A 144,179-nucleotide genomic window follows, 5' to 3' on the forward strand; every position below is an offset into this window, starting at 1 on the left:
GCATGATCTGATCCTGGCTCCTCTGGACGCCCAACACCAATTGAACCTTATTGGTGATGGACTCCCAGAGGGCCTTCTTAACAGTCGCATCTGTTGACCTCTTCTGGTTCCCAAACAGCTGCGGATAAAACATCTGGACGGCGTGGACCAGTGCAGCGCTCTCCTGCTTGTCAAACCTGGGAGGTGTCATGCCTGCCGAGTTGCGTATATAATATATATATATATAAAGAGTACACCAGCAGGCATTAGAGAACTGACAAAGATGGCAACGTGTAATGGACTTTTATATGGTGAAGTAAACATGAGATGCACCATGGGACATGTTATCTGTACATCTGATTGGATAAAAGTTTTAAATATTGTTATCATGTCTGTGAGACCATCCTGACTCAAGTTGCGTTTGTGTGATGAACTCTGATTGGCCGTTCCTTAATGTTTCATATCTTAGTAACCTCCATACACATACCTCCTGGTGGTGCTGTTACTACATTTTTCATGTAGACTTATTTGTAACTCATGGGCCTGTCATGCGGATATGTGTGACGCAGATTTAATATACGTGATCCGTTAAATATTAATGTTTAAATTCTCGTTAACATCTAATACTGTCACATTATTAAATGTTGTAGACATTTCTCGGTTTAATATCGGTCTGTTTCTTTAATACAAATACGTTGGATTAATACACATTGTATGTATTTATTGTTCATAAAATCAATTTCGTGACTTATTGTGAAGTATTGACATTGCTCTATTAAATGTATTTATAATGCACATTGATTGTGTGCTATTGCGTGACATTAGACTAGAATGTTTAAAGATGCAAATCTCGTGTTGCAAGATACGTTTCCCACGCAACATTTCAGAATGTGCAATTTCTGGTTCTAATGTCCGTAACTTAGATAATCTGTTTATAAATGTTAAACTACAGGTTTGTTTGTTATTAGTAAATAAACCTCGAGCTTGTATTTGTCTGAACTGCTCATATATGTTATTGTGCAATGGTGTCTTTATTTTTAAAGAGACATTACAACAAAACAATTGTATCAAATGATCTGTAGAGATCAAAAATGTTTTGACTTTAAAATGTAACTCAATTTATCTTTGTATTTAGATATCCTCAACAGAAGAAATTTCAATGCACATGGTTGAGCCAATCACATAAGGCATCTCTGTGCATCCACCAATCTTCATCTACTGATCCTATCTCGATATGCTTTTCAAGCAAAGTATGTCAAGATAATGAGATAAGAGAAGTAAAAGACACTCTTTAAATCTCTTAAAGGGACACTGTACACAAAATGTTTCTTTGGTGATTCAGATTGAGCATTACATTTCAATCAACTTTCTAATTTACTCCTATTATACATTTTTAATCATTCTCTTGGTATCTTTATTTGAAATGCAAGAATGTAATTTTAGATGGCGGCCCATTTTTGGTGACCAACCTGGGTTGTCCTTGCTGATTGTTGGATAAATTAATCCAACAATAAAAAAGTGCTGTCCAGAGTACTGAAAGAAAAACAATTAGATGCCTTCTTTTTCAAATAATGATAGCAAGAGAACGAAGAAAAATTGATAATAGGAGTCAATTATAAAGTTGCTTAAAATTGCATGCTCTTTCTGAATTATAATAGAAAATATTTACGATCAGTCTCCCTTTAAGGATATTTTGATTTCATGTCCCTTTAAGGAGACATTTCCCAATAATGCTTGAAAGATCATAAACCTATGCACCTTCCTTTCTCAAATTTAGTATAACATGTGACTAAAGCATATTTAGATTTTCTTTTGGATTGTTTTCCCCACTGTGAATGAAATAGACATTAAAGGGACATTAAGCTATATGTTCTTTACGTATTTCAATGGCTAATAGAATATAAAATTAAGTTCATATTTAGTTTTATTCTCTCATTAGCTTTTAAATAGATATATTCTTGGATTAAAAACATAGCTACATAGGCTATTTTGATGCTGATTGTTGTTTGCACATAGATGCCTTATGTCATTGTCTAAAACATGTGCATTGATATATATTTTTCAAAGTATATTTAAAGACTGAATGTAATTAAATAATACATTCAAAATATTTAAATAATGTATTTGTATTGTTTAAAATTCAATACACAATATATTTTTGGAATGTCCCTTTAAGGACCAAACCATTAGGAATATGGTGATTTAACATTGTAGAAATAAACTAAAGGGGAATGAAAATACATATAGATATGTGATATGTAACCAAGAGCTAAGATAAATGATTATGTGAAATTATATCACTAAATAGATATAGTTAAATGACCCTTCAAATGACTCCACTAGAACAGAAAATCAATCAATATGGCATCCAATAACTAGCTTGTGCGAAATATGAAGTTAAATGACTTACCATTTTCATGATTTATAAAGCTAGATTTATGTAAATAATGTTTTTGTATACCTAAGGAAGATACAAGATCTTATAAACCTATTTAAAATTCAAACACACTGTCACTTTAATGTAAGTGAACCACTTTCCCTTCTTAAAAGTGAAAATAACAAAGTTGTTATGTCGAATTCTGACTACATATCCGAAAATATGTTTAAATTGTAACATCTATAAATTACACAATAAAGGCATCGATGGATTTCAATCCAAAATTAATGTATAAAAGCTACTTGACTTTAACATTCTCTGAATAAGTGGATTTTCAATAATTCAATACATGATGCCTAATTTGATATTATGCATGTGCTTGTCAAATAGACAACTACCAGTCATGGGAGTCAACACATTTTTTAATTGACAGATTATATGGATATTTATTATAATCTGTTAAAAAGATGGTCTTTTATAAAAATAATAAAAGGTTTATTATTCAAATTTTTTTTTTAGTTTTTTTTTTTTTTAAAATCAATCAATAGAACAAGTGTAATTCATCACAGATGAAAATCTGAAAAAAAAATGGAAAAAAAAATACATTAGTTATTTAATACACACATGTCGTAAAATATTCATTAAATAATATTTTAAAATCATCTTGTGTCTATGCTCTAACTTTTTAAGAAATTTTAAACATATATTTTGGAATATTAAAAAAAAATAAAAAAAAATTCTATACCTATCCATCAGTTAAAATACCATTATATTGTGTAATCAATATTACATTTAAATAACAGCATTTCCAATTATACCAAATAATGCATATAACATTTAAAATATTAAAAATACATATATGTATGCTGAACATAAATGTAATATTTCATGTCCATTCAAATCCCTCTATATCAACTATAATATGTAGTCCTTTGTCTGATTGTTCATAATTGGATTCTTCTGTATCACAAAGTAGGGGTAATGTATGTAAGCTACAAATATTCTAATATAGGACATGTATCTTTTAAAAATATTTTACATTCTCCTTCCTGTGATTCTTAACTAGCATGCATTGGGCAAACCAACCTGGATTATGCATGGTCTTTGAAAGTCAATTCTCTAGAAAACAGTTTATCTTCAATAGGTGTCTTATTCATCATTTCCAAAATAGAGGACTGTGAAATACCATCTAAAAATAAAAAAATAATCTAAGTGTCTCCAATAGGATGCCTCCACAGCCTTAATCCATCAAATAGTTGGAACGTGTCTTTGTATGGTTTTCAAGGTCAGCACATTTGAAAGACAATGCCAGACATGATCCCATTGGTATTCTTCACTTTCAATCTTGGATTCTTCACTTTCAGTCTGGGAATTCTTTACTTTCAGTCTTCGAATTCTTCACTTTCAGTCTTTAGATGAAGTCATCTCCCTAATGGCAGAAAAAGTGTTATTAAAAATATTATTACAAGTGTGTGAATCAGTTCTGTACCCCTCTCCCACCCCCCATTTCTGAATCAATTTCTGTCACTAGCTTACTAAGCGTGTGTAGCATCTTGTGTTATGTTCTATCAATCAAGTGTGAAGATGAGTCATATTGAGCAGAACGAACCTCTGTGTGACTTTGAATCTAACTTTGAACCATAGTCATGCTAGAGGATAGTCATGCTATAGGATCCCTTTCTGAGTATTTAAATTTTAAGTAATGTGTAAACTAAATACTAGTTTTGTAAAATGTATGCCATATGATGTATTTTTGTGTACAATTCCTGCCAGCCACAGTCCATACATTTATACTTACCAGCTGATGTTGTCTTTAAAAACCAGGTGGCAAAGACTCGCTACAGGACCCAATGACCAGAGCATCACCTATATTAATAAATGAAAAAAATTGTTATCATTTGATGAACAATCCTAACATGTTTGCACAATTCTCTACTTGTCATTTCCCTAGAGTTCACATCTATTGACAATACTCCAATCTAACTTCTATTATTTACCGTCTGAAGTGGCGGTTGATGATGTCTGCTCTGACATTGAGCCCCTCGTCCCGAAATGGCCCCTCTAGAATAGGATCGTCCTCCTCATCTCTGAGGAGGTTTCGGGGCGCCTGGACGGCCTGCAGCATCCCAGCCCGCTGTGCAATATTATGCAGGACGCTACAGGCTACAACGATCTTAGCCACCTTCTGAGGGCTGTACTGGAGGGCTCCTCCCGACCTGTCAAGGCACCGGAATCTCATTTTGAGGAGCCCAAACATTCTCTCGACCACAGCCCTGGTTCTCTTGTGCGCCCTATTGTAGTGCTCCTGAGCCTCATCAGTAGGGTTACGTAACGGCGTAATGAGCCAAGGCCGGCTCATGTAACCAGAATCACCTATAAATTATGAACACAATTAAAATTTAATCCACAAAAATTTAAGTATATTAAACAAATATTTTTGTGTACACGATAATCCAATAACACATGTTTAAATAAATAAAAAAAAATCTAGTTCAATCTTATTCTCTATCTGAGCATTTCAGCTAAGACATGCTACATATGCGTATTTCGCATAAACCAGACCTTTGCTAAAATACAACCTAAATGGTTAAATTGCATTTTCAAGCAGCCCATTTAAGCTAAAACATGCTACATATCTGCTTTGAGCTAAAACTAGACATTTGCGGAAAGAGACAATGACATGGTTAAATTGCATTTGCTATCTGAGCATTTCAGCTAAGACATGCTACATATGCGTATTTCGCATAAACCAGACCTTTTGCTAAAATACAAACTAAATGGTTAAATTGCATTTTCAAGCTGCCCATTTAAGCTAAAACATGCTACATATCTGCTTGGAGCTAAAACTAGACATTTGCGGAAAGAGACAATGACATGGTTAAATTGCATTTGCTATCTGAGCATTTCAGCTAAGATATGCTACATATGCGTATTTCACATAAACCAGACCTTTGCTAAAATTTAAAAAAAATGGTTAAATTGCATTTTCAATCTGCCCATTTAAGGTAAGACATGCTACATATCTGCTTGTAGCTAAAACTAGACATTTGAGAAAATAGACAATGACATGGTTAAATTGCATTCTCTATCTAAGCATTTAAGGTAAGACATGCTACATATCTGTTTTGCACTAAAACTAGACATTTGCGGAAAGAGACAATGACATGGTTAAATTGCATCCTATAGCTGCACATTACACTAACAGTTTAAGAGTACAGTGGCAATTGTCTAACTAATTAACCATGTTGTGCACAAATACTCACCAACGAGATACCCAGGGGGCATTTGTCTTTCCTCAAACTGCTGCCACACGGAGGACAGAGAGAGGATGCGGGCATCATGACAAGCCCCCCAAAATTCACACACTTGCATAATCCTCATACGTGCATCACAAACATACTGCACGTTGAGGCTATGAAAATGTTTGCGATTTCTGAAGGGCAAGTCATCAGCTGGAGCACGCAGCGCAATGTGGGTACAATCAATCGCTCCCAAGACATTGGGCAATTAAGCAATAGCAAAGAATTCCCGCTTCAGGCGCCTCTAATCACCATCATTCTGTGGGAATCCTATGTATTGCTTACTGACACGTACCATGGCGTCCAGAAAGTTATCAAACACCCCAGAGAATGTACCTTGAGACAGGCCATGCATGTACATCTCTCCTGCTTGAAAACTCCCGGAGGCCAGAACGTATATACAACTTAGCATCTTAGTGATGCCGGGGACAGCAGTCCTTATTCTTATACATGGCTCCAGATGAGGTCTAAGAACATCGTAAAGGCCAATGAGCTGTTCGCGATTGAGCCTATACTTGTCATAAACCTCAAAGTCGCTCATGTTTTCCAAGGTGGGTCTTACCCTGTATACACGAGGACCTCGAACCAGACGAGCCCTTTGTCTCACTCGGAGCCGCCGAGGCTGCCTGAGTCTATCAACCGCTACTTGGCCAACAGCAGCACCAGCAGCGTCTACCAGATCATCGTCATCCATATTTGCCAAGCTTAGCAGCACAAAGCCAAACAGCAGAGCAAACACAGCGCAAGGAGTAACAAGGTATGCAAAAACACAGAAGCGATTTGATACAATGTCGATCACCATGGACGCTTTGGCCATGTTGTTTGGGGGATTTATAGTGCAATTAGTCCAATGGTAGTGAGTTTGTAATGATTGCTAATTGTATTCACTTGTTTGTATGTGAGCGGCGCGAATGCTTTCAAAGTGGGCGGTTGTTGTTTTCCCCCAATGAATCTCAATGTGAAATTGTAAAATATCACACATACAGTGCATGTTTGTAATGTTTGATCATATGCGTAATAAATATTTATTAAATGCGATCTTATAGTAAAAAGCACACGTCCACGCTAACGTGAATGAAAGTGCATAGTTGTGTATAATGTGCATAGAATGTGATCGATCAATGTTGCTGCAATATTGTTTGTAAACGATAAAGTAACAGCTGCCATCTGTAGTATTGTATATATAAGTGATTAGCGAGATGTCAATATTGTACGCGTCCCTTTAAAATCGCAATAATACTGAAGATCTTCCTGCTGCCATCTGTAGTATTGTATATATAAGTGATTGGCGAGATGTCAATATTGTACGCGTCCCTTTAAAATCGCACTAATAATTCTGAACTTCCGGCTGCCATCGGTAGTATTGTATATATAAGTGATTTGCGAGATGTAAATATCATATGCGTCCCTTTAAAATCGCACTAATACTGAAGAACTTCCGGCTGTCATCTGTAGTATTGTATATATAAGTGATTTGCGAGATGTAAATATTGTATGCGTACCATTAAAATCGGCATAATAATTCAGAACTTCCGGCTGTCATCTGTAGTATTGTATATATAAGTGATTGGCGAGATGTAAATATTGTATGCGTCCCATTAAAATCGCACTAATACTGAAGAACTTCCGTCTGTCATCTGTAGTATTGTATATATAAGTGATTTGCGAGCTGACAATATTTATGACGCGTCCCTTTAAAATCACCATAATAATGATGTTCCAAACTGTTGTTTACGTATATGTTGTATTGTAGTATTGGGTGCTAAAGTTCTGAAAGGGTACAGTACAGTCGTAAAGCTGTAATGTGTATGGTTGAATCTTCTAATAACGTCATCATATTATTAACCTGCCTGTGTAGTTATGAAATCCTCATTGTGTTGTTGTATTTGACTACATTGTTATTGTGTGCTGAATAAAATATAAATGTGTGCTTTGTGGTTGCGTGATACGTGTTATGTACATATACGTATATATTGTGATTGTGTCCCACATATGCTGACTTCTATATAGCGGTCTCGCATTGTTGTTCTTTCCCATGAAGTGACAGCTGTAATCTGTTGTAATGATGTTCTTATTGTACGTAATTCCTAATGGTTTATTGTGATCGAATCATGATGTTAAAAGTACATTAAAATCCCTATTTTCTGTTTCGTGATTCATAGAGAGAATGTAATGTGTTTTCCCCCCATCATTTGAATGCACATGTATGAGTGAATGATAAAAGTAATGTATGTGCATCCATGACTGATCATGTGTTAAGCCTATGTAGATATGCTGTTGCTGCAAGCATATGAGTTGAATAAATGAAATGCAATAATAAAGGTAAACGAGAGGTGTTTCCCATTGTCTACTGTTTGTGAATCCTGAAATGTTTCAATTATTTTTGTGTCCGTTTAAATGTGATGTAATTGTTGAAAATGTTTGTTACTAGTGATGGTGATTTGTAGTTGATGTAATGTAAAAGTATGAAACAATTTAATGTTGTTGTGAATTTCCCATAAGTAAACTTATAGGGAAATAGCCATTTCTTGATCTATTTGTCATAGCTGGGTCTAACGCAGAAAAGCATGAGTTATTTTCCGAATTCTAGCGCTGGTATTTAGAGTTTTTTTGTCTACGCTTTTTGCGTGCATTAGGGAAATCTGTCTGTCGCGTGCACGAGCACGTCTTCCCCATAGAAGTCAATGGAGGCTCAAGATGTGTGTGTAAATAATATCCAAGACTGGTTTTGAGCGTAAAGTGAGTGACGTCATGGTCTTGTGTGAAAAAGTAGCTAAATCGTGTTTATTTATTAATAAAAAAAATCTTTGTGTATGTAATGTGGTGTATATTGTTTGTATGCATCGATGAGTGTATGTTTGTGATAATATCATTAGTTAGATGTAGCTATATGAGTGTCTTTTCCCGTCTGTCAATGTAAGTCAATGGCAAAATGGATTTGTGTTGTTTTTTTTTCTAACACCCGAGATCTCGCAACTTTGATCTTTTCTATTTTGATGAAAAAATATTCAATATGAAAAATAAATATAGTGTAGTGTTTGTATGAGTGTAAGTGTACTTTGTGTAATATTTGTTTTGTGATTCGTGGATGTTTATTTTGTCGGTAGATGTTAACTCCTGGGTCTGAGCTGTCGGTAGAGATTTGTGCGTTCAGAGATTTTTGAGTGTCGGCAGTGGCGGCTGGTGACTTTTGAAGATGGGGGAGCACTAGCCCCGCCCCTCATATGGCTCCGCCCATTTTAATGTGGGTGTGTACATATACATAGGTACACTCTGCCAGTTACCTTAAAGGGACATTAAACCCAAAAGTTTTCTTTCATAATTCAGACAGAGAATACAATTTTAAACAACATTCCAATTTACTTCTATTATCTAATTTGCTTCATTCTTTAGATATATCTTTTGTCAAAGAAATAGCAATGCACATGGGCGAGCCAATCACAGGAGGCATCTATGTGCAGCCACCAATCAGAAGCTACTGAGCCTATCTAGATATGCTTTTCAGGAAAGAATATCAAGAGAATGAAGCAAATTAGATAATAGAAGTAAATTAGAAAGTTGTTTAAAATGGTATGCTCTATCTGAATCATGAAAGTTTATTTTTGAATAAACTATCCCTTTAAGGAGGACTAACACAGTTGCTAATCAATACCTATAATAGTAAACTTATGTTAAAGGGGCATTCTAATGCAAAAATAAACTAAGTGTTTTAGAGCATGTTATTTTCCCATTAGTATTAGTGTTTAAACCCCTTAAGTAAGTTAAACACATAGATGCACTTAATTCTTGAGCAGGACACAGCTGGTGAGCTAGTTAAAAGCATATGCACATACCCAATCAGCAGTCATCTCCTTCTCAGTAGTTATGTGTTTACCCCTTTTACCAGGATTAAAGAGATATTATTCAGAAAGAGCATACAATTTTATTAGACTTTTGAATTTATTTCTATTATTAAATTAACTTAATTCTCTTGATATCCTTTATTGAAAATCATAATCTCACAAAAAAACATGTTTTCTAAAACCTTCTAAAAATCCATCCAGGAAACACATTTCAATATAGGTATTCTTGTATTCTTTATATTTTAACAGAATGTTTTTATGTGTATTGTTGACATAGCAGTAAGGAGAAAGAATAAAAAGGGAAAATAAGACTACCCTATGACTCCTTAGCACACAGGTACCAAACGTGTATATGATTTATTAATCCCATGGTTAGTATAGTAAATAGATACTGTAGTATTATTATTAGTTATTTGTAGAGTGCTAACAGATGCACAATCATAGCATTTTCATGACTAAATGTGAAAAAAATGCTACATTTTTGTTGTTAGGGCTTAACAAAACTCATATCCAGTTTATCCTTAAAAAGAATATATCTCCTAAAGGTACTCATTTTAGGGAAAATAACATTCCACAAACAGCTTTTTATCACGGAGAATGCCCAGTAATTGGCTTCAATGATCAGTGCTCTTTAGTTATATTTTGGAGCACACTTGTTTCTCAGCTCATTTTAGGTAGAATAAAAATGAACTATGCCCTTCAATCATACATGGTAAAATATCCCTAAGAAAAAATGGGGGTAACTGATGCATCCTAATAAAACCCGTGACTACCACAGCACTCAAACCTGCAACATGTCAATGTCATTGGTCCTAAACTGTACCACACATCCTATTTAGGCAAATAAATATTAGAAGTAATATTCCACAAAAGGTCTTAATACATTTAAAGACCTGCCGCCGCACTGTCCCTGGTAGCTAGTCTTAGCAGTCACCAAACTCACCACTCCGATGACAGTAGGTGTCGGCGTCGCAGTAGCATGTGGCCCTGGTTGGGCTCAACATGTGTTTTTGTTTCTACCCGGGCAGCACCTCGGATGACCCAATCTCCATACAAGGATTGACCCACTGGAACCTGGGAGGAGCGTCTCAAGCGTCATCACGTGACTGTTAGTGATGACGCTCAGACTCGGCTCTTCTCCTGTGTCACTGGCTGCTGCCTGGGCTCGCTCTTAACACCTCCCACCCCTCGCACAGGCTGAAGTGTGCGATCAGCCGTCTATGGGGATGAGGAGGCTGGGAGCTGCGCAGCAGCCAAATTTAGCATGCGCACAGACACAGTGCCATAGATTCTCTATCGCACGTGCGCTTAGGCCCTAGGGACCAACTATTAGATAGTACTACAGTGGCTGTGACACTGTGTGTGTATGTTCAAACAGTACAGGGGCCAGGCAGGGCATAAATAATAAAAATTGTATTAAAAAAACATTGAAACAAATTTAATTTTTTATTCTGGGGGTAAAAAAAAATATAATTTTTTTCAATAGGGGGCTATTGAAAAATTATATATTTTTTTCTGGGTTTTTTTTTCTTTCTTCTGGGCTGCGGGGGGCACGTGCGAGTGTGCTCCAATGGAGTAGCCTCCACTGAGTGTCGGTAAGTGAACTCTAAATACCAGCGGGCGGTAAAAACCAGCGTTAGAAGCCCTATACGCTGGTTTTGACGGCTAAAGCAAAACTCTAAATCTAGGCGTCATAATTTAAAAACCTTTTATTTTAGTACTGGCAGACTTTCTGCCAGTACTTAAGATGGCAGGGACAATTGTGGGGTGGGGGAGGGAAGGGAGCTGTTTGGGAGGGATCAGGGGGTCTGATGTGTCAGGTGGGAGGCTGATCTCTACACTAAAGCTAAAATTAACCCTGCAAGCTCCCTACAAACTACCTAATTAACCCCTTCACTGCTAGCCATAATACACGTGTGATGCGCAGCAGCATTTAGCGGCCTTCTAATTACCAGAAAGCAACGCCAAAGTCATATATGTCTGCTATTTCTGAACAAAGGGGATCCCAGAGAAGCATTTACAACCATTTGTGCCATAATTGCACAAGCTGTTTGTAAATAATTTCAGTGAGAAACCTAAAATTGCGAAAAAATGTAAGTTTTTTTTAAATTTGATTGCATTTGGCGATGAAATGGTGGCATGAAATATACCAAAATGGGCCTAGATCAATACTTTGGGTTGTCTACTACACTACACTTAAGCTAAAATTAACCCTACAAGCTCCCTACATGCTCCCTAATTAACCCCTTCACTGCTGGGCATAAAACACGTGTGGTGTGCAGTGGCATTTAGCAGCCTTCTAATTACCAAAAGGCAACGCCAAAGCCATATAAGTCTGCTATTTCTGAACAAAGGGGATCCCAGAGAAGCATTTACAACCATTTATGCCATAATTGCATAAGTTGTTTGTAAATAATTTCTGTGAGAAACCTAAAGTTTGTGAAAAAGTGAAAACATTTTTTTATTTAATCTCATTTGGCGGTGAAATGGTGGCATGAAATATACCAAAATGGGCCTAGATCAATACTTTGGGTTGTCTTCTAAAAAAAAATATATACATGTCAAGGGATATTCAGGTATTCCTGACAGATATCAGGGTTCCAATGTAACTAGCGCTCATTTTGAAAAAAAGTGGTTTTGAAATAGCAAAGTGCTTCTTGTATTTATTTCGCTATAACTTGCAAAAAAGCAAAGAACATGTAAACATTGGGTATTTCTAAACTCAGGACAAAATTTAGAAACTATTTAGCATGGTTGTTTTTTGGTGGTTGTAGATGTGTAACAGATTTTGGGGGTCAAAGTTAGAAAAAGTGTGTTTTTATCCATTTTTTCCTCATATTTTATAATATTTTTTATAGTAAATTATAAGATATGATGAAAATAATGGTATCTTTAGAAAGTCTATTTAGTGGCGAGAAAAACGGTATATATTATGTGTGGGTACAGTAAATGAGTAAGAGGAAAATTACAGCTAAACACAAACACTGCAGAAATGTAAAAATAGCCCTGGTCCTTAAAGGGACACTGAACCCAATTGTTTTCTTTTCTAATTCAGAAAGAGCATGCAATTTTAAGCAACTTTCTAATTTACTCCTATTATCAATTTTTCTTCGTTCTCTTGCTATCATTATTTTAAAAAGAAGGCATCTAAGCTTTTTTTTGGTTTCAGTACTCTGGACAGCACTTTTTTTATTGGTGGATGAATTTATCCACCAATCAGCAAGGACAACCCAGGTTGTTCACCAAAAATGGTCCGGAATCTAAACTTACATTCTTGCATTTCAAATAAAGATACCAAGAGAATGAAGAAAATTTGATAATAGGAGTAAATTAGAAAGTTGCTTAAAATTTCATGCTCAATCTGAATCACAAAAGAAAAATTTTGGGTACAGTGTCCCTTTAAGGGAAAGAAATAGAAAAATGGCTTTGGTCCTTAAGGGGTTAATGTTTCTGCTGTAATTATCAACTAAAATGTATAATCTTCATTTTACCCTCCTAATAATAAAATTAACGTGTGCAATAGGGGCCAAAATATCAGGGTATAAAAGTTCTGTCATTTCCATAGTTTCCCCCCACAGGAGCCTATTGTTTCCCTACTTATACATGTTGACAACACTGATGGTAAATACATATACATGGCAGTAATAAGTATTTGTTAACAATGAATCTGTATCTATTCGATAAAAGATTTGCTCCTATACAGCAAACAATTGTGGGTCGCCAAGACCATGCCGATGACAGAATCGTTATCACCTCCCCATTATGTTGTCCCCCTAACCGCTGCCCGGGGATAAATGCTGTTGCAATTGCTGTATATATCTACAGCAAAATATTATAAGAGAATACATCAGCCCATCCATGGCATGCCCATGTCTATGTCTACAGCAAACCAATATGAGCAAATTTAGGTTACAGCCCCTAGGATGATGAAGCGGGTTGAACTCTATGGAATATATATATATATATATAATCAGGACAAGTAGCACGGTCACATTTCCCTCAAAGCCACGCGCTGACAGATTGCTGACAGAATTCTGAAACGACCATGTAACGATAACACTATCACTCACATGTCTCAGTGTGCTGTGCCATCTTGCCCTAGCTTTCAGTATTTCACAAACTATTTCCGGGTCATATTCCTCAGGCGTCAGGTTGATGGGGAACGAGTCGTTACCATAGTAACATTGCAGACCCATATACAAAATATATATATGTTAGGGGCATCACGGTCACTATATTGCCGACCTACTGGTTGGCAGCCTGTTTGCTATATTTTTCCTCCTCTACCTACCCGGTTTGTAACCCCGGGCTAAGCGCTCCTCTGGCCAGCTTATTTTTTGCTAAGTCTGTGCTCGAGTCACTGATGCCAGGGGAGTGCTTGGCCCGGGGCATTTGAGGTGAGTTCTGGAGTTCTGAGACACGAGACACAGAGCCTCAGACCGGGAATGTACAAGTGAAACCGGGGCGGGTGGCAACCCTACCAGTACCTTATATATATCTATCTCACACACAGCCTCTCCCCAGTACCTTATATACAGATATATAATATTATAGAGAGGTTCCCTCTGTCTAACACACACAGCCCCTCCCCAGTACCTTATATACAGATATATAATACTATAAAGAGGGTCCCTCTGTCTCACACACACACAGCCCCTCCCCAGTACCTTATATACAGATATATAATATTATAGAGAGGTTCTCTGTATCACACACACAGCCCCTTCCCAGTACTTTATATACAGATATATAATATTATAGAGAGGTTCCCTCTGTCTCACACACACAGCCCCTCCCCAGTACCTTATATACAGGTATATAATATTATAGAGAGGTTCTCTGTCTCACACACACACACCATATTCCCCAGTAAATTATACACAGATATATAATATTATAGAGAGGTTCCTTCTTTCTCACACACACAGCCCCTCCCCAGTACCTTATATACAGATATATAATATTATAGAGAGGTTCCCTCTGTCTCACACACACAGCCCCCCCCCCCAGTATCTTATATACAGATATATAATGTTATAAAGAGGCCCCCTCTGTCTCACACACACAGTCCCTCCCCAGTACCTTATATACAGGTATATAATATTATAGAGGTTCCCTGTCTCACACACAGCCCCTCCCCAGTACCTTATATACAGATATATAATATTATAGAGAGATTCCCTCTGTCTCACACACCGAGCCCCTCCCCAGTACCTTATATATACAGATATATAATATTATATAGAAATTCCCTCTGTCTCACACACAGAGCCCCTCCCCTGTACCTTATATACAGATAGATAATATTATAGAGAGGTTCCCTCTGTCTCACACACACAGCCCCTCCCCAGTACCTTATATACAGATATATAATATTATAGAGGTTCCCTCTGTCTCACATACACAGCCCCTCCCAAGTACCTTATATACAGATATATAATATTATAGAGAGGTTCCCTCTTTCTCACACACACAGCCCCTCCCCAGTACCTTATATACAGATATATAATATTATAGAGAGGTTCCCTCTGTCTCACACACACAGCCCCTCCCCAGTACCTTATATACAGATATATAATATTATATAGAGGTTCCCTCTGTCTCTCACACACACAGCCCCTCCCCAGTACTTTATATATAGATATATAATATTATAGAGGTTCCCTCTGTCTCACACACACACACAGCCCCTCCCCAGTACCTTATATACAGATATATAATATTATAGAGAGGTTCTCTGTATCACACACACAGCCCCTTCCCAGTACTTTATATACAGATATATAATATTATAGAGAGGTTCCCTCTGTCTCACACACACAGCCCCTCCCGAGTACCTTATATACAGATATATAATATTATAGAGAGGTTCTCTGTCTCACACACACACACCATATTCCCCAGTAAATTATACACAGATATATATTATAGAGAGGTTCCTTCTTTCTCACACACACAGCCCCTCCCCAGTACTTTATATACAGATATATAATATTATAGAGAGGTTCCCTCTGTCTCACACACACAGCCCCCCCCCAGTATCTTATATACAGATATATGATGTTATAAAGAGGCCCCCTCTGTCTCACACACACAGTCCCTCCCCATTACCTTATATACAGATATATAATATTATAGAGGTTCCCTGTCTCACACACAGCCCCTCCCCAGTACCTTATATACAGATATATAATATTATAGAGAGATTCCCTCTGTCTCACACACAGAGCCCCTCCCCAGTACCTTATGCTTACCAGAAGTCCCACTTTTACTGGGATTGTCCCGGTTTGGAGGCGCTGTCCCAGTGTCCCACCCAGTTGTTCATTCTGTCCCAGTAGGGTTGCCACCTCCAGGTTTCAAATCATGTGTCCGGGTTTCAGACCACCTGAAACCCAGACACATTATTCAAAATGACTGGACTGTGGCTCTCCAGCATAGCTGGATGCTGGTACTTTGTTACATACAGCCCTGCTTAGCTTAACGTTTGTGTCCTTCAAAGTTTACATTTAGCAATACCGGCTGAGTGAGCAGCATAGGTTTTTTTATTTTGTAGTACTACTTGGTTTATTTTTCTAAGTATTTAACAACCCCCCCCCCCCGACCCCTGGTGACATTGCCGGTAATACACCTTTAGGGGAATCATATGGGTATGACTAGGAAGTACAGACAAGCAGGATCTTGCTTTACTTCATGCAAGATAGCATTTTGGCTATAATCTTTCTGCATTATGGTATAGAGTAGCCTCTTAAACAGCTTTAGCAGGTACGTGTTTCTTTTTTACTTTCATTCAATGTTGTATTTATGCCTTATCAGTATTTGGCTCTGTTCCTTAATTAGACACATAAAACACATATTACACTGCAGATATTAAATTGTAAAATTGATAATTATGCTTGATGTTTGGCATTATTTAGCATCTGAGATTTAGATTAATGATTTATTTGCCATGACAACATAATGGTGCCTTTTTCACTAGGGGGTGGTGTTATGGTCTATTTAAACTGTGTGATTCACTTGTTTGACTGAGGAAGGGTAGAGTATCCACAAAACACTACACACATAAAAGCTACTACTTTAAAAGGACCGGTAATTGCCACGCCCCCTTGACCACACCCCCACTGGCACCGCACCAAGTGGTCCCAGTTTCATCCCTAAAAATTATGGTAAGCCTACTTATATACAGATATATAATATTATATAGAAATTCCCTCTGTCTCACACACAGAGCCCCTCCCCTGTACCTTATATACAGATAGATAATATTATAGAGAGGTTCCCTCTGTCTCACACACACAGCCCCTCCCCAGTACCTTATATACAGATATATAATATTATAGAGGTTCCCTCTGTCTCACATACACAGCCCCTCCCCAGTACCTTATATACAGATATATAATATTATAGAGAGGTTCCCTCTTTCTCACACACACAGCCCCTCCCCAGTACCTTATATACAGATATATAATATTATAGAGAGGTTCCCTCTGTCTCACACACACAGCCCCTCTCCAGTACCTTATATACAGATATATAATATTATATAGAGGTTCCCTCTGTCTCTCACACACACAGCCCCTCCCCAGTACTTTATATACAGATATATAATATTATAGATGTTCCCTCTGTCTCACACACACACAGCCCCTCCCCAGTACCTTATATACAGATATATAATATTATAGAGAGGTTCCCTCTGTCTCACACACACAGCCCCTCCCCAGTACCTTATATACAGATATATAATATTATAGAGAGGTTCCCTCAGTAATACATACTGCATATTCTAAAGTACACACACAACCTCTGTACAGTACAGTATATAGAGATATATAACACAATACAAAGTTGTCTCTGCTAATATGAGGGTTGAGATAGTTCCTATCCAGCTAATAGACCTGTGATGTAGAGCGGTCACATGACTGAAGAGAACAAATAGGATAGAAGGAAACACCTGGGCATGAGACTATATTGTAGCGCTAAACGCATTTGACCCTTGTGGTCATGTGACAAGTGACATCAGAGGTCTTCTTGCAGAAGTGGAACTAGCTTTTACCGTTCACATCAAAATGGTGAGTTAACAAATTTTGCTGTAAACATTGTTCTCTTCATATTGTCACTGATCTGTCTGTAATAGCTTATGTCTGTGTATAGTGTTATTTATCTGTATATAATGTGCTGGTGCTCTGTATAGTGTTATATATCTGTGTATAATGTTATATATCTGTGTATAATGTTATATATCTGTGTATAATGTGCTGTGTATAGTGTTATATATCTGTGTATAATGTGCTGGTGCTGTGTATAGTGTTATATATCTGTGTATAATGTACTGGTGCTCTGTATAGTGTTATATATCTGTGTATAATGTACTGGTGCTCTGTATAGTGTTATATATCTGTGTATAATGTGCTGTGTATAGTGTTATATATATCTGTGTATAATGTTATATATCTGTGTATAATGCACTGGTGCTGTGTATAGTGTTATATATCTGTGTATAATGTGCTGGTGTTGTGTATAGTGTTATATATGTGTATAGTGTATTGGTGCTGCACATAGTGTTATATATCTGTGTATAATGTGCTGTGTATAGTGTTATATATCTGTGTATAATGTGCTGGTGCTGTGTATAGTGTTATATCTGTGTATAATGTTATATATCTGTGTATAATGTGCTGGTGTTGTGTATAGTGTTATATATCTGTGTATAGTGTATTGGTGCTGTGTATAGTGTTATATATATGTGTATAATGTGCTGGTGCTATGTATAGTGTTATATATCTGTGTATAATGTGCTGATGCTCTGTATAGTGTTATTTATCTGTATATAATGTGCTGGTGCTGTGTATAGTGTTATATATCTGTGTATAATGTGCTGATGCTGTGTATAGTGTTACATATCTGTGTATAACGTGATGGTGCTGTGTATAGTGTTATATGTCTGTGTATAATGTGCTGGTGCTGTGTATAGTGTTATATATCTGTGTATAATGTGCTGTATATAGTGTTATATATCTGTATATAATGTGCTGTGTATAGTGTTATATATCTGTATATAATGTGCTGTGTATAGTGTTATATATCTGTATATAATGTGCTGGTGCTGTGTATAGTGTTATATATCTGTGTATACTGTACTGGTGCTCTGTATAGTGTTATATATCTGTGTATAATGTACTGGTGCTGTCTATAGTGTTATATATCTGTGTATAATGTGCTGTGTATAGTGTTATATATATCTGTGTATAATGTGCTGTGTATAGTGTTATATATCTGTGTATAATGTTATATATCTGTATATAATGTGCTGGTGTTGTGTATAGTGTTATATATCTGTGCATAGTGTTATATATCTGTGTATAATGTTATATATCTGTGTATAATGTGCTGGTGCTGTGTATAGTGTTATATATCTGTGTATAATGTTATATATCTGTGTATAATGTGCTGGTGTTGTGTATAGTGTTATATATCTGTGTATAGTGTATTGGTGCTGTGTATAGTGTTATATATCTGTGTATAATGTGCTGGTGCTCTGTATAGTGTTATTTATCTGTATATAATGTGCTGGTGCTCTGTATAGTGTTATATATCTGTGTATAACGTGCTGGTGCTGTGTATAGTGTTATATTTCTGTGTATTATGTGCTGGTGCTGTGTATAGTGTTATATATCTGTGTATAATGTGCTGGTGTTGTGTATAGTGTTATATATCTGTGTATAATGTGCTGTGTATAGTGTTATATATCTGTATATAATGTGCTGGTGCTCTGTATAGTGTTATTTATCTGTATATAATGTGCTGGTGCTGTGTATAGTGTTATATATCTGTGTATAATGTGCTGATGCTGTGTATAGTGTTATATATCTGTGTATAACGTGCTGGTGCTGTGTATAGTGTTATATATCTGTGTATAATGTGCTGGTGCTGTGTATAGTGTTATATATCTGTATAATGTGCTGTGTATAGTGTTATATATCTGTGTATAACGTGCTGGTGTTGTGTTATATCTGTGTATAGTGTATTGGTGCTGTGTATAGTGTTATATATCTGTGTATACTGTGCTGGTGCTCTGTATAGTGTTATATATCTGTGTATAATTTGCTGGTGCTGTGTATAGTGTTATATATCTGTGTATACTGTGCTGGTGCTGTGCATAGTGTTATATATCTGTGTATAATGTCCTGTGTATAGTGTTATATATCTGTGTATAATGTGCTGGTGCTGTGTATAGTGTTATATATCTGTGTATAATGTGCTGGTGTTGTGTATAGTGTTATATATCTGTGTATAGTGTTATATATCTGTGTATAGTGTATTGGTGCTGTGTATAGTGTTATATATCTGTGTGTAATGTGCTGGTGCTCTGTATAGTGTTATATATCTGTGTATAATTTGCTGGTGCTGTGTATAGTGTTATATAGCTGTGTATAATGTGCTGTGTATAGTATTATATATCTGTGTATAATGTGCTGGTGCTGTGTATAGTGTTATAGATCTGCGTATAATGTGCTGGTGCTCTGTATAATGTTATAGATCTGTATATAATGTGCTGGTGCTATGTATAATGTTATATATCTGTGTATAATGTGCTGGGGCTCTGTATAGTGTTATATATCTGTATATAATGTGCTGGTTCTGTGTATAGTGTTATATATCTGTGTATAATGTTATATATCTGTGTATAATGTGCTGGTGCTGTGTATAGTGTTATATATCTGTGTATAATGTACTGTTGCTGTGTATAGTGTTATATATCTGTGTATAATGTGCTGTATATAGTGTTATATATCTGTATATAATGTGATGTGTATAGTGTTATATATCTGTATATAATGTGCTGGTGCTGTGTATAGTGTTATATATCTGTGTATAATGTACTGGTGCTGTGTATAGTGTTATATATCTGTGTATAATGTACTGGTGCTGTATATAGTGTTATATACCTGTGTATAATGTGCTGTGTATAGTGTTATATATATCTGTGTATAATGTTATATATCTGTGTATAATGTACTGGTGCTGTGTATAGTGTTATATATCTGTGTATAATGTTATATATCTGTATATAATGTGTTGTGTATAGTGTTATATCTGTGTATAGTGTATTGGTGCTGTGCATAGTGTTATATATCTGTGTATAATGTGCTGTGTATAGTGTTATATATCTGTGTATAATGTTATATCTGTGTATAATGTGCTGGTGTTGTGTATAGTGTTATATATCTGTGTATAGTGTATTGGTGCTGTGTATAGTGTTATATATCTGTGTATAGTATTATATATCTCTGTATAATGTTATAGTTCTGTGTATAATGTGCTGGTGCTGTGTATAATGTTATATATCTGTGTATAATGTGCTGGGGCTGTGTTTAGTATTATATCTTTGTATAATGTGCTGGTGCTCTGTATAGTGTTATATATCTGTGTATAATGTGCTTGTGCTCTATATAGTGTTATATATCTGTGTATAATGTGCTGGTGCTGTGTATAGTGTTACATATCTGTGTATAATTGTCAGTATATTTATAAGAATCTTAGCAGTACTCTCCAAATTATATGTGAGTATATGGCAGGATTATAACTTAATATATTTAACAATCTTTCTTTAAACTAAACCCACAATCAAATATACATTTACTAAGACAATAAAATTAATATAAATTCCTGAATTCTTTATTATTAGTTAATATCTATAAACACATTTGAAATATATTTATGGGAGCCAGAATATGAATCAATATTATACGCGTTTAAAAACGATTAAAATATGCTATGCAGAGTTCATACACGTTTACCTTATTCACAATAGCCTTTCATACAGAGTTGCATTTAAAATATCACAATGAGACTTAAGATAGCAGCTACTAACATTCAACAATACAATTAACAGTGCTAAGTTAAACAATAGTACAATATACACTTCTATTAAAACATCAGAAATTGTATATATTATTTGTGCCAATAGCCAAACTCTGAATTATAACTCTATATTTGCACAAATAAAACAATTTAGCATTAAGGATATATGTTTTAACAATACATAGACTATGAATATGAGCTAAAATACAAACTGCTTTTTAAAGTGTTATATATCTGTGTATAATGTGCTGTGTATAGTGTATATATATATATATATATATATATATCTGTGTATAATGTTATATATCTGTGTATAATGTGCTGGTGTTGTGTATAGTGTTATATATCTGTGTATAGTGTACTGGTGCTGTGGATAGTGTTATATATCTGCAGTGTGTATAGTGTACTGGTGCTGTGGATAGTGTTATATATCTGTGTATAATGTGCTGGTGCTGTGTATAGTGTTATATATCTGTGTATAATGTGCTGGTGCTGTGTATAGTGTTATATATCTGTGTATAATGTATTGGGGATATGGTGTGTGTCAGAGGGAACTACTACATAATATTATATATCTGTGAATAATGTACTGGGGATATGGTGTGTGTCAGAGGGAACTACTACATAATATTATATATCTGTGTATAATGTACTGGGGATATGGTGTGTGTCAGAGGGAACTACTACATAATATTATATATCTGTGAATAATGTACTGGGGATATGGTGTGTGTCAGAGGGAACTACTACATAATATTATATATCTGTGTATAATGTACTGGGGATATGGTGTGTGTCAGAGGGAACTACTACATAATATTATATATCTGTGTATAATGTACTGGGGATATGGTGTGTGTCAGAGGGAACTACTACATAATATTATATATCTGTGAATAATGTACTGGGGATATGGTGTGTGTCAGAGGGAACTACTACATAATATTATATATCTGTGTATAATGTACTGGGGATATGGTGTGTGTCAGAGGGAACTACTACATAATATTATATATCTGTGTATAATGTACTGGGGATATGGTGTGTGTGTGTCACAGAGGGAACTACCGTACTACATAATATTATATATCTGTGTATAATGTACTGGGGATATGGTGTGTGTCAGAGGGAACTACTACATAATATTATATATCTGTGTATAATGTACTGGGGATATGGTGTGTGTCACAGAGGGAACTACTGCATAATATTATATATCTGTGTATAATGTACTGGGGATATGGTGTGTGTGTGTCACAGAGGGAACTACTACATAATATTATATATCTTTGTATAATGTACTGGGGATATGGTGTGTGTGTGTGTGTCAGAGGGAACTACTACATAATATTATATATCTGTGTATAATGTACTGGGGATATGGTGTGTGTTAGAGGGAACTACTATATAATATTATATATCTGTGTATAATGTACTAGGGATATGGTGTGCGTCACAGAGGGAACTACTACATAATATTATATATCTGTGTATAATGTACTGGGGATATGGTGTGTGTGTGTGTGTGTGTGTCAGAGGGAACTACTACATAATATTATATATATATATATGTGTGTATAATGTACTGGGGATATGGTGTGTGTCACAGAGGGAACTACTACATAATATATATCTGTGTATAATGTGCTGTGTATAGTGTTTATATATATATATATATATATATATCTGTGTATAATGTTATATATCTGTGTATAATGTGCTGGTGTTGTGTATAGTGTTATATATCTGTGTATAGTGTACTGGTGCTGTGGATAGTGTTATATATCTGCAGTGTGTATAGTGTACTGGTGCTGTGGATAGTGTTATATATCTGTGTATAATGTGCTGGTGCTGTGTATAGTGTTATATATCTGTGTATAATGTGCTGGTGCTGTGTATAGTGTTATATATCTGTGTATAATGTATTGGGGATATGGTGTGTGTCAGAGGGAACTACTACATAATATTATATATCTGTGAATAATGTACTGGGGATATGGTGTGTGTCAGAGGGAACTACTACATAATATTATATATCTGTGTATAATGTACTGGGGATATGGTGTGTGTCAGAGGGAACTACTACATAATATTATATATCTGTGAATAATGTACTGGGGATATGGTGTGTGTCAGAGGGAACTACTACATAATATTATATATCTGTGTATAATGTACTGGGGATATGGTGTGTGTCAGAGGGAACTACTACATAATATTATATATCTGTGTATAATGTACTGGGGATATGGTGTGTGTCAGAGGGAACTACTACATAATATTATATATCTGTGAATAATGTACTGGGGATATGGTGTGTGTCAGAGGGAACTACTACATAATATTATATATCTGTGTATAATGTACTGGGGATATGGTGTGTGTCAGAGGGAACTACTACATAATATTATATATCTGTGTATAATGTACTGGGGATATGGTGTGTGTGTCACAGAGGGAACTACCGTACTACATAATATTATATATCTGTGTATAATGTACTGGGGATATGGTGTGTGTCAGAGGGAACTACTACATAATATTATATATCTGTGTATAATGTACTGGGGATATGGTGTGTGTCACATAGGGAACTACTGCATAATATTATATATCTGTGTATAATGTACTGGGGATATGGTGTGTGTGTGTCACAGAGGGAACTACTACATAATATTATATATCTTTGTATAATGTACTGGGGATATGGTGTGTGTGTGTGTCAGAGGGAACTACTACATAATATTATATATCTGTGTATAATGTACTGGGGATATGGTGTGTGTTAGAGGGAACTACTATATAATATTATATATCTGTGTATAATGTACTAGGGATATGGTGTGCGTCACAGAGGGAACTACTACATAATATTATATATCTGTGTATAATGTACTGGGGATATGGTGTGTGTGTGTGTGTGTGTCAGAGGGAACTACTACATAATATTATATATATATATATGTGTGTATAATGTACTGGGGATATGGTGTGTGTCACAGAGGGAACTACTACATAATATATATCTGTGTATAATGTACTGGGGATATGGTGTGTGTCAGAGGGAACTACTACATATAGTGGGGCAAAAAAGTATTTAGTCAGCCACCAATTGTGCAAGTTCTCCCACTTAAGAAGATGAGAGAGGCCTGTAATTTTCATCATAGGTATACCTTAACTATGAGAGTCAAAATGTGGAAACAAATCCAGACAATCACATTGTCTGATTTGGAAAGAATTTATTTGCAAATTATAGTGGAAAATAAGTATTTGGTCAATATCAAAAGTTCATCTCAATACTTTGTTATATATCCTTTGTTGGCAATGACAGAGGTCAAACGTTTTCTGTAAGTCTTCACAAGGTTTTCACACACTGTTGCTGGTATGTTGGCCCATTCCTGCATTCAGATCTCCTCTAGAGCAGTGATGTTTTGGGGCTGTCGCTGGGCAACACGGACTTTCAACTCCCTCCAAAGGTTTTCTATGGGGTTGAGATCTGGAGACTGGCTAGGCCACTCCAGGACCTTGAAATGCTTCTTATGAAGCCACTCCTTCGTTGCCGGGTGGTGTGTTTGGGATCATTGTCATGCTGAAAGACCCAGCCACGTTTCATCTTCAATGCCCTTGCTGATGGAAGGAGGTTTGCACTCAAAATCTCACGATACATGGCCCCATTCATACTTTCATGTACACGGATCAGTTGTCCTGTTCCCTTTGCAGAGAAACAGCCCCAAAGCATGATGTTGCCACCCCCATGCTTCACAGTTGGTATGGTGTTCTTTGGTTGCAACTCAGCATTCTCTCTCCTCCAAACACGACGAGTTGTGTTTCTACCAAACAGTTCTACTTTGGTTTCATATGACCATATGACATTCTCCCAATCCGCTTCTGGATCATCAAAATGCTCTCTAGCATACTTCAGATGGGCCCGGACATGTACTGGCTTAAGCAGGGGGACACGTCTGGCACTGCAGGATCTGAGTCCCTGGCAGCGTAGTGTGTTACTGATGGTAGCCTTTGTTACGTTGGTCCCAGCTCTCTGCAAATCATTCACTAGGTCCCCTTGTGTGGTTCTGGGATGTTTGCTCACCGTTCTTGTGATCATTTTGACCCCACGGGGTGAGATCTTGCGTGGAGCCCCAGATCGAGGGAGATTATCAGTGGTCTTGTATGTCTTCCATTTTCAAATTATTGCTCCCACAGTTGATTTCTTCACACCAAGCTGCTTGCCTATTGCAGATTCAGTCTTCCCAGCCTGGTGCAGGTCTACAAAATAATTATTATAACTTTCTATAAATTTGGGATAATGTTATTAATGTCTATACATATAAAAAGTAACATTAAATAAATATCATTCTATTTACTTTTTCAGGTAAATAGACTCCTTAATAATCAAATGAGAGCATCTTCTGGGGAATATAAACAGGGGGTATACTGTACGCCAGATAATAGAATAATGGAAAATAAGGAAGGAGGATATTTAGTATCCTGAGAAATCTTCCTGACACTACCCTCATGATAGTTCACCCTGGGAGAAATTCATGTCACCTGTTATGTTACGTGACAATTGATACATTTAGTAGATAACTGTTAAAGTAAATGGATCAAATGAGGACAAGTATCTATGCCCTTGTTCTCTTAGAAACAAAGAGGGAGATTCTAAACTACACATAGGACCACCCTTATATTAAAATTCTTTTAAAAACTGTCTACAAAATATGTATCTGATGGGTTGCCCCCTATTGTCCTATTTTCAATATTAGTGGCACGTTTTAAGTTATAAAAATACTTGAATCTACGATATCTTAGTAGTAGGATAATATAGTGCCACCAAATTGTAGAGATAAAACAATTTCAGGACGTGATATTCTTAAAGGATTATTGCTCTTTATCAGTTTCATTAACTGTAATATATCAAATGACTCGATAGATATACCTATATGTGAATTGACAGCAGTATGATAGTATTTGAGTGAATATAGGGTAAATGTAATGTAACTTGTGCTTGTGCCGGTTATACTTTAAATTCAAGTTTTATGCCATTGTATTTATGTCACACTGCTGTGCTTTTCAATCCGAATAGTACGGTCTATATACTGAGTTAGCAAACGTTTTTTATGTTTTTTGTCCTGGACTATGGCTCCAATGCGAACCAGTATCTTTGCAATTAAATGTCCACTAAGGCAACGGGTCCCCACATTACCGTATGTGCCTAGTGTTATGATTATTAGCCGTCTGATAACTGATATTGGAAGAGTAAATCTATCAGTCTCTGGGTGAGTTAGAGTATGAGAATCGATTGAACAAACATCTAACGTTCACACATTCACTCTGATTTTAAGATACATTTTCTAATTAACCATCCATTCTACAATTCACACCGCTGCATAAGTTAAAAAGGAGATGAAATCTCCGGATGCCCTGACATGTTTCGCCTTACGGCTTTGTCAAAGGTGGGGCGCCCGCCATTCCATTGGCCTTTTATTGGCTGAATTGTAAGAGGGCACGTCTCTTTCGACTCAAATAATTGGTCCCTCTGTTCTCATATTCTATTGGCTAAGGAGGAGGTGTGTGACTTCATCATCTCATATTGTGCCAGCATATAGAACTGATTGCGGAAAGAGGTAGGCACCAATCTGTAATAAACATCTAGGGGTGGATAAAATTGTATAATTGGGTATGGAACAAAAATAGATAACACAGGTGCAAAGTCGGAACATCATGATCAGATAATAAACGGATTGTTATTAATCATCTACGTGGATACAAGAGGGAAAAATAAAATTGTCATAAATGTAACACTGGACCGTATTCCTATATGAACTTGTTACATTACTCTATATTTAAACCATGAATAAAAAGTATAGTGGCGTTTGATGTCTCTCACACTGTATAAGGGTGAAAAACTGTGAAGAAAACTCACTTGAAAAGTGCATCAAAAAGTGCATTGTGATTGGAAAAACATAACAATGAGTTTATCATTACTCATCTGGTGACAGAATGTATCATATTTCAATAATTGAAAAATCAAAGGGACATCCTTCCCTGGTTCATCACTTACTCAGAAATGGGGGAAAAAGAACGGGGGGTCCCATGTGTATGTTAGTTATCAACCTGATTGAATTATGGACCAGGAGAGAGTGCAGTGAATTGAAATAAAATAAGTGATCTGTGTATGCCGTTTGTAGATCCCATGCAAGTGTGCCCATCTTGTGGGATAAGTGGCGAATGGTGTGCTCTAAAAATGAAAAGTGACTTGTGCTATTCGTGTGAGGTGTATAAAAATAAGATTATTCCCTCTGCAAGGGGCACACTAACTAACCAATATATTGTATCTGGACGATACATAAACCTTTAGGCAGATTTGATAGTAGTATACTTGCAGTACATCACCCCTAAATTTAAATAATGCAATAATCCAGTCAAAAACACAAGATGAAATGACACCTGGTAATAAACGGCTTATTCCCAGACCTGAGGCTAGTAAATGATGGTACTCCGTTGTGAATCAAATAATACTCAATAATAATACTATATTGGACTGTTAGAGAATTCTACCAGCACCGGGGTTACTGACAACCCAGTCACATACCAGGCTGTAAATACTCCTCTCTGTAGATACTTAAATGCAAAGATACCGGTTCACATTGGAACCCTGGTCCAGGATAAACATATAAAAAAAAAAACTTTTGCGAACTCAGTACATAGATCCTATCACCCGGACCTAAAGTACAGTAGTGTAATAAGAATATAGTGGTATACAATTTGAATTTAAAATATAATTTACACTAAGCACAAGTTTCACTGCATTTACCCTATATTCTTTCAAATACTCTCAAACTACTGCCAATTTACATAGGTCTTGCTATCGAGCTATTCGATATCTATAACAGTTCACTAAATTGAGTATCCGGTCCAGGGTTGTATTGTTTAAGCAATTGATATATCCTCAGATATAAGATTATTCCCTCTGTAAGGGGCACACTAACTAACCAATATATTGTATTTGAATTATTCTTTCATCGCTAGGCAGATGTGACAGCAGTACACTTATAGTACGTCACTATTTAACTGTAATAAGGCAATAATTCAGCCAAAATAATAGATACAATTATACCTAGTAATGTGTCGCTTGTTATCTGTCCAGAGGCTAACTAATGATGGTACTCCATTGTGAAACCAACAAGATTTAAGAGTAGCACCGCATTGGATAGTTAGAGAATTCTACCAGCTCTGGGGTTACCTTGAACCTAGTTACATACCAGTGGGTTTTTCTGGCACTGTTTTCTTTGAGGGAGTCAAGTACGAATGGAACACTTTGGTATCTCACTAATAAAATTTACCTAATATTACATATAGAGGTGACCATACCAATCCATGTGAATATTAGTCAATATATGACTTCAGTTATTATAATTGGTTAACTTGTACTTAATCTCCACTCAGTAATTTTCGAATCCCCCTGTGTATACACTCTGGATTGTACAAAAATAAATATAAAAAAAAATTCTATTCCTGAGGCAATTTTAGCCACAGGCCCACATTCATTCACTCTCACACCGACTGTGGTTTTTAATTGTGTTCACCCTAGTTTTAACAAAACCATTAAATGATAAGTTTTAAATCCCCCATTTCTCAGGGCCTCTTTTCCCATGGTATTAGTAGTGGCCTTATCACTTTGTTATATAATGTACTGGGGATATGGTGTGTGTGTCAGAGGGAACTACTACATAATATTATATATCTGTGTATAATGTACTGGGGATACGGTGTGTGTGTGTCAGAGGGAACTACTACATAATATTATATATCTGTCTATAATGTACTGGGGATATGGTGTGTGTGTGTCACAGAGGGAACTACTACATAATATTATATATCTGTGTATAATGTACTGGGGATATGGTGTGTGTGTCAGAGGGAACTACTACATAATATTATATATCTGTGTATAATGTACTGGGGATATGGTGTGTGTGTCACATAGGGAACTGCTACATAATATTATATATCTGTCTATAATGTACTGGGGATATGGTGTGTGTGTGTCACAGAGGGAACTACTACATAATATTATATATCTGTGTATAATGTACTGGGGATATGGTGTGTGTGTCAGAGGGAACTACTACATAATATTATATATCTGTGTATAATGTATTGGGGATATGGTGTGTGTGTGTGTGTGTGTGTGTGTGTCAGAGGGAACTACTACATAATATTATATATCTGTGTATAATGTATTGGGGATATGGTGTGTGTGTGTGTCAGAGGGAACTACTACATAATATTATATATCTGTGTATAATGTACTGGGGATATGGTGTGTGTCACGGAGGGAACTACTACATAATATTATATATCTGTATAATGTACTCGGGATATAGTGTGTGTGTGTGTGTCACAGATCGAACTACTACATAATATTATATATCTGTGTATAATGTACTGGGGATATGGTGTGTGTGTGTCAGAGGGAACTACTACATAATATTATATGTCTGTGTATAATGTACTGGGGATATGGTGTGTGTGTCACAGAGGGAACTACTACATAATATTATATGTCTGTGTATAATGTACTGAGGATATGGTGTGTGTGTCAGAGGGAACTACTACATAATATTATATATCTGTGTATAATGTACTGGGGATATGGTGTGTGTCACAGAGGGAACTACTACATAATATTATATATCTGTGTATAATGTACTGGGGATATGGGGTGTGTGTCAGAGGGAACTACTACATAATATTATATATCTGTGTATAATGTACTGGGGATATGGTGTGTGTGTGTCAGAGGGAACTACTACATAATATTATATATCTGTGTATAATGTACTGGGGATATGGTGTGTGTGTCACAGAGGGAACTACTACATAATATTATATATCTGTGTATAATGTACTGGGGATATGGTAAGTGTGTGTCAGAGGGAACTACTACATAATATTATATACCTGTGTATAATGTACTGGGGATATGGTGTGTGTGTGTCACAGAGGGAACTACTACATACTATTATATATCTGTGTATAATGTACTGGGGATATGGTGTGTGTCACAGAGGGAACTACTACATAATATTATATATCTGTGTATAATGTACTGGGGATATGCTGTGTGTGTCACAGAGGGAAGTACTACATAATATTATATATCTGTGTATAATGTACTGGGGATATGGTAAGTGTGTGTCAGAGGGAACTACTACATAATATTATATATCTGTGTATAATGTACTGGGGATATGCTGTGTGTGTCACAGAGGGAACTACTACATAATATTATATCTGTGTATAATGTACTGGGGATATGGTGTGTGTCAGAGGGAGCTACTACATATTATATATCTGTGTATAATGTACTGGGGAAATGGTGTGTGTGTGTGTGTGTGTGTGTCAGAGGGAACTACTACATAATATTATATATCTGTATAATGTACTGGGGATATGGTGTGTGTGTGTCACAGAGGGAAGTACTACATAATATTATATATCTGTGTATAATGTATTGGGGATATGGCGTGTGTGTCACAGAGGGAACTACTACATAATATTATATATCTGTGTATAATATACTGGGGATATGGTGTGTGTCACAGAGGGAACTACTACATAATATTATATATCTGTGTATAATGTACTGGGGATATGGTGTGTGTGTCACAGAGGGAGCTACTACATAATATTCTATATCTGTGTATAATGTACTAGGGATATGGTGTGTGTGTGTGTCAGAGGGAACTACTACATAATATTATATATCTGTGTATAATGTACTGGGGATATGGTGTGTGTGTCAGAGGGAACTACTACATAATATTATATATCTGTGTATAATGTACTGGGGATATGGTGTGTGTGTCAGAGGGAACTACTACATAATATTATATATCTGTGTATAATGTACTGGGGATATGGTGTGTGTGTGTGTGTGTGTCACAGAGGGAACTACTGCATAATATTAGATCTCTGTATAATTTACTGGTGATATAAATATTTATCTCTAATACCATTTTATTAAGGGGTTTACACCCGTCTACCTCACCCATTTTATTACTGGGATGCGACCTTGGTGGAGAAGGGATCACTACATTTAAAGGTTTATTAGCCCCAATAAAAGTTGCATTCAGATGTCCTTGTGGGTAATTTCAAACTAAATACTAAACTAAACTTTAAATATAAAAATAATTGTATTTTAGTAAAACAATGAGGAACTACTCATTTGTGCTCAGTTCATCTCCAGGAACATAAAACTAACTGGGATAAACAATAAAAATATAAATAAAATCACAGTGTTAAGATGCCATCAAGAAAATTAGTTTTATTGTCCGTTTACATTTATAGTATCTATGAATGATGGGACAATATTTGTACTTCCTGAAGTTTTACTGTATTGTTAAAGGGACAGTCAACTTGAATATTTGTATTCTTTAAAAAGATAGATAATCCCTCTATTACCCATTACCCAGTTTTGCATAAACAACACTGTTATATTAATATACTTTTTACCTCTGAGATGACCTGTTTATAAGCCTCTGCAGACAGCCTCCTTATCTCTGCTATTTACAAACTAGCATTTTAGCCAATTAGCGCTGGTTCATGCACAATTCCAAGAGAGTGAGCACAATGTTATCTATATGGCACACATGAACTAGCACTAGCTGGCTGTGAAATGCTAATAAAATGCACTGAGATAAGAGGGGGCCTGCAGGGGCTTAGAAACAGGCTTTAGCGGTTATAAAGTATATTAATATAACCATGTTGGTTGTGCAAAGCTGGGGAATGGGTAGTAAAGGTGTTAACTACTGGGGTTTTTTTTTTATAAAAAATAAATCCAGTTAACTGTCCCTTTTAAGTCTTTAAAATTACAATTAGTAAAACATTTTTTTTTTTTTTTTTTATCATTGGCATCAAAAGGAAATCACTACACTTGGAAGAGGGAAATAGTCCTAAATATCTAAACAAATATGTAGTAATTGGCCAGTGAGGTAGCTCAGTTGGTAAAATGCCCTGACTACAAAAGCCTGTTCAACGATCCAAAGGTCATAGGTTCTTATCCCGGCAGGGCCGACTCAGCCCTTCATCGTTCCGAGGTCATAGGTTCTAATCCCAGCAGGGCCGACTCAACCCTTCATCCTTCCGAGGTCATAGGTTCTAATCCCGGCAGGGCCGACTCAGCCCTTTATCGTTCCGAAGTCATAGGTTCTAATCCCGGCAGGGCCGACTCAGCCCTTCATCGTTCCAAAGTCATAGGTTCTAATCCTGGCAGGGCCGACTCAGCCCATCATTGTTCCGAGGTCATAGGTTCTAATCCCGGCAGGGCTGACTCAGCCCTTCATCGTTCCGAGGTCATAGGTTCTAATCCCGGCAGGGCCGGCTCAGCCCTTCATCCTTCCGAAGTCATAGGTTATAATCCCAGCAGGGCCAACTCAGCCCTTCATCCTTCTGAGGTCGATAAAATGAGTACCATTAAATTGGGTAATAATAACAACTATTACTATTCAGCTGCCGATTTGGTTAATTCCGAGGACAAGCGCTGAAAAAGTGTTTTGAGTCCCACTGGGAGAAAGGCGCTATATAAATATTAGTTATTATTATTATTATTATTATTATTATAACTTTTTATTATTATAACTGAAATTAGTCTGACATAGACACAGATCTGTACATTAATATGTTATATTTACACTCTCTCTTCTCTAGTTATAGGTCAGTGTTACTCTAAGTGACAAGGTGAGTACTTTACTCAGTGTCATTAAGGACCAGAACCAGTTCATGGAGTATTGGGGCTGATTCACGTGTAACTAACAAGAAGACGACTGAGAAGAACCAAACCTTAAACATCTACATGGTGACTGGGGAGGTGAGGACGATTAGTCATATTGTCATTTATCTGCTGCTGTGTGAGATGTCTGATGCTGAGCAGCCTTTATACAACACACACAGCATAACTCCAGGGGGGGGGCACACTGACCATATGGTCTTTTCATGGTCACTGGCAGAGCTCTGGGCTTGTTCATGGTTTTTATACAACACACACACAGCACAACCCCGGGGGGGGAGTGAGCACTCTGACCATATGGTCTGTTCATGGTCACTGGCTGAGCTCTGGGTTTGTTCATGGTCTTTATATAACACACACAAAGCACAACCCCAGGGGGAGTGAGCACACTTACCATATGGTCTGTTCATGGTCACTGGCCGAGCTCTGGGCTTGTTCATGGTCTTTATACAACACACAGAGCACAACCCCAGGGGGAGTGAGCACACTGACTATATTGTTTGTTCATGGTCTTTATACAACACACACAAAGCACAACCCCAGGGGGGAGTGAGCACACTTACCATATTGTCTGTTCAGGGTCACTGGCCGAGCTCTGGGCTTCTTCATGGACTGTATACAACACACACACAGTACAACCCCAGGGGGAGTGAGCATACTGACTATATGGTTTGTTTATGGTCACTGGCCGAGCTCTGGGCTTGTTCATGGTCTTTATACAACACACACAGCACAAACCCAGGGGGAGTGAGCACACTGACTATATGGTTTGTTCATGGTCTTTATACAACACACACAAAGCACAACCCCAGGGGGAGTGAGCACACTTACCATATGGTCTGTTCAGGGTCACTGGCCGAGCTCTGGGCTTCTTCATGGACTGTATACAACACACACACAGTACAACCCCAGGGGGAGTGAGCATACTGACTATATGGTTTGTTTATGGTGATTGGCTGAGTTTTGGGTTTGTTCATGGTCTTTATACAACACACACAGCACAACCCCAGGGGGAGTGAGCACGCTGACTATATGGTTTGTTCATGGTCATTGACACAGTTTGCTCTGTGTGGTTTATACTTTAGAAGTTAAACCCCTTTTTTTTTTTTTTTTAAAGGAACAAATGGAGTTTGATGAAGTTGCAGTTTATTTCACAGAGAAGGAGTGGGGCTTTTTAACTGAAGAACAAAAAGAGCTTTATAAGGATGTGATGATGGAGAATTACCAGACCCTCAGGTCTCTAGGTAATAATTTATATAACTCTACAGGGAATGGGACAAAGACGCATATAAGTGACACCTAATCTAGTGTTAAACACATATAAATGACACCTAATCTAGTGTTAAACACATATAAGTAACACATAATCTAGTGTTAAACACATATAAGTGACACATAATATAGTTTTAAACACATATAAATGACACCTAATCTTGTGTTAAACATATTTTTTTTTTTAAACATATTTTTTCCTTTATTGAGGGATTCAAAATCATATACAGCTTCAGCATTAAGCATTCCAAAGACAATGCAAATAACAGTATTGCATGGGTCATCACTTTAACAATCTTGCTTCTCAAAAACATATTAAACCTGACAACAATATATATAACATCACCTTGGAATCTCAAACAGAGTCTGCTCCTCTATTTTCTCTCATTATTAGAATTCCATACATACATAAAAGAAAAAAGAAAGCAAAAAAAAGAAAAGAAAAAAAAACAAAAAAAAAAAAAGAAAAAAAAAAAAAAGGAGGGCCTTTCCTAACTCTCTTCCCTCCACCCGGGGCCCCCACCCCTACGCCTCATAGAAACCATTGTCTCCAAAGGTCAGGGTAACTCTCTGATAGAATTAATTGTAGAAAAGCCGGTGAGTTACGAAAGAATTTTAATATCTGTAACTGGACCTCGCTAGGTCTGCTCAGAATTACCTTATCCCATTTAGCAAAGTATTTTCTTAATTTATTTTCCTCAAATATTAGCGGATCATATAGTTCTAGTAACATTTGATAATGAACATTGTTAATAACTGAAGCTATACTAGGAGCATTTTTCTCCTTCCATGCTTTGAGTATCATCTGTCTGACTAGGAGAATTAGAGTATTTATCAGAGGCTTATTATATGTTTTATTCGAGACCAAGAAAAAGATTGACAGGGGCTTCAATACCATTCTATCTGGCAGAAATCTGTTCAACCAATATTCCACTTGTTTCCAAAGTTTGATCATTTTTGGGCAGGAATAGAATAGATGGAAAATGTCTGCCGACGGAAAATTGCATCTATAACAAGACATATCCCCCTTCCATTTAGCCATCTTACTAGGCGTTAAATAGGCCCTATTAAGAAGTTTGCAATGAGATTCTCTAATTGCCATACTGCTTGAAAATTTCCTTGCCCTGTCAAAACTCTCCTGGAAATAACCCCTGTCCAATTCAGGAAAGTCAAATTTCCAGATGGAAAAAAGGTTATCCACCTTCCTCTCTGCCTCCTTCAATAACAGCAATCTATAAATATATGATATAGAATGGTTTCCCTGTGAAAATCTGTTAATAACAGGATCTAATGGACCCAGGGTCCAGGGATCCTCGACCATAGATTTCTTACTGTAATAGAAATGTCTTAATTGTAAATAAGCAAAGAAGGATCTTTTATCCAACTGAAATTCTCTGGTTAGTAATTCAAATGTTTTTATATGATTTGTAACTGGATCCACTACCTGATTCATAAACCTCAACTCATTGGCAGCCCATTTCCTAAAGGCTGAGGATTCGCAACCACCCTTGAAATCAGGATTACCCCTGATCGGTAAATAGCGAGAAAGTGTGTTTTCTACTTTTAATAATTTGCAAATTTTATGCCACGCTAGAACAACGTTATAGAATGTATGTTTTAATGAGAGATCCCGAACCTTTGCTGGGTGGGCAGTATGTAACAATGCCTTAAGGGCATATGGCGCTATGATACCCCCTTCCACATCAGAGCAAGCAATAAAATTTGCTCCTGTGAGCCAGTCCAGAGCAATTCGGGCAAGGCATGCCAGATTGTAATTTGCTAAATTTGGCAGAGCTAATCCGCCCCAATCTTTGGGATGCATTAACCTCGATAGTGAGATACGGGGTTTCTTTGGGGCCCAGAGAAAGGTAGAACAAGCCGAATTAAACTTTTTAATATCAGCCCTATTCAGAAATGAAGGAATATTCTGAATAAAAAATAGTAATTTTGGAAGCGTTCGCATTTTGATCAATGCTATTTTTGCAGAAAGTGACAGGGGTAGTTTGCTCCATTTCTGGAATTCGGCTAGACAACTTCTCCAAATAGGAGCGAAATTCATATGGTACCATTGCTCTGGGTTTCCTGAAAGATTTATTCCCAGATATTTAATAGATTTATCAGTTAATTTGAAGGGGTTTTGTATATGACTGTTTCTATTCTTTATAATCCAGAGAATCTCAGACTTGGAAAGATTTATTCTGTACCCGGCGAATTTACTGAATTCTGATAGAATATTAATTAAGATTGGGATATTTTTAGCAGAGTTTCTTATATAGAAGAGGATATCATCTGCGTAAAGTGAGAGGGTAACTTTATGCTGTTTTATTCTTATACCTTCCAAAATCTCTCGGCTCTTCACCGCCAAAGGTTCGATGGCAATATCAAATAATAATGGGGAAAGAGGGCACCCCTGTCTTGTTCCCTTATGCAGTATAATTGGGTCTGATAACATATTATTAATATTAAGGAAAGAGATTGGGTTCTGGTAAAGAAGTGAAATATATTCATAGAAGTGACCTGAAAAACCAAAATTGTTTAGAGCTGTTAACAAATGATCCCATAGGACAGAGTCAAAGGCTTTTTCTGCATCCACCGTTAACAACGCAAAATCTTGCTTCAGCCCTGACCCCGTCCTATGGGTTGCTAAAATATATTCGATTATAGTCATAGCCCTTCTTATGTTTTTCTGTGCTGACCTACCGGGAATGAATCCGGTTTGATCCGGATGAATAACTTCTCCTATAACCTTTTTGAGACGATTAGCTAGTATATTTGCTAATAGCTTGTAGTCGCTATTAAGAAGCGAGATTGGTCTATATGAGTCCATTAAATTAGGATCTTTTTCCTTCTTTAATATAAGGGTAATATTTGAGGCGGTGAAGAACCGAGAGGGTCTAGAATGCAGCAGAAAATATTTATTAAACAGATCTGTGAGAGTCAGAACAATCTCCTCCGATAATATTTTATAAAATTCAATCGGTAATTGGTCGGGCCCAGGTGCTTTCCCCAAAACTGCCTCTTTAATTGCAGTAAGTGTTTCCTCTGTGGTAATCTCTTTATTCAAGATATTTAAATGATCTGAGGTGATTTTTGGTAATTTAATGCTTTCCCAAAAAGACTTTTTCGCCTCTTGGTCAACTTCTGCAGGGGAGTATATTTTCTGATAGAATAATTGAAATTGCTCAACGATCTCCTTCGGAGTATTATACTTTTTACCCTCTGATATGATTGTTCCTATGTAATTGTTTTTCCTCTTACTTTTGGAAATATTTGAGAGCATTTTAGCCATCTTCGGGGAGAAAGTACCAAATGTGGCTTTGTTTTTCATATCTTCCTGTATCTGATTTTTGGATAGAAAAGTCTCTCTCTCACTCTTAGCCCTTTGATAATATTCCCAATTGTCCTTATTAGGATTATCAGTGTATTTAATAAATTTATTTCTAAGATGATTGTTCAGTTGACTTTCTCTCGCTCTAATCTTCCTTTTCCTTTTAACCATATATGCCTTAATTTCCCCCCTTAGACAGGCCTTTGCGGCCTCCCAAAATATTTCTGTTCTAGGAATGTATTCCTTGTTCTGATGTGCATAATCCTTCCATTTCTGAGTCAGCCAATTTCTGAAGGGAATATTAGAATATAAGAAGCTAGGAAAGAAAAATTTGGCCCCGAGACCGGCTCCCCTGTTCCTCAACTGGATAGACAGCGATATAATAGCATGGTCAGATAGAATTATGTTCCTAATATCTGTTTTTATCTCTAGTTGCAGTAATCTTTCAGATACCAGAAACATGTCTATTCTTGAGAAGGTACGATGTACTTTCGATTCACATGTAAATAATTTCTCGTCCGGGTGTTGGATTCTCCAAATATCCTTTAATTTAAGGCCTTTTGAAAAGGAGGTCAATATTTTGGCCTCTTTTCTTGATCTATGGGAGCCCCCAGTTCCCAGCTGAGGGACAAAAACACTATTAAAATCGCCCCCTATAATCAATTGAGAATCTATGGAATTAACTAATTTTGCGTATAATCCATCCCAGAAATGTGGCTGACATTCATTCGGAGCGTAGAGATTACACAGCGTATACTGACACTCGTTAATCTCTACTTTCAGAATAAGATATCTTCCCTCCACATCTTTCTCTTGCGAGATTAACTTAAAATCAAGGTTTTTATTGAAAATGCATGCAACTCCTCTCTTTTTTCTAACTGCTGACGTCGCAACCACCTCCCCAATCCAACTGATTTTTAACTTTTCTGCCTCCTGCAGGCTCAGATGAGTTTCCTGCAGGAAGACAATATCTGGTTTATAACTTTTTAAATGATGTATGATCTTTTTCCTCTTAGCAGGGGAGGAGAACCCACCCACATTCCAGGATAATAAACTAATTGCTTTTTTCATCTATAAAAATTTATCACTTAAATCTCTTAATGGGTGCAACATCTTAACCAGGACATAGCAATAGCCCCAGGAGGAGGAGAGAGCAACCATAGCAAAAGAAGAGGAAAGAGAGAAAAGAGAAAAAAGAAAAAAAAAAGAAAAAAGAAAACACGAACACATCAACACCCTAACAGGTCGGTACAATAAAGTCACATAAAATAAATTACACCCAGTAGCTGGCAGACTTGTATATATATGCCTATACATTATTCAACTGTGTTTTTATTATTCTCCAAGAATTGTCTGACCTCCTCTACTGAATTCAGAAAAATCACCTTGTCCTCTGAAAAGATTTTAATTTTAGCAGGGTAGATCATGGTCGCCTGGTGACCTGCATTTATTAACTTTGAACACCATGGGGCCATGTTTCTCCTCCTATTGGCTGTTTCAGCAGAGAAATCCGAGAATAATAAAATACGTTCTTTATTTATCTCTATGATGGCTTTCTTTCTATAATATGCTAAGATTCTCTGCTTGTCCTGAAAATTCAATAATTTTACCAGAACTGGTCTTTTAGCTTTCATGGGATTCTCTTTGTTTTTATATGTACCCAGTCTGTGGACCCTTTCCACCATAATCTCTGTACTGGAGGGGGGCATATCGAGCAACTCTGGTAACGTGCTCTGTACAAATTTCATAAGATCTAGAAACTCAGGGCTCTCAGGGAGACCTACAATCTTTAAATTGTTCCTCCGTGACCTGTCTTCTAAGTCCTCTAAACGAGATTGCATAGTGTCTATACTTTTGGCTTGAGAATTTAATCGGGATTGTTGTACCTGTTGCAAATCGTCTAGATCAGAGATCCTATTTTCAATCTCTGCAAGTCTGCTAGATACTAGTTTAAGCTCATTTGTTAAGGTAATTAGTTCTACTTTAACTCCTTCAAACTGCGGCATAAATAAGTCTGAAATTTGTTTGACTAAGTTATTAGTGTCAATTAGGGTGTTACCGCCAGGTGAAAAGTCGGTTGCGACAGTCTCTATGCTGCCAATACTTGACCTGGGCTTTCTATCCTTACTTTTAGGTGGCATTGTACCAGAGTCGCTCCTGCTGATCCCTAAAAATGTATCCATAAAAAATGAAGTGACAAAAAAAAAATCAGAAGTGAGTTATACGACCAAATAGTAGTGTAGGGTGAGTAATGATTTGTGCTGAAAAAAAAAAAGAGAAAAAACAGTGTTAGGCTGCCAAGTAAGGCAGGGGAGATAGGAGGGGAAAATGAAAAGAGAAGAAAAAAAATTGTGTGTGATCTAAATGGACTGTGCACTTGGTGAGTGTTAAAGAGAAAAAAAAAAGGAGATAGGTGCCAAAAAGGCAAGAAAGATATGAAGTTAGTGCCTATATATGTGAAGAAAAAAGAAAAAAAAAGACTAGAAATATAATTCAAGGTAACTAAAAGGGATCAATGTTTACTGCTGTCACTCTAAATCAAATAAGTTTGGCAGACTTTAGCCTAGTATTCGCTGTGTCAGAATGGTCACCAACTATATATCTAACTAATGCAAAAGACAGCTGGATAATCAATTTCCACAGTGATATTAGACATTTTTGACCATCTATTACTGGAAAAAAACAACAAACTGAAACCAGCTGAAAAAAAAAGTGCCCCTCATACAGAAAAAAAGGGTTAGTTAGATTATCCTATCCAGCAGTTTAGACCTGGGATCTTTATATACACCAGATAGACTTATCTATGTTATTGCTTTAAATAGAAAAATATATATGCTCCTATTACTAAGGAAAAGTTGAAACAGGCAGTTTTTCCACATATAGTATAAATGAAATTAAGTTTGTTCTATAGCACAACCCATCTGGATCAAATATTATACAGACAGATCATAACATAGCACAACATATTGCTATATATAAATCTGATAACTTGCTAGTGTGGGGAATCGTATCATAGCGAGAGATTCTACACAAACACTATATAGCTCTAGCCGCTGCTGAGATTTCAATACTTTTAGGAGTCATTGCCTAAACATAGATAGTAACTTAATCTGTATTTGATTTCTAAGTATACAACTGCCTTACATTAGCCTTCACAAAACATTAGTCACACATAATGTCAGCAGCAGAGATATGAAATCAGACATTTAAGCTGTAAAGGAGAAGGGGAACCAGGGCTCATATAACCGTTAAACACACGACCCAGCAGATGTAAATTGCAGCTAAAGTCCTGCAGGTATCCCCTGCTCCCGGCAGAAGAAAAATTCCCTTTAATACTTTTAGCTAAGTCCTGAGCCGGCAACTTATGATATCTCCAGAGTATTTAACAGATAGATATGAGACTTGAAAAAAGGAGTCCACGGTCCTACCAGACAGGGGAGCACATCACAGTTCCCTTACTTTCGATTTGCAAAGGTAACAGTTCACAACAGGAGACCCCCCTGTCCTGCCAGACAGGAGCTGACAGCACAGTTTCCTTAATTTCAAATTGTAAAGATAAAAGTTCCACTGTATAGATGCGTAATAGGTTAATGTGAGAAAGTTGAGGAATGTTATCACCCACTAATATAAGTGGGGACCATCTCTCTTGACTCCTTCTTTCCCTTGGAGACAGCTTCCTTCACAGCTTTCTAATAGCTAATTCCTCGAGTATCATCACACGTCCCCCTGGGACTCAGGCAGTAGGTTAACCTTGATCTTGTCCCCCCTCCTATCCCATGACAGGCCGACACATAAGTAACAAAGAGAGGATATAAAAGTATACTTAACAGCCTTGTTCCTGGGGTTCTGGGAGGGGGACCGATGTCCTTTTCAAAACATGGAACTCAGCGTTAGGAGATGTCCTCACTGCAGCATTGCCAACACAGCGCTCCTATCCTGGGACTCGAGTCTGTTGTAGACAGGGTCAGCTGCCTCGCCTTCCTCCAGTCACCGGGGTTCTGGGAGCACTGCCGCAGTAGATACGATTGTTTCTGTGCCGGTTGCACCGACCGTGACTCTAGCCACTGAGTCTTGATGGCTGGCGGACTTCCTTATCCTGAGCTTGCACCTCAGAAGGGAAAAAGCACCCCTCCGAGCCGAACAGGCTCCCTGGCCAGGGTAAGTAATGCCTCAACGGCCTGGGATAAGCTGGCGGTGGCCTGAGTGTAGCTGGTTCACAGAGCGCGCCAAACACAGACGCCTCGTCAAGCCCCTCCTGCTAACGGAAGTCCCACCGGATAAAAAGTTCCTCGTGTTAAACATATATTAGTGACACATAATCTAGCATTAAACACATATAAGTGACACCTAATCTAGTGTTAAACTCATATAAGTGACACATAATCTAGTGTTAAACACATATAAGTGACACATGATCTTGTGTTAAACACATATACGTGACACATGATCTTGTGTTATACACATATAAGTGACACATAATCTAGTGTTAAACACATATAAATTACACATAATCTAGTGTTAAACAGCTATAAAATATGTGTTATTATTACAGACATTTGTTACATAATACCTTCCCTTGTACTGCTCCTGCCCTGTGTACCTTACCTTGCACTGCTCCCTGCCCTGTGTACCTTCCCTTGCACTGCTCCCTGCTCTGTGCACCTTCCCTTGTACTGCTCCCTGCCCTGTGTACCTTCCCTTGTACTGCTCCTGCCCTGTGTACCTTCCCTTGTACTGCTCCCTGCCCTGTGTACCTTCCCTTGTACTGCTCCTGCCCTGTGTACCTTCCTTTGTACTGCTCCTGCCCTTTGCACCTTCCCTTGTTCTGCTCCTGCCTCGTGTACCTTCCCTTGTTCTGCTCCTGCCTTGTGTACCTTCCCTTGTACTGCTCCTGTCCTGTGTACCTTCCCTTGTACTGCTCCTACCCTGTGTACCTTCCCTTGTACTGCTCCTGCCCTGTGTACCTTCCCTTGTACTGCTCCTGCCCTTTGCACCTTCCCTTGTACTGCTCCTGCCCCATGTACCTTCCCTTGTACTGCTCCTGCCTTGTGTACCTTCCCTTGTACTGCTCCTGCCCTGTGTACCTTCCCTTGTACTGCTCCTGCCTTGTGTACCTTCCCTTGTACTGCTCCTGCCCTGTGTACCTTCCCTTGTACTGCTCCTGCCCTGTGTACCTTCCCTTGTACTGCTCCTGCCTTGTGTACCTTGCCTTGTACTGCTCCTGCCCTGTGTACTTTCCCTTGTACTGCTCCTGCCTTGTGTACCTTCCCTTGTACTGCTCCTGCCCTGTGTACCTTACCTTGTACTGGATATGTAATTTATGTCCCTACAGGATATGTCCCTGAGAGACTGTTACTTGTTACACAGATTGTGATTTATGTCCCTACAGGATTTGTTCCTAAGAAACCTTTACTTGTTACACAGATTGAGCACAGAGAGGCGCCATACGTGAGCAGTTTGCCTATTACTAGAGGTGAGTATAGTAATTCTTCTTGTTTAGTAATTTGATCTGCTGTGAACCATTGAGGTTGTCTCACCCTAATAGCACTCACTCAAGAACTGTCCCCTTTAAAAGGACATGAACCCAAAATGTTTATTTCATGATTTAGTTTTGTAACTTTCTTCTATCATCAGTCTTGGTATCTTTTGTTGAAAAGCAGGGACGCAAGCTCTTGAGCGTGCTCGAGTCTGGAGCACAAAGTATTCTCTAATAAAAATACAGAGGATAAATGGATAACATTTAAAACTTTGTTAAATAAATATACATATCAACAAATACCATATGGTTATAAAAATAAAAAATCCAAGCCAATGTGGCTGAATATAAATGTGTTAAGAGAAATTAGGAAAAAACGTAGGGCATTTAAATTATTCAAAGAAAATAGTACAGACTGAAAATTCCATATTTATAAGGAATGTAACAAAGCATGCAAAAAAGCAATCAAATTAGCCAAAATTGAAAATGAAAAATTAATCGCAAAGGATTCTAAGTCTAACCCTAAAAGGTTCTTTAAGTACATAAATAGCAAAAAAAATCTAAGAAGGACAATATAGGTACATTAAAATGCGTGGAGGGTAGCATGATTAACAGTGACAGGGAGAAGGCTGAGGTACTAAACCAGTTTTTTTCTACAGTATACACAAGAGAGGAACCATTGGATGATACTTTGGAACAAAATAGAACATGCCAGCCCATACCATTAATTGGGTTATGTATAGAGGATATCAGGAACAAATTGGATAATATTAAGGTAAATAAAACTCCAGGCCCAGATGGAATACACCCAAGGGTGTTAAGGGAATTTAGCACTGTTATAGACAAACCTCTACTCTTAATTTTTCAAGACTCATTATCCTCAGGCATGGAGCCCCAGGATTGGCATAAAGCTGATGAAGTGCCACTCTTCAAAAAAGGAAGTAGGGATGATCCAGGAAGCTATAGACCAGTTAGTCTGACATCAATAGTGGGGAAGATATTTGAAGGGATTATATGGGATTATATTAATGAGCATATTCGTATAAACAAGATTATGAGTTCTAATCAGCATGGTTTTATGAGAAATAGATCATGTCAAACTAATCTAATTAGATTATATGAGGAAGTAAGTAAAAATATAGATAAAGGGGAATCAGTTGATGTGATATACTTAGATTTTGCAAAGGCGTTTGATACAGTGCCACATGAGAGATTAATGCAGAAAATTAAGGGACTGGGAATAGCTGAAAATATAAGTTTATGGATAAATAACTGGATAAAAGATAGGGAACAACGAGTAGTAGTAAATGGATCATACTCAGATTGGACAAAGGTAATCAGTGGAGTACCCCAGGGATCAGTGCTGGGCCCTATTCTTTTTAATATTTTTATAAATGACTTGGAGCTAGGATTAAATAGCGACATCTCTTTTTTTTGCAGATGATACTAAGTTAAGTAAGGTCATTAGGTCAGCGCAGGATGAACTTTCGTTACAAAGGGACCTGCAAAAATTAGAAGTATGGGCAGGTAAATGGAAAATGAGATCTAATACGGGAAAATGTAAGGTTCTACATTTTGGAAGTAAAAATAAGCAGGCAACGTATTATTTAAATGGGACTTAGCCAAACACAGGAGGAAAGGGATTTGGTCGTAGTAATACATAACAAGCTAAAGATGGGTGCACAATGCAGGGCAGCAGCTTCAAAGGCTAATAAGATACTAGCATGTATTAAAAGAGGCATTGATTCAAGGGAGGAAAGCATAATGCTGTCACTATATAAAGCCCTGGTAAGACCTCACCTTGAGTATGGAGTGCTGTTCTGGGGACCAATCGCAAAAGAAAATATTGCAGAACTAGAAAAAGTTCAGAGAAGGGCCACAAAGCTAATAAGGGGATTGGAGAATTTAACCTATGACGATAGGCTAGCCAAACTGGGTCTGTTTTCTTTAGAAAAAAGGCGCTTAAGAGGTGCCATGATTACTTTTTTTTTTTTTTAAACTTTTATTTATTCATTCATTCAAAGGTCATACAACAATTCTTCACATTGTGAGTACATAAGTAAACTATACAGATCATTTACCTAGTCATTTTATGTGACCGTCTTAAATGCAAGAGATATAATAAACTGAAAAAGTAAGAGAGATTTACATCAACATCAGGTTACTAATTGTTAATAAGTTTTGCCTCTGCATGACCCTTGTTTTTCCTTTTTACCATCCTCCGTCTACTCTCCCTCCTACTACCCCTCTACCTGAATCTACTCACTCTACCTACCCCGGGGTGTCACTGTTTTATACCTTAAACTATCTAAGTCCCATTCCTCGGACGCCCAGTATAGCTCTCAAAGTTCAATTGCCACTCCCCTCGCAACTGTGCCTCCAGTAAATAGTTTGTTTTGCGAATTGGATAGAGAAGTTGTATTTGCTGTGTCTGATCTAAAGTATGTATGTAGATCTCCCATTTGGCCATGAATCTTTTTGTGCGTCCTTGGCTATCTCCCACTGTGTCTGCCTGTTCATAGAGTAATTGCTGGTGAATCTCTCTTTTTAGCTGCTTTAGTGTTGGGGCTTTCTGAGCTAATCAATTCTTAAGGATGACTTTCCTTGCCTGCAAGATTACATTATGCACGAAGATTGTGTTCGTCTTATTTGTGTTTTGACAGTCTAAGAAGACAAGTGTCTGTAAAGTGAATTTCTCTATTGGGATTCCCATGGATCTCAGCCAAAAGTGGGTCATACCCCAAAACCTAGCCAGTCTGGGGCAGTTCCAGATCATGTGAAGTAGGTCTGCGTTTTGTTGTGTACATCGTGGGCAATACCCCGTGGCTTCAGCATCCCAGACTTTATATAGCCTAGGAGTAATGTATGCCATCTCAATAAGCCTAGTGTGGGATTCCCTAAGGTCCATGGACAGTGTTGCGCATCGCACCCTATGGATGCTTAGTGTAACCTGTTGTGTAGTGATATCCTTATTGAGCACCTTTGACCACCTCTCACTGATATGTTTCCCAGTGTTCTCATTAATCGGTTTTAGTAGGGCTCTATATACTGGGGTAATTGAGTGGTTCCCTTGGGAGAATAAATTGATGAGCTGATAAACAATATTATCATTTCTCCAACATAGGTGTGTCCGGTCCACGGCGTCATCCTTACTTGTGGGATATTCTCTTCCCCAACAGGAAATGGCAAAGAGCCCAGCAAAGCTGGTCACATGATCCCTCCTAGGCTCCGCCTACCCCAGTCATTCTCTTTGCCGTTGTACAGGCAACATCTCCACGGAGATGGCTTAGAGTTTTTTAGTGTTTAACTGTAGTTTTTATTATTCAATCAAGAGTTTGTTATTTTGAAATAGTGCTGGTATGTACTATTTACTCAGAAACAGAAAAGAGATGAAGATTTCTGTTTGTATGAGGAAAATGATTTTAGCAACCGTCACTAAAATCCATGGCTGTTCCACACAGGACTGTTGAGAGCAATTAACTTCAGTTGGGGGAACAGTGAGCAGTCTCTTGCTGCTTGAGGTATGACACATTCTAACAAGACGATGTAATGCTGGAAGCTGTCATTTTCCCTATGGGATCCGGTAAGCCATGTTTATTACGATCATAAATAAGGGCTTCACAAGGGCTTATTAAGACTGTAGACTTTTTCTGGGCTAAATCGATTCATTATTAACACATATTTAGCCTTGAGGAATCATTTTATCTGGGTATTTTGATATAATAATATCGGCAGGCACTGTTTTAGACACCTTATTCTTTAGGGGCTTTCCCAAAGCATAGGCAGAGCCTCATTTTCGCGCCGGTGTTGCGCACTTGTTTTTGAGAGGCATGGCATGCAGTCGCATGTGAGAGGAGCTCTGATACTTAGAAAAGACTTTCTGAAGGCGTCATTTGGTATCGTATTCCCCTTTGGGCTTGGTTGGGTCTCAGCAAAGCAGATACCAGGGACTGTAAAGGGGTTAAAGTTCAAAACGGCTCCGGTTCCGTTATTTTAAGGGTTAAAGCTTCCAAATTTGGTGTGCAATACTTTTAAGGCTTTAAGACACTGTGGTGAAAATTTGGTGAATTTTGAACAATTCCTTCATGTTTTTTCGCAATTGCAGTAATAAAGTGTGTTCAGTTTAAAATTTAAAGTGACAGTAACGGTTTTATTTTAAAACGTTTTTTGTACTTTGTTATCAAGTTTATGCCTGTTTAACATGTCTGAACTACCAGATAGACTGTGTTCTGAATGTGGGGAAGCCAGAATTCCTATTCATTTAAATAAATGTGATTTATGTGACAATGACAATGATGCCCAAGATGATTCCTCAAGTGAGGGGAGTAAGCATGGTACTGCATCATTCCCTCCTTCGTCTACACGAGTCTTGCCCACTCAGGAGGCCCCTAGTACATCTAGCGCGCCAATACTCCTTACTATGCAACAATTAACGGCTGTAATGGATAATTCTGTCAAAAACATTTTAGCCAAAATGAACACTTATCAGCGTAAGCGCGACTGCTCTGTTTTAGATACTGAAGAGCATGACGACGCTGATATTAATGTTTCTGAAGGGCCCCTAACCCAGTCTGATGGGGCCAGGGAGGTTTTGTCTGAGGGAGAAATTACTGATTCAGGGAACATTTCTCAACAAGCTGAACCTGATGTGATTACATTTAAATTTAAGTTGGAACATCTCCGCATTCTGCTTAAGGAGGTATTATCCACTCTGGATGATTGTGACAAGTTGGTCATCCCAGAGAAACTATGTAAAATGGACAAGTTCCTAGAGGTGCCGGGGCTCCCAGAAGCTTTTCCTATACCCAAGCGGGTGGCGGACATTGTTAATAAAGAATGGGAAAGGCCCGGTATTCCTTTCGTCCCTCCCCCCATATTTAAAAAATTGTTTCCTATGGTCGACCCCAGAAAGGACTTATGGCAGACAGTCCCCAAGGTCGAGGGAGCGGTTTCCACTTTAAACAAACGCACCACTATACCCATAGAGGATAGTTGTGCTTTCAAAGATCCTATGGATAAAAAATTAGAAGGTTTGCTTAAAAAGATGTTTGTTCAGCAGGGTTACCTTCTACAACCAATTTCATGCATTGTCCCTGTCGCTACAGCCGCATGTTTCTGGTTCGATGAGCTGATAAAGGCGGTCGATAGTGATTCTCCTCCTTATGAGGAGATTATGGACAGATTCAATGCTCTCAAGGCTTGGCCTCAGCTAGCGAGGGCCAAGTTCATACGGTTTCAATCAGACAACATGACAACTGTTGCGTACATCAACCATCAGGGGGGAACAAGGAGTTCCCTAGCGATGGAAGAAGTGACCAAAATTATTCTATGGGCGGAGTCTCACTCCTGCCACCTGTCTGCTATCCACATCCCAGGAGTGGAAAATTGGGAAGCGGATTTTCTGAGTCGTCAGACATTGCATCCGGGGGAGTGGGAACTCCATCCGGAAATCTTTGCCCAAGTCACTCAGCTGTGGGGCATTCCAGACATGGATCTGATGGCCTCTCGTCAGAACTTCAAAGTTCCTTGCTACGGGTCCAGATCCAGGGATCCCAAGGCGGCTCTAGTGGATGCACTAGTAGCACCTTGGACCTTCAAACTAGCTTATGTGTTCCCGCCGTTTCCTCTCATCCCCAGGCTGGTAGCCAGGATCAATCAGGAGAGGGCGTCGGTGATCTTGATAGCTCCTGCGTGGCCACGCAGGACTTGGTATGCAGATCTGGTGAATATGTCATCGGCTCCACCTTGGAAGCTACCTTTGAGACGAGACCTTCTTGTTCAGGGTCCGTTCGAACATCCGAATCTGGTTTCACTCCAGCTGACTGCTTGGAGATTGAACGCTTGATCTTATCGAAGCGAGGGTTCTCAGATTCTGTTATCGATACTCTTGTTCAGGCCAGAAAGCCTGTAACTAGAAAGATTTACCACAAAATTTGGAAAAAATATATCTGTTGGTGTGAATCTAAAGGATTCCCTTGGGACAAGGTTAAGATTCCTAAGATTCTATCCTTCCTTCAAGAAGGATTGGAAAAAGGATTATCTGCAAGTTCCCTGAAGGGACAGATTTCTGCCTTGTCTGTGTTACTTCACAAAAAGCTGGCAGCTGTGCCAGATGTTCAAGCCTTTGTTCAGGCTCTGGTTAGAATTAAGCCTGTTTACAAACCTTTGACTCCTCCTTGGAGTCTCAATTTAGTTCTTTCAGTTCTTCAGGGGGTTCCGTTTGAACCCTTACATTCCGTTGATATTAAGTTATTATCTTGGAAAGTTTTGTTTTTAGTTGCAATTTCTTCTGCTAGAAGAGTTTCAGAATTATCTGCTCTGCAGTGTTCTCCTCCTTATCTGGTGTTCCATGCAGATAAGGTGGTTTTACGTACTAAACCTGGTTTTCTTCCAAAAGTTGTTTCTAACAAAAACATTAACCAGGAGATTATCGTACCTTCTCTGTGTCCGAAACCAGTTTCAAAGAAGGAACGTTTGTTGCACAATTTGGATGTTGTTCGCGCTCTAAAATTCTATTTAGATGCTACAAAGGATTTTAGACAAACATCTTCCTTGTTTGTTGTTTATTCCGGTAAAAGGAGAGGTCAAAAAGCAACTTCTACCTCTCTCTCTTTTTGGATTAAAAGCATCATCAGATTGGCTTACGAGACTGCCGGACGGCAGCCTCCCGAAAGAATCACAGCTCACTCCACTAGGGCTGTGGCTTCCACATGGGCCTTCAAGAACGAGGCTTCTGTTGATCAGATATGTAGGGCAGCGACTTGGTCTTCACTGCACACTTTTACCAAATTTTACAAGTTTGATACTTTTGCTTCTTCTGAGGCTATTTTTGGGAGAAAGGTTTTGCAAGCCGTGGTGCCTTCCATTTAGGTGACCTGATTTGCTCCCTCCCTTCATCCGTGTCCTAAAGCTTTGGTATTGGTTCCCACAAGTAAGGATGACGCCGTGGACCGGACACACCTATGTTGGAGAAAACAGAATTTATGTTTACCTGATAAATTACTTTCTCCAACGGTGTGTCCGGTCCACGGCCCGCCCTGGTTTTTTTAATCAGGTCTGATAATTTATTTTCTTTAACTACAGTCACCACGGTACCATATGGTTTCTCCTATGCAAATATTCCTCCTTAACGTCGGTCGAATGACTGGGGTAGGCGGAGCCTAGGAGGGATCATGTGACCAGCTTTGCTGGGCTCTTTGCCATTTCCTGTTGGGGAAGAGAATATCCCACAAGTAAGGATGACGCCGTGGACCGGACACACCGTTGGAGAAAGTAATTTATCAGGTAAACATAAATTCTGTTTTTGCGGGATAGGTCCCAAGCCTAGCAAAGCTGCTATGTAGTGTTTGACTTGTAGAAACGCAAAGTGGTGCGATCTCGGCAATGTATATGACTCTTGTAGGGATGCAAATGTGCGTACCGTCTTCCTATCTCCCTCTAACATTTTAAAAACTGTGTCTAGACCTCGGGTTCCCCAGTCCTTAAATGTTTTTGTTGTCAGACCTGGAATTAAGTTGGGGTTACCCTGTAGTGGAATATACCCAGTTACCTCATAGTTGAACTGCAGTCTTTTACACACCTTCCTCCACGCTTTAAGTGGGTGTTGTATTAGAGCGTGTTGTGATATGTGTTTGTCTAGTTTTGCAAGTTGTAAGTGCGGCTGAGCAGCTAGGGACCATGGATATACCAGTTGTCGCTCCAAGTCTGGGACAGTAAAGTGGTCCCCCCCCGTTAGCCAGTCAATGATGTATTTAGTTTGAGTAGCCCAGTTATATAACTCCAAGTCCGGCAGAGCCAGTACTCCAAAGTCTAAGGTACTGCGCATTTGGTCCGATCTAATTCTGTGCTTTTTATTGGCCCATACAAATGATAGGAACAAGGAGTTCCAGAATTTCATATCCTCTTTGTGAATGAGCAATGGAAGCATCTGCATCTTATACAGGAGTTTGGGGAAGAGAATCATTTTGATGAGCCCTATTCTGCCCGATAGGGAGAGAGGTAGCCCAGTCCAATGTTTCACCAAGTCTGTCGCCTCCCTCTTTAAAGGCGTATAATTAGAATTGTACCAATCTAGAGGGTTCAGTGATAGCTCAACCCCCAGGTATTTAAAGGTTTTCCCCGCCTGCTTAAAGTTGTATGGGAGATCTGGCTCCTCAGGGGCACCCGTTAGCCACACTATCTCCGTTTTGTCGGTATTCATTTTAAATCCCGATATTTGACTGAAGTTTGTTATGATCTCCATTAGTTTGGGGATATTTAGGCTGGGGTATTTCACATACAGGATCATATCGTCCGCAAATAGCGAGACGTGTAGAGTTGCGGATCCGATCTTAAGTCCCTCAGTTTGTAACCTAATTTTTTCCGCCAGAGGCTCCAATGCTAGGTCGAAGAGCAGAGGCGACAGAGGACACCCCTGTCTCGTGCCTCTCTCTAGAGAGAATGGCAGCGATTGGGTCCCATTAATCAGCGCTGCTGCCTGTGGGTTAGAGTATAGAGTTTGTATGCCCTTAACGAATGAGCCTTCAATCCCAAATTGTGATAGGGTGTAGAATAGATGTTCCCACAGGACCCTATCGAAGGCCTTTTCTGCGTCCACTAATAACACACATGCCTCTTCTGATCTTTCTACCCGTTTTTGCGGCTTGTTATTCCAATAATATGCAAGGAGGAGCTGGAACTTTCTAATATTTTTCACAGCCGATCTCCCCTTGATAAATCCTGTCTGATCATCCTTGACAAGTTCTGGCATGATAAATGCTAATCTATAAGCCAGGATTTTAGTTAGAATTTTGTAATCCGAATTCATAAGCGAAATCGGTCTGTACGAGGCCGGATTAGTTGGATCTCTATCGGGTTTGAGTATTAAGCTAATATTAGCCTCAGTGAAGTGGCTGGATTCCAACCCCTTCCCATCTAAGACACCATTAAAGAGGTCAGACAGTACTCCTGCTACCTCCTGTCGCAGCAATATATAGAACTCCCCAGGAAGCCCGTCAGGGCCCGGGGGTTTTTTCGGACGGGAGTTTCCCTATGACTTTCTCGACATCTTCAGCTGAGATTGGCGCATTCAGTGCCCGCCTCTGGCTCTCCGTTATTTGTGGTAGTGTGATTGTGTCCCAGAATGAGTCTCTATGTGCAGAATCTACTTTCTGGGTCTTGTATAAAGCAGAGTAGTATCTTGTAAAGGCTTGCTGTATGCCCTGTGTGTCAGATAGGATCTCGTCTCGCTCCCTGATAGCCGCTATGTGTGTGGGTCGTCTAGAGAGTTTTGTCAATCTTGCAAGTAGCCTACCTGTCCTATTTCCATGTCTATAAAATCTAGCATGTGCCCTTGCAATCTCTGGTAGCTGCTTGCAGCAGGAATGTGTCTCTTAATGATTTAATTTCTTTATATTTGAGTCTGTTGGCCTCTGTGGGGTTGCGTAAATATCGATTCCTTGCATTAAGCAACTGTTTCAAAAGAAAGTTTTTTCTGCTTTTTGGTGGCTATTACGTAAGAGGTCACTACTCCTCTAAGGACTGCCTTGCCTGCTTCCCAAAATAAGGGTGTGTTCTTCCTATGCTCGCTGTTTAACTGATCATACACCAGCCACTCGCCTACTAGATGGTTTTTAAGGTTAGCGTCATGTACTAAGTATCTAGGGAATGTCCACCCCTCTCTACCCGCCCTCGCCGGACCCAATTGGAGCTGGAGTGTAACCGGTGCATGATCTGAAATAGTCGGGTTGTCTATGTCAGTTTCTGAAATTCTTGCGTTTAAAATGGGCGATGTTAAAAAGAAATCTATGCGCGAGAGGGTGTCCTTTGTGGGTGTGGCGTAGGTGTAGCTTTCTCTTGTTAAGTGTGTTCAGTCCACGGGTCATCCATTACTTATGGGATATATTCTCCTTCCCAACAGGAAGTTGCAAGAGGATCACCCAAGCAGAGCTGCTATATAGCTCCTCCCCTCACATGTAATATCCAGTCATTCTCTTGCAAGTCTCAACAAAGAAGGAGGTCGCGAGAGGAGATAGGAGTTTTTTACCTAATTATTCTTCAATCAAAAGTTTGTTATTTTAAAATAGCACCGGAGTGTGCTGTTTTTTTCTCTCAGGCAGTATTTAGAAGAAGAATCTGCCTGCGTTTTCTATGATCTTAGCAGACGTAACTAAGATCCACTGGCTGTTCTCGCACATTCTGAGGAGTGGGGTAACTTCAGAAAAGGGAATAGCATGCGGGGTTCCCCGCAAATGAGGTATGTGCAGTAATATTTTCTAGGAATGGAATTGACTAAGAAAACACTGCTGTTACCCATATGATGTAAGTACAGCCTTTAATGCAGTAGTAGCGACTGGTATCAGGCTGATAAATGTATGCGCAGTTGAGTTATTTTCTAGGGACTAGAATTTGACTGAGACAATACTGTTAATACTGTAATAAATGTATGAGCCTGGACTTCCGGTGGGCGGGCGCCGAGAGCAGATGCAGGGCACAGAGCTCCGGCAGTAACGACTGAGGAATCTACCTTGTTCATCTGTCTTTTGCCCAGAAAACCCTAGATATCCTTGGCAGGGGGGAGAGGAGACTGCCCGGAGACAATTCAGACAGGAATCTAACACCCGATTCCCCCACCGCAAAAGTAAACGGAAAGGAAGAGAAGAGAGCGGTCGCGGAGGTGACCGCGGAAGACACAAAGATAAACCAACTCTGGCCTGGAGTGCGAGGGGAAAATCCGACCCTGAGAATAGTCACAGCAAAAGTAGACATAGCGGTACCGGAGACTCCGACCAGAGGGTGAGTTTTACAGAGAGCGGGAAACCGCCATTTTAAAAACATTGAGGGGAGGAAGGGAAAGCCGCGCAGCACCCACCCCAGGCACAACCTGACTAGAGTGAAAGCAGCTATATACGGATCCCCCAATAAAATGCTAATCTTGCACACGGGGGGGAGACAGAAAAAGAATACCGCCATGTAAGCTGCCACCCGAACCCAAGCTGATCCCGGATAAGGGAGACTGATCCTAAAATATAGCTTCACATTACGGAGTTAAGGCAGGGAAAGAAGGGGGGGGGGGGAAAACAAAAAAGCTATTCGCTACCTCCCAGCATAGTATCCGTCTGCAAAATCATAGCCAGAAAGGGGAATAAGTCATAGCCAGTGCTGGAGCCAAAAGTTACACAAATATAAGGAACATTAGGTTTGCAGGTTACCTCTACAGCGCCTCCCCCTTATAGAGCAGTGCTGAGTGACTGGGAAAACAGTGAAGAAGTGGGATACTAGCAAGTTGCAACTCCCCAGACACAATTGCAAAGGAGTTACCGGTACCCTTGGACTGATCACTGAGTGACTCACCTCTGGCTGACAAGATTAACCTCCCCCGCTACAGCCATATTGTTCACATTAATTGTGGTACCCTCTGGTAACATGCAGGGCTAAGCTGATGTGAGTTCATACCCCCTCACTCACCCACCGCGCAGAAAAGACTTTCAGACTCTCTGATGGACCTGATCATTTCTACCCTTACAGTGTATTCCTACAGTTCAGTGGATTAGACCTTTTCACCTGTAATAGAAATACCACATCTTTATTCTTAGCTGGAATTAACAGCTACAAGACCCGCTCACCTGTATGCAAAAGTACTACGACTCTTTCACTAAAACAACTGTCACAATGACGAACAGACTTAAAAATGCTGACAAGAGAAAGAATCAAGTAGAAATACAACAGGTGGCAGTGCCAGCTGACGACATGCTCCCTAACAACACTATAGACACTCACCCAATAGTCTCCCAGATCTCAGCCCTGTTTTTGCCAAAAATTGATCAGCTCCAGTAACTTCTTACAGCAGAAGTTAAATCTTTCAATGGTAGACTGACACAGGTGGAGCAGAAGGTTGCAGACAGCGAACTCCGCCACAGAGAGACTGAATCTAATGTTCAAACGCTACAACAACAAAATTAGAGATTATGGGCTAAGATCGATGATCTGGAGAACAGATCGCGAAGAAACAACCTGCGAATAGTGGGGGTTCCAGAGTCGATCTTGCCCACGCAACTGATGGAGTTCGCAGAAAATATCCTACCAAAGTTATTAAAAATCTCACAAGATTGTCTACCCTGTACGGCAGAAAGGGCGCACAGAGTGGGAGACCCAAGAAAGCAGGGAGGAAACAACCAACAACCACGCCAAGTTATGGTGAAATACCTTAGCTTCCAGGACAAAGTCACCATCCTGCAAGCCTACAGGAAGATTTCCCCATTGGAATACGAAGGGAAGAGAATTTATTTGTTTCAGGACTACTCTGCTACAGTAGCAGCTCGAAGGAGAGAATTCTCACAATATTGCAAACAACTAATCGACCAGGGCAGATCAGCGGTTTTACTGTTTCCAGCACGCCTGAGACTCCAGACAGCAAGAGGCCCCCTGTTCTTTGACTCACCAGACCAACTGAACCTTCATCTACAGACGGAGAGAGAACGTCAAAGAGCTGAGCAGGGCAGAGACACTGATCCACCAACTTGAAACTCATTGTAGGTCCACAGAATTCATTACCAAAGACAGACTATAAACTCAGTCACGCAGACTGGTATCCTTGAAATGTGAGGGGGGGGGGGGGGGACTCTTCTATAGAAGTGCTGTTTTTGTTCTTTAACTGTTGGGGATTGTGGGGGGAGGAGGAAATACTGTTTGCAAAAAGCATTATTGTTTGTCATTTCATTGGTTAACACTGTTTGTCTCTCTTTTGAAGTGTAAACGTCAAACCAGCCAGATCCGTGTAACCTCGGGGCGTCACTCCGGGGGAAAGGGGTCATAGAAACCCTGCCATATACTGAGTGTAAGTAACTACTAGATAGCTGGGGAGACCCTAAACTACACTCTAAGAGCAAAGCGAGACACACCATACATTGGTATTCAGAAACACCTCAGACTGACACCTGTCCCAGTATAAGATGAAATTAGTCACATGGAACGTGGGAGGGATCACATCCCCAATGAAGAGGAAAACGATTCTTAGGCAGTTAAACATTAAGAGGGCTGACATAGCGATATTAGAAGAAACACACCTCTCACAAACAGAACACCAGAAGCTTAAGCAGAGTTGGGTGGGGGAGGTTTTATACACACCGTATGAGACAAGGAGGGCGAGAGGTGTTGCTATTTTATTTCGAAAAGGCTTAGACTACACTATCTCACACGCGATAGCTGACAGAGAGGGTAGGTACCTAATTATTAAACTGGAAGTGGACAAACTACACTTGGTGATATGTGGAATATACGGTCCCCATACCGAAAAGAAACACTTCTTGACCCAAATACAGACCCAACTTATTCAATTCTCAGACCTTCCCATCATTGCAGGAGGGGACTTTAACATAGCACCACACACCCCAGCAGACAGATTCCGAAATCCACACCTTCCTCCACATTCAGCTCAATCCTGGCCTAGTTCCAAAAGGGAAACCCTCATCCTCAAAAACTTTAGGAACACTCTGTCACTCTCTGATATCTGGAGGAACCGTAATCCAGAGTCAAGGGACTATACTTGCCTACACCCATCTAAAACCACGCTATCCCGTATAGACTACTTCTTGGTAACAGACTCCTTCTGCCCCCGGATTACAGATGCACGAATTGACCCAATTACAATCTCAGACCATGCACCAGTCTCAATCACTATAAACACCACTACATCACAGAGACAGGCTCGCAGATGGAGGTTCCCCGTCCACTTATACCACGATCTGAACTTTCATAAACATTTAATTGGGGAGTGGCTGGGATATAAAGATTTGAACATCCAACATCTTAGAGACATCTCCCTATTTTGGGAATCAGCGAAAGCAGTGCTAAGAGGGGTGGTCACAGCATATGCAGCCAAAGTAACCAAAACCCGTAAGTTGAGGGGCGACCTACTCCTCCGTCAATTGCTGAACGCCAGAAACCAATACTTACGAAACCCCACTGACTTGAATAGAACGAAATATAGAGACACAAAATGCCTCAGGGACACGTATCTCACTCAATCCTCTATTACTGCTCACAACAGACTACAGGCCAAATATTACCGTTTTGGCAATCGTACCGGAAAACTTCTAGCAAGGCTCACTAAACTTGAGAGGAAATCCAGCACCATAACAGCCGTAAGACAGGGTGACAAAATTCTCACACAAGAAACAGACATACACAAAGCATTTATAGACTACTACTCAGACCTCTATAGCTCACAAGAGATCGACTCAGACAAAAAAGACCTTTTCTGGAAAGACTTACATTTGCCACAACTAGATGCAGAACAAACACAAAAGCTTAACGCCCCAATCCACCCATTGGAGGTTGGTAAAGCGATTGATACACTCCCACTTGAGAAGACCCCGGGACCAGATGGGCTACCCGGGGAATTCTACAAGATGCTTAAGGTAGACACCATAGATACACTAGCGTCCTTATTTAATGCAATACTGGGTGGGGAGGCCAAGTTGTCCAATCGCTTCACAGAGGCGAATGTAACGGTGATTCCCAAGCCAGACAGAGACCCACTGTTGACGTCCTCGTATAGACCAATCTCCCTACTAAACGTGGACTACAAGTTGTTCACCAAAATACTGGCCAATAGACTGGCGGGGGTGCTTCCTTCCCTAATACACAAAGATCAAACTGGTTTTGTACAGGGTAGATCCGCAGTTAGAAACATGAGACAGCTCCAATTAGTACTTATTTCTGGGGGAGGAAGGGTAAAGACCAACCTAGGAGGGGTGAGGACGCATGCTTGATCCTAGTAGATGCTGAAAAAGCATTCGATAAGATGCTCTGGGACCACCTTTTTACGGCCCTGGAGAAATATGGAGTGCAGGGACCCTTCTTGAGAGCCATTAAAACCATTTACAGCGCACCTCAAGCGGCGATCTTGATAAATGGAACGCCATCCAAACCATTCCCTCTTAAGAGAGGCACGAGACAGGGGTGCCCCCTCTCCCCACTCCTTTTTGACCTCGCATTGGAGCCCCTAGCGATAAAAATTAGAACTGATACATTAGTACTTAAAGTAGGTGACGAAACCATCCATTTGTCCCTTTTTGCTGACGACATGGTGCTGTATATGCGTGACCCTAGAGCTAACATTCCCACCGTTATGACGATTATTACCGGATTCAGTGACATATCGGGATACTGGATAAATAAAGACAAATCCGAACTGCTATGGCTATATGACACACAACCTTCCATTCCCCTTAGAGACAACTTCAAAATCATTCACAACACTTTTAAATATTTGGGGATTAATCTAGCACTGAACCCCGCCAAATGGTATGACGCAAACTTTAAACCACTGTTGAAGGAGCTTAAACAGCTCCTAGTGAACTGGCGAGGCCTACCGCTTTCACTGTCTGGAAGAGTGGGGCTAATTAAAATGATATTATTCCCCAAGCTCTTATACACCCTACAGATGTTGCCTGAACTACTACACAAACAAGATCTCAAATCACTAAACAAGGAAATCCTTCATTTCCTGTGGCAGGGAAAGAAACACAGAATGAACCACAGCAAACTAACATGTCAACCTATGGTGGGAGGATTTGGACTCCCAAACATTGAACATTATAACTGGGCAGCCCTGGCCAAGTATGTAATGGATTGGTTGGTGGACAAAAACCACTTCACCAATAGCCCACTTGAATCTGAACTTACCAAACCATGGTCCCTGAAGATGCTACCACACATGACACACGCACAGGTAGAACCCACCATCAGGGAGATACCCCCCCTCTATCACCCCATAAGGGCCTGGTGGAAGATTTGCAGGACGCTTAATGTCTCACATAAACACACAATCTACCTACCCCTCAAAGGTAACCCTAACTTTCCTGCGGGGATTACTACGAAGCTCTTTCAACAGTGGGAGGGGTGGGGGATTTCCACAGTCAAACAAATCTTGATGGAGGATGGGAAGACAATCAGATCTTTCGGAGACCTGCAACATGACTTTAACATCCCAAATACACACCACTTTGCCTACCTCCAGGTGAGACACTATGTGCAAGACATATTGAGAACAGGAGCCTTACCTGACAGTAATTGCGACATTTATAAACTTTTGACCTTGACAAGAGGAGAGATGACGTCCATCTCACACACTTACAACACCCTTCAATCTCAGCCCAACAATACTCTTAGATCACATATTCAGAATGTCTGGAACACACTGACGGAACAAAACTCCATTGACCAAGAGATAGAGCAAAGCTTTGAGAAAGTGAGAAAAGCCACCTTGTCGAATGACATACGAGAATCCCATACAAAGTTGATCAATAACGTATACATTACACCTAGGATGTTTCACAGATGGGTACAGACCTCGTCAGGTCTGTGCCCAAAATGTGCACACAACGACCCCAATATCCTACATATGATCCTGATGTGCCCAAGGCTCACTAAGTTTTGGGGAATGACACAGAGGTGGTTGGAGGGTTGTACTGGGGAAAAACTCAGATTCACGACGGAAATGATATTCTTCCTACACTCACAGCCCATAATTAAAATCACGTGGAATTCATCCATAATGTCATACTACACGCTAGGAAACTCATTCTTGGGCAGTGGATGCTCCCTACACCACCTAGACTAACACAGCTCAAAGGAGCTTTGCGGCAACAGATGACAAGAGAACAATTGGACACTCAAGGGGACATTACACGAAGGACAAGAAAATTTATGACCAAGTGGGAGCCCTTCATTAAAACGCTAGACCTCACACACCAAAAGCAAATCCTATACCCACTTAAAGACTCTGACTTTATCCTCAATGCGCAGCTACGGGGTGACTGGAACATATTCACCTAGACACCAATAGAATAGGAAATTGGGAAATATACAGGGAACATAAATCCTGGAGTGACGCCCCAGGGGAATGAGAACGGACGGATTTTGTAGAAAAAGAGACAGAGTTGGGAAAGTTAGAAGGGGAAAGTTCTTCAATAGACTCTGGGCTGATGCTCCTCTCCTCCAGATGAAACCTTTAGGAGGACATTTAAAGAGACTTTGTTATTCCATGCAGCTGGAAAAGAGGAGATGTTATCAATCAATGGGAGAGAGCACATAGTCCACTAGACTTCCTATAATGATGAGGGAGCCTAACCCTTCGAGTTAGTAAAAGAGTTCAGGGAGAAGAGTAAGAGGAGGGGAGGAGAGAATAAGATTTAAGGAAACGGAAAAATAAGTGTGGTTGCAGATCTAATATGCATTTCTTTCTTTTCATCTTACATATGGTTGACTTGTCATTGTTTTCTTTTATCTGTTCATGAATACCACACGAAAAAATAAAATATTTAGAATATAAAAAAAAAATGAAAAAAAAAATGTATGAGCCTTAACTGCAGTAGAAGCGACTGGTAGCAGGCTCAGTGATAACTTTGCATAACACTGGAAAGTTGTTTTTAAAACGTTTACTGGCTTTATTACTGGTTATTCGTTTTTGTGAGGTACTTTGGTGATAAATCTTTTTGGGCATGATTTTTTTCCATATGGCTAACGTATATTTCTGCATAGAAACCGTTGTAACAGGTCTCCCACTGTTGTAATATGTATGGGAGGGGCCTTTTTTAGCGCCTTGTTGCGCAGTAAAAATTCTAGCACAGTCTTCCTGCTTCTTCCTCCTTGATCCAGGACGTCTCCAGAGAGCTCAGGGGTCTTCAAAATTCATTTTTGAGGGAGGTAATCAGTCACAGCAGACCTGTGACAGTGTGTTTGACTGTGATAAAAGCGTTAAATCTTAAATTGATTATCCGTTTTTTAGGTATTGAGGGGTTAATCATCCGTTTGCTAGTGGGTGCAATCCTCTGCTAAATTCATACATTTACTGTTATAATTGTTGGCTATAACTGAATTAGTTCATTGTTATTTCAACTGTGACAGTTTTTTGTGTTTTTAAAAGCGCTGCAGCGTTTTTTCTATTGCTTGTAAATTTATTGAAAGATTTTTTCCAAGCTTGCTAGCCTTCATTGCTAGTCTGTTTAAACATGTCTGATACAGATGAATCTGCTTGTTCATTATGTTTAAAAGCCAATGTGGAGCCCAATCGAAATATGTGTACCAATTGTATTGATGTTACTTTAAATAAAAGTCAGTCTTTACTGGTAAAGAAATTATCACCAGACAACGAGGGGGAAGTTATGCCGCCTAACTCTCCTCACGTGTCAGTACCTTCGCCTCCCGCTCAGGAGGTGCGTGAGATTGTGGCGCCAAGTACATCAAGGCCCTTACAAATCACTTTGCATGATATGGCTAATGTTATGAAAGAAGTATTATCTAATTTGCCTGAGTTAAGAGGCCAGCGCGATAGCTCTGGGTTAAGGACAGAGCGCGCCGATGACACGAGAGCCATGTCCGATACTGCGTCACAATTTGCAGAACATGAGGACGGAGAGCTTCATTCTGTGGGTGACGGATCTGATCCGGGGAGACCGGATTCAGAAATTTCAAATTTTAAATTTAAGCTTGAGAACCTCCGTGTATTGCTAGGGGAGGTGTTAGCGGCTCTGAATGATTGCGACACGGTTGCAATCCCAGAGAAATTATGTAGGCTGGATAAATACTATGCGGTACCGGTGTGTACTGACGTTTTTCCTATACCTAAAAGGCTTACAGAGATTATTAGCAAGGAGTGGGATAGACCCGGTGTGCCCTTTTCCCCTCCTCCGATATTTAGAAAAATGTTCCCAATAGACGCCACCACACGAGACTTATGGCAGACGGTCCCTAGGGTGGAGGGAGCAGTTTCTACTTCAGCCAAGCGTACCACTATCCCGGTGGAGGATAGTTGTGCTTTCTCAGATCCAATGGATAAAAAATTAGAAGGTTACCTTAAGAAAATGTTTGTTCAACAAGGTTTTATATTACAGCCCCTTGCATGCATTGCGCCCGTCACTGCTGCAGCGGCATTCTGGTTTGAGTCCCTGGAAGAGGCTATTCGCACAGCACCATTGGATGAGATTATGAACAAGCTTAAAGCCCTTAAGCTAGCTAATGCATTTGTTTCGGATGCCGTTGTGCATTTAACCAAACTCACAGCTAAGAACTCCGGATTCGCCATCCAGGCGCGCAGAGCGCTATGGCTTAAATCCTGGTCAGCAGATGTAACTTCTAAATCTAAATTGCTTAATATTCCTTTCAAAGGGCAAACCTTAGTCGGGCCCGGTTTGAAAGAAATTATTGCTGACATTACTGGTGGTAAGGGTCACACCCTTCCTCAGGACAGGGCCAAATCAAAGGCCAAACAGTCTAATTTTCGTGCCTTTCGTAATTTCAAGGCAGGAGCAGCATCAACTTCCTCCGCTCCAAAACAGGAAGGGACTGCTACTCGTTACAGACAGGGTTGGAAAGGCAACCAGTCCTGGAACAAGGGCAAGCAGGCCAGAAAACCTACTTCTGCCCCTAAGACAGCATGAAGAAAGGGCCCCCTATCCGGAAACGGATCTAGTGGGGGCAGACTTTCTCTCTTCGCCCAGGCCTGGGCAAGAGATGTCCAGGATCCCTGGGCATTGGAGATAATATCTCAGGGATATCTTCTGGACTTCAAAACTTCTCCTCCACAAGGGAGATTTCATCTGTCAAGGTTATCAACAAATCTAATAAAGAAACAGGCATTTCTACGATGTGTACAAGACCTCTTAGTAATGGGAGTGATCCAGCCGGTTCCGCGGACGGAACAAGGGCAGGGTTTTTACTCAAATCTGTTTGTGGTTCCCAAAAAAGAGGGAACCTTCAGGCCAATCTTGGACCTGAAGATCTTAAACAAATTCCTAAGGGTTCCATCGTTCAAGATGGAAACTATTCGAACAATCCTACCCATGATCCAAGAGGGTCAATATATGACCACAGTGGACTTAAAGGATGCCTACCTTCACATACCGATTCACAAAGATCATTATCGGTACCTAAGGTTTGCCTTTCTAGACAGGCATTACCAGTTTGTAGCTCTTCCCTTCGGGTTGGCTACGGCCCCGAGAATTTTTACAAAGGTTCTGGGCTCGTTTCTGGCGGTACTAAGACCGCGAGGCATAGCGGTGGCTCCGTACCTAGACGACATTCTGATACAAGCGTCAAGTTTTCAAAATGCAAAGTCTCATACAGAGATAGTTCTAGCATTTCTGAGGTCGCATGGGTGGAAAGTGAACATGGAAAAGAGTTCTCTGTTACCACTCACAAGGGTTCCCTTTCTAGGGACTCTTATAGATTCTGTAGAGATGAAGATTTACCTGACGGAGTCCAGGTTATCAAAAATCCTAAATGCTTGCCGTGTCCTTCATTCCATTCCAAGCCCATCAGTAGCTCAGTGCATGGAAGTAATCGGCTTAATGGTCGCGGCAATGGACATAGTGCCATTTGCGCGCCTGCATCTCAGACCGCTACAACTATGCATGCTAAGTCAGTGGAATGGGGATTACTCAGATCTGTCCCCTTTACTAAATCTGAACCAGGAGGCCAGAGATTCTCTTCTCTAGTGGTTGTCGCGGGTTCATCTGTCCAAAGGAATGACTTTTCGCAGACCAGATTGGACGATTGTAACAACAGATGCCAGCCTACTAGGCTGGGGTGCAGTCTGGAACTCCCTGAAGGCTCAGGGATCGTGGACTCAGGAGGAGAAACTCCTCCCAATAAATATTCTGGAGTTAAGAGCAATATTCAATGCTCTTCTAGCTTGGCCTCAGTTAGCAGCACTGAGGTTCATCAGATTTCAGTCGGACAACATCACGACTGTGGCTTATATCAACCATCAAGGGGGAACCAGGAGCTCCCTAGCGATGTTAGAAGTCTCAAAGATAATTCGCTGGGCAGAGTCTCACTCTTGCCACCTGTCAGCGATCCACATCCCAGGCGTAGAGAACTGGGAGGCGGATTTTCTAAGTCGTCAGACTTTTCATCCGGGGGAGTGGGAACTCCATCCGGAGGTGTTTGCTCAACTGATCCATCGTTGGGGCAAACCAGAACTGGATCTCATGGCGTCTCGCCAGAACGCCAAGCTTCCTTGTTACGGATCCAGGTCCAGGGACCCGGGAGCGGTGCTGGTAGATGCACTAGCAGCCCCTTGGGTTTTCAACATGGCTTATGTGTTTCCACCATTTCCGTTGCTACCTCGACTGATTGCCAGGATCAAACAGGAGAGAGCATCGGGGATTCTGATAGTGCCTGCGTGGCCACGCAGGACCTGGTATGCAGACCTAGTGGACATGTCGTCCTGTCCACCATGGTCTCTGCCTCTGAGGCAGGACCTTGTAATTCAGGGTCCTTTCAACCATCCAAGCCTAATTTCTCTGAGGCTGACTGCATGGAGATTGAACGCTTGATTCTATCAAAGCGTGGTTTTTCGGAGTCGGTAATTGATACATTAATACAGGCTCGGAAACCTGTTACCAGAAAAATTTACCATAAGATATGGTGTAAATATTTATATTGGTGTGAATCCAAGAGTTACTCATGGAGTAAGGTTAGGATTCCTAGGATATTGGCTTTTCTACAAGAAGGTTTAGAAAAGGGTTTATCCGCTAGTTCGTTAAAGGGACAGATTTCTGCTCTGTCTATTCTTTTACACAAACATCTGGCAGAGAATCCAGACGTCCAGGCTTTTTGTCAGGCTTTGGCTAGGATTAAGCCTGTGTTTAAGACTGTTGCTCCTCCGTGGAGCTTAAACTTGGTTCTTAAAGTTCTTCAGGGTGTTCCGTTTGAACCCCTTCATTCCATTGATATTAAGCTTTTATCTTGGAAAGTTCTGTTTTTGATGGCTATTTCCTCGGCTCGAAGAGTCTCTGAGTTATCTGCCTTACATTGCAATTCTCCTTATCTGATTTTTCATTCAGACAAGGTAGTTCTGCGTACTAAACCTGGGTTTTTACCTAAGGTTGTTTCTAACAGGAATATCAATCAAGAGATTGTTGTTCCATCATTATGTCCTAATCCTTCCTCAAAGAAGGAACGTCTTTTGCATAATCTGGACGTAGTCCGTGCCCTGAAGTTCTACTTACAGGCAACTAAAGTATTTCTGCAAACTTCTTCTCTGTTTGTCGTTTATTCTGGTCAGAGGAGAGGTCAAAAGGCTTCGGCCACCTCTCTCTCTCTTTTTGGCTTCGTAGCATAATACGTTTAGCCTATGAGACTGCTGGACAGCAGCCTCCTGAAAGAATTACAGCTCATTCCACTAGAGCTGTGGCTTCCACCTGGGCCTTTAAAAATGAGGCCTCTGTTGAACAGATTTGCAAGGCTGCAACTTGGTCTTCACTTCATACCTTTTCAAAATTTTACAAATTTGACACTTTTGCTTCTTCGGAGGCTGTTTTTGGGAGAAAGGTTCTACAGGCAGTGGTTCCTTCTGTTTAATGTTCCTGCCTTGTCCCTCCCATCATCCGTGTACTTTAGCTTTGGTATTGGTATCCCATAAGTAATGGATGACCCGTGGACTGAACACACTTAACAAGAGAAAACATAATTTATGCTTACCTGATAAATTTATTTCTCTTGTAGTGTGTTCAGTCCACGGCCCGCCCTGTCCTTTTTTTGAGGCAGTTCTAAATTTTAATTAAAACTCCAGTCACCACTGCACCCTATAGTTTTTCCTTTCTCGTCTTGTTTCGGTTTAATGACTGGATATGACATGTGAGGGGAGGAGCTATATAGCAGCTCTGCTTGGGTGATCCTCTTGCAACTTCCTGTTGGGAAGGAGAATATATCCCATAAGTAATGGATGACCCGTGGACTGAACACACTACAAGAGAAATAAATTTATCAGGTAAGCATAAATTATGTTTTTTACCTCTGGGTTCCTTTCTCTCCATATGTCAGTGATCTGAAGTGCTCTCTTAAACCTATTCAGAATTAGTGTGTCTCGTTTAGTATTATATTGTCTACTAGGTCCTGTCTCAGGAAGACATGGGTTCCTAAATCTGTCTGCAGGAGTCTGAGGTGTTATATTGTAATCTCCCCCTAAGATTATCGGGGCGTCAGCCATTTTCAGAATGTGTACCCTCACTGTACTCCAAAATTCCTTCTTGCGAGTATGGGGGCCATAGACTCCTCCCAAAATCAAGGGGAAACTGTCCAAGTGGAATTTAAGAAGGACAAAGCATCCCAAGGGGTCCAATATTGTTTGGGTGATCTCATATGTAAGGTTCTTCCTAAATAAAAAGGCAACCCCTCTAGCTCTGCTACTCTCATAGGGCGTGTATATAACCTCCCCCACCCATTGTTGTTTGAGTTTTTCATGCTCGCTAGGCTTCAAATGGGTTTCTTCTAGTATGGCAATGTCAGCTTTCTTTGTTTTGAGGTATTTTAAAATGGCTTTCCTCTTGATAGGGGACGTGACCCCCCCTACATTCCAAGACACTATACGGATTCCCATAGTTGTCTGGAAGCTGCTATGATAGAGATAGCAAATGTGGTATGCAATGTGTAACTAGAAAAAAAACTACTCACAGTTTGACACCCCAGGTTATACTCTAATGGTTCCTTACTATCTGGTATTTCTCCTCCAATTCCTCAGCAGACAGAATGGCAGTAGTATGCTGCCCCTCAGGTAAAGGGTAGGCCGGCTGCATCAAATCTATCAACCATCAAAGAGAGATCAGAGTTGTCAAAGTACCGTAAATGCAACAGTGAAAACAGCTGAATAGAGCCAGAGGGAAATTAAAAAAAAAAGGTTAGAGCAGTACAGTTATACTTCAGGTAGAGGTCACGATTTGGAAAAAACACTATAAATACAACAGGTATAACAATATAACAGAATAGACAACTGGGTAGTTAACCCCCCCCCCAAACTTCAAAAAGGATATGCAACCAATGCCATGGTCAGCACAGTCGCTCTGCTAGCGAACATTAAAGTCTTCAGTCCTTGAGACTATTGTCCCCATTATAGGAGACCCTCCAGGGTGCTAAAGCAGGATCAACGGAGACATTGGAAAGAGAAAAAGTCAGTCCTCCTCTTCCTCAACCCCCTCCTCCTCCATCTGATTCTTTTCGGCAGGGATGAGCGATCTCATGTAAATCTTTAGCTGGCTAGTGTCCTCAAAGAATTTTGGTCCCTGCGCTGTTTGTACCTTAAGTCTAGCCGGGTACAGCAGGGCAAAGGACTCTCCCTTGTTCGACAGTTCTTTACAGTAGGGTGAGAACTCCCTTCTCTTTTTTGCTACCTCTGCCGAGTAGTCCTGGAACAAATGTAGCTTGTGGCCCTCATAGGTTATTTCGGGAGTTTGCCTGTAGGCTTTAAGGATGAGAGTCTTATCTTTGAAATTTAGCTACTTAATCATAACTTGTCTAGAGAAGGCCTTTTGATTTTCCCTTTGTTGAAGCACTCCAATTCTGTGTGCCCTTTCAGCCACACACGGAATATTTGCACGAGTCAAACCCAACAACCCTGGGAGGACCTGTTCAGCAAAGTCCATAAGAGCAGCGCCAGGAACAGACTCAGGGAGGCCCACCAGACGAATATTATTTCGCCTGGACCTATTTTCAAGATCATCCAGTTTTTCACGTAGAGCTCTATTTTGTTGTTGTAGTTGGATGACATTTAGTGACACCTCTCTCCGTTGACCATCTGTGTCTGCCACCTTTTTGTTCAACTGTAGTTAATCTTGAGGAAAAGATCTTTAGATCTGTGGATAGGGTATCCAGCCCCGTTTGTAATTGCTCTATTTTTGGGAGAAAGAGGGCCGAGAGCTGAGATACTATAGGATGCGTGTCCTGTTGCGGTGGATCCACCGCCTCAGAAGATGTAGCTGGCGGGGAATGGACTTCTACTTGGCTCTTGAGCCTCCTGTCATGTTGGCGCTGTTTGCTGGCCATCTTACCAGTTTTTTTACTATACGGTGTATAATACTTTTGCATACAGAATTGAAAACGACTCCACACCTATAGGAGAAGGAAAACAAGCTGCAAGCCCAGGGTCAGTAGTATGGGTGTCACGTGTCTGTTTCCAGGGGGCCACAATAGGTTTAAAACGGGTATCAAACTGTTCAGAGGAAAGGGCAAAGCGCACAGGGGCACTCTCCACTTTATAACATGTGTACAGTTTCTATCATGTCTCCAGACCTGGATAAGCGATAACCTTCAGTGGGCTGAATTGAACATGTTTGGGGGGAGGGGGAGCAATGGGGGCCCAAAGTGTTCTACTCCATATTTATATGTATAGTCTCTATAGGGAGAAACAAGAAGAGGGAGGGAGAGCCAGTACCGTGTGAAAGGAGCACTAGCAGTTTTCTGGGCCTCAGCTCCTGCTGATCAAGCGTGCTGTGCAAGGCTATTTAACTCCCTTCAATGGTGCTTAATTTCGTCCACTATGATCAATGAGCTGGTTGCATATGTTGTGGGTCTTTATTATAGCTCAAAGTGGATGCGACAGGTTATAGTGGAGGTAGTCACTGGGTGCTTTGATTAATAGTCAAAGTATATCAGGTGTGCACGTGTATTATCAAAGTTCTTAAGACCTAGCTAGGTACAGGGCCTGGAGCACCCTCTTCCTGGTCCCCACGTGGTCAGTAATCTAGTACCTCTAGCCTTTCAGTCTTATGTGGAACGGCTCCAACCCCTCTCTCCCCACCAGTATTTGATATGCGCCAAATCCCTGCCTTAAGAGTATCTGATCGGCTGTTCTGTGCCACCAGCAGTGCTGATTCGGTAGGATCGGGAGGTAGCGACTCTCACCGCTTCTTCCTCTGCGGGGATCCAAGTCCCTTGCCGACAGCTGCAGTTATCCGTCGGTCGGTAGTTTAGTAAGACTCCCAGCGGGGGAGCAGATCACTCGCTCTCCTTGCAGTATAGGTCCGGGCAGTGGTATTAGTGATATCCTGCCAAGGAATGCTGCTTTTTTGGGCTGTTCACCGGTCAGAAACACTACTTTGGGAGATCAAACTTGCGGAGCTCTCCCAAGTTGCTGCCGCCCGTTATGCCCGCCCACCGGAAGTCTCGCCATGATTACTTTATATAAATATATTCAAGGTCCATATACAGAGATGGCAGAAGCTCTGTTTATTCCAAGAAAGTTTGTGACCAGAGGTCACATTTTAAGGTTGGAGGAAAGGAGATTTAATTTCCTACAACGGAAACATTTTTTCACTGTAAGAGCAATAATATTGTGGAACTCATTACCAAAGGAGGTAGTGAATGCCAATATCCTAGATACATTTAAAAATGATTTGGATACATTTCTGTCTATAAACAAAATTCATGGATATGATTGCTAGTATTAAATGGGTCACCTTTTAGTGGGATTATTTAAGCTTAACTGGAGCTTTTTGTATATATTTTAGATTTGTATAGGTTGAACTCGATAGACTTCGGTCTTTTTTCAACCTCATCTACTATGTTACTATGTATGTAACTATGTTATATGGCAGGTGTTTTGCAAGAATGATATCCATGCACTAGAGGGCAGCACTATTTCCTGCCGTGAAGTGCTGTGGACACCTACCTAGATATCTCTTCAACAAAGAATACCCTGTTAATGAAGCAAATAGGAAAATATAATAGAAGTAAATTGGAAACTTTTAAAATGGTATCTTCTGTGTAAATTTTAAAAGAATATTTTGAGTTTCATATCACTTTAAACCATATGAACGTAGTTACTTCATCACAGTGTACTTTGCCTGTTGACATAGTACCTTCATCCAACCTTCTGCATCATGCTGCGGCCCCCGGCTGCTGGCTTAGACAGATGAGACTGCAGCCAGAGGCAGAAGGCATCTGCCTTCACATAGTAAGGTAGCACTGATCCTGCTCCCTTTACCATATAAAGCCATATCGCCAATTTAGACAGTAACACAGAAAGTGTCACTGTCTGTATCTGCTGCAGTGATGCCGTGGGTGGTGTCGGATTGAGGTGGTTGGGTGGGTGGGAGGTGGGCGGGCACCCCATCGCCGGGGCAGGAGGGTGAGGGTTCGCTACCCTATGGAAAATATTTTACTGAGAGGGAGGGATGGATCCACTACACTGTGGAAAAGAGATCATGAGAGGGGGGCTCAACAATATGATCGATTGGAGTGGGGAGGTGGGGATGGATCATGAGAGATGAGAGGGGCCTCTACAATATGATTGCTTGGAGCAGGGATTTGGAGATGGTGAAGAAATATCCCTACACTACAGAAAACATATATTTTTTTTTTTTTTTTTTTTTTTTTTAAGTTTTTATTCAGTTTTAGAAGTATAAGTAACAATTGGGGACAAGCAGGTCCAATTAAAGTTATTGTCAAGACATTGATAAGTCAGAGAACCCTTCCTTAGTGAGGGAAGGGTGCTTTAAACCACCTCCCCCAAGGTCAAACCAAGAAATAAAAGCTCTGACAGACATAGGGGCAAAGGACATCAGATCGACACATATTTTTCTGATCCAAATAAGTCAATATAGATCCAACCATTGGGGAATTCACGTTCCTAAAACACAAAAGGGGAAGAATGGGTAGGATAGGGGAACTTGTGGTGAAAATAATTCACCTAACTTGAACCCTGGTGTGGGCTCTAAATGTGGGTGGGGGGGGGACTAGGGCATATGTATAAAGTTTAGTCCTCAAAAACCCCTAGCACAAGGTATATGGTAGATAAATAGGGGTCCTGAGAACAAAAGCTATTGTACTTCAGGAGGGGATTGTGTACAAGAGGTACATAGTATAATAGACTCTCATTAAACTATTAATATAAACTGAAGCAGCAATGCATATCAACATGAGGAAGGTCACAAGATAATCTTAAAACTGTACTTAGCCTACACCATACCTAGAATCAACAGTACCCAACATATACTGAAACTCGCACACACAGTACCTAGTAAGCTTTGCTCCCGGCACCCAAAGTGCCTAGCACATCCAGTACCAAGGGCAAATAACACCAACAAATAGTACCAAGGACAAATAGTACAAAAATCTGTACCTGGCACCAACAGTACCTGGCACCAACAGTACCTGGCACCAACAGTACGTGGCACCAACAGTACCTGGCACCAACAGAACCTGGCACCAACAGTACCTGGCACAAGCAGTACCCGGCACAATCAGTACCCAGCACAATCAGTACCCAGCACAATCAGTACCCAGCACAATCAGTACCCAACACAATCAGCGCCTAGCACAAACAGCGCCTAGCACAAACAGCACCCAGCACACGCAGTACCCAGCACACGCAGCACCCAGCATACGCAGCACCCAGCACACGCAGCACCCAACACACGCTGTACCCAGCACACGCAGTACCTAGCATAGACAGTACCTAGCACAGACAGTACCTAGCACAGACAGTACCTAGCACAGACAGTACCTAGCACAGACAGTACCTAGCACAGACAGTACCTAGCACAGACAGTACCTAGCACAGACAGTACCTAGCACAGACAGTACCTAGCACAGACAGTACCTAGCACAGACAGTACCTAGCACAGACAGTACCTAGCACAGACAGTACCTAGCACAGACAGTAGCTAGCACAAACAGTAGCTAGCACAAACAGTAGCTAGCACAATCGGTACCTAGCACACGCAGTACCCAGCACAAACAGTACCCAGCACACGCAGCACCTAGCACACGCAGCACCTAGCACACGCAATACCTAGCACACGCAGCACCTAGCACACGCAGCACCTAGCACACGCAGTCCCTAGCACTCGCAGTACCCAGTACACCCGGTATCTAACACACACAGAACCAAAAACAAACAGTACCCAGCTCAAACAGTACCTGGTACAATCTGTCCCCATCGCAAGAAGTACACAACACAATCCCTAACAAACACAGGTAGTGTCTAACACAGTAAGCACCTAGCACAAGCAGCATCCAGTACAAGCAGTGCCTAGCGCACACTGAACCTAGGATAAACAGTTCCTGGCACCAAAATCATGTAAATTTAAAGTCACGTCAGAGCCACACCATGAGAAAACAAACAAGTAGTGTAGAGAACTGACATTAACCAGCTATATGCTAAAGAACTCTTATAGTATTACGTATATATTTATTTAACCCTATAAGGCGCTTTAAACCTAAGGTACTGAGTTGATGTATCGATAGCCTTATCTGCTTCGCTGTCCCTGCACAGTTCTCCAGGGGCCACCCACCAACCCCTGAGGACTGTTAACATGTAGAAGTAATGGGCCTATGTATAACCTTAGATTAATTAGCAAATAAAGCATTAAGGCAGCATGGTTCAAGTGATATAATAAATGACAGCCTTGGCACTTTTGCTTTATATCTTAAAGTGCAAACTGCATTAATTCTTTTGGATGTAAAGTGAGAGCATAAATAAATAAAAATGGTTAAATTGGGCGTAGTGCACTATAGGGTGTATAGTTAATTTAATGAGTTATAGCTGGCAAATTGAAATATATAGACCACAACTATTCTAGGGGAATAAACAATGAATATCTCTAATCTGGGTTTAAAAAGGGTATGGAAAGGACATATATTTGTATAATGGGTAGAGCATATAGGGAGGAAAATCTGATTCCTACCTCTTTGTAGTCACTGTGACGTAAGAAACAAGGATTAGTATGCAATGTCATATGATAATATATACTCTACCTACATCATAAACTACAGGTTGACTTAGGTACACTTTATAAATGAGAGGGCTTTACTTTTTTGGACCTTCTGAATCCCAAACACATTGTAAGCCTGAGCGTCACTTGAGGATAAAATACCCACGTGTACATTACACATCATATGGGTAGACTATAATACAGTAATACATGTTTATAATATAGGATCAGTCATATGAGTAGCTAACATGGGCATCTAAGTTTGAAGTCAGAGCCAGCCAGAATAATAACTGACCCCAGGTTCCCAGAGATACAGCCAAAACATACTTAAATTGTTAGTGAAATATCAGACCCAAAAAGAGAGTAAACCACCAAACTTTCAACCCATCTACCCAAGGTATTGATCATTATACTGATGTGGAAAACAAAGGGTTATCGGTGAAGTGTATACATAACCAACTCAAATAACCCAGCTCCAGGAAATTGCCATGGGCAGCCTAGGTATATGACAAAACATATAGCATGGAAAAATCAGTGTTAAAGCACAGAAGGGAGCACTATATAGATCTGAAAACTAAGGCCTAGATTTGGAGTTCGGCGGTAAAAGGGCTGTTAACGCTCCGCGGGCTTTTTTCTGGCCGCACCATAAATTTAACTCTGGTATCGAGAGTTCAAACAAATGCTGCGTTAGGCTCCAAAAAAGGAGCGTAGAGCATTTGTACCGCAAATGCAACTCTCGATACCAGAGTTGCTTACGGACGCGGCCATCCTCAAAAACGTGCTCGTGCACGATTCCCCCATAGAAAACAATGGGACTGTTTGAGCTGAAAAAAAACCTAACACCTGCAAAAAAGCAGCGTTCAGCTCCTAACGCAGCCCCATTGTTTCCTATGGGGAAACACTTCCTACGTCTGCACCTAACACTCTAACATGTACCCCGAGTCTAAACACCCCTAACCTTACACTTATTAACCCCTAATCTGCCGCCCCCGCTATCGCTGACCCCTGCATTTTTTTTTTAAACCCTAATCTGCCGCTCCGTAAACCGCCGCAACCTACGTTATCCCTATGTACCCCTAATCTGCTGCCCCTAACACCGCCGACCCCTATATTATATTTATTAACCCCTAATCTGCCCCCCACGTCGTCGCCGACACCTGCCTACACTTATTAACCCCTAATCCGCCTCACTAACCCTATCATAAATAGTATTAACCCCTAATCTGCCCTCCCTAACATCGCTGACACCTAACTTCAATTATTAACCCCTAATCTGACGACCGGAGCTCACCGCTATTCTAATAAATGTATTAACCCCTAAAGCTAAGTCTAACCCTAACACTAACACCCCCCTAACGTAAATATAATTTACATCTAACGAAATAAATTAACTCTTATTAAATAAATTATTCCTATTTAAAGCTAAATACTTACCTGTAAAATAAATCCTAATATAGCTACAATATAAATTATAATTATATTATAACTATTTTAGGATTAATATTTATTTTACAGGCAACTTTGTAATTATTTTAACCAGGTACAATAGCTATTAAATAGTTAAGAACTATTTAATTGTTACCTAGTTAAAATAATAACAAAATTTACCTGTAAAATAAATCCTAACCTAAGATATAATTAAACCTAACACTACCCTATCAATAAATTAATTAAATAAACTACCTACAATTAACCTAACACTACACTATCAATAAATTAATTAAACACAATTCCTAGAATTAAATACAATTAAATAAACTAGCTAAAGTACAAAAAATAAAAAAGAACTAAGTTACAAAAAATAAAAAAATATTTACAAACATAAGAAAAATATTACAACAATTTTAAACTAATTACACCTACTCTAAGCCCCCTAATAAAATAACAAAGCCCCCCAAAATAAAAAATTCCCTACCCTATGCTAAATTAAAAAAGTTACAAGCTCTTTTACCTTACCAGCCCTGAACAGGGCCCTTTGCGGGGCATGCCCCAAGAATTTCAGCTCTTTTGCCTGTAAAAGAATAAATACAATACCCCCCCCCCCCAACATTACAACCCACCACCCACATACCCCTAATCTAACCCAAACCCCCCTTAAATAAACCTAACACTAAGCCCCTGAAGATCTTCCTACCTTGTCTTCACCATCCAGGTTCACCGATCCGTCCTGAAGAGCTCCTCCGATGTCCTGATCCAAGCCCAAGCGGGGGGCTGAAGAGGTCCATGATCCGGTCAAAGTCTTCATCCAAGCGGGGCAGAAGAGGATCTTCCATCCGATTGAAGTCATCATCCAGGCGGCATCTTCTATGGTCTTCCATCCGGAGCGAAGCGGCAGGATCCTGAAGACCTCCAGCGCGGAACATCCATCCGGACCGACGACTGAACGACGAATGACTGTTCCTTTAAGGGACGTCATCCAAGATGGCGTCCCTCGAATTCCGATTGGCTGATAGGATTCTATCAGCCAATCGGAATTAAGGTAGGAATTTTCTGATTGGCTGATGGAATCAGCCAATCAGAATCTAGTTCAATCCGATTGGCTGATCCAATCAGCCAATCAGATTGAGCTCGCATTCTATTGGCTGATCGGAACAGCCAATAGAATGCGAGCTCAATCTGATTGGCTGATTGGATCAGCCAATCGGATTGAACTAGATTCTGATTGGCTGATTCCATCAGCCAATCAGAAAATTCCTACCTTAATTCCGATTGGCTGATAGAATCCTATCAGCCAATCGGAATTCGAGGGACGCCATCTTGGATGACGTCCCTTAAAGGAACAGTCATTCGTCGTTCAGTCGTCGGTCCGGATGGATGTTCCGCGCTGGAGGTCTTCAGGATCCTGCCGCTTCGCTCCGGATGGAAGACCATAGAAGATGCCGCCTGGATGATGACTTCAATCGGATGGAAGATCCTCTTCTGCCCCGCTTGGATGAAGACTTTGACCGGATCATGGACCTCTTCAGCCCCCCGCTTGGGCTTGGATCAGGACATCGGAGGAGCTCTTCAGGACGGATCGGTGAACCTGGATGGTGAAGACAAGGTAGGAAGATCTTCAGGGGCTTAGTGTTAGGTTTATTTAAGGGGGGTTTGGGTTAGATTAGGGGTATGTGGGTGGTGGGTTGTAATGTTGGGGGGGGGTATTGTATTTATTCTTTTACAGGCAAAAGAGCTGAAATTCTTGGGGCATGCCCCGCAAAGGGCCCTGTTCAGGGCTGGTAAGGTAAAAGAGCTTGTAACTTTTTTAATTTAGCATAGGGTAGGGAATTTTTTATTTTGGGGGGCTTTGTTATTTTATTAGGGGGCTTAGAGTAGGTGTAATTAGTTTAAAATTGTTGTAATATTTTTCTTATGTTTGTAAATATTTTTTTATTTTTTGTAACTTAGTTCTTTTTTATTTTTTGTACTTTAGCTAGTTTATTTAATTGTATTTATTTGTAGGAATTGTGTTTAATTAATTTATTGATAGTGTAGTGTTAGGTTAATTGTAGGTAATTGTAGGTAGTTTATTTAATTAATTTATTGATAGGGTAGTGTTAGGTTTAATTATATCTTAGGTTAGGATTTATTTTACAGGTAAATTTTGTTATTATTTTAACTAGGTAACAATTAAATAGTTCTTAACTATTTAATAGCTATTGTACCTGGTTAAAATAATTACAAAGTTGCCTGTAAAATAAATATTAATCCTAAAATAGTTATAATATAATTATAATTTATATTGTAGCTATATTAGGATTTATTTTACAGGTAAGTATTTAGCTTTAAATAGGAATAATTTATTTAATAAGAGTTAATTTATTTCGTTAGATGTAAATTATATTTAAGTTAGGGGGGTGTTAGTGTTAGGGTTAGACTTAGCTTTAGGGGTTAATACATTTATTAGAATAGCGGTGAGCTCCGCTCGGCAGATTAGGGGTTAATAATTGAAGGTAGGTGTCGGCGATGTTAGGGAGGGCAGATTAGGGGTTAATACTATTTATGATAGGGTTAGTGAGGCGGGTTAGGGGTTAATAACTTTATTATAGTAGCGCTCAGGTCCGCTCGGCAGATTAGGGGTTAATAAGTGTAGGCAGGTGTCGGCGACGTTGAGGGGGGCAGATTAGGGGTTAATAAATATAATATAGGGGTCGGCGGTGTTAGGGGTAGCAGATTAGGGGTACATAAGGATAACGTAGGTGGCGGCGCTTTGCGGTCGGAAGATTAGGGGTTAATTATTTTAAGTAGCTGGCGGCGACGTTGTGGGGGGCAGATTAGGGGTTAATAAATGTAATACAGGGGTCGGCGGGGTTAGGGGCAGCAGATTAGGGGTACATAAGTATAACGTAGGTGGCGGTCGGCAGATTAGGGGTTAAAAATTTTAATCGAGTGGCGGCGATGTGGGGGGAGCTTGGTTTAGGGGTACATAGGTAGTTTATGGGTGTTAGTGTACTTTAGGGTACAGTAGTTAAGAGCTTTATGAACCGGCGTTAGCCAGAAAGCTCTTAACTCCTGCTATTTTCAGGCGGCTGGAGTTTTGTCGTTAGAGCTCTAACGCTCACTTCAGAAACGACTCTAAATACCGGCGTTAGAAAGATCCCATTGAAAAGATAGGATACGCAAATGGCGTAGGGGGATCTGCGGTATGGAAAAGTCGCGGCTGAAAAGTGAGCGTTAGACCCTTTAATCACTGACTCCAAATACCAGCGGGCGGCCAAAACCAGCGTTAGGAGCCTCTAACGCTGGTTTTCACGGCTACCGCCGAACTCCAAATCTAGGCCTTAGTTTGCAGCTGTAAGCGTCACCATAGCTCAAGATGTAGAGATGCAGAATGAGCAAGTGGTAAGGGATAGCAAGTGAAGTGATAGCAAGTGAAGTTATCACATTTATTAGATTTAGTTCCACCCTTTGGAGACCCTGATCAAGTGCATGCTTCACTTTCTCTTTCCAAGTTACTGGCGCGGCCATCTTAGCAGTGTTATCCACGTTGTCTAATGTCCTCCAAAAGATAGCAGTAACGTAGGGAATTGAATGAAAGATCACCATGATGGATGTGTGTGGTAGCAATTTATATAACTTAGGAAGTTAATGTCCGTGTTCCAAGTGCTGGCAATCTATGGGTATCATTTCTTTTTTCCAATCATTTCTGAAGAGCCCAGGTCAGGTTGCCATCAGTATATCAGCTCCTATAAGATGTAAAGTATTTGCAAAGTTAGTCTACCCCAAAATACATAGATTACACCATATCTATGTTAAATAGATAAGCAAGTTGCTATATTTAACCAGGTTTTTGTAGATTATTAGCTGGAGCTCAGATCCTGGACGTCTGCTCTCTTTGCAGGCTAGCTCCGCCCCCCTGAAAACATTTTTTTTAATTAATAAATATAAATTTATTTTTAAAATGTATATGGAGAAGATTATTAAGAAGTGGGAAGGGTTAGAAATCTGTTTGAGAGGGATCAGAGAGGTGGGAGGGTAAAGGGGATCGTACACTGCAAAAATCATAAATCAAATTATTTTAAAAAACCCAAAAAAACTAAGACTTTATACTGGCAGACTGTCGGCCAATACCAAAGATGGTGGTGAGAAGTGTGCTCAGTATGGGTTCATGCCTTGGTGGAAAGACCACAACTCTCATTATTTCTGTAGGTCTTGGTAGCCTTGATTGCAGATACATGGCTATCTAATAAAGCTAGTATGAATTCATCTGAAAAATCCATATTTGCACATCCTAATGGCTGCTGAATGGCTGTTTTCTCATATAACTGCTCACTTTACCAAGGATTTTTACAATAATTCTAGTTATATTTATTGCAGAGCTCATAACGAATCCAAGTATTCCTTTATCTCAATAATATTCTTCTTCTTTCTTCTTCCAAGTATGTTGCTTTCAATTTCATTTGTCATGTCTTTTGTGCACAGACACAGATATTCACCTTTAACTGATCTGCCTTCCAGTCAATCTTTGATCTTGTTCACTACTACTACTTTTATCTATAGAAACTACTTTATATATTTAAATACAATAAATAATTTTATCTACTATCACCTATATGTTCTGTAACACTGTGCAACAAGCATACCAGAAATGAGAGGCAATTCTTAATGGAAATGATTTATATAATTATTATTATTTTATGTCCTGATTCTGTAAAATGTGATGCTTACCTGATAAATTAGTCTATTTCCTGGCAGGGAAAGTCCATAAATTCATTAATTACTGTTGGGAATTCAATAAATGGCCACCAGGAGGAGGAAAAGGCACCCCAACCAAGGCTTATAAATATCCCTTCCACTTCCCCTACTCCCCCAGTCATTCAGCCGAGGAAATAATGAAAAGCAGGAGAAACACCAGGGGTTTAGAGGTGCTAGAAAATAAGAAAAAATAAACACCTTAAAACTAATAGGGCATGTTGTGGACTCTCCCTGCCAGGAAAGAAAATAATTTATCAAGTAAGCATACATTTTGTTTTCTTTCCAATGGCAGGGAGAGTCCACAAATTCACTCATTACTGTTGGGAATCCAGTACCCAAGCTAGAGAGTACACAGAATAAGCAGGGAGCAAATATAAGGCTGGCAGACCCATCTGAAGGCACCACTGCTTGAAGCACTTGTTTCCCAGATGAAGCCTCAGCTTATTATTATATTCCTCCAATTGAAATAAGGCTTACCAGTGTTGTCTACGCGTTTCAGCCTTCTCTGGGCCTTTATCAAGACTGGTGTATGTTGCTTACTGATGGCCTTATATAGGGGATGTATAATTACAACCGGAAGTGCTTTGATTTAGCCACTTCCGGTTTGAAGATTTTTGTGTTAATCAAAAATAATAAAGCTGAGTCAGATAGGTTATTTCTTGTCATAATTAGTACATCAAGAGTTGTTGTATTGTATTACTAGTATTTGGAGGGTCTTTGTTTATAATTTATCATGTGTTTGTAAATACGCCGTGTTTGTTTGTGACGTCACTTCCGGTTTGGCCACTTCCGGTTTGACGATTTTTGTGTTTATCAAAAATAATAAAGCTGAGTCAGATAGGTTATTTCTTGTCATAATTAGTACATCAAAAGTTGCTGTATTGTATTACTAGTATTTGGAGGGTCTTTGTTTATAATTTATCATGTGTTTGTAAATACGCCGTGTTTGTTTGTGACGTCACTTCCGGTTTAGCCATATCCGGTTTGACGATTTTTGTTGGTCACAAATAGTTAATAACTAAGTCTACTAGCCTTTTTGTTATCACAGTTAATGAATGGAATGATGCTTTGGTTGAATTTCTAATGTTTGGGAGATCTATGTTTATAGTCTATCGTTTGTTTATAGATCCTCCTTATTGTCTGTGACGTCACTTCCTGTTGTCAATATAAATCTGTTTGTTATTAAAGGTGTGACATAGGTTAATTCTAGTATACATGATTGGTGTTTCTTTCGAACAGTTTATGCGCTAAATTTGTCCCTAGGGAGTTAGTGATGAGCCCTTCATGATCAGTGTATTTTATAACTTAGAGTTATATTATGATCTGAGGACTATTGTATAGATGGTTTGAGTAATATCTCCATAAAAGGTTGGAGCAGAAGGATAAAGAGTTATACACCAAATAGTGCAGATCTTAGAATAGTTTCATTCCTATATATTATGTGTAATCCCTCATATGGTTAAATGTTATTTTATTCAATTTGCATTATTCACTCTTGTGAATGACTATTAACCCTACGATGAAAAAAATAAAATAAAATAAAATAAAAATAAAAGATAATAATGAAAATATATACATATGAACTAGATTTTTAATTGTATGCTTATAGTATGTTTTGAATATATTTGGAATATAGTGTTCTCAGTATGATTAAGATTAGCCAATTTCTTATGCAGAACATAGAAAGGGCAGAAATCTGATCCTAGATAGAGCTGGCAGTAAAGCCTTTCTCCAGACCACCGTGGAGAGGCAAAATAATTCAAGCAACTCTCCCCTTGAGCCAAGGAAAACCTTGTACTTAACACATACACATAGCAAAGTAGGTATGCCACACCTGTGGAAAATACGCAGGGTAACCGGCTGTAATGTCCCTTTAAGTAATGTCCCTTTTAAGTAATGTTCCTTTTAGTAAACTCCACCTATTTACCCTTTATAGCCTCATTTCCTTTTTGGTTCTTGGCTTGATTATTTTGTTTAAGCAGAGTATCTGAATTGTACCCTGCCTAGTGTCTCATATTCAAGTCAAATTTAACTCTCTAACAACTTGTACTTTTGTATTGGAGTTATTGGAACTCTTTTGCTGAATTTACTAGTATTCACCTGAGCTCAACTTATTTTCTTATTTTTTTCACCTTTGATTGACTGCATCCTGATAATTAGCTGTGCTGCTCCTGTGTCTCTCTGCTGCAGTCACTGCTCCATGCTGCTGTAATCATTGCAGCCTCAGTTACCTGGATTGCCGGGTCTACTTGCAGCACGTATCACTACGCCTGCTTTCTTCCATTACCAGTCACTACATGCTGTGTAAAACTATCACAGCTCATCTGAAGTTTGCTTACCTTCTGCCAGAACCTACCTGCTCTACTTACCGGAGTCTAGCTACATCATCTCAGGGGAAGCAAGTATTCATCATCCAAATACCACCGGATAAGCAAGTATACTAACTGTGCTAATTACTTGTATATAGACTTGCCTTTAACAGCTGCAACTTACTAATCCATGCTTGCTTGTTACTTATTTTGGATCACTGCTCTCATTGGAATTGCAACCTTTAGTGTTCCTCATTTACTAAGTTCTTATTTTGTTTGCTAATATATATATATATATATACAGATTATATATATATATATATATATATATATATATATATATATATATATATATATATATACAGGTAGCCCTCAGTTTACGCCGGGGTTAGGTTCCAGAAGGAATGGTTGTAAATCGAAACCGTTGTAAATTGAAACCCAGTTTATAATGTAAGTCAATGGGAAGTGAGGGAGTTAGGTTCCAGGCCCCTCTCAAAATTGTCATAAGTAACACCTAATACATTATTTTTAAAGCTTTGAAATGAAGACTTTAAATGCTAAGCAGCATTATAAACCTAATAAAAGAATCACACAACACAGAATATATAATTAAACTAAGTTAAATGAACAAAAACATGTGCTAAACAGCATTATAAACCTAATAAAATAATCACACAACACAGACTTCACTTGCATTTTTCTGCAAACAGTTCTTTCTATGCATTCCAATCTGAACTGATTTATAGACAGGAATATCTTGTTCCGTTAAAATCTGCTCGATAGCTCAGGTCTGGTTAAACTGATTAATTTCAGCTTGCTTGGCTGCAACACAAGCGGACAGCTCCACCTACTGGCTATTTTAATCAATGCACTGCTTCTCAATGCTTTTCAATAGTAGTCACATGACTAGAAAAAAGGTTGTTATTCTGAAACGGTGCAAATTGAACCGTTGTAAACCGAGGGCCACCTGTATATATAATCTTTACCTGGGTTATTTCCATTGCACTAAATTGCTGTATTTCTTATTACCAAGTGTTAAGTCTCATATCATTTGGTGTTTGAATGCTACAGCTACACAACAAACTATTTATAAAATAGACCTATGTTAAACATTACAGTCATTACACCGGCTTACTAGCCTGAATCAGGGTATCATTGACCCTCTCAGAACCTCTTTTGGACAGTGCTAAGCGTTCAATCCCCACGCAGTCACCCTCAGAGAATCTAGTTGGAAAGGAACGGACCTAGAAGTAGAAGGTCCACTCGGAGAAGCAACCTCCACAGAGGGGAGGATGACATCTTCTTCTTAAAAAATAGTCCCACTGCTTTCTGAACCCAGGACCTTCTACGTGTGAAGCAGACGTGATAACCACTACACTATGCGAGAGTATGAGCAGCAATCTCCACAGAGCTGCTAACATATCCCCCAACACTGCCTGAGGATCTCTTGATCTCAACCCGTATCTGGGCAGTTTAGAGACGAGATGTCATGAGGTCTATCTCCAGAACCTCTCTACCAGAGAGTTAGGTTGAAGAACACCTCAGGGAGAAGAGACCACTCCCCAGGATGGAAGGTCTGACTGCTCAGAAAATCCATCTCCCATAGTCCATCTCCAGCTGAGAAGGGCTGAAAGGGGACAATCGAGACTCCGCCCCTACCGCAGGAAGCGAGAGACACCTCTCTCAATGCCAGGGAACTCCCTGCCCCCCCTAAGAATGAAATAAGCCACAGATGTTAAGTTGACTTATTGAGAACTGAGAAACTGGACAGAACGAAGAGAGGCCACGCCCTCAAGCAATTGAAGATGGCTTTCAAATCCAGACAGTTGATGGGAAGAAAAAACTCAACGAGCAACCAGGTTCCCTGCCCCTTCAAAGGACTCCAAACTATACCCCAGCCCCGAGAGGCTGGCATCCGTAGACATTTCTTTCCAGAGAAAGCATGCACGCAGACCTCCATCACCATTATAAATTGAGCGGTCGAGTTTCCCTCCTAGTTTAGAGGCAAATAATTGACTTGGGGAGTAGGGGAAGTGGAAGGGCTATATATAAGCTTTGGCTGTGGTGTCTTTGCCTCCTCCTGGTGGCCAGGTGTTGAATTCCCAACACTAATTAATGAATTTGTGGTCTCTCCCTGCCATTGGAAAGAAAATACAACAGCATTAATTTCTATTTCAGTAAGTGACAATATGGGATGCTAAGGAGTGCTTAAAAATAGTCCCTAATGTCCAGTAAAACAACTGATAAGCCTTAGCGTGGTAGCTGGTGAAAGGTTCCCACTCCCCTTGTAATTCAGTTCCGGTCAAATATTCTCACAATAAGATAATTATGTCAATAATAAAAAACATTAATTCCATTTTGTTTCTTTTCAACAGGTGGATTCACAAACTGTAATAATCCTAGTCATGATCGGAGTGCTGATGCTTCTTTCAATCTTTTTCAAAATCAAAGAAGCCACACGGGAAACGTATGTTCTGAATGTGGAAAATGTTTTACCTGGAAGTCTTTTCTTATTAAGCACCAGAAAACTCATACAGGAGAGAGAGAATTTTCATGTTCTGAATGTGGCAAATGTTTCACTCAGAAATCATCTCTAATGGATCATATGAAGGTTCATACAGGAGAGAAAGCATTTTCATGTTCTGAATGTGGGAAGTGTTTTACCTGGAGATCAGCTCTTCATAAACATCTGAAAACTCATACGGGAGAGAAATCATTTTCATGTTCTGAATGTGGGATATGTTTTACCTGGAAAGCATATCTTATTAACCACCAGAAAATTCACACAGGAGAGAAACCATTTTCATGTTCTGAATGTGGGAAATGTTTTATTCGAAAGTCACATCTTATTACTCATCTGACTATTCATACAAGAGAGAAAGCATTTTCATGTCCAGAATGTGGAAAATATTTTACTCAGAAATCATCTCTTATTAGGCATCAGACAGTTCATAAAGGGGAGAAAGGATTTCCATGTATTGAATGTGGAAAGTATTTTACTCAGAAATCATCTCTTAATAGGCATCAGAAAATTCATAAAGGAGAGAAAAAATTTTCCTGTTCTAAATGTGGGAAATGTTTTACTCAGAAAGGATATCTTCTTACTCATCAGAAAATTCATTTTAAAGGAAATTAGAGCTTAATCACTTACATGCAGAGGTGTGACGACTACATGTCGTCTTCTGTAGAGCTCACTTTTGGATTTGCACCTCAAGTGGTTATGAAGTGGCTCAGTGTGTTTTCATTTGAATACCCAAAGGCCATTGATGATATGTTGATAACCCCTTCTTTGAAATTTAGGTACTGTTGAGGGCATTATAGTCAGTTGATCACTGAAGTGACAGTGTTTCTCTAGCTGGAATTAAAATGTACCAGGTGTACAAGGTGAGCCACTAGATTAGCATCAAATGTGCAAGAGGCACCCAGAAGACCTTGTCTGGATTATGATGGACCCTGGATGTATAGAATGCACTGTACTGAAGTATGCTTTTGATTTTCAATAGCTAATTTCTATAGAACAACAATGGTTTTTTTGTTTTCTTAATTTCTGCTTATTTTGGGGAGGTTACCTAATACAATTATAGATCTACAAATGGTTTGACTACACAGCTGACAAACAAAAGCCACGCACTGTAACCAGTTTGTTAAAATTATAATAAAAATATGAATGTGGCACTTTTGTTGTAGTTTTTCTTTAATCTATAAATATATATATATTTCCTAAGATATGGAGAGTCCACAACGTCATTCAATTACTAGTGGGAATATCACTCCTGGCCAGCAGGAGGAGGCAAAGAGCAGCAAAGCTGTTAAGTATAACTCCCCTACCCACAATCCCCAGTCATTCTCTTTGCCTCTGTCAATGGAGGAGGTGAAGTTTTGGTGTCTGAAGAAATTAATTACTTTTTTGGGTACTTTTCCCTGCAAGCAAGGATTTGGGTTTAGCCGAGTCCACGTCAATCTCTTCAGTAGAGTAGTGGTGGCTTTTAAGCAGTTAGGAAGTTGTGAGGTTGTCCTTACTTTGTTTTCCTAACATATGCCTAGCCTTGTTATAGAAAACCAGAGTTGGCTACTTTGTTCTTTCTTTTTTTCTACAGGTCTCTGTAAGGAATATGTGTCCTTTCACGCCTTGTGAGCTGGTGTCCTGCCTGACAGTTGTATTGCAGGTAAGTGCTTTTGTCTTCTAGGTATTAGAGACTTGCACTTCAAGAAAATTTTGCTGCAATTTCTTTTTGAGACATTTTATATCCTTTAGTTAGGATTTTTTTTTGTCAGGGTGCAGGCAATGATGACTTGGAGACTGAAGGGTTATTAAGAGCTTTCAGGATGTATGCTTAGCCTTAATTTTTATTTCTCTTATATATGGGGCTTGTTTGTGCACAACAAGTGCACAACAAGTATAAAGCTTGCAGTCGCATGCAGGTCATGGCTTTTAATTCACTTTAGTATGTGTAGACAGTGAATATGCCGTTCAGATCTTTTTCTCTCAAGATGTGGGCGTGTTTTTGTACAGATCGTTCTATTTTAAACATGTTGCCGGTCTTTTTGTAGAAGCGTGCACTTTTTATTCAGCTGCATTCTTGTTGTTTGGGCCGGATGGAATAGTTTTTTCTTGGGGAAATTTGTATATGCTATATAGATATGGATCAAGAATCCCCTGTTTGTGATAAATGCCTGTTATGCCTTGAGGCACAACTTGCTTTGCCTATGCAATTCTGTGCTGTTTGCTTGGATAAAGCTTTGCAAAATAAAAATAAATTGTTGCCCTCTGAGCCCAATGAAGTCTCTCAGGTTAATGCTGTTCAAGCAATGTCACAGCTTTCTCCCCAAACGTCCCAAGCCTCAATGATATCACATGCAGTGCCCTGCAGTTCCTCTCAATCACCTGGAGGGGTTTATTTGCCTGCAGATTTTGCTGCACAGATATCTCTACGGTATCTGCAGCATTATCTGCTTTTCCTGTATTGGGAAAACGCAAGAGGAAAACTAAACACTTATCAGATAGTAAGGTGTCATAAGTCTGATGGGGAGGATACCTCGGTAGCTTCTGAGGGTGAAATCTCAGATTCAGACAGTGTAACTCCTTTGCCTGATACTGAAGAAGTAAACTTCAGATTTAATCTTGAACACCTTTGTGTACTGTTGAAGGAGGTATTGGCTACTTTGGACGACTCCGATTCATCTGTCATTGTCAACCCTAAGAAATCTAGTAAACTTAATAAATATGATGTTCCTTCTTCTGTGGAAGTTTTTCCTGTTCCAGACCGTGTGACAGAGATTATTTCACAGGAATGGGAGAAGCCAGGGATTCCTTTTTTCCCGTCTTTACCTGTTGCTTACTCCATTAAGGATTCATGGTGCACGGTGCCTAAAGTAGAAGGGGCTATTTCTACTCTGGCTAAGAGAACTACAATCCCTATAGAGGGTAGCTTTTCCTTTAAGGATCCCATGGACAAGACGCTGGAGGCTTATTTGAAGAAGATGTATGTTTATCAGGGCCTTCAATGGCAACCTAAAGTTTGTATTGCCACAGTAGCGAGTGCAGCATCTTATTGGTGTGATGCCTTGCCTGAGTCTATTGTAGAAGAGACTCCATTGGAGGAGATCCAAGATAGGATTAAGGCTCTCAAGTTAGACAATTCCTATATTTCTGATGCTAACATGCAAGTTATTAGATTGTGAGCCAAGATGTCTGGCTTCACTATCCTAGCCCGCAGGGCTTTGTGGCTTAATTCTTGGTTAGCTTATGTTATCTCCAAGTCCAAGCTTCTGGCACTTCCTTACAAGGGTAAAACCTTGTTTGGCAGAAATTATTTCTGAGATTACGGGTGGGAAAGGATCTTTTCTACCTCAAGACAAGAAGCATAGACCTAAAGGACGTCAAAGTAATTTTTGTTCCTTTCGTAACTTCAGAGGTCAAAAGTCTTCTTCTGGCTCTTACAAGCAGGAACAGTCCAAGTCATCTTGGAAACCCAATCAGTCTTGTAACAATGGGAAGCAGTTTAAAAAGTCAGCTTTTGAGTCTTAGTCAGCATGAAGGCTCTGCCCCCGGTCAAGGATCGGCTCAAGTGGGGGGCAGAGTTTCCCTGTTTGCTTAAACATGGATACGACATGTCCCAGATACTTGGGCTGTGGACATAGTATCTCAGGGTTACAAAATAGAATTCAAATCTTGCCCTCCCATGGGCAGATTTCACCTCTCAAGATTATCAGCAGAACAGGTAAAAAGACAGGCATTCTTGAACTGCGTTCAGGACCTTTTCACCCTGGGAGTGATTGTTCCAGTTCCAGTAAGGGAACAGGGTCTGGGATTTTATTCAAATCTGCTCGATTCCATTTGAGAGCTCTGCAGTTATGCATGCTCAGACAATGGAATGGAGACCATTCGGATCTGTCTCGGAGGATAGATCTAGATCAGTCTGCAAGAGACTCTCTCCTGTTGTGGTTTTCTCAGGAGCATCTGTCTCAGGGCACATGCTTCCGGAGTAATCGTCACCATGGATGCCAGCCTGTTAGGCTGGGGAGCAGTCTGGTACTTGTTAAAAGCGCAGGATCTATGGACTCGGGAGGAGTCTGCTCTTCCCATAAACATCTTGGAGTTGAGAGCGATTTACAATGCTCTGATGACTTGGCCTCAGTTGTCTTCAGCCCGGTTTATTAGATTCCAGTCAGACAACATCACCTCAGTGACTTACATCAACCACCAGGGAGGAACTCCAAGTTCCTTAGCCATGAAGGAGGTGGCTCGGATTATTCAGTGGGCGGAAGATCACAATTGTCTATCTGCTATCCACATTCCAGGAGTAGACAATTGGGAAGCGGATTTCCTGAGCAGATAGACATTTAATCCGGGGGAGTGGGCTCTCCATCCGGAAGTGTTCTCCAGGTTAACCTTCAAATGGGGGGTTCCGGAGTTGGATCTGATGGCGTCTCGGCAGAACGCCAAGCTTTCAAGGTACGGTTCAAGGTCAAGAGATCCGCAGGCCGCTATGATAAATGCACTGGCAGTTCCTTGGGTGTTCCGTCTAGCTTATCTGTTTCCTTCATTTGCACTCCTTCCACAAGTCATTGCTCATATCAAACAGGAGAGAGCATTGGTAATTCTTTTAGCTCCTGCATGGCCTCGCAGGATCTGGTATGCAGATCTAGTGAAGATGTCATCTCTACCACCTTGGAGGTTACCTCTGAGGAAGGACCTTCTAACTCAGGGCCCATTCCTCCATCCAAATCTTGTTTCTCTGAAGCTGACTGCTTGAAGATTGAAAGCTTAGTTATGTCTAAGCATGGTTTTTCTGAGTCGGTCATTGAGACTATGATCCAGGCTTGCAAGCCTGTTACTCAAAAATTTTTTACCATAAGGTATGGTGTAAATACCTTTTATTGGTATGAATCAAAGGGCTACTCTTGAAGTAGGGTCAGGATTCCAAGGATTTTGTCTTTTCTTCAGAAAGGTCTGGATAAAGGGTTGTTAGTGAGTACCTTAATCTTGTTCTTAGAGTTTTACAGCAGGCCCGATTGAGCCTATGCATTCCATAGATATTAAGTTGTTATTTTGGAAGGTTTTGTTTCTTATTGCAATCTCTTCTGCTCGGAGAGTTTCGGAACTCTCGGATTTGCAGTTTGATTCGCCTTACCTTTTTGTTTCATGAGGATAAGGCGGTTCTTTGTACTAAATTAGGGTTTTTCCCTAAGGTGGTTTCAGTTAAAAATATTAATCAGGAAATTGTTGTTCCTTCTCTCTGTCCTAATCCTTCTTCTCATAAGGAACGTCTGTTGCACAATTTGGATGTTTTGTGTGCTCTAAAATTCTATCTACAGGCGACTAAGGATTTTTGCCAGTCTTCTGCCCTGTTTGTTTGTTTCTCTGGGAAGTGTAAGGGTCAGAAGGCTACTGCTACTTCTCTTTCCTTCTGGTTGAGAAGTATGATTTGTTTTGCTTATGAGACTGTTTGACATCAGCCTTCTGAAAGAATTACAGCTCATTCAATTAGGGCTGCCTCGTCTTCTTGGGCTTTCAAAACTAGAGCTTCTGTGGAACAGATTTGCAAGGCTGCAACTTGGTCCTCTCTGCATACTTTTTCCAAATTTTCCAAATTTGATACTTTTGCCTCGGCTGAGGCGTCTTTTGGGAGAAAGGTTCTTCAAGCGGTGGTGCCTTCTGTTTAGGTCTGCCTGTCTTGTTCTCCCTCCCTATTCATTCAGTGTCCTCTAGCTTGGGTATTGGTTCACACTAGTAATTGAATAACATTGTGGACTCTCCATATCTTAGGAAAGAAAACAAAATGTATGCTTACTCAATAAATTTCTTTCTTTCCGGATATGGAGAGTCCACGACCCCATCCTTATTTTAGACAGTTATTTTTTACTAAACCTTAGGCACCTCTATACCTCTACACAAAAGTGGCAAGTAACATTTTGAGCTGGCTAGTAGCTTAGGGCTTGAAATTTTGAGCCCTGTGTTTTATATATATATATATATATATATATATATATATATATATATATATATATATATATATATATATATAGCAATACAGAAAAGTCCCTTATAAACAATCTTCAAACAGGGTGAGGTGCTGTAACCTAACACCTAACACCTGCAAAAAAGCAGCGTTTAGCTCCTAACACAGCCCAATTGATTCCTAAGGGGAAAATACATTTATGTCTACACCTAACACCCTAACATGAACCCTGAGTCTAAACACCCCTAATCTTACACTTATTAACCCCTAATCTGCCGCCCCCGACATCGCCGACACCTACATTATATTGATTAACCTCTAATCTGCTGCTCCAGACACTGCCGCCACCTACATTATACTTATGAACCCCTAATCTGCTGCCCCCAACATCGCCGACACCTACATTATATTGATTAACCTCTAATCTGCTGCTCCAGACACTGCCGCCACCTACATTATACTTATGAACCCCTAATCTGCTGCCCCCAACATCGCCGACACATACATTATATTGATTAACCTCTAATTTGCTGCTCCAGACACTGCTGCCACCTACATTATACTTATGAACCCCTAATCTGCTGCCCCCAACATCGCCGACACCTACATTATATTTATTAACCCCTAATCTGACGCCCCCAATGTCGCCGCAACCTACCTACACTTCTTAACCCCTAATCTGCCGCCCCCAACGTCACCGCCACTATATTAAAGTTATTAACCCTTAAATCTAAGTCTAACCCTAACACCCCCTAACTTAAATATAATTTAAATAAATCTAAATAAAATTACTATTATTACCTAAATAATTCCTATTTAAAACTAAATACCTGTAAAATAAACCCTAAGATAGCTACAATATAACTAATAATTATATTGTTGCTAGCTTAGGGTTTATTTTTATTTTACAGGCAAGTTTATATTTATTTTAACTAGGAAGAATAGTTACTAAATAGTTATTAACTATTTAATAACTACCTACTTAAAATAAAGACAAATTTACCTGTAAAATAAAACCTAACCTAAGTTACAATTACACCTAACACTACACTATAATTAAATTAATTCCCTAAATTAAATACAATTAAATACAAATAAATAAAATTCTCTAAAGTACAACCCCCCCCCACTAAATTACAGAAAATAATAAACAAATTACAAGATTTTTAAACTAATTACGCCTAATCTAATTCCCCTAACAAAATAAAATAGCCCCCCCAAAATAAAAAAAAGCCCTACCCTACACTAAATTACAAATAGCCCTTAAAAGGGACTTTTGCAGGGCATTGCCCCAAAGTAATCAGCTCTTTTACCTGTTAAACAAAAGTACAAATCCCCCCCCCAACATTAAAACCCACCACCCACACAACCAACCCTACTCTAAAACCCACCCAATACCCCCTTAAAAAACCTAACACTAACCCCTTGAAGATCACCTTACCGGGAGAAGTCTTCACCCAACCAGGCCAAAGTCCTCAACAAAGCCGGGAGAAGTCTTCATCCAAGCCGGGCGAAGTGGTCCTCCAGATGGGCAGAAGTCTTCATCCAGACGGCATCTTCTATCTTCATCCATCCGGCGCGGAGCGGGTCCATCTTCAAGACATCCGGCGCGCAGCATCCTCTTCCATCCAAGATGGCGTCCCTTCAATTCCGATTGGCTGATAGAATTCTATCAGCCAATCGGAATTAAGGTAGAAAAAATCCTTTTGGCTGATGCAATCAGCCAATAGGATTGAACTGGCATACTATTGGCTGATTGGAACAGCCAATAGAATGACAGCTCAATACTATTGGCTGATTGGATCAGCCAATAGGATTGAAGTTCAATCCTATTGGCTGATTGCTTTGGGGCAATGCCCCGCAAAAGGCCATTTTAAGGGCTATTTGTAATTTAGTGTAGGGTAGGGCTTTTTTTATTTTGGGGAGCTTTTTTATTTTGTTAGGGGGATTAGATTAGGTGTAATTAGTTTTAAAATATTGTAATTTGTTTATTATTTTCTGTAATTTAGTGTTTGTTTTTGTACTTTAGATCATTTTATTTATTTGTATTTAATTTAGGGAATTCATTTAAAATAAATACAAACTTGCCTGTAAAATAAAAATAAACCCTAAGCTAGCTACAATGTAGCTATTAGTTATATTGTAGCTATCTTAGGGTTTATTTTATAGGTAAGTACTGTATTTAGTTTTAAATAGGAATAATTTAGTTAATTATAACAATTTTATTTAGATTTATTCAGATTATATTTAAGTTAGGGGGTGTTAGGGTTAGACTTAGATTTAGGGGTTAATAACTTTAATATAGTGCCGGTGACGTTGTGGGCGGCAGATTAGGGGTTAATAAATGTAGGTAGGTGTCAGCGATGTTAGGGACAGCAGATTAGGGGTTAATAATATTTAACTAGTGTTTGCGATGCGGGAGTGCGGCGGTTTAGAGGTTAATATATTTATTATAGTTTCGGCGATGTCCGGTTCGGCAGATTAGGGGTTAAAATTTTTCTTTTAGTGTTTGCAATGTGGGAGGGCCTCGGTTTAGGGGTTAATAGGTAGTTTATGGGTGTTAGTGTACTTTTTAGCACTTTAGTTAAGAGCTTTATGCTACGGCGTTGTAGTGTAAAACTCTTAACTACTGACTTTTAAATGCGGTATCAGTCTTGACAGGAGAGGGTCTACCGCTCACTTTTTGTCAGACTCATAATACCGGCGCTATGCAAGTCCCATTGAAAAAATAGGATACGCAATTGACGTAAGTGGATTTGCGGTATTTCCAAGTCTGGCCAAAAAAGTGAGCGGCGAGCCTGTACCTGCAAGACTCGTAATACCAGCGGACATAAAAAAGCAGCGTTGGGACCGGCCAACGCTGCTTTTTAAGCCTAACGCACAACTCGTAATCTAGCCAATAGTGAACTAATAGATCTACACAAATCACTCAAACATAAATCACCCAAAAAAAAAGAAATTTAATTTAACTAGGAAACAAAAGATTGCTTTAAATAACCTTCCAAAGAATGAAGAAATAGCCATTACCCCATCAGATAAAGGAGGGTCAATAATTAAACAAAATAAACAAGACTACTATTCAGAAGACACGCACCAACTTAATGACATCAATACATATTGTAAACTAAAAAGAGACGCAACCCCTCTATATCAAAAACAACTTACTAAACTTTTGGATTGGGGGGTACACTTAGGTATACTTGATCATAAATTGGGTGATTACCTGTACAATCCAACGCCTACTACAGCTAATTTTAGAATTGTCCCCAAGATTCATAAAAATCCGGCCTCCCCCCCCAGGCAGGCCAATTGTGTCAGGGGTGGGGTCATTGGGAGAAAAACTGGGGAAATGGATAGATAATCTCCTGCAGCCACATGTGCAATCACTTCCTGGCTATCTTAAAGATACAACTCATGTACTACAAAAGCTTGAAAACAAAAACTGGAATGATTGCAACATGTGGCTTACAGTGGATGTATCGTCCTTATATTCATGTATTCCACATGAATTGGGCCTGAAAGCGGTGGAGTATCACCTACTTCTGAATAGTAGTTTTTCCACTGAACTAATTGAATTTATATTAGAGGTACTAAGGTTCTTCTTAACTCACAACTTATTTTTGTTCAACTCTGAATTTTTCCTACAGACATGCGGGACTGCGATGGGGGCAAAGTTTGCCCCCTCGTATGCCAATTTATTCTTAGGATGGTTTGAGGCAACGTATATATTTGGTCAAGAAAATAGATTTAGTAAATGCATTGAGTTCTATGCCAGATATATAGACAATCTTCTGTTTATCTGGCAGGGAACCAATGAACAAATTTGAGGAATTTATAATATTTCTCAATAATAATGACCTAAATCTAAAATTCATATTTCAGGTTGACAAAATAAAAGTGAACTATCTAGACATTACCTTAAAAGCTGAAAAAGGCAAAATATGCACAGAACTTTACAGAAAGGATATGTGACGGTTCCCTAGTCACATACATGGACAATGTGTGACACAGTGCCATCTATTGGTTGAACTGTCCCAAAAACATCATAACAGTGCCATCTATTGGTTGCAAGCTCACCACCAAAATGGACACAGGAGAAGGAATGGCTAATTTGCATATATTTGCATAGGCGAAAATACCAACAGATAAATGTTATTTTTACTGTTTAGAACTACCTAAATGCTCCATCCTGTTGGCAAAGTTATATTGCTTTATTATATTGTTTCCTATATGTTTCTCTATGCTTATTTTAAGGAGTGTGTGTCACCATAGGCTTACTAGTGTGTTTGTAAAAGCTAGTCCTGAGTGAAATAAAGCATTAGTAGTAGTTCCTTCTGCAACAGGTAGTCCTGTCTGATTCTTTCAGGTATACCAATAGCAGAAGTTCTGGTCCTGCATTCTGGCTGCACCTCTTCTTGCAAGAGACCTGCTACAGAGTCTGAGGGCCTGTATGCATAGAGCTGGCCTTGTGAGCCCCAATTGTCTTTTTAAAGACAGTGCAGGGAAAGGAATCAATACCTACCTGGAGAAAGGAGTGTGGCAGAGGGGATGTTATCTGCCTGTCAGGAGCAGCAAGGCAGAGGGATCTATTCCTGCCTAGAAGAAACCAGAGGGGATGCTACCTGCTGGAAGTGTGCAGTGAGGCAGAGGGATTTATTCCTGCCTAGATGCAGACAGGCAGAGGGGACGATACCTGCCAGGAAAGAGCTGCAGGGCAGAGAAGACGCTACCTGACTGGGAGTCCACTGAGACCAACCCAGCTGGGGGAGATACAGCCGCTGGCTTGACCTCGGTCTCAGCAACTATATCTCTGGTCCCACTATCCGGTGGCCACCCCTGGGTTTGGACAGAGGAAGGGAGACCCTCCCTAGCGGAGTACCGCTACAGGATATATCTGGGAACACTATCTTAAGGGCTGATTCCTGCCATCCCCAACATACCAAAAGAGGGATACCAAAAGGCCAATTATAATAAGGATTAGGAGGATATGTACAGATGATAAGGATTACTTCACCCATTCACTAGTGCAAAGACTAACACAAAGAGGTTATGATAAGAAAACACTTATGACTCTTAGAACTGAAGTAGCCAAAATTAAACGTAAGGATCTACTGAAAAAAGTATCCGAAAACAAAACACATAAAAAAGATCCTGTAGGCTATAGTGAAAATAGTACAGTCTTTGTTACTCAATACAGTAATCAATTCAACCAAATCAAAAATATTGTAAATAGAAATTTAGAAATTCTTATGCTGGATGACAAATTAAAGGAATGCCTATCGAGTGGCATTACATTTGTATCTAGAAAAGCTCCAACAATAGGTAGCAAGGTAACCCAATATGTCTATACAAACTCTATAAAAAGGTCAAAAGAAACATGGCCATGTAAAAAAGGTTTCTTTAAATGTGGCAAACATCCTTGCAATGTATGTCAACATTGTATTATAGGTGATACTTTCACCTCCTCAACTACAAACACAAGCTATAAAATTAGCCATAGGTTAGATTGTTGCTCCAATACATTGTTTATTTAATTACTTGTCAAATCTGCAGACAACAGTATACAGGGTGTACAAGTCGTTTTCTTAAGGACAGGATACGTGAACACCTTACATCACTCGAAAGAGATCCACCAAAAACTCAGATTGCCAAACATTACTTTAAACATGCAAATACTTTAGAAAAAAATAAGGCGTTCAAATTTCAAGCAATTTACTTTATACCCTCAGACAATAGAGGAGGCGATAGATATAGAAATTTGCTAGACAGAGAAGCCAAATGGATATTCAATTTGGGAACAAAAGAACCCAAAGGAATAAATTCCAGATGGGATATAGATCTCTATCAAGGAAAATGATATGAGATTTTTTTCAGATTTGACTCAGAATTTTTTCATTGACAAATACATATTACATCTATTCCCCAACTCTCTTCTAGATACGCTCCTAAAATATAATAAAAACAAATGGAATAATTCATTCTATGGGGCCTATTTATCACAGGTCTTGCGGACCTGATCCGACAGTGCGGATCAGGTCCGCAAGACCTCGTTGAATGCGGAGAGCAATACGCTCTCCATATTCAGCATTGCACCAGCAGCTCACAAGAGCTGCAGGTGCAACGCCGCCCCCTATAGACTCGCCGCCAATCGGCCGCCAGCAGGGGGTGTCAATCAACCCGATCGTACTCGATCGGGTTGATTTCCGGCGATTCCTGTCCGCCTGCTCAGAGCAGGGGGACAGCGTTATGGAGCAGTGGTCTTTAGACCGCTGCTTCATAACTGGTGTTTCTGACAAGTCTGAAGACTCGCCAGAAACACGGGCCCACAAGCTCCGTTCGGAGCATGATAAATGGGCCCCTATATGTTATAGTCCAAAGCTCTAATACCTTAGTATAATAAAAACTACTTGACTAGAAATGATAAAATTTAAGATAAATCAGAAGAAGCCCATGTATTAATCTAATTGTAGATTGTAGACTAGTGGACACACTACTCTTGTTGTCCACAAGGTCTTATTAAAATAAATATTTGTTTAGCAATGTAGATAATAAATGGGTTTTGAATACTTAGGTTATGTATATAGACTTCCGGTGTGGAGTACAGTTTGTTTTTAAGCCATTATGCTGTAACCATACTGACGGCTTTTTCTTTTGATGACCAGTAACTGGAGTGACAACTTAGTAATGTTAATTAGAAATTTAAAAGAAAGTTCTTATACATCTTAGAGAGAATTACATACCCTGAGTCACTTTTAAAAGATGATTTTTAACAAATATAATAAGTTAGGTACTATCTCTCTGTATCGATAAATAATATCGCTCAGCCAGCCCCATGTTACTTTTGTAACTAACATTAGATTGAAACATCCTCTATGGGTGTGCTATTCTTTAGTTGTCAGTTAGGCTTCGGCATATTAACGCCTAGATTTAGAGTTTGGCATTAGCCGTCAAAACCAGCGTTAGGGGCTCCTAACGCTGGTTTTGGGCTACCGCTGGTATTTAGAGTCTTGTAGGTAAGGGTCTAATGCTCACTTTCCAGCCGCGACTTTTCCATACCGCAGATCCCCCTACGCCATTTGCGTATCCTAGCTTTTCAATGGGATCTGCCTAACGCCGGTATTTAGAGTCTTGGCTGAAGTGAGCGTTAGAAATCTAACAACAAGACTCCAGCCACAGCAAAAAGCCAGGAGTTAAGAGCTTTCTGGGCTAACGCCGGTTCATAAAGCTCTTGACTACTGTGCTCTAAAGTACACTAACACCCATAAACTACCTATGTACCCCTAAACCGAGGCCCCCCCACATCGCTGCCACTCTAATAAAAATTTTTAACCCCTAATCTGCCAACCGCACACCGCCGCCACCTACGTTATCCCTATGTACCCCTAATATGCTGCCCCTAACACCGCCGACCCCTATATTATATTTATTAACCCCTAATCTGCCGCCCCCAACGTCGCCGCCACCTACCTACACTTATTAACCCCTAATCTGCCGACCGGACCTCACCGCTACTATAATAAAGTTATTAACCCCTAATCCGCCTCACTCCCGCCTCAATAACCCTATAATAAATATTATTAACCCGTAATCTGCCCTCCCTAACATCACCGACACCTAACTTCAATTATTAACCCCTAATCTGCCGACCGGACCTCACAGCTACTCTATTAAATTTATTAACCCCTAAAGCTAAGTCTAACCCTAACACCGCTACACTACCCTCAGATGAGGGTTGGGTTGCTAAAGATGGTGTCCACGACTAGGAATGTGTATACATAAAGGTTAATATATAATATTGTGTTACACAAAGAATATATATAAAACCATGTGAAAAAGTACTTAAAAGGTAAAAGATTACCTTCTTGAGAAAGGTCTCTGAGGACCGAAACGCGTTGGCTATACACTGGTATTGCAGCTCAGAATATATCTGGTGAGTAGAATACTGTTGTTGTCATTCTAAAGTGATTTTATTGCACTATGTCTATTTTCTGTACACTTTTTTAGGTACAGGAGGATATCCCATTACATTTGATAACCTTTTAAGAAGAGGAACATCAACCCAGCACTTTCTACACTCACATTTGGAATACTTGGAATTATATACACATTTTTTTGGAGCAATTTGGACTTTATTTATTTCACCAGGATTTTGAATCCTTTTTTATGACACATTTTTTATGACACATTTTTTACCACACCCTTTTATATACACACATTTTTATACACACTTTTTAGGTGTACACCTCACGAGAATTATTCACTATCACATATATTATATTCCTTCCATATGGGTTGCTGATCACAACTCATATATTTTTTATATATTTTTATTCATTTTTTCATCTTTTCATAAAATATTTAATATATTTTTTACATTTTTTCACCTTTTTGATTTTTACACCAACTTTGGACATATTATCATTTTTATTTTTATTTTTTTTGGATATTAACCTTTGCTTTGGACATTTTGGTATGGGACTTAAACACTTGTATGTTACATAGGACATAACTTATTGGACATTGTATGGGGCAATCCATTAGATTGTTGAATCTATTTTTAACTGTATTTTTAACTGTCAGTTTATGTTAATAAAATGTTTGTTTAATACATTTTAATATCACATCCTATATATATATATTTTGTTTTTAATCTTTTACCTTTTAAGTACTTTTTCACATGGTTTTATATATATTCTTTGTGTAACACAATATTATATATTAACCTTTATGTATACACATTCCTAGTCGTGGACACCATCTTTAGCAACCCAACCCTCATCTGAGGGTAGTGTAGCGCTGTATCTTGGCATTTCTTTTTACTCTTAACTTTTGGAGTCTGGTTGGGAGACTCCGCCTATATCAGATATAGCTTGTATGGTATTATTGTGTCGCTGATAGATATACATTCATTTGAACTCTAACCCTAACACCCCCCTAAGTTAAATATAATTTTTATCTAACGAAATAAATCTTATTAAATAAATTATTCCTATTTAAAGCTAAATACTTACCTGTAAAATAAACCCTAATATAGCTACAATATAAATAATAATCATATTGTAGCTATTTTAGGATTCATATTTATTTTACAGGCAACTTTGTATTTATTTTAACCAGGTACAATAGCTATTAAATAGTTAATAACTATTTAATAACTACCTAGTTAAAATAATTACAAAATTACCTGTAAAATAAATCCTAACCTAAGTTACAATTAAACCTAATACTACACTATCAATAAATAAATTAATTAAATAAACTACCTACAATTACCTACAATTAAACCTAACACTACACTATCAATAAATGAATTACATAAAATACCTACAAATAAATATAATTAAATAAACTAACTAAAGTATAAAAAAGAACTAAGTTACAAAAAATAAAAAAATAAGTTACAAACATTAGAAAAAGATTACAACAATTTTAAGCTAATTACACCTACTCTAAGCCCCCTAATAAAATAACAAAGCCCCCCAAAATAAAAAAATGCCCTACCCTATTCTAAAATAAAAATAGAAAAGCTCTTTTACCTTACCAGCCCTTAAAAGGGCCTTTTGCGGGGCATGCCCCAAAGAATTCAGCTCTTTTGCCTGTAAAAAAAAATACAATACCCCCCCCACATTACAACCCACCACCCACATACCCCTAATCTAACCCAAACCCCCCTTAAATAAACCTAACACTAAGCCCCTGAAGATCTCCCTACCTTGTGTCATCTTCACCCAACCAGGCACCGATGGACCAAAAGAAGACATCCGGAGCGGCAGAAGTCTTCATCCTATCCGGGCAGAAGAGGACATCCAGACCGGTAGACATCTTCATCCAAGCGGCATCTTCTATCTTCATCCATCCGGAGCGGAGCCATCTTCTTCCAGCCGACGCGGATCCATCCTCTTCTACCGACGCCTACTCTCCGAATGACGGTTCCTTTAAATGACGTCATCCAAGATGGCGTCCCTCAAATTCTGATTGGCTGATAGGATTCCATCAGCCAATCGGAATTAAGGTAGGAAAATTCTGAATCGGAATTCGAGGGACGCCATCTTGGATGACGTCATTTAAAGGAACCGTCATTCGGCGAGTAGGCGTCGGTAGAAGAGGATGGATCCGCGTCGGCTGGAAGAAGATGGCTCCGCTCCACTCCGGATGGATGAAGATAGAAGATGCTGCTTGGATGAAGATGTCTACCGGTCCGGATGTCCTCTTCTGCCCGGATAGGATGAAGACTTCTGCCGCTCCGGATGTCTTCTTTTGGTCCATCGGTGCCCGGTTGGGTGAAGACGACACAAGGTAGGGAGATCTTCAGGGGCTTAGTGTTAGGTTTATTTAAGGGGGGTTTGGGTTAGATTAGGGGTATGTGGGTGGTGGGTTGTAATGTTGGGGGGGTATTGTATGGTTTTTTTACAGGCAAAAGAGCTGAATTCTTTGGGGCATGCCCCGCAAAAGGCCCTTTTAAGGGCTGGTAAGGTAAAAGAGCTTTTCTATTTTTATTTTGGGGGGCTTTGTTATTTTATTAGGGGGCTTAGAGTAGGTGTAATTAGCTTAAATTTGTAATCTTTTTCTAATGTTTGTAACTTATTTTTTTATTTTTTGTAACTTAGTTCTTTTTTATTTTTTGTAACTTAGTTAGTTTATTTAATTGTATTTATTTCTAGGTATTTTATGTAATTAATTTATTGATAGTGTAGTGTTAGGTTTAATTGTAGGTAATTGTAGGTAGTTTATTTAATTAATTTATTTATTGATAGTGTAGTGTTAGGTTTAATTGTAACTTAGGTTAGGATTTATTTTACAGGTAATTTTGTAATTATTTTAACTAGGTAGTTATTAAATAGTTATTAACTATTTAATAGCTATTGTACCTGGTTAAAATAAATACAAAGTTGCCTGTAAAATAAATATTAATCCTAAAATAGCTACAATATAATTATTATTTATATTGTAGCTATATTAGGGTTTATTTTACAGGTAAGTATTTAGCTTTAAATAGGAATAATTTATTTAATAAGATTTATTTTGTTAGATAAAAATTATATTTAACTTAGGGGGGTGTTAGGGTTAGACTTAGCTTTAGGGGTTAATAAATTTAATAGAGTAGCGGCGAGGTCCGGTCGGCAGATTAGGGGTTAATACTTGAAGTTAGGTGTCGGTGATGTTAGGGAGGGCAGATTAGGGGTTAATAATATTTATTATAGGGTTATTGAGGCGGGAGTGAGGCGGATTAGGGGTTAATAACTTTATTAGAGTAGCGGTGAGGTCCGGTCGGCAGATTAGGGGTTAATAAGTGTAGGTAAGGTAGCGGCGACGTTGGGGGCAGATTAGGGGTTAATAAATATAATATAGGGGTCGGCGGTGTTAGGGGCAGCAGATTAGGGGTACATAGGGATAACATAGGTTGCGGCGGTGTACGGAGCGGCAGATTAGGGGTTAAAAATAATATGCAGGGGTCAGCGATAGCAGGGGCGGCAGATTAGGGGTTAATAAGTGTAAGGTTAGGGGTGTTTAGACTCGGGGTTCATGTTAGGGTGTTAGGTGCAGACTTAGAAACTGTTTCCCCATAGGAAACAATGGGGCTGCGTTAGGAGCTGAACGCTGCTTTTTTGCAGGTGTTAGGTTTTTTTTTCAGCTCAAACTGCCCCATTGTTTCCTATGGGGAAATCGTGCACGAGCACGTTTTTGATGCTGGCCGCGTCCGTAAGCACCGCTGGTATTTAGAGTTGCAGTGGCGGTAAATTTTGCTATATGCTCCCTTTTTGGAGCCTAACGCAGCCCTTCTGTGAACTCTAAATACCAGCGGTATTTAAAAGGTGCGGGGGGGGGGGGAAAGCACGCGTAGCTAACGCACCCCTTTGGCTGCAGAACTCTAAATCTAGCCGATAGTGTTTTTAAGATTGTTTAAATATATGTTGTATTGGTTATAAAACACTGAGGTATGCAAATATTGGTGACATGTTTGTAGGGGGGGGAGGCACATAATCCAACAGGATTATAAGTAGCCAGTACACCTCCCAATACACATCTTTGACAAAGCGCCAGAAAGGCGTGAAACGCATCAGATGATGTCACACTCCGCTAGCACCTGTGCCTCCTGGTAATCACTATGTTTGTGAAAGCTGTATGTGTTTGCTACATGAGAAAATAAAGGTATGAATTTTATTATCGCTCCGTTCAAGTGCTTTCAATGTGCCAATGATACTATCTTTACAACACCTCACTGTGTTTGAAGATTGTTTATAAGGGACTTTTTTGTATTGCTGTATTTGTACTGCAAACTTTTCGTATTTGATTGTACTAATCTGTGTCGGGAGAGGCACCGACACGGCCCTTTCTGCTTCAATCTTGATTACCTGCAGTTTTCCTTTCTGTGCACTCACTCTCTTTTGTATATATATATATATATATATATATATATATATATATGTTTATATATATATATATATATATATGTGTGTGTATATATATATATATATATCTAAAAGCATCATTACCACATTGTAAACCTTTAAATAGGTGATTCAGTGTAACTACAAATCTACAAACAATATATAATCCCAATAATGGATGGAATAGCCACTCAGGATAAATGAAAAAAACAAAACTCTGTAATAACTCAAAGTGCCTCCAGGAATATGTCTTAGGGGGTTATATTGTCCCCATGTAACGCCTGGTCCGGTCATCTATATATAAAGTCTTTAGAACCAATTCTTCTTTAATATGTCACATTATCATTATGGCATAATTATGGTCATCCCTAAGGGTCTATCTCAAGCTCATAGCGATTGACTGATCCCAACAGTCATTAAATTAAAACGGCCACCCTAAGCCTGTGATTTTGGTATTTAGGCTATAAGTTCTCAAAACCTCCCTTCAGGATAGGGCAGCATAACCTGATGTTCGGACATCATTTTGTATATTTATTATTTAATGTAAAAAAAAAGAGCTGCTGTTCTGAAAAACAATTATAGCAAGCTCTACGGAGTAAGTGGCTGAATGTACATAAAGAGACAGTCTATTAATATACTTTATAACCTTTAAACCTCTAAATTTCTACCAGTTTCTAAGGCACTATAGACAGCCTCTTCTGACACGCTTTTTTTATTTGCTTTGCCAAATTTGAATCGATCTGAAAACGAAATTCAAAAACATCCGAATCGATCCGAAACGAACCAAAACAAATTTTTCCGCCACGCACAAGTCTACTTGTATTACAAGTAAATAGCACGCAAACGAAACCCGACTTACATTAACTATATGACTTCAGATATCGCGACCGTGTTAACTTCTCCCCAAAGACTTTGGAGAGCGCACATTTAAAAAAACTAACACCTATCGCTTGTGCGCTAACCTGACACGGTGTTCAACCTACAGAGTCAAACCGAAGTAAGTATTAAATAAATATTTTACATTTTTATGTTCTGCTACATAGGATAAAATGTTCTTTCTTTCATACAGGTGGTTAAAGTACACAATCAATTACTCCTGGGAATTACTCAACCTTTGGAGAAGGCAAAGATTCCCAAACCCCAAGAGCTCTATAAAACCCCTCCCACCCCACAATTACCCCAGTCTTTACTTTGCCTCCGCTGGAGGTTGTTGAAGAATGAAGATATGCATTTGATTCTACAATATTGAGGTCTGGTTTCCCCTCAGAGTACAGTGCTTAACAGCGTGATGTATATGGGGTATGGTTTGTGACTTTTTTTTTTTTTTCAAATTTAAATATTTTTATTAAGATTCATTTTAAGGCATACAATGTTAAAATATCAAAGCCAAATGAACATAAAGATTGTGGCAAGACATGCAATCAATAATCAAACTCGAACAATAAACAAAAAAGGAAAAAAGGCAGTTACAAGATATTTGCATGGTCTAAATATATAGAGTGCGCCTATTCAACTATATCCTCAGAGTGAACCATGAGGCCTCTCTTGGACCTCTCAATATTATAGGGAATATGTAAAGCTAAAGAGGATGATTGGACCCTGTAAGAGGCCACTCTTGGGTCCCAGCCTGTGATCTTTATTAATTATTATTTTATTTATTTTTTTACTTATAAGTATGTAGAAAATGCGCATAGATAATTAACTTCAAGTATATGATAACCAACTTTGAGTCTAAGTATAATATCAAGGAAATAGTGTAGCAAAATAAAATCCTTTGTATCACATATATGAAATAAGGTAAGAAGGGGGAAAATAGCTAAGAGGCCATGCCAAACTAGGGCATATAATACCTTAGAGGGAATTCTAAAGGATGCTTGTTCTCAGCTGTTTTTTTTTTTTTTGTTGGTTTTTTTGTTTTTTATTAAGGCCTGACTTTCAACTAATATATAGGCAATCAATTCCTCAAGAAAGTATCTAGGAGGGGCGTTAGGTGTCCGCACATTGACATGGTTAGTTAGACAAAGTTTAGAGCAAGGTTGGGGGCTCAATAGTATGTAAATAAATCCGTACCTGTAGGATAGCATAATAATAGGTAATTATACAGAAAACTACTATAGATTAGCAGCAAGGGTGATCTCTTTCTGCCCTAACAAAGAAAGATTGTGCTTCATGGTACATTATCAATCCAAAGTCCCTAAATATACTCCTCTGATTGTGTCTAGTAGGTGGGGTGATCATGGATCTAGTATTGCATAGTCTGAGAGAAGATTAACACAAACCTATTAACCTACCATCTATAGCTACATGGGAGAGAAGCTCAATAGTATTATACATTGGGCTGTGCCGTTACGGCCGCTAGCAGCACAGTCTCAATACTTTATTCCAGTTAACCATCTGAGTAGCATAGGGAAAAGGGATAAGGACCTAACCCCAAAATGAGATCTTCTAAATATATATATATGCAAATACCTAGATGGGTTGGCTACAAAATAAAGGTGAACACATACCTATAGCAAGGAGTATTAATAGCTCTTCCTAAATTTAAGGGTAGGTGACCATGTTCAGTGAGTACTAAGTAACTAAAAATAAAAAAAAACTTCAGCCTGTACACAAAATTTGCTATATACAATGAAATCCTATGGGAGGAATATGCAATGCATTGTACAATATATAATTAATACATAATCCAGAATGGGAACCTATGAGACTCCATAGAGAGCTGTTATTAGATGCAGAACAAAATGACTGGTTTATACTAGGGAGTCGCAGCTAAGAGTATTAAATACATTGTCATGACAGAATTATGCACAGTTTCTTTGTCAGATACAATCCCAACATGCATATAATGCAACACAATTAAGATAGTTTGGGCCTAAAAAAAAAATAAGCACTAAATATGGGCTGATATTAAGGGCAGTATTATCCAAAACATTAAGCTTATAGTAAACAAGGGGGCAATAACTGCTAATCCTACAGAAGATGATAGAGCCAAAGGGCACATTTCTCGATGTCCTGCATCAGTCCAAGTAGACATCTAAAGAGTCCGTTTAATCATAGGGGTTATGGCATATAGTTACCGGCTCCTGATAAGTGATAGGTAACTGAAATTAACCCCATGGATGGAAAAATTAGCCCACTCCTGCTCTATTGGGAGACATAACCGATCTCTGCAGCAAAAGTCTATAGGTGAGAACCAGCGTCTTGTAAAGTTCCAGGATCTTACAGTGACAGGAGTTTCCGTTCACCATCATGAGAGTTCTGAGAGATGAAGACGTCTGTGACTTCAAAGTAGACAGTATGACTGTCACTAGGACCCCACAGCTACGATTAGAGAGCAGCTTACCGCCTTTCCGATCTCTGTCGTCTGTCACAAACTGATGAGTGTCAGGGATCTCCGGTATCGCTACTCCTGCAGGAGCCTCACTCTGGTGCTCATATCCTTCCGCCTGTGCCGATCGGGTGTCCAGAGGGAACTTTGTTGGTACTATCAAGGCAGCTGAGTCTTCCATCTTTAATTGGGGCAAAATCTGCTGATAGCTATGTGCCCTTAATAGGTCGGTCACCAAAGCCTCCTTGTCTGCCCAGGTCTTTTGATCACACTCCCAGGCTGGTTCTGGCTCTATATGTGTTCGCCAGTAACTTCCTTTTAGATTGTTAAGGTTAGAAGCCTCTGTGTTAGCTAAGTCTGACCAGGAAGGTTTGTCATCAAAGTAGTTTTCCCTTGGCGGGGCTGTCTTGATTGCAGGTTTAATAAATAGCTCACACAAATCTTCCTCTAATGTCCGAAAGTGATCACGTACAAGCTGCATCATTTTGGTTTCCCACTTATCTATTGCCTCCATTTATGAAACGTTTTGTATGTGATTCCCCTTCAAGCTTAGTCACAAGTAAAGAGTAATATCTTGCAGTAATTAGACTCTCAATCTATGCCGCATAAATTGTTCAGAGAAATTGCAATCCACAATAGAACCGGACAGCACACACGGCTGTTATTCCTGAGATATCAGGACTCAGGGAGGGTAAATGAGGAGCCAGGTCTGTTGCTAGGCCTCCGCTGCGTTCCTCATCTATTCCGGTCTGCTTAGCTTGAATCAAAGTGAAAAAAACACAAAAATCCGTTCTTCAGATATTACTCAATAAGATAGTTGTAATTCTAGGCTTGGATTATAGGTTTAAGAAGCGATAGGCAACGGATCTATCAGCTCCCGGAGTCAGCTAAAATTAAAAGCAGCCATCTTGGTCGGTGTTCGGACCCGCCCCCCGTCTGGTTTGTGACTTTTTGTTCACCTCATGGGAGATCTGTTACAGACCCTCCATAATTGGTCACAAGGACTTGACTTTTGCCTCCTTCTATGGATCTACAATATACTTCTATTCCATAACCACTGCTGATATGTTTCAGTACTGGTTTGGCTTTCTACTGGTTGATGAGTGTCTGTTGGTATTATTATTTGGATCTACGTGCCTCAGGATAGCGTGTGTTAGCTTAACGCATGTCGGGATTGCGCCCATCGGCTCACTTTGTATTGTTTATTCTTTTCATGCTTTGGTTTGTGCTCGTCGGCTTAGCGCACATATGTCTGTTTTGCACATGGCAGGTTTGGCTCGCTAATCCTTTTCTTAACTGTCAGTTTTTTAATGCGTGTTATTCAATTCCACTGAGCGTTATCTGGCCTTCAGATGTGATGTTTTTTTTGTCTCCTTTCTTTGGCAGTTTGGCTTAGCGTGCCTTATAATCGCAAGTCCTTTTAAGTGACTTTAGGAGGAGGTACGTTTTTTTCCATTCCTCAAGAGTTTTTTTCTAAAGGGATATAATTATTTTTGCTTTGCTTTTCTCAATGCTATAATGGATTCTGATTCTGTCCCTAAATCTATCTTAGAAGCTGAGTCTCCTGAACACCTTCCTACTATTAAGTGTGTTTATTGTAAAAAAGCTGATGTTGTTCCTCCAGCTTATTTATTTGACCCGTGTTTATCTATGTTGATGCATTCAGACCAACCTAATGCTGCTTCTTTGAGTATTGCTGCTCCCTCTGTCTGTTCTTTTCAGGAGAGTTCTTCAGTTATATCTCAGGAGTGAAAGAATTAATCAAATCTGCTATCTCTGAGGTGCTGGCTGCTCTCCCGCCTTAAAGTAAGCATAAAAGGTCAGTTCAGATTTAACCTTCTACTAGTAATATGGCCCCTGGGATGCTGTTGTTTCTTCAGTAGGTAAAGTTTCCTCAGATGATGAGGGGTCCTCCTCTGATGTTGAACTTGATACACCCTCTTTTTTAATTTAAAATTAATCATATTCATTCTCTTTTGAAAGAGGTCTTACTTACTTTGGGGGTTTAAAATTTGAAGGTTTCTGAGGATAAGCCTTGTAATCGTTTAAATTCAGTTTTTTAAGACTGTTGCTAAGCTCAGTGAGGTTTTTCATATCCCTGAAGCTGTTTCTGATATGGTTTCTAGGGAATTGTCTAAACCAGATAACTCCTTTAATCCTTCTGCAAGGTTTAAAAAGTTATATCCTTTACCTGCTGCTAACGCTAAATTGTGGGAGACTGTTGATAAGGTTAATGGGGCTATTTTCACTTTGGCTAAGCGTACTACTATCCCTTTAGAAGGTAATACTTCTTTTAAAGACCATTTGGATAGTAAATTAGAGTCCTTTTATAGAAGGGCCTTTTTTACAAGCAGGGTATTTGCTTATGCTGGCTATTGCTATTGTTGATTTGGCTGCGACCTCATCTTACTGGTTATCTAGTCTTTCAGAAAAGTGTTCTAATTATTTTGCACGTGAAGATCTTTTGGGTTTACTTAAAAATGCCAATTCCATTATTTGTGATGCTGTATTTGATATCATGAAAATCAATGTTAAATGCATGACCTTGGCAGTTCTTGCCAGGAGAGCCTTGGGCTTAAATCTTGGTCTGCTGACATGGTGTTTAAATCCAGACTGTTATTTCTTTCTTTTCAAGGAAAGAAATTGTTTGTTTGGTTCTGATTTAGATTCTATTATTTCTACTGTTACTGGAAGGTAAAGGGACTTTTCTTCCTCAGGACAAGAAGTCTAAGAGAAAGTCTAAAACTTCCAATTGTCATTGTTCCTTTCGTAAAAATAAGGAACAGAGAGTTGTCTCCTCTGCTCAGAAGCAAGGCACTTCTGGTTCAGTCTGGAGACCTAGTTGTACATGGAAAAAGACAAAGCATGCTAAGAAACCTACCAGTACTACCAAGACTACATGAAGATACAGCCCCCGATCCAGATGCTCTTGTTGGGGCAGGTTATGCCTTTTTCAGGAGGATTGGTTCCAGTCTGTTCCAGATCACTAAGTTCTGAATATAGTTTCCTAGGGTTATCAAATAGGATTCAGAACAAGGCCTCCCAGAGGAAGGTTTGTTCTGTCTAATGTTCCACTGAATCCCTTAAAGTCTCAGGCATTTTTTCAGTCCGTTTCAGATCTGGAAACAATGGGAGTTATTGTGCCAGTTCCTTTGCAGTAATAGGGGATGGGATTTTATTCAAATCTCTGCATTGTTCCAAAAAAGGAAGGCACTTTCAGACCAGCCCTGGATCTTTGAACAAGTTTGTCAGAATTCCTTCTTTCAAAATTGAAACTATTCTGACTATTCTGCCTTTTGTTCAGCAAGGTCAGTTTATATCCACAATAGATTTGAAGGATGTTTATCTTCATGTTCCAATTCCTAGGGAATATTTTCAGTTTCTAAGGTTTGCATTTCTAGACAAGCATTTTCAGTTTGTTGCTCTACCATTTGGTCTGACTACAGCTCCAAGAATTTTCACAAAGTTTCTGGGTGCCCTTTTGTGTGTGATCAGGTCTCAGGGTATTGCAGTGTTTCCCTACCTGAATGATATATATTTTTTCAAGCTCCATCTTCACCTTTAGAAGAATCTCACACCAACAGACTGTTGTTGTTTCTTCAACAATATGGCTGGAGGATCAGTTTACCAAAGAGTTCTTTGGTTCCCCAAACAAGTGTGACTTTTTTTGGTTTTCAAATAGATTCAGTCTCCATGAGTCTTTAGCTAACAGTGCAGAGAAGGTTAAAGGGACAGTCTACACCAGACTATTTATTGTTTTAAAAGATAGATAATCCCTTTATTACCCATTCCCTAGTTTTACATAAAAACTTATGTGACTGCCTTGTATCGAAGCCTCTGCAAACTGCCCCCTTATTTCAGTTCTTTTGACAGACTTGCATTTTGGTCAATCAGTTCTGGCTCCTAGGTAACTCCACATGCATGGGCACAATGTTATCTATATGACACACATGAACTAACACCCTCTAGTGGTGAAAAACTGTCAAAAAATGCATTCAGATAAGAGGCGGCCTTCAAGGTCTAAGAAATTAGCATATGAGCCTCCTAGGTTTAGCCTTCAACTAAAAATACCAAGAGAACAAAGCAAAATTGCTGGAAAAAAGTAAATTGGAAAGTTTTTTTAAAATTGCATGCCCTATCTGAATCATGAAAGTTTATTTTGGACTAGAATGTCCCTTTTAAAATTGGTGTCAGTCCCTCTGCTTTCCCTCAGTTGCTCTTTGTATGGAAGTTTTTGGGCTCATGAATGCAGTGTCAGATTCAATTCCTTTTGCTCATTTTCACGAGACATCTACAGCTTTAATTGATTTGTCAGTGGTGCAGGGATCATATTCCACTATCTTAAAAGATTTATCTGAATCCCAGTACAAGTCAGTCTCTGACTTGGGGGCTGGATCATCTATTCATTATTCAGAGGGCTTCTTTTGCTCGTCCTACCTGGACTGTGAGCACTACAGATGCAAGTCGTCTTTCAGGTTGGGAAGCTGTTTAGGGGTCCCTGAGACCACAGAGCGTTTGGGATCCTCGAGAGGCAATGTTGCCAATAAATGTTCTGGAACTCTGTGCTATTTTAAGGGCTCTTCAGGCTTGGCCCCTGTTGAAAAGGGAGTCTTATCTCCTTTTTCCAAACAGACAATGTCACAGCAGTGGCTTATGTCAACCATCAGGGTAGAACTCACAGTCCCCTAGCCATGAGGGAAGTGGGGCAAATTCTCTCTTGGGCAGAAATAACATCCTGTCTAATTTCTGAGATTCATATTCCAGGAATAAACAACTGGCAAGCAAACTTTCTCAGTCGTCATATACATCCAGAGGAGTGTTCTCTTCATCAAGATGTGTTCAGTCAAAGTGCGGATCTTTGGGTCTCCCAGATATAGATCTGAGGGCTTCTTGTTTGTTTGAGGTCCAGGGATCCTCAGGCAGCGTTTGTGGATGCTCTAGTGGCTTATTGGTCATTTCAGCTTGCTTATCTGTGTCCTCTGGTTCTTCTTCCCAGGGTGATCTCCTAGATAAAAAAAAGCAAAAGGGCAGCACTCAAGGGAAAGTTAAATAAAATTTCAAGACTTTATTAAGTTATTTAAAATTGCACACTCCAACGCATGGAGGACAGAAAAAAGAAAGTAAAAACAATCCTTACGCGTTTCGGGCCCGTAGGCACTTAGTCATAGGATAAATACAACACTAATCTACTTCCCTTTTTGTTGACCTCTCATTCAATCAAAAGGCTTCTGATGTTACATCATCAAATACATCAGCAAAAAAGGGAAACAAAGTTACTTTAAAATACTGCATTTATGTTAAAATCAATGTCGGCAAAAGTAATAACAAATATTAATCTACTGGCATTAAATAAACAAACAATCTTGTGAGCACTAAACAGATCAACTTAAAATGCAATAAGGACAGTGAGAAAATATACTGCCTAATCCTGATGTTAATTACAAACTAAAACAGGGAAAGTTATAAATGTAATCTACAATCAAATTCACATGATTTTCGGAGCTAATATTTAGGAGCTATTACGGAACAATGTAATACCAGAACAAGATACAAATATATTCACATGATATTAATATACAAAAGCTAACCCTTAGTAGCTATTTCGGACCCAAATCCAATGTATGCAACCAAAACCGGAGCTATCCTATGCAACGGAGTGGAGACCGGATCTGACCTATGAGCAGCGTAACTGGAAGTGATCTAGATAAACCTAGAGAAAACATAATTTATGTAAGAATTTACCTGATAAATTAATTTCTTTCATATTGGCAAGAGTCCATGAGCTAGTGACGTATGGGATATACATTCCTACCAGGAGGGGCAAAGTTTCCCAAACCTCAAAATGCCTATAAATACACCCCCACCACACCCACAATTCAGTTTCACGAATAACGAAGAAGTGGGGTGATAAGAAAGGAGCGAAAGCATCAACAAGGAATTGGAATAATTGTGCTTTATACAAAAAAAATCCTAACCACCATAAAAAGGGTGGGTCTCATGGACTCTTGCCAATATGAAAGAAATGTATTTATCAGGTAAATTCTTACATAAATTATGTTTTCTTTCATGTAATTGGCAAGAGTCCATGAGCTAGTGACGTAAGGGATAGCAAATACCCAAGATGTGGCACTCCACGCAAGAGTCACTAGAGAGGGAGGGGTAAAAATAAAGACAGCCAATTCCGCTGAAAAATTAATCCACAATCTTATAATGAAAAAAAATGAAAATATAAGCAGAAGAATCAAACTGAAACAGCTGCCTGAAGTGCTTTTCTACCAAAAATTGCTTCTGAAGAAGAAAAAACATCAAAATGGTAGAATTTAGTAAAATTATGCAAAGAAGACCAAGTTGCTGCTTTGCAAATCTGATCAACAGAAGCTTCATTCCTAAAATCCCAGGAAGTAGAAACTGACCTAGTATAATGAGCCGCAATCCTCTGAGGCGGGGATTTACCCGACTCCAAATAAGCATGATGAATCAAAAGCTTTAACCAAAATGCCAAAGAAATGGCAGAAGCCTTCTGACCTTTCTTAGAACCAGGAAAGATAACAAATAGACTAGAAGTCTTTCTGAAATCTTTAGTAGCTTCAACATAATATTTCAAAGCTCTTACCACATCCACAGAATGTAAAGATCTCTCCAGAGAATTCTTAGGATTAGGACACAATGAAGGGACAACAATTTCTCTACTAATGTTGTTGGAATTCACAACCTTAGGTAAAAATTTAAATGAAGTCCGCAAGACCGCCTTATCCTGATGAAAAATCAGAAAAGGAGACTCACAAGAAAGAGCAGATAATTCAGAAACTCTTCTAGCAGAAGAGATGGCCAAAAGGAACAATACTTTCCAAGAAAGTAATTTAATGTCCAGAGAATGCATAGGCTCAAACGGAGGAGCCTGTAAAGCTTTCAAAACCAAATTTAGACTCCAAGGAGGAGATATTGATTTAATGACAAGCTTAATATGAACCAAATCCTGTACAAAACAATGAATATCAGGAAGATTAGCAATTTTTCTGTGAAACAGAACAGAAAGAGCAGAGATTTGTCCTTTCAAGGAACTTGCAGACAAACCCTTATCTAAACCATCCTGAAGAAACTGTAAAATTCTAGGAATTCTAAAAGAATGCCAAGAGAATTTATGAGAAGAACACCATGAAATGTAAGTCTTCCAAACTCGATAATAAATCTTTCTAGACACAGATTTACGAGCCTGCAACATAGTATTAATCACTGAGTCAGAGAAACCTCTATGACTAAGCACTTAGTGTTCAATCTCCATACCTTCAAATTTAATGATTTGAGATCCTGATGGAAAAAAGGGCCTTGAGACAGAAGGTCTGGCCTTAACGGAAGTGGCCAAGGTTGGCAACTGGATATCCGAACAAGATCCGCATACCAAAACCTGTGTGGCCATGCTGGAGCCACCAGCAGTACAAACAAACGCTCCATTATGATTTTGAAAATCACTCTTGGAAGAAGAACTAGAGGCGGAAAGATATAAGCAGGTTGATAACTCCAAGGAAGTGTCAACGCATCCACTGCTTCCGCCTGAGGATCCCTGGACCTGGACAGATACCTGGGAAGTTTCCTGTTTAGATGAGAAGCCATCAGATCTATTTCTGGAAGACCCCACATCTGAACAATCTGAAAAAAACACATCTGGGTGAAGAGACCACTCTCCCGGATGTAAAGTCTGGTGACTGAGATAATTCGCTTCCCAATTGTCTATACCTGGGATATGGACCGCAGAAATTAGACAGGAGCTGGATTCCGTCCAAGCAAGTATCCAAGATACTTCTTTCATAGCTTGAGGACTGTGAGTCCCACCTTGATGATTGACATATGCCACGGTTGTGACATTGTCTGTCTGAAAACAAATAAACGGTTCTCTCTTCAGAAGAGGCCAAAACTGAAGAGCTCTGAGAATCGTACGGAGTTCAAAAATATTGATTGGTAATCTCGCCTCTTGAGATTTCCAACCCCCCTGCGCTGTCAGAGATCCCCAGACAGCTCCCCAACCTGAAAGACTCGCATCTGTTGTGATCACAGTTCAGGTTGGACAAACAAAAGAGGCCCCCTGAACTAAACGATGGTGATCTAACCACCAAGTCAGAGATAGTCGAACATTGGGATTTAAGGATATTAATTGTGATATCCTTGTATAATCCCTGCACCATTGATTCAGCATACAAAGCTGAAGAGGTCTCATGTGAAAACGAGCAAAAGGGATCGCGTCCGATGCTGCAGTCATGAGACCTAAAACCTCCATGCACATAGCTACTGAAGGGAATGATTGAAACTGAAGGTTCCGACAAGCTGCAACCAATTTCAGATATCTCTTGTCTGTTAGAGACAAAGTCATGGATACTGAATCTATTTGGAAACCTATAAAGGTTACCTTTGTCTAAGGAGTCAAATAACTTTTTGGTAAATTAATCCTCCAACCATGGTTTTGAAGAAACAACACTAGTTGATTTGTGTGAGATTCTGCAGAACGTAAAGACTGAGCAAGTACCAAGATATCGTCCAAATAAGGAAACACCGCAATAACCCGCTCTCTTATTACAGAGAGTAGGGCACCGAGAACCTTTGAAAAGATCCTTGGAGCTGTCGCTAGGCCAAAAGGAGGAGCAACAAATTGGTAATGCTTGTCTAGAAAAGAGAATCTCAGGAACTGATGGTGATCTGGATGAATCGGAATATGAAGATATGCATCCTGTAAGTCTATTGTGGACATATAATGCCCTTGCTGAACAAAAGGCAGAATAGTCCTTATAGTCACCATTTTGAATGTTGGCATTCTCACGAAACGGTTCAAAATTTTTAGATCCAGAACTGGTCTGAAAGAATTCTCCTTCTTTGGGACAATGAACAGATTTGAATAAAACCCCAGACCCCGTTCCTGAACAGGAACTGGCACAATTACCCCGGATACCTCCAGGTCTGAAACACACTTCAGGAAAGCCTGAGCCTTTTCTGGGTTCACAGGAATGCGTGAGAGAAAGTGTCAGTATTTGGCTTGTGACCTGTGCCTTTAAATTAGGATGTCCACCCCCACTCTAATGCCTATTTAACCTCTCCATCTCCCAGAAAGCATTGCTTGATTATTGAAGTGCTTAGGGGATATCTTTTGAACCTCCCTCTTCAAACTTCATTCATTTGAGCCCAAAAATCCTTTGGATATAATCCTCTTTTATTATCATTTGACTTGTAACTTTCTCTCCTTTTGTTTTTACCATTGGAGTATTCTCCAATCAACAGGAGTCTCATATCCTCCTAATTGAAGCAGCTGTCAGTTTCTGCAGCTTACCTCCGACTCAGACTCAGTGGGGACGCGCTGCTCTCGCTGACGTCATTCCGCTCACACTGTTCCTCAACAGCGCAGCACGCCAGACATCAGTGAGACTCTGTTGACACAGAACGCTGCACACCTGTCTCACTCAATAGACGCTGGGATCTCATCCAGGAAAACAAGGCAAGCAACCTCTCTACCGCTACTCATAACTTACTTTACAAGGTATGTGCACCAACAATTGTGTAAAAAGCATGCTCCTAAACTAACTTTAAGTAATGCATTACTGACGAACTGAAAGTATCATTTCTGGCTTATGTTATCCTCCCTCATATATTGCAACGATACTACGGCAGTAAGGCTGAACTCTATCCTCCTTCTAAACAACACAAGTTAAACTTACTCTTGTAATTATTCATATATCAAATTCGAAACTAAAAAAAAGTACTGAATGCAAGCTGTAAATATTAATCTCCCACTGAATCACCAATACTTTTTCTTAACTAAATAGGTATCAAATATCCTTCCATAATATAATTTATTGAAACATTCTCAATCTAATAGGGAACTCATTTCTACACTTAAACTCTAGAGACTGACACAGCTTGAGAGTCTATCCAATCTGTGACTAATAAACATGAATCATCAAATAAAATATGCAATCATACAGGTTCCCATTATCTAAGTCATGATAAGTGGGAGATTATGTATGCAAACATAAACTTAAATCTTATAATGCTTTACAAAAGTCATTTAATAATATTTAGATATCACAGAAAGAAACTTCTCACAGGCGGTATTACTTTGAAACCTATTCTGTACCCTTGAGAAATAATGTTCTGAATCCAATGATTTTGGATTGAATTGATCCAAACATCCTTGATGAATTTTAGTCTGCCCCCTACCAGCTGAGCTGGAACGAGGGCCGCACCTTCATGCGGACTTGGGGGCTGATTTAGACCTTTTAAATGGCTTGCATTTATTCCAGACTGAAGAAGGCTTCCAATTGGAAACCGTTCCCTTAGGGGAAGGATCAGGTTTATGTTCCTTATTTTGTAGAAAGGAACGAAAACGGTTAGCAGCCTTAAATTTACCCTTAGATTTTTTATCCTGAGGCAAAAAAGCTCCCTTCCCCCCAGTGACAGTTGAAATAATTGAATCCAACTGAGAACCAAATAATTTATTACCTTGGAAAGAGAGAGATAGCAACGTTGATTTAGAAGTCATATCAGCATTCCAAGATTTAAGCCATAAAGCTCTTCTAGCTAATATAGCTAAATACATATATCTGACATCAATTCTGATGATATAAAAAATGGCATCACAAATTAAATTATTAGCATGTTGAATTAACTTAACAATGCTATACACATTATGATCTGATACTTGTTGTGCTAAGGTTTCCAACCAAAAAGTTGAAGCAGCTGCAACATCAGCCAAATAAATAGCAGGCCTAAGAAGATGACCTGAACATAAATAAGCTTTCCTTAGATAAGATTCAAGTTTCCTATCTAAAGGATCTTTAAAAGAAATACTATCTGCCGTAGGAATAGTAGTACGTTTAGCAAGAGTAGAGATGGCCCCATCAACTTTGGGGATCTTTTCCCAAAACTCCAATCTATCAGACAGCAAAGGGTACAGTTTCTTAAACCTTGAAGAAGGATTAAAAGAGGTACCCAGTCTATTCCATTCCCTAGAAATCACATTTGAAATAGCATCAGGGACTGGAAAAACCTCTGGAATAACTACATGAGGTTTAAAAACTGAATTTAAATGTTTACTAGTTTTAATATCAAGAGGACTAGTCTCCTCCATATCTAATGAAATCAACACCTCTTTCAATAAGGAACGAATATACTCCATTTTAAATAAGTATGAAGATTTGTCAGTGTCAATATCTGAGGCAGAATCTTCTGAACCAGATAGATCCTCATAAGAGATAGATAAATCAGAATGTTGTCGGTCATTTAAAAATTCATCAATTTTATGAGAAGTTTTAAAAGACCTTTTACGTTTATTAGAAGGTGGTATGACAGACAAAGCCTTCTGAATAGAATTAGAAACAAATTCTCTCACATTAACAGGAATATCCTGAGCATTAGATGTTGAAGGAATAACAACAGGTAATGGGGCCTAGTTATCAAGCCGTCAACCTCAAATACGCTGGAATTCCGCAGCGTATTTGTGGCGAGGCTGATTCGCCTTAGTTATCAAAGGCTCGAGACCGGCAAAAGTAGAATTTTGTGACGTAAGCATCGATCCGCCGGACTCAGTCCGACACAGATCGATTCTTACGTCACTCCAGATGTTCCGCACACAAGTGCGGCACATTCTCACTACTTTTGCTAGTTATCAAAAAACTAGCAGGTACGCTCTGCACTTTTACGGCCCAGCGTACCTGGTTTTCAATCCGCCACCCCTGGAGGCGGCGGATCCCATAGGAATCAATGGGAGTCTGACCATAGCGAAAGTACAAGTTCGCTGCTGACAGACATCCCATTGATTCCTATGGGAGCTGTCTACACCTAACACCCTAACATGTACCCCGAGTCTAAACACCACTAATCTGACCCCCCCTACACCGCCGCAACTAAATAAAGTTATTACCCCCTAAACCGCCGCTCCCGGAGCCCACTGCAAGCTACTCTATACATATTAACCCCTAAACCGCCGCTCCCGGAGCCCACCGCAACTATAATAAATGTATTAACCCCTAAACCGCCGCTCCCTGAACCCGCCGCAACCTATATTAAATGTATTAACCCCTATCCTGCCCCCCCTACACCGTCGCCACCTATAATAAATTTATTAACCCCTAATCTTCCCCCCCTACACCGTCGCCACCTATAATAAATTTATTAACCCCTATCCTGCCCCCTACTACGCCGCCGCCACTGTAATAAAATTATTAACCCCTAAACCTAAGTCTAACCCTAACGCCCCCCTAACTTAAATATTAATTAAATAAATCTAAATAAATTAACTCTTATTAACTAAATGAATCCTATTTAAAACTAAATACTTACCTTTAAAATAAACCCTAATATAGCTACAATATAAATAATAATTATATTCTAGCTATCTTAGGATTTATTTTTATTTTACAGGTACCTTTCAATTTATTTTAACTAGGTACAATAGCTATTAAATAGTTATTAACTATTTAATAGCTTACCTAGCTAAAATAAAGAGAAATTTACCTGTGAAATAAACCTAAGTTACAATTACACCTAACACTACACTATACTTTAATAAATTATTCCTATTTAAAAATAAATACTTACCTGTAAAATAAACCCTAAGATAGCTACAATATAATTAATAATTATATTATAGCTATCTTAGGATTTATATTTATTTTACAGGTAACTTTGTATTTATTTTAGCTAGTTAGAATAGTTATTAAATAGTTATTAACTATTTAATAACTACCTAGCTAAAAGAAATACAAAATTACCTGTAAAATAAATCCTAACTTAAGTTACAATTAAACCTAATACTACACTATCATTAAATTAATTAAATAAACTACCTACAAATAACTACAATTAAATACAATTACATAAACTAACTAAAGTACAAAAAAAAAAAGCTAAGTTACAAAAAATAAAAAAATAAGTTACAAACATGTTAAAAATATTACAACAATTTTAAGCTACTTACACCTAATCTAAGCCCCCTAATAAAATAACAAACCCCCCCAAAATAAAAAAATGCCCTACCCTATTCTAAATTAAATAAATTTCAAAGCTCTTTTACCTTACCAGCCCTTAAAAGGGCCATTTGTGGGGGCATGCCCCAAAGAAAACAGCTCTTTTGCCTGTAAAAGAAAAATACAACCCCCCCCAACATTAAAACCCACCACCCACATACCCCTAATCTAACCCAAACCCCCCTTACAAAAACCTAACACTAATCCCCTGAAGATCATCCTACCTTGAGTCGTCTTCACTCAGCCGAGCCACCGATGGAACTGAAGAGGACATCCGGAGCGGAAGAAGTTAATCCTCCAAGCGGCGCTGAAGAAATCTTCCATCCGATGAAGTCATCATCCAGGCGGCGCTGAAGAAAAGTCTTCGATCCGGCCGATGTCATCTTCAAAGAGGCGCTGAAGAGGTCTTCTATCCGGGCGAAGTCATCTTCCAAGCCGGGTCTTGAATCTTCCTTCCGCCGACGCGGAACCACCTTCTTCACCGACGGACTACGACGAATGACGGCTCCTTTAAGGGACGTCATCCAAGATGGCGTCCCCTCAATTCCGATTGGCTGATAGGATTCTATCAGCCAATCGGAATTAAGGTATGAAAAATCTGATTGGCTGATGGAATCAGCCAATCAGATTGAGCTCGCATTCTATTGGCTGTTCCGATCAGCCAATAGAATGCGAGCTCAATCTGATTGGCTGATTGGATCAGCCAATCGGATTGAACTTGAATCTGATTGGCTGATTCCATCAGCCAATCAGATTTTCCTACCTTAATTCCGATTGGCTGATAGAATCCTATCAGCCAATCGGAATTGAGGGGACGCCATCTTGGATGACGTCCCTTAAAGGAGCCGTCATTCGTCGTAGTCCGTCGGTGAAGAAGGTGGTTCCGCGTCGGCGGAAGGAAGATTCAAGACCCGGCTTGGAAGATGACTTCGCCCGGATAGAAGACCTCTTCAGCGCCTCTTTGAAGATGACATCGGCCGGATCGAAGACTTTTCTTCAGCGCCGCCTGGATGATGACTTCATCGGATGGAAGATTTCTTCAGCGCCGCTTGGAGGATTAACTTCTTCCGCTCCGGATGTCCTCTTCAGTTCCATCGGTGGCTCGGCTGAGTGAAGACGACTCAAGGTAGGATGATCTTCAGGGGATTAGTGTTAGGTTTTTGTAAGGGGGGTTTGGGTTAGATTAGGGGTATGTGGGTGGTGGGTTTTAATGTTGGGGGGGTTGTATTTTTCTTTTACAGGCAAAAGAGCTGTTTTCTTTGGGGCATGCCCCCACAAATGGCCCTTTTAAGGGCTGGTAAGGTAAAAGAGCTTTGAAATTTATTTAATTTAGAATAGGGTAGGGCATTTTTTTATTTTGGGGGGGTTTGTTATTTTATTAGGGGGCTTAGATTAGGTGTAAGTAGCTTAAAATTGTTGTAATATTTTTAACATGTTTGTAACTTATTTTTTTATTTTTTGTAACTTAGCTTTTTTTATTTTTTGTACTTTAGTTAGTTTATGTAATTGTATTTAATTGTAGTTATTTGTAGGTAGTTTATTTAATTAATTTAATGATAGTGTAGTATTAGGTTTAATTGTAACTTAAGTTAGGATTTATTTTACAGGTAATTTTGTATTTCTTTTAGCTAGGTAGTTATTAAATAGTTAATAACTATTTAATAACTATTCTAACTAGCTAAAATAAATACAAAGTTACCTGTAAAATAAATATAAATCCTAAGATAGCTATAATATAATTATTAATTATATTGTAGCTATCTTAGGGTTTATTTTACAGGTAAGTATTTATTTTTAAATAGGAATAATTTATTAAAGTATAGTGTAGTGTTAGGTGTAATTGTAACTTAGGTTAGGATTTATTTCACAGGTAAATTTCTCTTTATTTTAGCTAGGTAAGCTATTAAATAGTTAATAACTATTTAATAGCTATTGTACCTAGTTAAAATAAATTGAAAGGTACCTGTAAAATAAAAATAAATCCTAAGATAGCTAGAATATAATTATTATTTATATTGTAGCTATATTAGGGTTTATTTTAAAGGTAAGTATTTAGTTTTAAATAGGATTCATTTAGTTAATAAGAGTTAATTTATTTAGATTTATTTAATTAATATTTAAGTTAGGGGGGCGTTAGGGTTAGGGTTAGACTTAGGTTTAGGGGTTAATAATTTTATTACAGTGGCGGCGGCGTAGTGGGGGGCAGGATAGGGGTTAATAAATTTATTATAGGTGGCGACGGTGTAGGGGGGCAGGATAGGGGTTAATAGGTTTAATATAGGTTGCGGCGGGTTCATGGAGCGGCGGTTTAGGGGTTAAACTATTTATTTAGTTGCGGAGAGGTGCGAGATCAGCAGGATAGGGGTTAATAATTTTATAATAGAGGGCGACGGTGTAGGGGGGGCAGGATAGGGGTTACTAGGTATACTGTAGGTGGCAGCGGTGTCCGGGAGCGGCGGTTTAGGGGTTAATACATTTATAAGAGTTGCGGCAGGGTCTAGGAGCGGCGGTTTAGGGGTTAATACATTTATAAGAGTTGCGGCGGGGTCTAGGAGCGGCGGTTTAGGGGTTAGTAACTTTATTTAGTTGCGGGAGGCTCCGGGGGCGCCGGTATAGGGGGTAGAACAGTGTAGTTTAGTGTGAGTGCTTAGTGACAGGCTAGCAATAAAGCTGGGAAAAAGCCGAAGGGCAGCGAGATCGGATGAGTGATAACTGTCACAGTCCGCTGCTCATCGCCCCGCGGCTTTTTGACAGCTTTATTTGATAACTTAGGCGTATTTTTTCAGGTCCGCGGCGGCGAAGGTAGGCGAGCTTAGGCGGGCGTATTGGGCCGGCGAAGCCAGAAAAGTAGACGGCTTGATAACTACCCCCCAATGGATTACTACTAATGGAAATATATTCTGCATGTAAAAGTTTGTCATGGCAACTATCACAAACTACAGCCGGAGGAACAGTTACCACAAGTTTACAACAAATGCACTTAGCTTTGGTAGAACGGAAATCAGGCAGCAGGATTCCAATAGTGGATTCTGAAACAGGATCAGATTGAGACATATTGCAATATGTAAGAGAAAAAATAACATATAAAGCAAAATTATCAATTTCCTTATATGACAGTTTCAGGAATGGGAAAAAATGCAAACAGAAGAAGCCTCTGCAAACCAGAAGCAAAAATACATGAAGACTTAAATAATTTCAAAAGTCTGGCGCCAAGTATGACGCCCACAACTGACAAAATATTTTTGCCGCCAAAAACGTCTGCAACAAACACAAGCGTCATAGATGACACAACTACGTGAAAATTCTCGGCGCCAACTAAGACGCCGGAAATGATGAAAATACGTCAACAAACGTAATTCTCGCGCCAAAAAAGTCTTGCGCCAAGAATGACGCAATAAATTATAGCATTTTGCGCACCCACTAGCCTAACAGCCCGCAATTAAGAAAAAAGTCAATTTGAAAAATTTCAGGTAAGAAATTTATTTTATTTTATTATTTTTTTTTATGTGCATTTCCCAAAATGAAACTGACAGTCTGCAAAAAGGAAATATACTGATAAACCTGAATCATGGCAAATATAAGTACAAACATTATATTTAGAACTTTACATTTAAAGTGCCAAACCATAGCTGAGAGTGTCTTAATAAAGGAAAACATACTTACCAAAAGACACTCATCTACATAAAGTAGATAGCCAAACCAGTACTGAAACAAGAATCAGCAGAGGTAATGGTATATAAGAGTATATCTGAAAAGGGAGGTAGGAGATGAATCTCTATGACCGATAACAGAGAACCTATGAAATAGATCCCCATTAGGATGACCATTGCATTCAATAGGTAATACTCCCTTCTTCAGCTGAGAAGCGCATATCAACGTAGAAATCTAGCACAAACTTACTTCACCACCTCCATAGGAGGCAAAGTTTGTAAAACTGAATTGTGGGTGTGGTGGGGGGTGTATTTATAGGCATTTTGAGGTTTGGGAAACTTTGCCCCTCCTGGTAGGAATGTATATCCCATACGTCACTAGCTCATGGACTCTTGCCAATTACATGAAAGAAATTATCAGTAATCCTGATTGCCCCAGCTTGGCCAAGCAGAATTTGGTATGCAGATCTGGTTTGGATGTCTAGGTTCTCTCCTTGACCTTTTTCTCTACGGTCAGACCTTCTGTTTCAAGGTCCGCTTTTCCATCCAGATCTCAAGTCTCTGAACTTGCTGGCATGGACATTGACTGGTTAGGCCTTAGGCATGGAGGTGTCTTTGATTCTGTGATTGAAACCTTAATTCAGGCCCGTAAGCCTGTAACTAGGAATATTTATCATAAGGTTTGGAAGGCCTTTATTACTTGTTGTATATATCATAGTTTTTGCAGCTATTGCAGGATGGTTTTGATAAGGTCTTATTTGTCAATTCTCTGAAAGGGCAGATTTCATTTTTTTGTTTCATAGGAAGATTGCTAATCTTCCTGTTATTCATGGTTTTGTTTGGCCCATATGAAACCTGTAATTAAGCCAATTTCTCCTCCATGGAGTCTTAACTTGGTGTTGAACATTTTGCAGGCATCTCCTTTTGAACTTATGCATAAGGCTGATGTTAAACTGCTTTCTTGGTAAGTTTTATTCCTTTTGCTATCTCTTCTGGTAGAAGAATTTCAGAATTCTCTGTTGTTTCCTGTGACACTTATGTGAATCTTTTTATCAGATAGTGTATATGTGAGTGTAACCGTTTATTTTAATGTATTTGTGTAGTCTTTAGTGCAACTTTTTTTTTAACCAATACCATTTATGCAAGGTCTTCAGTCGCTCTAACCTGACGAGCGGAAATTAAGTTTGCGCTTGTGCGGTCGAATTTCTACTTGTAATACCACGTGGCCGCGATATTGATATTGTGACTCGCGCTACCTTAGAGTGCCACTTGTAATCTAGCCCAGTGTGTTTTATTGGTTATAATTTTATTTATTTGTTTATATACCAAGTGTCAGGATCCCTGACTTGCCCGGCCACCGTAGCGGCTAGTGTTGGGCCTCTGACCGCGCTCCTGGCCACTGTTGCGGTGAAGACAGACCCCAGTGATCCGTCTCGGCGTCCCACGTGGAGAAATGCCGAGACCAGTCTGACAGCAGCTGCAATTCTCTAGGCGCGTGCGCAGCCACGCGCTGCCTAGATTTAAAGGGCCAGTAACTAATTACAGGAACTCCCACCTGAAAGGCACAGGTGTGGGAGTTCCTAAAAAGGCTATTATCTTGGAAGGTTCATTCCCTGGTTCCTTCTCTTCTGCTGACATACTTGGGTATGCTTATACTGCCGCTAAAACCAAAGACCCCTGTTATGATATTGATGTATACTTCTTCTACTGCTGAGACAAAAGACCTCTGCTGACATACTTGGGTATGCTAATACGGCTGCTGAAACGTGTCTATTTACATATGCTATCTTGTTTCTGGACATTTCACTAAATACTTCACCAACGGTACTCGCTGAGTTCTATGCTTGTTGAGAGACTTGTACCTACCTACATATGCTATCTTGTTTCTGGGACATTTCACTAAATACCTCACCAACGGTACTCGCTGATTTCTATGCTTCTGAGAGACTTGTACCTACCTAAATATGTGTCAGGGTATTTTCCCTGTTGTGTTTGCCATGTGCTGCTGGCAGCCATTTTAGTCACCTCTTTTCCTGACTTGGTGCATTGTGGGGGATGCTGCTCATTGCCTGCACTTCCTTTTATGGCCAGACTGTTGTGCATCATCCATGTGAGCCAGGATGCAGTCTCAGAATTGTGATGTCATCACTTATTATTTAAAGGGCCTCTGTTCAGTATGCTTTGCCTTTGCGTTGTCTCAGACCTGTTTGTGAGAGCTCCTGTGTTTTACCTGGCTGCCTGACGTCCTTCCTGGTTCCTGATCCCTGGCTTGTTCCTGACTCTGCTGTTTTCCTTGTTCCTGATTCCGGCTCGTCTGACTATTCACTTTGGCTCCTGACTTGGCTCGTCTGACTACCAGCTTTGGTTTTGACTCCTGGCTTGTTATTTGACTTGTGGACTTTTTATTATTTTTTGCTATTAATAAAGGTGTGATTATTTTTGCACTTCTCGCCTCAGTCTGATTCCTGGCACCCTGACATTACGCAAAGGCCATGAATCCTGATGGTGCTAATAATCCACCTTTACCTGCCATCATTGGATGAACAGGATCACCGCTAGGATCAATTTGCACTAGCCCTGCAAACCCTGCTGACTCGCACTGCACATTTGGACCAAAGTTTCCCGCAAGTTATGGCTGCTCCTGTTTCCGCTGCTGCACCTATGCCTACCAGGAGCATGTCCGGTTCTGCACCTCTACCTCAGCGATATGGAGGCGATCCTATTCAGTGCAGAGGGTTTTTGAACCAGGTGGGCATTTACTTTGAGATGTTACCTCAGGCGTTTCCCTCTGACAGAGCTAAGGTGGGATTTCTCATCTCGTTACTCTCTGACACAGCTCTTGCCTGGGCTAATCCCTTGTGGGAGACTAATAAACCTGTGATTTCAAATTACCCTGAATTTGTAGCCTCCTTTCGAAGGGTATTTGATGTTCCGGCTCGCTCCTCCTCTGCTTCTAAACGACTCATGTCCATTCAGCAAGGTACAAGATCTGTTGCTCAGTATGCTATTGAGTTCCGTACGCTTGCCGCAGAGGTAGGTTGGAACAATGAAGCCCTTGTTGCCGCCTTCTTTCATGGGCTCTCTGATGCGATCAAAGACGAAGTTGCTGCCAGAGATTTACCAGAGGATCTCAAGGCATTGGTGTCTTTTTTGATCCTAATTGACATCAGACTCAGAGAGAGGCCCTCTTTTAAGGAGCGCTTGAGGAAGCCTCCTGTTCCATTGTCTCCTACGTGTTCGTTCCCACCCATGCCTCCCTCTCCTCCCATGCCTCCTGGTCCCAAGTCACCAGGTACTGCTAAGCCAATGCAGCTGGGATTCACGCGTCTCTCCGCGGCGGAGAGGGCCTTTAGGAGGAGGGAGGGGCGCTGCCTCTATTGTGGGTTACAGGGCCACCTTTTGAAGTCTTGTCCTACACGGCCGGGAAACGCTCACACCTAAGGTCCTGTCGGGGGCAGACCTTGGGTGGTTTATCATCGTCCCCGGAACCACTTAAGGAGAAACCTTTGGTCACGGTTGTCCTTTCCTGGGTGGACTCCTCCATAGTCACTCAGGCTCTCGTTGACTCTGGTGCTGCGGGCTATTTAATTGACAGTGCTTTTGTATCACAGCACTCCATTCCTGTTTTGCCTCGGTCCGTTCCGCTTGCTATTGAGGCCATTGATGTCAGGCCCCTTCAGCCCGCACTCGTTACTCACGAAACTGCTCCATTGTCCACGGCTGTTGGGGCTCTCCATTTTGAAACCCTCCAGTTCCAGGTGATAAACTCTCCGCATTTTCCGGTTGTTCTGTGTTATCCCTGGCTCCAAAAGCACAATCCCAGTCTCGACTGGCGCAGGTCCGAAATTTTGTCATGGTCCCCGCAATGTATTTCCACTTGTCTTCGGAAACCAGTTAAAGTCTTGTGCACTTCTTTGGTATCTCAATTGCCAGAGGAGTACCGAGAGTTCATAGACGTGTTTGACAAGATGCGTGCCGGTACGTTGCCTCCTCACCGGTCTTACGATTGTGCCATAGACCTGCAACCCGGAGCCATTCTTCCTCGGGGCTCGGTGTACCCTCTGTCTGTTGCAGAGAATTGTGCTATGGAGGAGTATGTTGCCGATGCTCTGTCGCGGGGGATCATCCGCAAATCCTGCTCTCCTGCAGGGGCTGGCTTCTTCTTTGTGAAGAAAAAGGGTGGCGAGTTAAGACCATGTATCTATTATAGGGGTCTTAATCGTCTTACCATTAAGAATGCTTACCCTATTCCGCTTATTACGGAACTCTTTGACCGCCTCAAGGGAGCTACGGTCTTTACTAAACTTGATTTGAGAGGAGCGTACAATCTCATTAGGATTAAGGAGGGCCACGAATGGAAAACAGCATTTAACACCAGGATCGGGCATTATGAGTATCTTGTAATGTCCTTTGGCCTATGTAATGCTTCTGCTGTTTTCCAGGAATTTATTAATGATGTCCTACGAGATATGTTGCAACAGTGTGTTGTGGTGTACTTAGACGACATCCTCATACACTCACCCACACTTGAGGCTCATCGTTCTGATGTTACACGGGTACTTCAGAGACTACGTGAGAAGGTCTGTTTTGTAAGCTCGAGAAATGTGAGTTCCATCAGACTCAAGTAACCTTCCTAGGTTATGTTATCTCCGTTGCAGGGTTCTCCATGGATCCTGACAAGTTATCTGCAGTTCTGCAGTGGCGTCGCCCAGTTGGTCTTCGGTCTATTCAACGTTTTTTGGGGTTCGCCAATTACTATAGAAAGTTTATTAAAAACTTTTCTTCCTTGGTCAAACCTATCACAGACATGACCCGTAAAGAGAATGATCCACTCCATTGGTCACCTACTGCCATTAAGGCCTTTGATAGTCTTAAGACTGCCTTTGCTGCCGCTCCAGTTCTGGCTCATTCTAACCCTGTCCTGCCTTTCGTTCTTGAGGTCGATGCGTCTGAGACTGGAGTAGGTGCCCTCTTGTCTCAACGTCCTACGCCTGACGGTTCTTTGCATCCGTGTGGTTTCTTCTCTAGGAAATTGTCTCCAGTGGAGTGCAATTATGAAATTGGCGACAGGGAATTACTGGCTATAATTTTGGCACTTAAGGAATGGAGGCATCTTCTCGAGGGTACTAGCGTGCGAGTGCTCATTCTTACTGACCACAAGAATTTAACTTATCTATCTGAAGCAAAACGTTTGTCGCCCCGACAGGCCAGATGGGCGCTATTGTCTGTACCTACTCCTGTTATATCTCTTGACCATATTTTGGCTACCATACGTACTAATTTGACTTCTCCCTTGGGGGAAGAGATCCTGGCTGCACAAACCGGTTCACTTCCTGAGAAACCTAGTGGTAAGTGTTTTGTTCCTGAGAATCTTCGAACTAAACTTTTGCACACTTACCACTATCCGAAAGCCGCAGGTCACCCAGGCAAGAACCAAATGATTTGGTCTGTCACTCGACAATTCTGGTGGCCAGGTCTTCGTTCTGATGTTGCTGCGTATGTTGCCTCCTGCTCAGTTTGTGCACAGAATAAGACTCCTCGACGTCTTCCTGTGGGTCTTCTTCAACCTATTGCTAATGGTGAGCGTCCTTGGACACATCTTTCCATGGACTTCATTGTCGAGCTCCCTGTTTCCAATGGCAATACTGTTATCCTTATGGTGGTTGACCGTTTTTCTAAAATGTCACATTGCATTCCCTTGATGAAGCTGCCTACCGCTCAGGAGCTTGCTTCAATTTTTGCCCGGGAGGTCTTCCGTTTACATGGGTTACCCAAGGAGATAGTGTCAGACCGGGTTAGCCAGTTTGTCTCCAGATTTTGGTGTTCCTTTTGTGCTCAAATGGGGATCCAGCTTTCCTTCTCCTCGGCATATCACCCTCAATCCAATGGGGCTGCGGAAGTTCCAGGCTGATCGTAGGCGTCTCCCCGCACCTTCCTACCAGGTTGGTGAGAGAGTTTGGCTGTCCTCCCACAACTTGAACCTTTGTGTGCCTTCCAATAAATTGGCTCCCCGTTATGTTGGTCCTTTTCGAATACTCCGACGGGTTAATCCTGTGGCCTACGCTCTTGACCTTCCTCCTGCTGTGCGCATCTCCAATGTTTTTCATGTCTCCCTCTTGAAACCATTGGTTTGTAATCAGTTTACCACTGTGTTGCCTCGTCCCCGTCCTATCCTTGTTGACAACCATGAGGAGTATGAGGTCAGCAGCATTATTGACTCTCGTATGTCCAGGGGCCGTGTACAGTATTTGGTTCACTGGAGGGGCTACGGTCCGGAGGAGCGTTCTTGGGTTCCCTCCTCTGATGTTCATGCTCCTGCCCTCCTCTGTGCCTTCCATGCCCGTTTCCCCAATAAGCCTTTTGTCCTCCCGCAGGGGAGGGGTCGTTGAGGGGAGGGTACTGTCAGGGTTTTTTCCCTGTTGTGTTTGCCATGTGCTGCTGGCAGCCATTTTACTCACCTCTCTTCCTGACTTGGTGCATTGTGGGAGATGCTGCTCATTGCCTGCACTTCCTTTTATGGCCAGACTGTTGTGCATCATCCATGTGAGACAGGATGCAGTCTCAGAATTGTGATGTCATCACTTATTATTTAAAGGGCCTCTGTTCAGTATGCTTTGCCTTTGCATTGTCTCAGACCTGTTTGTGAGAGCGCCTGTGTTTTACCTGGCTGCCTAATGTCCTTCCTGGTTCCTGATCCCTGGCTTGTTCCTGACTCTGCTGTTTTCTTTGTTCCTGATTTCGACTCGTCTGACTATTCGCTTTGGCTCCTGACTCGGCTTGTCTGACTACCAGCTCTGGTTTTGACTCCTGGCTTGTTCTTTGAGTTGTGGACTTTTTATTATTTTTTGCTATTTATAAAGGTGTGATTATTTTTGCAATTCTCGTCTCAGTCTGATTCCTGGCACCCTGACAATATGCTATCTTGTTTCTGGGACATTGCACTAAATACTTCACTAACGGTACTCGCTGAGTTCTATGCTTCTGAGAGACTTGTACCTACCTACATATGCTATCTTGTTTCTGGGCATTTTATTAAATACCTCACCAACGGTACTTGCTGAGTTCTATGCTTCTGAGAGACTTGTACCTATTCGCTTTGGCTCCTGACTCGGCTCGTCTGACTACCAGCTCTGGTTTTGACTCCTGGCTTGTTCTTTGACTTGTGGACTTTTTATTATTTTTTGCTATTAATAAAGGTGTGATTATTTTTGCAATTCTCGTCTCAGTCTGATTCCTGGCACCCTGACAATATGCTATCTTGTTTCTGGGACATTTCACTAAATACCTCACCAATGGTACTCGCTGAGTTGTATGCTTCTGAGAGACTTGTACCTACCTACATATGCTATCTTGTTTCTGGGCATTTTATTAAATACCTCACCAACAGTACTCGCTGAGTTCTATGCTTCTGAGAGACTTGTACCTACCTACATATGCTATCTTGTTTCTGGACATTTCATTAAATCCTCACCAATGGTACTCGCTGAGTTCTATGCTTGTTGAGAGGCTTGTACCTACCTACATATGCTATCTTGTTTCTGGACATTTCATTAAATACCTCACCAACGGTACTCACTGAGTTCTATGCTTCTGAGAGACTTGTACCTACCTACATATGCTATCTTGTTTCTGGGCATTTTATTAAATACCTCACCAACGGTACTTGCTGAGTTCTATGCTTCTGAGAGACTTGTACCTACCTACATATGCTATCTTGTTTCTGGACATTTCATTAAATACCTCACCAATGGTACTCGCTGAGTTCTATGCTTCAGAGAGACTTGTACCTACCTACATATGCTATCTTGTTTCTGGACATTTCATTAAATACCTCACCAATGGTACTCGCTGAGTTCTATGCTTCAGAGAGACTTGTACCTACCTACATATGCTATCTTGTTTCTGGGCATTTCATTAAATACCTCACCAACTGTACTCGCTGAGTTCTATGCTTGTTGAGAGGCTTGTACCTACCTACATATGCTATCTTGTTTCTGGACATTTCACAAATAACCTCACCAACGGTACTCGCTGAGTTCTATGCTTTTTGAGAGACTTGTACCTACCTACATATGCTATCTTGTTTCTGGACATTTCACTAAATACTTCACCAACGGTACTCGCTGAGTTCTATGCCTCTGAGAGACTTGTACCTACCTACATATGCTATCTTGTTTCTGGGACATTTCACTAAATACCTCACCAACGGTACTCGCTGAGTTCTATGCTTTTTGAGAGACTTGTACCTACCTACATATGCTATCTTGTTTCTGGACATTTCATTAAATACCTCACCAACGGTACTCGCTGAGTTCTATGCTTCTGAGAGACTTGTACCTACCTACATATGCTATCTTGTTTCTGGGCATTTTATTAAATACCTACTTGCTGAGTTCTATGCTTCTGAGAGACTTGTACCTACCTACATAGGCTATCTTGTTTCTGGACATTTCATTAAATACCTCACCAACGGTACTCACTGAGTTCTATGCTTCTGAGAGACTTGTACCTACCTACATATGCTATCTTGTTTCTGGGCATTTCATTAAATACCTCACCAACGGTACTCGCTGAGTTCTATGCTTGTTGAGAGGCTTGTACCTACCTACATATGCTATCTTGTTTCTGGACATTTCATTAAATACCTCACCAACGGTACTTGCTGAATTCTGTGCTTGTTGAGAGACTTGTGCCTACCTACATATGCTATCTTGTTTCTGGACATTTCACTAAATACCTCACCAACGGTACTCGCTGAATTCTATGCTTGTTGAGAGACTTGTACCTACCTACATATGCTATCTTGTTTCTGGACATTTCACTAAATACTTCACTAATGGTACTAACTGAGTTCTATGCTTGTTGAGAGACTTGTACCTACCTACATATGCTATCTTGTTTCTGGACATTTCACTAAATACCTCTCCAACGGTACTCGCTGAGTTCTATGCTTGTTGAGAGACTTGTACCTACCTACATATGCTATCTTGTTTCTGGACATTTCACTAAATACCTCACCAACGGTACTCGCTCAGTTCTATGCTTGTTGAGAGACTTGTACCTACCTACATATGCTATCTTGTTTCTGGGCATTTCATTAAATACCTCACCAATGGTACTTACTGAGTTCTATGCTTCTGAGAGACTTGTACCTACCTACAGATGCTATCTTGTTTCTGGGACATTTCACTAAATACCTCACCAATGGTACTCGCTGAGTTCTATGCTTCTGAGAGACTTGTACCTACCTACATATGCTATCTTGTTTCTGGGCATTTCATTAAATACCTCACCAACGGTACTCGCTGAGTTCTATGCTTGTTGAGAGGCTTGTACCTACCTACATATGCTATCTTGTTTCTGGGACATTTCATTAAATACCTCACCAATGGTACTTGCTGAGTTCTGTGCATGTTGAGAGACTTGTACCTACCTACATATGCTATCTTGTTTCTGGACATTTCACTAAATACCTCACCAACGGTACTCGCTGAGAGACTTGTACCTACCTACATATGCTATCTTGTTTCTGGACATTTCACTAAATACTTCACTAACGGTACTCGCTGAGTTCTATGCTTCTGAGAGACTTGTACCTACCTACATATGCTATCTTGTTTCTGCGACATTTCACTAAATACCTCACCAACGGTACTCGCTGAGTTCTGTGCTTCTGAGAGACTTGTACCTACCTACATATGCTATCTTGTTTCTGGGCATTTCATTAAATACCTCACCAATGGTACTCGCTGAGTTCTATGCTTGTTGAGAGGCTTGTACCTACCTACATATGCTATCTTGTTTCTGGACATTTCACTAAATACCTCACCAACGGTACTCGCTGAGTTCTATGCTTGTTGAGAGGCTTGTACCTACCTACATATGCTATCTTGTTTCTGGACATTTCACTAAATACCTCACCAACGGTACTCGCTGAGTTCTATGCTTGTTGAGAGACTTGTACCTACCTACATATGCTATCTTGTTTCTGGACATTTCACTAAATACCTCACCAACGGTACTTGCTGAGTTCTATGCTTGCTGAGAGACTTGTACCTACCTACATATGCTATCTTGTTTCTGGGCTTTCATTAAATACCTCACCAACGGTACTCACTGAGTTCTATGCGTCTGAGAGACTTGTACCTACCTACATATGCTATCTTGTTTCTGGACATTTCATTAAATACCTCACCAACGGTACTCGCTGAGTTCTATGCTTGTTGAGAGACTTGTACCTACCTACATATGCTATCTTGTTTCTGGACATTTCATTAAATACCTCACCAACGGTACTCACTGAGTTCTATGCTTCTGAGAGACTTGTACCTATCTACATATGCTATCTTGTTTCTGGGCATTTTATTAAATACCTCACCAACGGTACTCGTTGAGTTCTATGCTTGTTGAGAGACTTGTACCTACCTACATATGCTATCTTGTTTCTGGACATTTCATTAAATACCTCACCAACGGTACTCACTGAGTTCTATGCTTCTGAGAGACTTGTACCTACCTACATATGCTATCTTGTTTCTGGACATTTCATTAAATACCTCACCAACGGTACTCACTGAGTTCTATGCTTCTGAGAGACTTGTACCTACCTACATATGCTATCTTGTTTCTGGACATTTCACTAAATACTTCACTAACGGTACTCGCTGAGTTCTATGCTTCTGAGAGACTTGTACCTACCTACATATGCTATCTTGTTTCTGCGACATTTCACTAAATACCTCACCAACGGTACTCGCTGAGTTCTGTGCTTCTGAGAGACTTGTACCTACCTACATATGCTATCTTGTTTCTGGGCATTTCATTAAATACCTCACCAATGGTACTCGCTGAGTTCTATGCTTGTTGAGAGGCTTGTACCTACCTACATATGCTATCTTGTTTCTGGACATTTCACTAAATACCTCACCAACGGTACTCGCTGAGTTCTATGCTTGTTGAGAGGCTTGTACCTACCTACATATGCTATCTTGTTTCTGGACATTTCACTAAATACTTCACTAACGGTACTCGCTGAGTTCTATGCTTGTTGAGAGACTTGTACCTACCTACATATGCTATCTTGTTTCTGGACATTTCACTAAATACCTCACCAACGGTACTCGCTGAGTTCTATGCTTGTTGAGAGACTTGTACCTACCTACATATGCTATCTTGTTTCTGGACATTTCACTAAATACCTCACCAACGGTACTTGCTGAGTTCTATGCTTGCTGAGAGACTTGTACCTACCTACATATGCTATCTTGTTTCTGGGCATTTCATTAAATACCTCACCAACGGTACTCACTGAGTTCTATGCGTCTGAGAGACTTGTACCTACCTACATATGCTATCTTGTTTCTGGACATTTCATTAAATACCTCACCAACGGTACTCGCTGAGTTCTATGCTTGTTGAGAGACTTGTACCTACCTACATATGCTATCTTGTTTCTGGGCATTTTATTAAATACCTCACCAATGGTACTTGCTGAGTTCTATGCTTCTGAGAGACTTGTACCTACCTACATATGCTATCTTGTTTCTGGACATTTCATTAAATACCTCACCAACGGTACTCACTGAGTTCTATGCTTCTGAGAGACTTGTACCTACCTACATATGCTATCTTGTTTCTGGGCATTTTATTAAATACCTCACCAATGGTACTTGCTGAGTTCTATGCTTCTGAGAGACTTGTACCTACCTACATAGGCTATCTTGTTTCTGGACATTTCATTAAATACCTCACCAACGGTACTCACTGAGTTCTATGCTTCTGAGAGACTTGTACCTACCTACATATGCTATCTTGTTTCTGGGCATTTCATTAAATACCTCACCAACGGTACTCGCTGAGTTCTATGCTTGTTGAGAGGCTTGTACCTACCTACATATGCTATCTTGTTTCTGGGACATTTCATTAAATACCTCACCAACGGTACTTGCTGAGTTCTGTGCTTGTTGAGAGACTTGTACCTACCTACATATGCTATCTTGTTTCTGGACATTTCACTAAATACCTCACCAACTGTACTCGCTGAGTTCTATGCTTGTTGAGAAACTTGTACCTACCTACATATGCTATCTTGTTCCTGGACATTTCACTAAATACTTCACTAACGGTACTCGCTGAGTTCTATGCTTGTTGAGAGACTTGTACCTACCTACATATGCTATCTTGTTTCTGGACATTTCACTAAATACCTCACCAACGGTACTCACTGAGTTCTATGCTTGTTGAGAGACTTGTACCTAACTACATATGCTATCTTGTTTCTGGACATTTCACTAAATACCTCACCAACGGTACTCGCTGAGTTCTATGCTTGTTGAGAGACTTGTACCTACCTACATATGCTATCTTGTTTCTGGGCATTTCATTAAATACCTCACCAACGGTACTCGCTGACTTCTATGCTTCTGAGAGACTTGTACCTACCTACATATGCTATCTTGTTTCTGGACATTTCATTAAATACCTCACCAACAGTACTTGTTGAGTTATATGCTTGTTGTTGCTTTTTTTACATTTTTGGGTATTTTTTTTTTTTATGTTTTTATTGAGGTTTTTAAAACATATGTCATACATTGAAAATTCAATGTTCTCAGGCTACATGTTACAATAATATATAGGTCCATAGTAAACAAAAAGAAGAGCATATTAGACAGAAATCTTCATAATGACTATGAAATAATCTAGCCCAACATTAAATACCATGACTGTTCAGAGTTAACATATCTCTGGCTCATAAGCCAATCATAGCCAAAATGCTTGAATAATAAACGTGTGTCAGTAACATTGCTTGCTCTAACAATCTGCCCCTTAAATTGAATTATAAGCGTGGAATCTCATTTTTATTTATATTTTCTACTACCTGTTCCCATTAGAACAAATATGGACTAGTATGGGCCTAGTCGTTTAGATGCAACATAATAGAGGAAGTAGTATATAGAATAAGAAGGGGGTTCTTAATGGCCGTTATATTAATATAGATGTATAATAGGTATCAGGGAAAGGTTCAATGGAATCTGCGTTCCTTTGTTTAACCAGTAAACAAATTTGGGGGGGAGGGCAAAGCCGCTACTCTAAAAATTATGGTCTCAGGGCGAACTTTCAGAATATAATCTCATAGCAAAGATTTCCTAAAACTATCTTAGAGGCAGTTGCGCACCCAGGACTACACACACACACACATATATATATATATATATATATATATATATATATATATATACATGCAATTGAACAGAATAAAATATTGGGCTATATCTTGAACACTAAACTCTAAAGTCCTATAATATGCAGATAGTAGGTATATTTAGGTAACAGTTGGGCAACACATTACAATAATGACTAAACAGTAAACCAACTCTAATAACCTCTTTTTAGGAGACATGAAGACTAATATGACTGCCTCTCAAATATTTGTATGTGAGGTAGTGAATTTTAGCCACTAGCATTTAAAACATCATCTTATAGTGTCTAACAGTAACTAACAAATATTACAACAAGAATATATATATATGATATCTTCACCTAGGCCCCTATTTATCATGGTCTGGCGGACCGGATCCGACATTGTGGATCAGGTCCGACAGACCTCGCTGAATACGTCGAGCAATACACTCGCCGAATTCAGCATTGCACCAGCAGCTCACAAGAGCTGCTGGTGCAATGCCGCCCCCTGCTGATTTGCGGCCAAACTTGAGTTAGTTCTCGCTTCTGTGTCCCATTACTCCAAGATGCCAACACAGGGCTATCAACGCTCATAGTAAGGGCTAAGATCACCTCATGCTCAAAGTCCAAAAGCTTATTGCGTAATAGATTCAATATTATGCTCACACGACTTGGTGAGTCCTCCATGTCGCCACGTGGGCTAGAAGATGGCCGCTTCTTGGCAGTTTCAGTGCATAGATCTGCAAGATAATGTAGATTCCCTTTGCTAGCTATTGTCTCTGACTCCGGGGTACATATTCCAGTTCTATGAATCGTTTGACAGGTTAGCTGCCCAAATTAAGTTAATCTAATCGGGCAAATATGTTTTTAATTATAGAATCTAGACGGAGCTATCATAACGTGCAACCATTCTGTATCAGAGCTGGCTCCGCCCCCACAAATTTTTGGGTATTTTAACCCACTCTTATTTTATTTTTCCACTTTTTGCCATTTTTTTCACCAGTGTTTCAGGACGTTTTATATTTTTTCATATTTCTGCATAGGGAATTCATCAACATTGGCACGACATCACTTTAGGATTTGACACTGATTTATCATAGACTTTCATTAAAGCCTTTTTTCTGGCACTAATTAAACTTACCATTAACGTGGTTCACACATTATTCCAGGAACTTACTGTATGGTTTTATATTCTTTTTATCTAATTTTATTTTAGAGCTTGTTGTATTTATTGTATCACATGGATCCATGTTATGTACTATAAACGTCATTATATTGTACTCATATATTTTATGTTTTACACTGTTCCAAACATATCCTAATAGACATAGAATAAACATAATTTAATTGATACAGCGTTCGTGTTATAATTAATATTATATCAATTTAGTTATTTTGAATACCATTTTCAATATTATATCCATTTAGATATTTTGGATACACATGTTTGTACACATATAGGTTTTGATATAAGACGAAGAACATCGTACTCATTTCACCCCTAAATTCCTCTGCCCTAGCCTTCTTTTAGTGCGCTTCTAATTCCATTTTACTATTCATTCTGGACTGTCCCTTTAATGAAAACTATATTTCCCAGTAGGTGCTTATTTAGATATGAAATGTAAGATAGAGCAAGCTGCAATGGACCATATGGTGTGATTTCACACCCGGTGAATGTATAGTGGGCACCATAGGAGATTTAGTGATTAAATATGTGTGGAATACCAGGAGAGTTTACAGGATTAAAATGTGTGGGGAGTACCGGGAGAGTTTACGGGATTAAATGTGTGGGGAATAACGGGAGAGGTTACGGGATTAAATGTGTGTGGAGTACCCCAGGAGAGGTTATGGGATTAAATGTGTGGGGAGTACCCCAGGAGAGGTTATGGGATTAAATGTGTGGGGAGTACCCCGGGAGAGGTTACGGGATTAAATGTGTGGGGAGTACCGGGAGAGTTTACGGGATTAAATGTGTGGGGAGTACCAGGAGAGGTTACGGGATTAAATGTGTGTGGAGTACCCCAGGAGAGGTTACGGGATTAAATGTGTGGGGAGTACCCCGGGAGAGGTTACAGGATTAAATGTGTGGGGAGTACCGGGAGAGATTACTGGATTAAATGTGTGGGGAGTACCGGGAGAGGTTACGGGATTAAATGTGTGTGGAGTACCCCGGGAGAGGTTATGGGATTAAATGTGTGGGGAGTACCCCGGGAGAGGTTACAGGATTAAATGTGTGGGGAGTACCGGGAGAGTTTACGGGATTAAATGTGTGGGGAATACCGGGAGAGGTTACGGGATTAAGTGTGGGGAGTACCCCAGGAGAGGTTATGGGATTAAATGTGTGGGGAGTACCCCGGGAGAGGTTACGGGATTAAATGTGTGGGGAGTACCCCGGGAGAGATTACTGGATTAAATGTGTGGGGAGTACCAGGAGTGGTTACGGGATTAAATGTGTGGGGAATACCGGGAGAGGTTATGGGATTAAATGTGAGGGGAGTACCGGGAGAGGTTACGGGATTAAATGTGTGGGGAGTACCGGGAGAGGTTACGGGATTAAATGTGTGGGGAGTACCCCGGGAGAGGTTACGGGATTAAATGTGAGGGGAGTACCGGGAAAGGTTACGGGATTAAATGTGTGGGGAGTACCGGGAAAGGTTACGGGATTAAATTTGTGAGGAATACCGGGAGAGGTTACAGGATTAAATGTGTGGGGAATATCAGGGAGCCTCTAGAGAAGTCACTCAGCTCCCCTGCACTTCCTGCTCACATATTCACTGGCACCGGACCAGGAAGAGCCTGATGTGATACTGGAGCCTTCCCTACCACTTAAAACGTCAATACTGCTACCAGGCTGGGGGGGCTTTATAAAGTGTTGGAGCCCTCCCTCCCACTGATAATAAATCAAATCTTCTACTGGTCTTGGAGGAGGGGGCTTATGAGACTCCAGAACATATTACTGAGCTCAGTAATTAAAGTACCCAGTTATGGAAGTTATTTACACTTATAATATTTATATTACACATAGCAATATTTAATACCAGGAAACTTATGCTTTCAATTGATTTTCTTTGCAGAGCCCAAGGGTTGTAATTCATATATCGCCTCCACTGTCTTAATGATCTGCCACCTACTCTAGCATGTTTAACAGCGATTTATTATATATATGAAGGGCCAAGTTAACATTGGTCGACACGGGTCACCATAGTAACTCTCTGCTGCTGTCTGTTGCAGGGATATATCTGCTGCTGTCTGATCCAATTTGTTCCTGTCCCACACATTATAAATTGTGCACACCAGGAATTTGCTTTAGCTCCGCCCACAGTCCAAGAGTGGCACCAATAAGCAAACAGAGTAAGCACAGTGGCACCAATAAGCGGACAGAGTAAGCACAAAGTGGCACCAATAAGCAAACAGAGTAAACACAGTGGCACCAATAAGCAGACCGAGTAAGCACAGTGGCACCAATAAGCAAACAGAGTAAGCACAGTGGCACCAATAAGCAGAGTAAGCACAGTGGCACCAATAAGCAGACCGAGTAAGCACATTGGCACCAATAAGCAGACCGAGTAAGCACAGTGGCACCAATAAGCAGACCGAGTAAGCACAGTGGCACCAATAAGCAAACAGAGTAAGCACAGTGGCACCAATAAGCAAACAGAGTAAGCACAGTGGCACCAATATGCAGACCGAGTAAGCACAGTGGCACCAATAAGCAGACCGAGTAAGCACAGTGGCACCAATAAGCAGAGTAAGCACAGTGGCACCAATAATCAGACTGAGTAAGCACAGTGGCACCAATAAGCAGAGTAAGCACAGTGGCACCAATCATCAGACTGAGTAAGCACAGTGGCACCAATAAGCAGAGTAAGCACAGTGGCACCAATAATCAGACTGAGTAAGCACAGTGGCACCAATAAGCAAACAGAGTAAGCACAGTGGCACCAATAAGCAAACAGAGTAAGCACAGTGGCACCAATAAGCAAACAGAGTAAGCACAGTGGCACCAATAAGCAGACTGAGTAAGCACAGTGGCACCAATAAGCAGACTGAGTAAGCACAGTGGCACCAATAAGTAGACCGAGTAAGCACAGTGGCACCAATAAGCAGAGTAAGCACAGTGGCACCAATAAGCAGAGTAAGCACAGTGGCACCAATAATCAGACTGAGTAAGCACAGTGGCACCAATAAGCAGAGTAAGCACAGTGGCACCAATAAGCAAACAGAGTAAGCACAGTGGCACCAATAAGCAGACTGAGTAAGCACAGTGGCACCAATAAGCAGACTGAGTAAGCACAGTGGCACTAATAAGCAGACAGAGTAAGCACAGTGGCACCAATAAGCAAACAGAGTAAGCAGAGTGGCACATTTCCCTTCTATGCTTCAGCTTTGTGTAAGAGTCACAGCTCCTGTACTTGACAGCACTGAGCAAGAAGGATCTGAGCTTCGCCCTCCAGTCCAGGAGAATGTGAAAGGCAAAATGTTCCTTAGTACAGACTTCCTGTTTTAGGCCTCTGTGACTAAAGGAAGCGATACTGAGGCACAGAGACTGAAATACACAGAAGGATCTGCACAGCACATAGCAGCTCAGACAAGTTGTTCTGCACATCACAGAGGACGCTCCACTTGTAATCCAGTACAATATTGCAATATTTGGTGCCAAAATCAGGAAGATTATGATTAACGTCTCAGTGACCAAATGACCTACCAACTCTGCAGTTAACACAGGTGTACCCAAAAAGTGCCCAATATTTATATTCCAAATTGTGTATCTTCCTTAAAATGTATTATTATAGAAATGTGTGCCTGGTAAGTGACCAACTTTGCAGGTGGCACACTGGTGTTCAATACAGTGCCAATCTCAATATCAATACAGTGCCAATCTCCATATCTATATAGTGCATAATCTCCACAATAGTAGCTGTAATTTCTCCAACATAGGTGTGTCCGGTCCACGGCGTCATCCTTACTTGTGGGATATTCTCTTCCCCAACAGGAAATGGCAAAGAGCCCAGCAAAGCTGGTCACATGATCCCTCCTAGGCTCCGCCTACCCCAGTCATTCTCTTTGCCGTTGTACAGGCAACATCTCCACGGAGATGGCTTAGAGTTTTTTAGTGTTTAACTGTAGTTTTTATTATTCAATCAAGAGTTTGTTATTTTAAAATAGTGCTGGTATGTACTATTTACTCAGAAACAGAAAAGAGATGAAGATTTCTGTTTGTATGAGGAAAATGATTTTAGCAACCGTTACTAAAATCCATGGCTGTTCCACACAGGACTGTTGAGAGGAATTAACTTCAGTTGGGGGAACAGTGAGCAGTCTCTTGCTGCTTGAGGTATGACACATTCTAACAAGACGATGTAATGCTGGAAGCTGTCATTTTCCTTATGGGATCCGGTAAGCCATGTTTATTAAGATAGTAAATAAGGGCTTCACAAGGGCTTATTAAGACTGTAGACTTTTTCTGGGCTAAATCGATTCATTATTAATACATATTTAGCCTTGAGGAATCATTTAATCTGGGTATTTTGATAAGATTATATCGGCAGGCACTGTTTTAGACACCTTATTCTTTAGGGGCTTTCCCAAATCATAGGCAGAGCCTCATTTTCGCGCCGGTGTTGCGCACTTGTTTTTGAGAGGCATGACATGCAGTCGCATGTGTGAGGAGCTCTGATACATAGAAAAGACTTTCTGAAGGCGTCATTTGGTATCGTATTCCCCTTTGGGCTTGGTTGGGTCTCAGCAAAGCAGATACCAGGGACTGTAAAGGGGTTAAAGTTAAAAACGGCTCCGGTTCCGTTATTTTAAGGGTTAAAGCTTCCAAATTTGGTGTGCAATACTTTTAAGGCTTTAAGACACTGTGGTGAAATTTTGGTGAATTTTGAACAATTCCTTCATATTTTTTCGCAATTGCAGTAATAAAGTGTGTTCAGTTTAAAATTTAAAGTGACAGTAACGGTTTTATTTTAAAACGTTTTTTGTACTTTGTTATCAAGTTTATGCCTGTTTAACATGTCTGAACTACCAGATAGACTGTGTTCTGAATGTGGGGAAGCCAGAGTTCCTTCTCATTTAATTAAATGTGATTTATGTGACAATGACAATGATGCCCAAGATGATTCCTCAAGTGAGGGGAGTAAGCATGGTACTGCATCATTCCCTCCTTCGTCTACACGAGTCTTGCCCACTCAGGAGGCCCCTAGTACATCTAGCGCGCCAATACTCCTTACTATGCAACAATTAACGGCTGTAATGGATAATTCTGTCAAAAACATTTTAGCCAAAATGCACACTTATCAGCGTAAGCGCGACTGCTCTGTTTTAGATACTGAAGAGCATGACGACGCTGATAATAATGGTTCTGAAGGGCCCCTAAACCAGTCTGATGGGGCCAGGGAGGTTTTGTCTGAGGGAGAAATTACTGATTCAGGGAACATTTCTCAACAAGCTGAACCTGATGTGATTACGTTTAAATTTAAGTTGGAACATCTCCGCATTCTGCTTAAGGAGGTATTATCCACTCTGGATGATTGTGACAAGTTGGTCATCCCAGAGAAACTATGTAAAATGGACAAGTTCCTAGAGGTCCCGGGGCTCCCAGAAGCTTTTCCTATACCCAAGCGGGTGGCGGACATTGTAAATAAAGAATGGGAAAGGCCCGGTATTCCTTTCGTCCCTCCCCCCATATTTAAAAAATTGTTTCCCATGGTCGACCCCAGAAAGGACTTATGGCAGACAGTCCCCAAGGTCGAGGGAGCGGTTTCCACTTTAAACAAACGCACCACTATACCCATAGAAGATAGTTGTGCTTTCAAAGATCCTATGGATAAAAAATTAGAAGGTTTACTTAAAAAGATGTTTGTTCAGCAGGGTTACCTTCTACAACCAATTTCATGCATTGTCCCTGTCGCTACAGCCGCGTGTTTCTGGTTCGATGAGCTGGTAAGGGCGGTCGATAGTGATTCTCCTCCTTATGAGGAGATTATGGACAGAATCAATGCTCTCAAATTGGCTAATTCTTTCACCCTAGACGCCACTTTGCAATTGGCTAGGTTAGCGGCTAAGAATTCTGGGTTTGCTATTGTGGCGCGCAGAGCGCTTTGGTTGAAATCTTGGTCAGCTGATGCGTCTTCCAAGAACAAGCTACTTAACATTCCTTTCAAGGGGAAAACGCTGTTTGGCCCTGACTTGAAAGAGATTATCTCTGATATCACTGGGGGTAAGGGCCACGCCCTTCCTCAGGATCGGCCTTTCAAGGCCAAAAATAAACCTAATTTTCGTCCCTTTCGTAGAAACGGACCAGCCCAAAGTGCTACGTCCTCTAAGCAAGAGGGTAATACTTCTCAAGCCAAGCCAGCTTGGAGACCAATGCAAGGCTGGAACAAGGGAAAGCAGGCCAAAAAACCTGCCACTGCTACCAAGACAGCATGAAATGTTGGCCCCCGATCCGGGACCGGATCTGGTGGGGGGCAGACTCTCTCTCTTCGCTCAGGCTTGGGCAAGAGATGTTCTGGATCCTTGGGTGCTAGAAATAGTCTCCCAAGGGTATCTTCTGGAATTCAAGGGGCTTCCCCCAAGGGGGAGGTTCCACAGGTCTCAGTTGTCTTCAGACCACATAAAAAGACAGGCATTCTTACGTTGTGTAGAAGACCTGTTAAAAATGGGTGTGATTCATCCTGTTCCATTAGGAGAACAAAGGATGGGGTTCTACTCCAATCTGTTCATAGTTCCCAAAAAAGAGGGAACGTTCAGACCAATCTTAGATCTTAAGATCTTAAACAAGTTTCTCAAGGTTCCATCGTTCAAAATGGAAACCATTCGAACAATTCTTCCTTCCATCCAGGAAGGTCAATTCATGACCACGGTGGATTTAAAGGATGCGTATCTACATATTCCTATCCACAAGGAACATCATCGGTTCCTAAGGTTCGCATTCCTGGACAAACATTACCAGTTCGTGGCGCTTCCTTTCGGATTAGCCACTGCTCCAAGGATTTTCACAAAGGTACTAGGGTCCCTTCTAGCTGTGCTAAGACCAAGGGGCATTGCTGTAGTACCTTACTTGGACGACATTCTGATTCAAGCGTCGTCCCTTCCTCAAGCAAAGGCTCACACGGACATCGTCCTGGCCTTTCTCAGATCTCACGGATGGAAAGTGAACGTGGAAAAGAGTTCTCTATCTCCGTCAACAAGGGTTCCCTTCTTGGGAACAATAATAGACTCTTTAGAAATGAGGATTTTTCTGACAGAGGCCAGAAAAACAAAACTTCTAGACTCTTGTCGGATACTTCATTCCGTTCCTCTTCCTTCCATAGCGCAGTGCATGGAAGTGATAGGTTTGATGGTAGCGGCAATGGACATAGTTCCTTTTGCGCGCATTCATCTAAGACCATTACAACTGTGCATGCTCAGTCAGTGGAATGGGGACTATACAAACTTGTCTCCGAGGATACAAGTAAATCAGAGGACCAGAGACTCACTCCGTTGGTGGCTGTCCCTGGACAACCTGTCACAAGGGATGACCTTCCGCAGACCAGAGTGGGTCATTGTCACGACCGACGCCAGTCTGATGGGCTGGGGCGCGGTCTGGGGATCCCTGAAAGCTCAGGGTCTTTGGTCTCGGGAAGAATCTCTTCTACCGATAAATATTCTGGAACTGAGAGCGATATTCAATGCTCTCAAGGCTTGGCCTCAGCTAGCGAGGGCCAAGTTCATACGGTTTCAATCAGACAACATGACAACTGTTGCGTACATCAACCATCAGGGGGGAACGAGGAGTTCCCTGGCGTTGGAAGAAGTGACCAAAATCATTCTATGGGCGGAGTCTCACTCCTGCCACCTGTCTGCTATCCACATCCCAGGAGTGGAAAATTGGGAAGCGGATTTTCTGAGTCGTCAGACATTGCATCCGGGGGAGTGGGAACTCCATCCGGAAATCTTTGCCCAAGTCACTCAACTGTGGGGCATTCCAGACATGG

General features: G+C 40.1%; 1 protein-coding gene across 1 annotated transcript; it reads left to right on the forward strand.

Moving 5' to 3' along the window:
- Positions 1-17,524: 17,524 nt before the first annotated feature.
- On the forward strand, positions 17,525-84,856 carry LOC128666705 (gastrula zinc finger protein XlCGF8.2DB-like). Its single transcript, XM_053721447.1, has 5 exons — positions 17,525-17,566; positions 33,072-33,231; positions 34,268-34,394; positions 43,140-43,223; positions 83,559-84,856. The coding sequence occupies exons 2-5, from the start codon at positions 33,217-33,219 to the stop codon at positions 84,317-84,319; spliced, it is 987 nt and encodes a 328-aa protein (XP_053577422.1). The 5' UTR covers positions 17,525-17,566; positions 33,072-33,216; the 3' UTR covers positions 84,320-84,856.
- The last annotated feature ends 59,323 nt before the right edge of the window (positions 84,857-144,179 follow it).

Source organism: Bombina bombina, chromosome 7 (genome assembly GCF_027579735.1).
Source record: "Bombina bombina isolate aBomBom1 chromosome 7, aBomBom1.pri, whole genome shotgun sequence".
Lineage (NCBI taxonomy): Eukaryota > Metazoa > Chordata > Amphibia > Anura > Bombinatoridae > Bombina > Bombina bombina.

Bases quoted from the DNA above. Each gene is read 5' to 3' on its own strand.
- LOC128666705 (XM_053721447.1), top strand. The intron at 34,395-43,139 runs GTAATAATTTAT...ATGTCCCTACAG, and splicing joins CCAGACCCTCAGGTCTCTAG to GATTTGTTCCTAAGAAACCT. The intron at 43,224-83,558 runs GTGAGTATAGTA...TCTTTTCAACAG, and splicing joins CAGTTTGCCTATTACTAGAG to GTGGATTCACAAACTGTAAT.